This window comes from Alexandromys fortis, unplaced genomic scaffold (genome assembly GCF_014885135.2).
Source record: "Alexandromys fortis isolate MF-2015 unplaced genomic scaffold, M_Fortis_MF-2015_v1.1 scaffold_14, whole genome shotgun sequence".
Taxonomy (NCBI): Eukaryota; Metazoa; Chordata; class Mammalia; order Rodentia; family Cricetidae; genus Alexandromys; species Alexandromys fortis.
In genome coordinates, this window is record NW_026067910.1 from 18,995,632 (window position 1) to 19,139,810 (window position 144,179).

Sequence of the window (144,179 nt, forward strand, 5' to 3'; positions counted from 1 at the left end):
ATGTGGTTACCCCATGCTTTGGGCAATGGTTTGCATGACCATTAGGTTTTGTTTTCCTGTAATTGGCCTCTTCCACGCCAGCCATTACCCAGGCAAAGGTGACACAGGATGTGCAGATTGGCTGGCTGGCTGGACAGTGGGAAAAGCAAATGTGCCAACTAAGGGATTGGGAGCAGACTGGGCCAGAGCTGAAAAGAAGATGCAGAACCTGCAGGGATTGGTAAAGCCATATCCCTGGCAAGCCCTGGAGGGAAGCACAGGAGAGCACAGATCTCCCGGGCTCCTCGTCCTCACTGGCCACTGCCCTGACCATATTAATCAAGGGCTGAGCTGTGGAAATATCAGTCTACTACATTCTCGTCAGGATCCCTGGAACTAAATTATGTTGTCAGGATTGGACAGAGCAGGAATGGAAAAGACCAGGCCAGATGACATGGGGCTGTTAAAAGGAGATGAATGAGCCTATGGTTTCTTTTCAATTTTTCAAGGTTTCCCAAGGCAAGTCTGACAACACTACCTTACAATCCCCAGCACCCTGCACATCCCCCCCTCCACAATCTCATTTTTTTTATTTCTGCCCATCAGATTAGAAGGACACAGATTCTTCTTCCAGCATCACAGATGAGGAAATAGAAAAGCTGAAGTTAGGGTTGGGGAGCACATTGACCAAAGGTCGAGGCAAGGTCAGGCTGTAAATCTGTGATACAATCAACAGGACAAACTGAGGGCTCACAGTACAATCATGTTTCCATTCCCTACCTGCTCAGTTTCTTCTGCAAAATAGAGCTGGGAAGTCCCATTTCTTGGGCTGCTAAAGGTATCAGAGGAGTGACTGAAAGTTCACTCACTCATTCATCCATTCATTCATTCACTCATTTCTGGTTACACGGGACATTCCACATGTTGACATGTTAATTCTTCTTATGTACGGATCCTATTTAAGAGAATTTCTACTAGATAACTGTCTGATAGCAGGTCAGGTCCTAAGGCTTTGTCAATAATAATCTAGCCCTTAGCATGTGTGGTATGTATGTGCCTAGGTGCACAGATGTGTGCACCTGTGTGTGCAGGCCAGAGGTCAATGTGGAGGTCTTCTTCAGTTCTCCAATCAATGTCCATCTTTTTTAGATCATCTTCCCCTGAACGTAAAGCTTGCTGATTTGGTTAGATTGACTTGCCAGCAAGGCTCTGGGATCCTTGCATCTCCCCCTCCCCCACATTGGGATTACAGAATTGCATAGGCTTTTTTTATTTTCTATGTGGATACTAGGTATCGAATTCAGGTCCTCATGCTTGCATGTCAAGTATTTTACTAACTGGAGCCATCTCTCCAGGTCCTAGCATAGTTTTCATGAAAGGAATAAATTATACGTACAGGCTTTCTGCATTGAATGTGTCCTCTCACAGAAGAAGGGGTACTCTTCTCTGTCGGTAGGAGGAACATCTCTACACAGTGTATGTGGAGCAACCAGCCTCCAGCTCCACAGTGTGCCACAGTTAGGCGCGTCTCACAATCTAGTGGTGAGTGAGCTCCAGTTGTAAACAAAAGACTAATTAAATTAACATAAATGATTTTATGTAAATTAAAGATCCACATGATGGCTGTTTATTGGTAGCAGCATCAGCTCTTGCCACTGCACATGCTTGTTTAAAATTAATGTGCATAAATGCTCCAAACACTGTATTATTAATAATGATAATAATGTTGATGAGGACGATAATAATAAACATATTCTCATAACAATGGTTCCCAGCTGACTCTGAGATCTCAGCAGGGAACATGTTGAGTGTCTCAGCTCCTCTGGGGAAGAGCAAAATGACACGGGCTTTTTTAGTCTGCTCAGCCTTTGTGTGTCGGTCCACAGTGATGTCTGTACTGGGTCCAGCTAAGTAATGGCCTCCTGAACTCCTTCCATCTTTTGAGGTCTTACTCCAGGCCACCTCTGCTATAAATCAGCGTGAACTGCACAAACTCCAGAGTGCTTTGCTTCCTCCCCATCTCAGAAACCACTTTTCCAATCACTCTTCCCCATCTCCTGTCTTCTTGGACTCCTCTCAAATGTATGAATTTGGTGGCAGGTATATTTATGATTCTTCCCTCATAGGTGGGTTAATGGAGGTCAGACAGTCAAAGCAACCCAAGGCCTACAGCAAGATCACAGAGCTAGCACTAAAGTTCTCCTGACTCTGGTATTGCTGAGGTGCCCAGACAAGAGATATTGGCTTAAAGTGTATAATCACTCAGTTAGACATGTCTGCTGGGAGTAAGATGTAAATAAAGGGGCCAGTGAGAGGTTGACAGAAAGAGACTGTGGAACACTTTCCCCCTTCAATCCTCTCTATCCCAGAGTCACTCAGCCAATGACCCTCTAAGGGTTTTCTTTTCTTTTTATTTTTTTAATCTCAAAAGCAATGTTCACACATTAGGGGCATCTACTGAATCTGAGCCCAAACACAGGTCCATCCACATGCTCCAGGTAGTTTCCAGACTAGTGATCATCTCATCTCTGTTTTGACCTCAGTGCTACCAAAGTCCCTGATTTAAGCAGGCTTTGTGACTCAACAACACATGTAGTGGCCCTAAGTTTATTGAATATAATGATTGGTCACCGTCACCTCCCCCAGAGCTCCAACTAGCTCTTTCTTTTTGTGTTGGCAGTAGATAATGGTTCTCTTGGAGCATGTGTGTGTGTGTGAGTATATGGTGTGTGTGTGAGGGTATGTGTGCATACATTTGTATGTGCAAGTATGTCTTTATCTGAATGCATGTATGCTTGAATATGTACATATGTGAGTGTGCATTTCTGTACATGTATGTCTGTATGTGTACATATTTGTGTATGTGAGTGTGTATGGGTGTGACTGTGTGTGTGATTATATACATATGTGCTCCACTAGACTGTGAGGATCTCAGAACCAGAGACCAAGGGGTTGTAGAACAAATGCTGGATCCCAAATCACTTGGCTTCCATAGCCACTAACACCATGGGTCTAATTCTAGGGGTTCATGACCCTAAAAGGATGATGTTATTCTTCAGTCACAGTGGGGCAGTAAATCATAGTGCTCTGTCAATACTTGAGACTAATGTCACCTGTAAGAGAGCATAGTAGGCTGTCTACCCCAGTTAAGTTGCTGCAGATAACTCATATATTCAATTCAACAGCGACCAGGACACCTTCCTTACAAAGACCCAAAGAGCACTGTAGGTCCTATGGTAATTGCTGTCCTAATTCAAAAGTAGCCTTGAACAAATGAATGTTCTCAAGACCCTGTTCCAGTAAAACTTTATTTACAAAACTGGGAAATAATCAAGACCATAGTTTCCTGGTCCTTTGTATGAAGGAGGCATCCCTTTCAAACTACAACAGTGGAATCTTGTTTAATGCTGAGCAGAGAAGCACATACGTTATGTCAGACTTCCTTTTGAACTTTGAAGATTGAATTTTAGCGTCCTTTGCTGCCTCTGTGTCCCCATAGATCTTGGTTTATGCATTTAAAACTCTGATTCTGATCTAGGGTCCCTAACATACTAGGGGATTCTTTGACCCCCTTCAGTGAAAGTGAAGTGCCCTCGGGGTTTAATGTGTTTCAGCTTCCATCCTGCGCCATGGAGGGGCACAGCTCACAGGACTATACCAGCAGCTTCCTGTGTGGATTTGGCAACATTATGAATGCAGAGTGTTCTGTTAGTAACACTTCTGTTTCCCCTATGGCACCTATTACAGTCCTCTGTACCTGGTAGGCACTGGATAAATTGTTAGACTCATGTGAGTTGAGTTAAGAGCCTGGCAGCCTTCCAGGAAGAAGGGATGGAGGAAAAGAATGAGAGAGGGGAGGAGGGCTAGAAGGGGAGAGGGAAGGGAGGAGGGCTGAGGAGCTGGCGGCTCTGTGTATCACTCTACTGTTGTCCGTGCAGCTAAGCGGCTCATCAGTTTAGAAATTGCACAGGGGGTTGCAAAGAGGAAGGGTGGGGGGAGAGGGCTGTGTGCAGAGCAGAGACTTCCTGCTGATGCGGCAGGTTTTAAGAGCACAACTTGCAGTTTGCCAAAGCCCATGAACCTTGAAATAGAAATATGGACCTCTTAATTCATCTGGCTGTTATTTGATAAAGTATAAGGTAAATGAATGCAGAACCTTTTCCCTTTAATTACACAAGGAGAGGGAGGAGCAGAGGCCTGGGGGAGAGAGGCCACAATGAAGCCAATGACATAGAACAGAACAAAGGGACTCGGAGTGCAACTCTGATAGCTTTACCCTGGAGACAGGGGCTGACAGCGCGAGCACTGGGCACTTCCCATTGGAGTGCATTCTGAGAGAGACAACGGGACCAGGGGGAACTTCAAGGACCAGTAGCCCACTTGGGTGGGGAAACAACCCTGACTCACCTGCACTGGGCATCAGCACTGCCCTACAGGAAAAGCCTGTAACAATGGCAACCGTTACACAGGTAAAGAAGGCATCCAGTCCCTGCTTCCTTGCTTGAACAGGGCCTAAGCCTCACTTTGTGGTCACTACTGTTACCCACACTCTACTTACGGCCCTGCCCTTCCTTAGAGTCCCTAGCAAGGAAAAGGACAATGCTAATAAGCCCCCACCCCAAGCATGCCAGTGTGAGGCTCTGGACTAAAAACCTCTCTCTCCCCAAATCCTTTTACTGTCCACTCTGATGGAAGACCATCAGAGACGATTGGTCTTCCCAGCAACAGCCCTTTGAGGCACGGCCAGCTGCATGGGGATGGTAAAGTATTGTTGCCCGTTATTTAACTTACTTAGCACCCTAATCATTCCCTCTAGTCGCCTAAGGAACCCATATTGTATTGAAGAGACTCTGGTTTGTAAAAGTTGTCTTAGATAAATAAGAGGATACAAGGCTGGAGCTATGTCAGGCTGAAATGTGTCTCCCTCAGCCTCAGATGCTCGAGTTCCTGCTCCATCTCCTGAAAAGGCGAACTTGTTCCGGAATAGGGACCTTGCCTATTTCCTGGTTACAAGGGGCCGTGCAGAAGTAGCATAGTTTCTAGTCGAATGTTCCTTTCGTGCTCATGTAAAGGGGAGACTTAGATACAGCCACGGCAAAGAGCAGCACACAAGAGCACAGGGAGTCAGATATCAGAGGCACACGTCTGCCAGTCAGAGAAGGTGATCACTTGCCAATACACTATGGGAGAGGCAGTGGACAGATTCCTCCTGAAAGCCACAGATGACACCCACTGTGCCAACATCTTTTCAAACCTCTGGCCTCAGAGCGCCAAGGTAACACGTATCACCCGCTGTGGTCCTTTGGGCTGCCAGTCCTAGCATAGTTGCGTGGAATTCTACTTTGATCTCTTTTGGAAGGGTCACTTTTACAGACCCCTGGTCTGACCTACACAAGAGAGACTGCCCATCCCAGGAGGGACAGCTGGGGCTAGATACTGTCGGGCAGTTCACAGCTCACCTACTGTGAGATTCTGGGCAAGGACAGAGTTCTCTCGACCTCAGTTTCCCCCTGGCTGTGAGGCAGAATTGCTGAGTGCTCCTCAGCTCAGGCACTCCACAGACAAACACAGGCTCCGCTCAAATAGCATTAGATGTTTAACAGGGGTGTCACTTGTGGGACACTGTGCTGGCTAATGGGATCTGGAGAGCATAAAATGAAGGGATGTGACCGACTGAGCCCAGCTCTGGGCTGCTGTGGACTGTTTTTTTGCTGTGGAAGGGCAATTAGGAAGCTCTGGAACCCTTGGGCCTTCAGGGATCCCAGTCTGGTAAATAGAGCTCCAACATGGGCTATCACATGGTCCGACTCTGCCACTGTGCCAGGAAGCCCGTGCCAGTTTCTATTGGACATGAGATGATGAGCTAGGCCACGCCCTCTGTAAGGACACTACAAGACCATCAAGCTATCTTCTTGACCAGATCCCAGCCATGGCCAAAGCTGAGATGAGAGGCTCTTTAAAACAAAGCTCAAAGCCTGCTTGATGAGATAAAGACCAGCTTGGGCAACTTAGCTGGACTCTGTCAAAAATTAAAAATAATAGTAGTGATGATAATGATGATGACAATGATAATAATAATGATGATGATGATAACAATAATAATAAACCTTCTCATTTGTCCAGTTAATTTTCTTATGTAATCACTCAAAAATAAATATTTTGGCTGGGTGGGTGGTGGTGCATGCCTTTAATACCTGTACTCAGGAGGAAGAGGCAGGTGGAACTTTGTGAGTCTGAGGCAAGCTGGTCTAGAAAGTGAGTGAGTTTCAGGACAGCCAGAGTGGTTACACAGAGAAACTTTATCTTGAAAAAACTAGATAGATAGATAGATAGATAGATAGATAGATAGATAGATAGATAGACAAATAAATGGAGAGAAAGAGAGAGAGAGAGAGAGAGAGAGAGAGAGAGAGAGAGATTCTGTTATTCTAAGTACTCTGTGTCTGCCCGAATCAAGAAGTGACTCAGATTCCAAACCCTTCGGAAGCCTACAGGTATCCAGTTCTCTACCACTTGAGGAAGTCTCCCGAGGAGCCAGCATCCTCCTGTCCCTCCCTGCAGGCTAGACAGTAATGCATAATTAAAATGGGTGCTGGATTCTTGCAATATTTCTTGTTGGCAATGGAGGAGTTTGCTGGGCCAGGGCCCTAGTGTTGTTTGGAGCATGGAGAATCCCTGCATCTCCAGGAAAGGAGGAGAAAAGCAAAGCAAATCTCAATACCAACCTGGCCTGTCCAGCAAAACCACAGAACAAGTGGGAGCCCTCGATGAGGACCTCCAGGACTCCCGCCTTGGGCAGACAGCTGAATGTGAGTGGGTGAGCACTTGGAGCCTGAAGCAAGACCTGCAAAACAGGGTGGGTCTTGTAGCTCATTCCCCCCCCTGAGCATCTCTGCAGAAAACTTGGGCAAAGCTCAGCTGTGACTGGACCTCTTTACAGGGGTGGAAGGATCAAGTCCCACAAGGCCACAGCTGTCAGCTACTTGGCTTATGCTGCATCCACCATCCCTCTTGCCTTCTTTTTATAAAACAGGGGCTGTGCAGCCAAGGGTGTCTTTGAATTTTGGATTCTCCTGCTACTTCCCACTTGCTAGAATTATGGGTGTGCATGACAGCTCCCATTTTATTAGGTTCTGGGGACTGAACTCAGGGCTTCATGTGTGCTAAATGAGTACTCTACCTACTGAACTATGCCCCAGTCCCAAAGCTCATTGTATTTCTTTTCAGTTTTAACCTTTTATTAAATATATTTTCATTGATTCTTTGAGAACTTCATACAGTATATTTTGATCATATTCACACCTACTCCTCTTAATCCCTCCAGATCCACCCCTACCTCTCTAATCCCTCCTAATTCATGCTTTTTTTTTTTTTTTTTTTTGATCACTGGTTGAGTTCAGTGGGTATGGGGCTAGCCTCTAGAGCCTGGTTAACCAACCGGGACGTACACCCTTAAAGAAAACTGGCTCTGCCTTCCCTAGAAGTCATCAACTTCTGATGGTTCTTCAGATATGGGCTGTAACTACTGAGCCCCTTTGTCTAACCATGATAGAATATTGACTGGCTTGATCTTGGGCAAGCCTTGTGCAGGCAAGCCCCGGCTCAGTGAGCAGCTCATTATCTTATATTGTGATGAACAAGCAAAACACTGGGAACCCGCCACCGCTCCCCCTGCTGCTGGAGCTGGAGACAAAGCCCAGCTCAGTAAACGAGGCTGTCAGCAGTTCAGAGCCCACACAGTGACACTGATAGTCATCCATGAGCACCTGATAGAAGTGTCTATCTTGATAGGCCAGCATCTGAAGAAGTGTCAACATTGTTGCTAAGACTCTGCCACCCTCCTGTGAAGTGACTGTACTCTGCCCATGCCTGTCCTGTAGGCAAAGAGGTCAACAAATCACCTTCAATGAGCTTTGTGACTTAGGCCACGTGACCTAGCTTCTTTGGACCACAAGATACCCAGTAAGACTTCATGGCAAGAGGTCGAATTAGACCTTTAATAACTGCCCAGTGTTATTATTGTCTAAAGATAATTGGACCATATGCCCTTAACTCCCACTCTCTCATGACCTCATCCTCTGTAATTTTTCTTCTCTCCAAAGTGCTCGAGACCACAGGTCCTTCTTTACCTCTGTGAGGTTAGTCTGGCCCCAGCTGCCTGTCCTCCACTCCTCTGGCACCCTACAGCAGGAAAAGGCCAGCACCAGGAATTACTTTCTGGAAGATTCATCCCATCACCATGCTTGCCAGCTTGCTCTGGGAACAGCCAATCCAAGTGTGAACCAGGTTCTGCTATTTAAGAACCATGTGATGGTGGACCAGTTATTGAACTCCAAAGGGTTGAAGTGAGCCGATGCCTACTGCAAAGGATGCTGGGAGAACTCTGCAAAGGAATGTGGTGGGGTACTTAGGATGGCAGTCAGGAGAAAGGAGATGAATTACGATAAACTTCTAAAGGGAAGAGAAGCGAAGGAAAGGTATGTATTTCATAAGCCATTTTCACCACCTGGTCCAGTATAGGAAGACAGTCAACCCCTGGAAGGCCTGACTGGCTCACTGGAACATAGAGGGGAGCTGATCAGATTTGCAGCTGACATGGGTTAGAAAGGCAAGATAATTAAACCAAAGTCTGGTCCAGAAATCTTTTAAGAAGAAGGAACAGAAGCCTGGCATGGCAGTACACTGCTTTAATTCCAGCACTCGAGAAACAGAGGCCAGCCTGTTCTATAAAGTGAGTTCCAGAAATGCCAGAGCTGTATAGTGAGACTCTATCTCAAGAAAACAAGAAAAAGGAGAAGCAGGATGAGGATGAGGAGGAATTGTATGAGACAGTCAACAGTGAAATGGAGTTAGTTTCTAAGTTCCGTGCCTAATGCCATTGCCTCAAAAGCTGATCGTCCATTCTGGGTAAGAAAGATGTGGTTTAATACCATCAAGGTTTAGGAGAGGAGTGAGTGAGTGAGTGTGTGTGTGTGTGTGTGTGTGTGTGTGTGTGTGTGTCACAGCACATGTGTGTGTGTGTTTGTGTGTGACAGCACATGTGTGGTGGTCAGAGGATAACTTTGAGGACTCAGTTATCCCAGCCACATTCACCTGGGTTTTCAGGATTGAAGTCAATGTGCCAGGCTTCTGTAGTAAGCACCTTCACCAGAAGCCTTCTCACCATCTCACAGTCTCTCACCACTTCGCTAGACTTGCCGGCCAGTGAGCTCCAGGCGCCTGCCTGTATCCCGCTCCTAGCATTGACGTTAGAGACAAGCACTATCTCGCCCAGCTTTTGCGTAGGAGCTAGGGATCTGAACACAAGTCCTCAGGCTTGCAAAGCAAGCGCTTTACTGACTGGATCATCTCCCCATCCCCTAGACATGAAATTTTCAACAAAAAAATTATTTTAGTGTCCCAATCCATCAGTAAACAAAAAAATAGTGAGTTTTAAAGTTGAAAGAATGGCATGGCCTCCTAAAAGTTATTGCTAATTTAGGCCACATTGTAGGGTCTACAATAAAGAAGGTGGGAAAAACAAATATTTATTTCATTTGTCAGCATGATCTGGAAGCAGATGCCAGGGAAGAGACTCTGAGGCTCTGCTCCCGCTCCTGGATAAGTTAGTGCTGCTCTAACAGCGGTGAGACACTTACAACAGGGCAAAGTCCCCTCCCTCCTACCGTTGCTCCTCTTCCTCTTGTGCTCTCCGTGGGCTTACCCAGCAAAAAGGCCTTCAGCAGACGCCAACCCCTCAGTTTTGGCCTTCCCTGCCTCCAGAACTGGGAAGGGGTGAATTCCTAGTCATCTCTAGTTACCTCGGAGTACCCCACTGATTGTGCAGTGTATGGCATACTCACAGGGTGTTTCCTGCATCTTCCTCCTTTTAATGAGAGGACGTCCCTTTGAGGTGAGTGACAAGGAAAGAGTGCTGGAACTCATTGTTTCAAAGGGATGAGAGGCTCTGCTGACTGAGTTTTGGACAACAGAGTCCAGGCTACTTAGTAGACCAGGGACTAAAGAACCTACTTTCCAAATGTCCAAGGTCACCGATGCAGACACCTTCATCCCAGGTTCTGCTATCCTTCTTTTTCTCAACAAGGCTGTGACCTTGGCCTAGCCAGCTCATCTGGGGTTAAGAGTGCAAAAGCCTGTATTTGGAGCTCAGCCTGGATCCTTAGTCTCAGTATCTGTCCCCACACCCTTATTGCAGAACTGAAACTCCCAGTGGAGCTTGGAAAGCCCCGTGACTTTCACACTCAGCCTTAAATTGCTAATTACTCATGTAGGACTCTTTACGGTTTGTTTCCAGTCCAAGGATTGCATTCCGCAAAGGCCATACAGTTTCATTGTCCTTATAATTATGAATTTGCTGTCATGTTCAACTTCCTGCCTTATTTCCTTCCAGCCCGGTTCCTCCACAGAGAAAGATCCTCACAGTGGCCCCACGCAGTGTCACCTCCAGCCGGTTTGCAGCCTCCACACACCACCAGTGAGTACATCTTCAGTGCTGCTGGCCAACAGATGAGCTAGCTGCCCACCATCCCGTACGGATTCTTCTCCTTCAGACTACTCCAAATTCTGGCCATGTTGAGCCAGATTCTCTCTGATTGCTATGGGGTCTAGCCTGCAAGACATTCCCTGGAGAGCGGCCTAGGATGGGTACCCGTGGAGGGTGAAGTATGGGGCTGAGGGAGGGAGAGCCTGCAGTCAGTGGGGTTGAAGTAGATATTCCAGTCATACCCGTGGGGTTATAGGCAGGCACGGGCTTCTCAGAGACACATTTAGCTGCTGCCGAGTTGGAAAGAGGCAAAACTCCTGCGGGACTTCCTGAGACAACGTAGCCCCAGGCAATACACGCACTGAGGTCTGGTCTCCTGGTACTGAAGTGTGTGCGTGGAGGCCCCTAGCAAGCACCACACGGGCCATGAGAAGAGCAGAGGGATGGAGACTCCAGAGGCCCCAGGAATCCACGGCTGTGTTGAAAGCAATGAATGACAGTCCCATGCTCTAGAAGGTGACTCTGAGGAAACAAGCGTCACTTTCAACGCAATGGATCTTGGTGTGTGTGTGGGGTCAAAAAAGAAACAAGTGCCTTTTGTGTACTTGTGACCAGTCTGTAAAGTGTAGAGCCACATTGGAAAGAGATAGAATCCAGCAATCCTTCAGAATGGTCCCTTCCCTGTGGAACCTTGTAGTCTCTAGGGATAGTTCCTAGCACACATGGCAGAGAATCACCTTGAAGGAGCTTGGCTCTTAAACTGCTACCGCGTATTTGCTGTGGACCATCGCATTTCAAGGTTCGAGGGGCCATGTTAGCAGCTCTGAAGATGGAAACCCTAGGGTGGGTGGATTTACTGCCTGTGCACGGAGCCGGGGAGTCCACGGTGACGTGCACCTACACCGAGCCTTCCTGCTGTCACCGTGTGCCCCTCCAGCTGGAACGCACACCCACTGACTCTATGCCCAAATGGGTGCTCATCCCTCTGTGTGTATACAGACATGCACACGCGCTCTTCCCAACACAAATATATATTTAAGATTTACTGTTCTGGAAAACCTAGTGAATAATGTAAATGATGGAAGCCTGCGTCTGGCAGGAAACAGTGTTCGGGCAGCTTCATTGAGATTCAGCCCCTGGTGCAGGCTTGGTAATACACACGCCGTATGAATTATGGATTCCGAGCTTTATCTCTCCTACTACACATGAATGTTTGATAACGATTGCTGCCAATATTATATTTTGTCAAAATGCTCATCTAAAATTCAGTTAAAAATGCTTTCCGGTAATTATGCACTGACTTTACAAGGCGGAGGAGAGGGGGCACAGAAAATGTCCTGTGTGGGGTCGCTACTGGGCACGTGTTCTCTCACTGAGGGTGTTTTTGCCAGAGGAGACAGGAAGCCCTCGTGGGCCCCATTCCCCCTGTTGTTTCTCCTTCCTCCTTCGTGTCCTCATTAAAGGAAGTGTTCGGGTGAGGTATCTATCCCTCCGTAGTCCTGGCTCTCTGGAGTTCAGGTACTCTTTGAGTGTTTTCAAAACCGGCTTTGGCTCACTGGCCCCATGCCCTAGCATTACCAACTAGACTCGTACGACAGGCACCCGCCAAGCCCCACACTTCATAGATCTTTCTTATAGTTGAGCTGGCAGAAAGTGCACAGCCCTCCATGTGCTACCCTTGAAGCTACACCAGACATCACCAGCGGACCGTGTCACTCTGCAGCTTCCACCTCAGGATCTTCACAAACACGTATGTGTTCTGGGTAACGACTGTCAACAGAACGAAGATGACTTACAGCTTCTCAGACTTCTCTGATGTTCGGGAAGGAGATACACCTCTGGAGAGGGGTACTTATGTCGTCCTGACAGCTTCATTCCTAACTGTCCCAGACTCTCCAGCTCCTCTACTCTCCTCTAGTTCCACCTATATTTTTTTCTTCTGCTTTTCCATCTGCCTGGAATGTTCTGGAATTCTGAGCAAAATAATGTTGCCTACCAAGGACACAGGTGTTCTGTGTGTGCGTGCTGGGCCCTAGCACATAGAGCCTTAAGCAGCTGTGCCTATGGATATCACTGGCCTGAGGAGACCCTAGAGTAGAACAGGGGAATTCGCAGATGTTGAAGTAGGTCCCTGTGACTCACGCTGTGGAGTCACTGGTCACGGTGCACTCACAATTAGAAGGAAGTGAGGAGGGCAAGTGTCCAGCTGGCCCCATGGTCTCCTCTACCATATTTCTTTTCTCTATATGGGTCAGCAGCAACCCAGAGCCCCTTCCCCTTCACCCTGCACCCTCCCTTTTCTCTTCATTGCCACCTCCCAGAGGCCGTTACAGGGAAGTCCCTACCACCACTGTCTCTGACATCCTTCCGCTTCTCTTCACGCCAGCATCTCACCGCCCCACACGGCAGACCATCATCTTCATCCTCAAGAGGACTTGAAGAGCCTCCCAGGGTCGTCTTCCTTTTCCCACCACCTCCAACTCAGTCTCCATAGACTGTTTTTTTTTCCAGCTCATTCTGCTCACTTTGCTCATGCCAAGGACCCTTTGCTGCATTGCCAGTTCAGGAGAAGAGCACATGCCCTCTGTGGCTTGATGCTCTGTGGCTGTGCTCAGAAGCCTGGGATGTGGGGATCCTGGGAGAGACACTGAGGAGATACAGACGAGGTCAAATGAGAGCATGTCACCCAGAATCAGGAGACCCCGACCAACTATGGGCTCCTGCCGTCTGCAGCCTCGCCCAGCACTAAAGCCTGAGCTCTGTCCTCAGGCTCTGGGCATAGCTGGGCACTGTTTCTCCACAGCTTATCAGCACTCGTGGGTGTCCCAGCAGAGAGACAGGCTTGGAACAGTTGTTTTCTGACTGGAGTGAAGTGGAATCTCAGTGTGTCTTTGATTCGCACTTTTCTGAGAGTGAGCATGAACCTTTTTTCATATGAAGTTCACTGATCTCCAGCTCACCTTTCGCTCAGTGACCTCAGGCAGAATATCAGTCATTGAGAAAACAAGCAACAAATGCTGGAGGAGATACGAATACAAGGGCACCCACATATAATACTAATAGTGATGTAAATTAGCCCAGCCGCTATGGAGGCCAGTATAGAGATTTTCAAAACGCTAAAGTAGACCACTGATGTGACCTCAGTTTGGTACATTTACCCAAAAGACTCCAGGTCAACATATCACAGAGATCCTTGCATGTCAATGTCTATCACAGCTCTCTGAGTAAGAGCTAAGTTATAGAACCAACACAGGTATCCAACAACGGAGGCTGGAGAAAGCAAACAGCTTTATATGCACAATGGACCCTGTTTCATCTGTAAAGAGTGAAACTGTGTCATCTGTGAGCCAATGGGTGCCACTGGAAGTATTAAACGAATTAAACCAATCTCAAAAAAACAAATAGCATGTGCTTTCTCTCACCTCTAAGTCCTAGATTCTATAGATTCTCTATAGACAAAGAAACATCTATGGCAAAGGTGTCACTGTGGAAGTACAACTGTTTGGAGGGAAGGGGACTTAGTGTAAATGGGGAGGAACCGGAAAGGGAGCTTACGAGAGTATCCCCAAGTTTATCATGCTTACAAGAAAATGGCCTTATGAAACACAGTATAGCACAATTCTTTTTGTTGTAAAAATTAAAAAAAAAAAAACAGGTGTTTTCCAATTATATGTTGGATTTCATGACTACCAGGAAAGGCAGAAGGCTCAGGGACTCTGTCAGGATGTTGAGCTGCAGTCCTAGCTGGGTTTCCTGTGGCACCGGAGTAGAGGACACAGCCTCTGACCTTGAGTATTTGAGAACAGGAGCAGCACAGCTCCCTGCCCCAAGGCTGAATGCTCACTCTCGCCTGGCCTTCAAGAGCTTAGGGAGAAGTGCATTGTGAGAACCGCAGCCCCAACTCCAGCTCCTGTGAGGCAGACGGCTTCAGAGCAGAGTGCTGACGGGGTACATCCCTTGAGGCTCTCCCATCAGTGCGCCCTGCGTTCTGCGTGACTCTGCAGCTGCTTTCATTTTCTTCCGCTGACCCTGCCCACCACCACTCCGGACTGGCGCCATGCTGGCGTGCGGCAGGAAAATGAAAGCTACGCGGCTCGGGGCTCAAAGTTCCTGCATTCTCAAATAAGGTCCAAGGGTCAGGAGAGCAGGGCCAAGCTGGCATGAGAACTCAGTGGGGTGCAGCCAGCTAAGTCAGGCACGATAGAGGAATTGCTAGAAGGGGCAGTTTGGGGTGGGTTATAACGGATACGAAGCAGGAGGACGAGACGAGACTGAATGGAGAGGAAGGCACTTCAGGTGCTCAGAGACGCATGTCCCAAACCTTGGAGTGGTGAAACACACAGAGAGCTCAACAGGCCAGCGCTGAAGGCCAGATGAGAGAGGCCTGTGTGCTGACATCAGAGGCCTGGACATTCCCCACGGGTTTCACATGGACAGTGGGCACTCAGATCACAGAAGGAGTCAAGGCCAGAACTGGGATGTTATGCCTACCTGCCTGCCTTACAACTGTTTTTGTCTTGTCTCCAAGATGGCTCTTACCTCCTTTCCTCCCCAACTCACTGCCATTGCCCTAAGAAGAGGTTGTGTGCCTATATTCATTGAATCCCTGCAGCCTGGGTCTCATCTGGCCAACAAGGATAAGTGGAATTGAAGCTGGAAGCTGGAAGCAGACGCTTTGCCCACCTTCTAGGTGTACCAGCTCTCCAGAGAACTAACTACCATGGGTCATTGATGCCACGCTTCCTCGCCACCAGAAGACCAGGTGAGCAGAAGCTCAAACTTTCACAGGGAACCTTCCTGGAGACCAAAGAAGGTCGGGCAGAGCACTGATAATCCAGCCCATGCTCTAATCCCTGTGTGTGAAGAACCACCTTGAACACCCAGCCCGGCAGACTTCACAAGACCTCCACAGCTGATTTCTACCCCCACCCCTAACAAGCCTGGAATAGCATGAGGTGAAGAAGGGGACATCCCACTGTACTTTCACAGAATTCCTGACCCAAGGGCTCAGAGCTTTTGAAAAACGGTTGAGGTTTTTGCTCCACATTTCAGTACAGTCTGTGATGCAGCAGCAGGGATAGATTCAGCCATCACCTACAGAAAACTCACCCACAGACATTTGAACAAATAGCAGCCATTTTCTTGCACAACAAAGAAAGACGGCTGCTCATGACATCAAGGCCACCATGTTTATCATTTTCTTTACGTTGACAAGAGGCTGCTGCGGCTCTAGATACCACATTCTAAATCCTAGCGGGAAGTAGGAAGAGAAGAAAAGGCTTTCCCAGACATACTGAGCCTCCTTTATATTGTGAGGGCCTCAGTTTCCCAAGAACCATCAGCAGCAGACTCAGTCTGCTTAGTTCTTTAAGGTTTGGGTCATATGGACACTCCCAGATAACAGGGCACAGAGAATATCATGAGTGCCTACAATCCACCTGAGTTAGCCAGATTTCCAGTAGTGCGGTAAAATGCTTAAGGAAAACAACTTAAAAAAAAGAAAGGTTTGTTTTGGCTCATGATTTCAGGGGTGTCAATGTGGGCACTTGGCCTCAGGGTGCTTTTAAGATCGCATAGAGGAGGTTACCAGAGGCAGAATTGAAGGCAGAGACTGCCTTAGCTGTAGTGGGCAAGAGGATGTTCGGGGGGTACAAATGTAGGCATCATGATTGAGTTTGGGTGGATGACAGTTTTCTAGGGTGGAGCCACACATTCAGTGAATGACACAGATAAACACTGGCTAAGCTAATCATGAGAGAAAGGACTCACATAGACATAATTAGGAGAGAGAATGGAAAATAACCATGTATGGGGGAAAGGAAGAGAATTACAATAGAAAACTCAGCTCAGATCTTCGCAAATCAATGAAAACAAATGGACAAAATGAGATAGTTTCAAAGAAAACATCAATAATGGAAATGAACCCCATTTCTCAGTGGCCAAAACACCACTGTCCGCTATAAAAAAAACAGCCTTGCTGTCCACGAAGAGCCTCCGCTAAACTCTCAGGGAGAGGGGAACTTGGTACTCCCAAATACCATGGAGGGGGTGAGAACCAAAGCTTAGAATTCCAGCAAAATAGTAAAGACAAAACCCCAAGACTGTAGGACAAGCAGAGATGGTAGCACATCTCTGTAGGACTTATGATATGGTCACGTCCTCAGATATCCACTGTGATAGTTTGCAATCACCTGGGGGGAGGGGGTCTCAGTGACAGACTGTCTAGATTCAGTTGGCCTGTGGGCAGATCTTGCAGGAGTTATCTTGACTGTATCATGTGGGAAGTTCCAGCCTGAAAGAGAGTAGTGCCATTATCTGGCTTTGGGCTCTGAACTGTACAAAGAGAGCTGAACAGTGAGCTTGCCTGCAACCATTTCTCGTTACTCCTGACCGCGGATCGGATGTGCTCAGCTATTTCGAGTAACTGCTACCTTGTCTTCCCCTCTACGATGAACTGTAACCTGAATTGTGAGTACAACAAACCCTTTCTCCCTGAGTTGTCTGGAGTCAGGGTGTTTTACCACAGCAGCAGAAATGAAACTAGAACAGCCATCGCAAGGGGAACACATCACAGTCGGAAGCTGGTTTTGTGACACTCACCCACTTCATACCTCAGCTTAACACAGGAACGCCCTGTAAGAGTCAGTTGGCTCTCTGCTGACTCTACAGCTGGCTGGACCAGGGGCTCCGCTCTGGAAAGGCAGGAAAGAGAGAACATATGTACTGTGTATCCACCAGGTAGAGAAAAACACATGCTCACACTTCAAGTTTAGTTTTAATGCATACATATCACTTTCACAGCCCTGGAGCATCTGAAGTCCAGGCATAAATAGCTGGAGACCGTGCTGTCGTTAAGGCAATGGCATGCAAAAGTCCTAAGGAAAACATGATATTTGTGGCTATTGTGAAAGGTGATGCTTCTCTGATTTCCCTCTTTGTTTCCTTATCCTTAGTGTATAGGAAGGCAACTGATTTTTTGGAGTTGATCTTGTATCCTGCCACGCTACTAAAGGTGTTTATCAGCTGTAGGAGTTCTTTGTTAGAGTTTTTGGGGTCGCTTATGTATACTATCATATCATCTGCAAATAACGAAAGTTTAACTTCTTCCTTTCCAATACGAATCCCCTTGATCCAATTATGTTGTCTTATTGCTATTGCTAGAACTTCAAGCACTATATTGAAGAGGTATGGCGAGAGTGGACAGCCTTGTCGTGTTCCTGATTTAGTGGGATGGCTTTGAGTTTCTCTCCGTTTAATTTGATGTTAGCTGTCGGCTTGCTGCATATAGCTTTTATTATATTTCGGTATGACCCTTGTATCCCTAGTCTCTCCAAGACCTTTATCATAAAGCGGTGTTGAATTTTGTCAAATGCTTTTTCAGCATCTAATGAAATGATCATATGGTTTTTTTCTTTCAGCTTATTTATATGATGGATTACATTGATAGATTTGCGTGTGTTGAACCAGCCCTGCATCTCTGTACTCACTCATATTTGGTTTCTAGCCATAAATAAAGGGCATTGAGCCTATAATTTGTGATCTTAGAGAAGCTAAATAAGAAGGAGAACCCAAAGAAAAACATATAGTCATCCTCCTGAATATTAACCTTCATCAGGCGATGAAAGGAGACAGAGACAGAGACCCACATTGGAGCACTGGACTGAAATCTCAAGGTCCAAATCAGGAGCAGAAGGAGAGAGAGCACGAACAAGGAACTCAGGACCGCGAGGGGTGCACCCACACACTGAGATAATGGGGATGTTCTATCGGGAACTCACTGAGGCCAGCTGGCCTGGGTCTGAAAAAAGCCTGGGATAAAACCGGTCTCGCTGAACATAGCGGACAAGGAGGACTACTGAGAACTCAAGAACAATGGCAATGGGTTTTTGATCCTACTGCACGTATTGGCTTTGTGGGAGCCTAGGCAGTTTGGATGCTCACCTTACTAGACCTGGATGGAGGTGGGTGGTCCTTGGACTTCCCACAGGGCAGGGAACCCTGATTGCTCTTTGGGCTGAGGAGGGAGGGGTACTTGATTGGGGGAGGGGGAGGGAAATGGGAGGCAGCGGTGGGGAAGAGACAGAAATCTTTAATAAATAAATAAAACAAAAAAAGAAAAAAAGATGCTTCTTCATGAGTCAACTCATATAATTCATCAGACTACCAAAAACCATACCATTTTCTACAAATGGCAACAGATCAGTTGATTAAAAATCTTGATTTAAGCCAGGCGATGATGGCGCACGCCTTTAATCCCAGCACTCAGGAGGCAGAGGCAGGCAGATCTCTGTGAGTTCGAGACCAGCCTGGTCTACAGAGCTAGTTCCAGGACAGGCTCCAAAGCCCCAGAGAAACCCTGTCTCGAAAAACCAAAAAAAAAAAATCTTGATTTAAGTTTTTAATAAAATAGACCATCCTGGTAAAATATGTATTTTTATAACTCAAGCCAAAACTTAGAATCATTTGTTTGCTTATTTGCTCATTCATTTTGTAGCAGTCTTACTATGTAGCCCAGGGTAGTCTTGAACTCCCAATCCTGCTGCCTCAAGCTCCTGAGGACTGATATTATAGGCCAGCACCGTCACACCTGACTCTAAGAATCATTTCTAATGGAAAACCTATGGAATTGTTCCCAGGGGCATCAGGAACAAGAAGAAAGATTTTGGAGCTGGCAAGCCTTGGCAGGGTATCATTCCACTGATGAAGAACATGGACACGGGACTTGCTGGAGCAGGTAGAGTGGGGAAAGTGACGGGGAGATAGCTCTGAGCTTAGGCTGTAAGAAGAACCATGGCTTTCCCCCACCTCTCTCATCTCCATCATCATTATGAGAACAGGCCAGTAGGCATTTATTTGCTCACAGGTCCAAAGAGGCTGAGAAACAAGGGAGGTGGGGAGGAGAACACTCTGAACCTTCCTGAGGCGAGCCTAGTCAAATCAGGCCTGGATGAGCCACGCCCTCAGGATTACCCTGAACGCAGAAGCTCGCCAATGTCATTACAAAAGAGAACGAATTGAAAAGTCCAACATTAACAACAGAAAGGGCAATTAATATATATTAATTTTATGATTGTGTGATTTAGAACACAAGAGAAAAACCTAACTTAAAACACTGCTAAGCCAGGCAAGGCAGTACAAATCTACTCCAAGCACTCAGGCAGCTGAGGCAGGAAGATCTCCATAAATTCAAGGACAGCCTAGGCTATAGAGTGAGCACTGGACCAGCCAGAATTACACAGCAATGTTGTCTAAAGGGAGAAAAACAAGCCTATACCAGTGAGATGGCTCCATGGCTAAAGGCGCTTGCTGCTAACCCTGAGGGCTTCAGTTCAATCCCTGGAGCCTGCATGGCAGCAAACAAACAACTCTCATGACCTGTCCTCTGACCTCCACGTGTGCACCGTGGCACCCCTGTGTTTGTGCACACACATAAACAAAGTAAAGAAAAATAAATTTAAAGAATACTTCAAATTCAAAAATAAGCAAAAACACTATAAGAATTGAGGTAGGTTTTTTTTTTTTATTTTTTGATTTTGGTTTTTCTTTTGAGACAGGGTCTTTCAAAGTATCTCTGACTGTCCTGGAACTCACTGTGTAGATCAGATGGGTCTCAGACTTACTGAAATCCACCTGACTCTGCCTCCTGAGTGCTAAGATTAAATGTGTGTTACCACGCTGGCTTAACTAAAAGAGTTTTAGTATTAATTAACTTATACAAAAAAAAATCAATGGCTTTCTCACATACAACACTAGCTGATCGGAAAAAAAAAGAACTCACTTAAAATAGAAATTAAAAAGAGTAAATACTAGAAACCTATTCTATACTAGATGCAAATAATCTATGAAGGGAAATATTTCTAACTCTTCTGGGGCAAAATAAATCAAGACTAAGATAACCAAAAAGATATTCACCATTCTAGGGTGGGAGAAGCCGTGTTTGGCAGATTCCACTTTGTTCTACATTAATCTATATTAGTGCTATCCAAAAATACAGAAAGAAGTTTTTAGCTGAGCCAAATAAGCTTGTATCTAAGAAGAGTGGAAAGCTCTCTGAAAAGGGAAAGTCATCTGTAATATTAAAAAAGTCTTCTCAAGGAGTGAGAGCACAAGCAAGGAACTCAGGACCGCGAGGGCTGCACCCATACACTGAGACAATGGGGATGTTCTATCAGGAACTCACCAAGGCCAGCTGGCCTGGGTCTGAAAAAGCCTGGGTCAAAACTGGTCTCGCTGAACATAGCGGACAAGGAGGACTAATGAGACCTCAAGAACAATGGCAACAGGTTTTTGATTCTACTGGACCTATTGGTTTCGTGGGAGCCTAGGCAGTTTCGTGGATGCTCACCTTACTAGACCTGGATGGAGGTGGGTGGACCTTGGACTTCCCACAGGGCAGAGAACCCTGATTGCTATTAGGGAAGAAGAGGGAGGGGGACTTGATAGGGGGGGGGGGAGGGAAAGGGGAGGCGGCGGTGGGGAAGAGACAGAAATCTTTAATAAATAAATAAATAAATTAAAAAATATATATAAGCTGTAGAAAAGTAACCTAGTCAAAAAAAAAAAATCTTCCTTCAAAAATGAAACATTAGTGCCCAGAAGCGACTTAGTCTTTACTGATCATTGTTTCATCCTGGCAAGAACCATCCCTCTAAGACGGTGGCTCTGAGATCTCTTCCATGACTGTAGGTTTGCTTGCAGGGTATATTTGCAATGGGGGTCTCTCTGCACCATCCTTCATTATCACAGACTCATAGGAAGAGTCAGGGTAGCATTTGATACCCCATTGCTCTAACAGACCACACTACCCCAAAGAGTGCGGAACCACAGATTTTTCTACAAAGAGACTTCTAACCCAACTTCAGGACTTTTATAACTTGGAATTAGTTTTTAAGATGTAAAAATCATGCATATGTATGAATCTCATGTGATATCCCAATACACGTATACAATGTGAAACATTAAAAAAAAAGTCTTCTCACCAGCTTGTGACATTCCTGTGCACAGAATTTATAATAGATATCTGTCATGTCACCTAGTGTTCATTGGGTACTTGCTGTGTTAGGAGTATTTTGGTCACCATGGATCTGCCTCCACCACGCAAAAGAGTCAACCTTGTAGCTAGAATAGCCTCGGGACAGAAGTTCTACCAACCAGGTGCCTCATGTGAGACTCAAAAGAGGGCAGCTGGGCTAGCAGATGATGTATGAACTCTGACTCCATACAGCTTCTGGTGATGGCGGTTCTGATGGCTGCTCACCAGTGCCAGAATCCACTGAGGAGAACACAGCAGACTCCCTGGATCCACTGCTACCTTGGCTTCACCTCTACTCATTCTGTAGCCTTCCTGATAACCCTAAAGACAACACTGAGAAGTTGGGTTGTGCATCATTGTCCTGACAATAAATCCCTTCATGATAAATATTATTAAACATTGTGTTTGCCCTACTAGCCAATGCAATCAAATAAGAAAAAAAATGATAAGATGTAACATTAAAGCAATAATAGAAAATTCTGTCTGATTGTATGCAATTTCCTATAGATTCCTTTTTTTTTCTCCAGTCTGCCAAGTAGGGTCTCTTGTTTGCAGTTTAAAACCAGACTGACACATCTACAAAAGCATAGGATGCACTGTCCACAAATAGATCAAACAGGTCAAATATATCTGGAAGAATTAGTAGGAATGGTGACTAGCATTTATTGAACACCCAACCGTATCATACACAGTTTATTTCATGAGCCTTTAGGACAATTCCAAGTCATTATTCTCATTTTGCAAACCTAGAAACCAGGGGGCAAAAAAGGTTCCTGAAAATTCATATAATTAAAATGATATTTAAATTATGAGGCAAAAGAAACATCGCTCAGTGGTGTGAAGCAAGATGGCCATCTGGAAAGACTAGAGGGGTCCCTTGCCTTTCTGTAGTCATTTCCACATAGATCCAATTGGAAAGAAGGGACATAAATCATAACAGAACGATCAGAAAAAGCAAGAGAATACTTCAAAATATCAGCACTGAGAAGATTCTTTGGTGTAAGAAAGAGAATTCAGAAGCCACACAAATGAGCAGCACATAGATTATATTAATGTGGAACATCTCATCCTGCAAAGAAAGATAGTGGAGATAAACAAGGAAAGAGTAATTGCAGTCCAAGTGCCAGAAGGATAATGCAAGTACAGGTCTCATAAATCACTAAAAAAAATAAATAAATAAAACAATACTTGATACCATATAAGATACAGTGGTGTGGAAAGTCCTTCTGTATATGTGTTGCTTTTATAGGTTAATTAATAAAGAAACTTCTTTGGCCTGTGACAGGGCAGAATAGAGCTAGGAGGGAAAACTAAACCGAATGCTGGGAGAAAGTAGGTGGAGTCAGTGAGAAGCCACGGAGGCCTGGCCAGAGACAGACGTGCTAGAACCTTGCTAGTAAGCTACAACCATATAGCAATTCACGGATTAATAGAAATGGGTTAATTTAAGACATGAGAGTAAGCCAGAGATACACTTAAGCTATTGGCCAAACAGTATTGCAAATAAAATAGTTTCTGTGTGTTTATTACAGGACTCAGTGAAACAGAAACGTCCACCAACAAATTGGTCTGCCAACCTCTGCCAGCTAAATCAACATAAAATCTGAGGGGGGCTTGAAAAGGAATCCTAGAAACTAAAAAACCAAGTTTAGCCACATTTTTTTTTCAAATGGACTCTGTTTGCTGGCTGTGGCTCCTTTAAAAGAGGTCTTCCTGATTCAATGGTTCAGTGGTAGTAGCAAAAAAAAAAAAAAAAAACAAAAAACAAAAAAACTCAGTTTCAAAATGGTGGCTCCCTGGGCCTTGCTGCCAGCACAAACTCCGGCTCTTTCAGGGACTGCTTTGAGTCTTAGTAGACACTGGACCTTTGGACAGTAATGAGACTGTTAAGATAATAGGGACTTTGTACTGAGTGGATTTTATGGTGAGATGAGCACGTAGAGGCCAGGGTCAGACTGCTATGGTTTTAATGTGAAATGCCTCCTATACATACACACACACACACACACACACACACACACACACACACACAAGGACACACACATATGCACATGCACACACACTCACACACGCACACAGGGGTGTTTGTGTTTTGAGCACTTGACCCTCAGCTGGTGGCTCTATTTTTGGAAGTTATGGAATCTTTGTGACATGAGATCTAGTCTGCAGGCATATCCACCCCTGACTAAGATGGAGCTTGGCTTCTTGTTCTGTCAAGATGCAAGGGGCCTGGACTGTATCCTATGCCACTGTGAACTGATCCTAGACTAACGGCCACTATTTCTCTGCCACGATGAACAAATACCTCTGAAACCGTGATGGAAATAAAATCCTTCATCCTTAAAGTGATTCTGTCAATTATGCTGTCTCAGCAAAGAAGAAAGCAAGAAATCTGCACAGTAAGTTGGTGGTTTTAGTAGAAGCAGCCATTTAAATGTGGTAAGATCGGTAACAGAGTGGACTTATGTCACTAACCAGTACCTCTAGAAAGCTACCAGACACCTTGCACGGAAAGCCGTCTTCCTTCTCTACTAATCCAAATCTTGTGTGCTTGGTTTTCAAATGGCAGTGTCTGTTACCTCTTGGATTGAAGTGACTTATTTATCCATGAAGAAATTTTATTTATTTAGGACTGACACTTGCTTTCTCTTCTTGTCTTATAGCTAGAAGTGATCACATGGTCTATTCTGGCCAAGGAGATACTCTGGGCTTCTGAGAAACTCACTTTTCTGGTCAGAGATACTTCCTAGAGCTAAGCCTCTCCTTCATGCTTTGAACACAGAACTGAAGCTTGTTCGGGGCTACGGCAGCTATCTTGGGATCATGAGGCGATAATTTTGAAGACATGCATGACAGCTGTTTAGGGTGTTAGAGCAGAAAGGAAAGGCCTGGGCCTTAACTCTGTGAACTCTCGTCCACCTCTAGAGTTCTCATGTGAGGGACGGAAATGACTGTACAGCTGAAAACAATAGTCTTATTCAAACTCTTTTGGTTTTGAGGCTTCACATAGCCCAAGAGGGCCTCAAGCTTGTTATGTAGCCCAAGACAGCCTCGCAATTCTGATCTCTCCACCTCCAACGTCCAAGTGCTGGAATCACAGGCAACATTACGTGCTTGGCTCAAAAGTCACTTTTTATGAAGAGAGAAAAGAGACAGAAGTGTAGAGAAAGCTATTAGAAATCAAGAAATGATGGCAAACCAAGAGGCAGAGGGAGCAAAGGGCTAGGTTAGGGCAGACAGTGGTGGGGAGATGGGTGGCTAACGCATAAAGAGGCCCGAGCACTGGGCTGGGATTTGGAGTCTCCTGCAGGTGATAGAAAAGGGTCACTACAGTTTCTTCTAAGTCATGTGGATCATAAGCAATACGATCTGCTAAGCTTTGTGTTATTCTCACGTGCCCTTGGAAGCATTTCCTCTTCTGTACTTTCTTTAAAAAGAAAAGACATCAGTGAGCTTGTATAGTTGTATTTGTTTTATTTTTCCTAATAAAGGGATACTTTTTAATATGATATTTTATTAACTTCTTAGAATTCCATGAATTGTATTTTGATCACACACACACACACACACACACACACACACACACACTCCTTAAACACTGTTTGCTCTGCTCTTCCCCAACCATTTTAGAATCTTTCCCAACCCCTCTTCTTATTTGGTCCCTGAGCCTTGGGAAGGGAGTAACACAAATGTCCCATTTGTAGTTAAGAGTGCTTCAGACATTCATTCTATGCACTTTGATCAGTTGTTGAGATTCTGGTTTTAACCATCATCCATTGTACAAATAAACGTCTCTGATGAAGACTGAGTGCAACCCTAATCTCCGGGCATAGAGACGAGAATTTTTAGAGGGTAGTTTGAGACGATGTTGTCCATTTAGCAAAATAATACTGGTAGATTAACCCATGGAGCATGTGAGCTCCCCAGACATGCATGCATTTCTTCCCATGAAGTGGGCCTAAATGCAGTCAGAAAATGGTTGGTGATCCCCGTAATATTCGCATCCCTATTGCACCCATGGGCTTACCTTGTCACACCAATGTATGGGTAGTTTTGAGAATGCAGAGAAACGACAGGGTGATAATTTGCTCCATGTGGAAAGAAAGCTCTCTCTCTCTCTCTCTCTCTCTCTCTCTCTCTCTCTCTCTCTCTCTCTCTCTCTCTGTGTGTGTGTGTGTGTGTGTGTGTGTGTAGGGGGTAATGTAGTAGACTGGACAGAGACTGAGAAGGTCCATGGTATGCTGCCTTCTCTCGACCACTGGGTCCCCATCCATTTTTACTGGACACAGTACAGCTAGAAAGTACCTGTTCAGCCGGCTGCTCAGGGGTTCCCATTCGTAGGCTACTTCCTGAGCTGCTAACCTGAAGTCCTCCCCACAGTTGCCTTGGGTCAGTGACAGCAGGTTCCCACGGGGCACCTCTGCTTCCTCGCTTCATAGACAGGAATCCTGGATTCAGAACGCTTAAAGGAAGGGCCCAGTTATGGAGCTGTGCATGTCAGAACCACAGTCTGTCTGGTGCTCACTTCTGCTCTTCCACATAGGCCTCCGTCTCACTCATGTGCCCGTAGGAACTGGAGGGCCCTGGTACTGCTGGGGAGAAACACACCAGCTATGCAGAAAGTGGAAATTCCCTCTACAAAGCAGGCTAAGTGCTGGCCTTGTAGAGGTGAGTCTACTACTGTTTAATCTGTCTGAGGATGACTGAAATGGCTGTCTTTCTTCACCGGGCCACAGCTGGGACCAAAGAACACTGAGAATAGCTTGGAATTTATGTTTCAGCTTTTAAAAATCAATGATCTCCCCCTTCGGGAGACACCCTCAGCAGGAACCAGAATGAATTGCCCACGGACTTCTGTGTGCACTTGGCACATGATGAAGCAGCTGAGACACTAGTCGGACATTGTAACAGAGTCCTTTTGTCTGCCACCCGTGGACCAGCAAGTGACACCCACCCCCTGATGGTCCAGCACTCGCAGTCCCGTGGTGCTAGCCGATGCTCATTATCAATACAGTAGGAGGTCACCCAGTGCTGCCCCCTCCTCAGGTCACCGTGAGATGAAAACCCACAGCCAGTCGGCACCCACTGGTTTATCTATCTCCTGCCATTCTCCCCCATACATCCAAAGTTCAAGATCACCACTCAGGTTTTCATTTATACTGCAGCTATGCAGAAAAGTGACCTTCTGCAGGTGGATTCACTTCTCTGAACCTCAGACCTCGGCTTCTCCGTTCATAAGAAAAGATGATAGGTGGACTCTCAAATGGTCCCTCTGCAGAACAGGCACAGACATCTCCCTTGAGAGGCCACACGAGGCACAAGCCAGTTTCACGTGTTGAGCATCATCAGAATCTGGGCTGGTTAGATGGGTTTTTCTTATCATTTCTGACATGTCTGGTGAATTTATGTGAGAGAATCCCAAAGCCGGGAGCATACAGGTATGCAGTTCTCTTGTTGCTTGAAGGAGGGCATGAATTTTTGTCCTGGTTTTCAGATATAAGAGTGGGATTGGCCAATGGGAGCTTCCAGGAAGCCTGAAGAGAAAGCAGGCTAGGCACAACCAGGTACAGATTGCACAGGGCCTATGGCAGAGCTGTCTAGTACCTAGAGGCAGTGATGGCAAGAAACGGGCTGTCACCCAAGCTTGCTTTCCCTAGGGTACGATATCTGTGCCTTCGAACACTGGCTCTCAGTTCTCGTCCATCCCTTTCCGTCAAAGCTGGTGACAGAGCCGCTGAGGTGAAAGCTACAGCTGTGGAGTGAGCAGAAGTGAATTTAACCTCTATCCGTGAAGCTGAATGACGGTGGCAAAAAGCTGTTCCCTCCTACAAGAGCACAGCCGTAGCTGCCTGGTCAAAGCAGCTGTGGGGCTCTACATGCTGTTTGGGGACCTGCATAGTGGAGAAAATATTGAGGATGGAGGATGCGGAGACTAAAGGAACTTCCCCAGATGGGTTGCTGATCCCAGGGACAGAGGCTGCATGTTTCAAAGAGCCAGCACAGCCTTCCTGATGCACACAGCCTGCACAGGCCCACAAGGTTCTTCCCAATGGGAGTCCACAGTGGGGCTGCCCCGCCCAGGGTGACCTGGCCTTTCTCTCTCTGGTGGTTCTTAAATAGGTGCCATCATGTGCTTGGCCCTGTAGCTGAGACATGAAAGACTGCTATCTCACCATAGCAGAAGCCAAAGGAGCTAGGCCTGGCCCGTGGCTCTCAGAGACGTGGGGATAGAACAGACAAGAAATCAGCCCAACTGACATGTGCCCCCCAGATGGAGCTTGGGGCAGGCTTCTGGTCCAGGATGTGCCAAACAGAGCAAATAGGCCTGCCAAGAGACTGTTCCTTCAAGGAGCATGCCAGCACCAGGCCAGATGCTTTGGCCAAACCCTCCTCCACCCACAGTGCTTTCTACAGCCTCCCAGCTGTCACTCGGGAGGTTGGGGAAGGCTCTTTCTCCAACTGAGGACTGTCTTCTTGCTCTTCCCACTCCGGATTTCCTTGGGGTGGGGGGGTCACAGGTTACCATCTTCCTTGGATCCCCCTTGGCCCCTGGCTACAGTGTCCACTTTCTGACAGTCACTTGGTTTGACTGTGATTTAATTGGGAGCAGGCAAAACCCTGATTGTTCCATAATTATAAGGCAGAGAAATTACTGGAGCATCAAAGGTTGCTCCCAATTGCTAGATTAATTGTCCTTCGTTATCTCTTCATAGAAAAGGCCACTCGGCAGAGACAAAAGCCAGCCAGTTTTTATTCTGGAGTAGCCTGACAGGAGGATGAGGGGCTGCTCTTGGCTCCCAGCCACTTCTTCAGGCACACGAAACCTCTGCTGTGCCCTACCAGCCCCAACAGGCCACACGCTTAATGCTGTCACCAAAAAACTAAGGCATCACACAATCCAACTCCAACTCTGATGTGGGAGTGTCATATATCAATCTGTTGATTTCATTGGTTAAGTTATAATAAACCAGCTGCTTGGCCTCATGGCTTGGAACATAGATGGGAGGAGTAAACAGAATAGAATTCTGGGCGGAAGAGGAAGTGAGATCAGACTCTGCTCTGCTCCCGGAGAGACCCGACAGCTCTGCTGGGGCAGGGACGCCATGCTCAGCTCTCCCGGGTAGACGCGATAGCTCTGCGCTCTGAGGCAGACGCATGAAGCTGAGACCCACGATGGACGTAGGTTAGACTCTTCCCGGTAAGCGCACCTTGGGGTGCTTACACACATCATTAGAAATGGGCTAGTCCAGGTGCGAGAATTAGCCTGTAAGGGCTAGAGTTCATGGGCCAAGCAGTTCTTAAATGAATACAGTTTGTGTGTTGTTATTTCGGGCATAAGCTAGCCAAGCGGCCGGGGTGTTGGGAACGCAGCCCTGCCACTTCCTATTTCAACATAACTCCCATCATGTTAGCTTGACAGTGACCCTACCTGACTCCTGACTTGCCATTTCTCAGTGCCATGACCTATTGTCTCGCTTTGCACAGTGGTGTGTCGGTGCACAAGAAGGATGGGTGTGCAAAGGCATTCCCTTGCCAGGTGCCACATGGTGTCTTCCCTTTCACGACTGCAATTATACATGTTATATTTTTTTATCCTGCTTGCAGATGGGACTCAGGAAGGTTAAGTAAACCTCCTAAGATCACAGCCTAGGAGGGCAGAGCTACGATCTGAGACCAGGAACCTCTCTGGATTATTTTATCTCTGCCCCACTGTTCTCTGGGCCTGTGTTCAAGGTGTGTAGACATGTGGCTGCCCCTGAACACCAGGAAAGCCAGAGCATGAGTGACCAGTGCACATGGATACATTTGATTCATTCATTTTTTTTCAAGTTCTCGCCAGACTTTGATTAAATCACTGCAGCTCAAAAGTAAATAAAGGCGAGATTAAATGTTCAGCTCTCTTGAACATCTACTGTGAGCCAGGCCCTGGGCTCTGCTGGAGTGGACACTGGAGATAAGCTGATTGAGGTTCTGCCCCAGGGGACTCCAACCCCAGCCAGGTACCTGGAGAGGTTATAGTCTGCCACTGAGGGAAAGTCAGCCATTTCCAGAGGAAGGCCAGCCGTGCAGAGGTTGGGGTTGATGATTTGACCAGTAGATCTAGCTTTCAGAAGGGAATCTGGTGTGGCTGGGCTCTCATGGTACAGATGGTATGAGGCTTGCTCACCCCTCTGTGTCCAGCATCCAGTGGGGACTCAACCGAGTTCCATGGAGTGAATGAAACAATAAATGGGTACCTCACTGAGCACAGACAGTTGTGCTGTGAATTCTCAAGCCAGGCAAGCTGGAGTCAAGCAAAGGTCATGAACAAGGCATACAAAAGGACACTGTATGACAGGGGGGGGGGGGGGGGGGGGGGGGGGGGGGGGGGGGGGGGGGGGGGGGGGGGGGGGAGCAGGGGGACAGTGTGAAAGCTCCGGTCCAAGTGTGGATGAGGCTGGAGTCCAAGAACAGCTGACAGCATGGCTCTTGGACCTGTCCACTTGGAGGAGGCTGCACCTAGGTAACAGGACTCTGCTAGCACAGGACCCTGGGCTCCACTATCAGCAGGGACCCCAGTGGCGACTACCCCAGCTGTCTCACAAATGCACACCCACTTAGCAGCCAGGGACAGGCAGCCACCGACGCACTGAAACCACAGCTGCAACAGAGTGGCCAGCTGTAGGGACTCTGGCTGGCAGAGAGATGGCACGTCAAAGAGACGGCCATGTAGGCACAGATGTGACCCAGGGGCCCCTGGGGATACTTCCTGAATATCTAAGGGGAAAGGCTGTCACAAGTTGTCAAGACTAAGCTGGGTGCTATGAAGCCCTCATTGGGCTGGCCAATCCTAGCCACAGGGCTGTGGAAGTTGAGAGGTATCCGTGGATATGCCAGAGTACAATGCCAGCTCTGTATGAGGGGGAAAAGCAGGCCAAGGTGAGAGACTGCTCAGGGATCAGGAACGGGGCCAAAGGTACAAAGGAAGGCAGGCAGTGGGGTATGTCATCCAGTGGAGGAGATCAGAGTTTCTGTGCGAAGGCCAGCTCCAAGGCCAGCAGCCAGACCAGCAGACCTAGGAGATGGCCTCTTGGAGGCCATTTGGGACATCTTGCAGGCGTGGACTGGAGACTGTTTGAACCTTCTCGGCCTTGTATCAAAGGCGGGAATTAAACCATTCTGTTCCACTAAGGCGTTTCATTGACTTCTGGCAAAACACGATGTCCTGCTTCAAAGGGACGGCAGCATCAGGCTTAGGAGGCTCATTGACATCAAAGAAATATTAGCAAACAGCGTAAGCAGAAACTGGCTGCACGTGCAGCCCACTCAGGCTGGCCCAAGAACATGTGGGCCCCCGCATCTCGGGAAATGGTGCTGGGGACAAGATGTGTCCCCGCTGTGGGTGGACCCCACATGTTTGCAAAGTAATTCAACATGTTGCCTCAGCAGAGACTGCTCTGGGCTCTTTTGCCACCCGCTCCCCCCTCCCCGTGCATTCCTGTCAGGCTTCAGGTGGGGGGTGGCAGAGCTCGGTGCCTCTAATAGCAAGCCTCCTCCACTCTTTCAAGACCATTGAGAAGAACGGAGCCCACACAGACCAGAACATTCCTCAGAGACGCGGGGACATGGGGGTGGAGAGGGATTTTCTTGATTCCCAGGGGACCCTGCAGACTGTTCTGGGTGGAGAGTGGGGGAGGCAACTGTAATGGGGACCAGAGCAAGCCATTCCCATCCCAGGGTTTCCTAGGCCTCTCTGTCCAGTAGGGCCTTATTAGCTACTGTCCTCATCATTACGATGAAATGTGTCTGTCCATGAGTCTCTGTTGGACTGAGGGTGTAGTCTGTGAGAACAGGGAAGGAGTGGGGGCTAAGTGATTATTTTCGGGCTTATTTTCTTCTGGCTTTAGAGAATGAGACTTCAGCCCTCAGAACAGTGTCACCCCTGTTCAGGGTAGGTCTCTTACCTCAGTTAACCTGATCTAAATGATCCCTCGATGACAGGCCCAGAGATTTGTCCCCAAGATGATTCTAGACACTGCCCAATCTGTTCCCTCTTTATTCTCCTCTTCCAAACACATCTGCTGGGTACAGGTCATGGTCTTCATCCCACACGGATGGGCGGACAGATGGACAGATGAATGGACATGCAGATGGTTCACGAGAGGAAAGAAAAGAAAATCCACAAGTTGCAAAGGTTTCCTGCCACACTTCCCCCACACCTTTGTCTGGAAGAGGCAGCATGTTATGGACTCTGAGGCCATATATTTGCCCATAATTTATTGTCCAATAACATTTGAAGTGCCTGAAATTTGCAGAATATGGGCTTGTGGTGCCCTGGAAAAGGCTTCTGGTAGAGTACTATGCCATTCCCTGCCCTTGGCTTCCTCCATCTTGGATTAGGGTCCCACAAGGGCTCAAACTTGTTCTGCAAAGGGAAACAAGTGTGGGGAAGAGCAGGTCTGAGATTTCAAATAAGGTTTCTGATGTGTTCCTTAGGTGCCCACTGCGCACAGTATTCTTCTGTCCATGGAGACCCTGGAGACTACCCCAAGGGAAATGAGGGTCATACCTTAGAGCCACAGAGGTAAGGCCAACACTGGTAGGATGCTGCAGCCAGGTTCCAGAGGGTCAAGAGCCAGGGAAGCCTGGGGATCCACCACTAACAGGGGACCCAGTACATTGAGACGGATGATGTACCTTTCTGTGAGCACTTAGCCCTGCAGTGTGTTGGTATCACAGCTCTCAGCGTTAGCTGCCAATAGAAAATCCAGGAGCCTGGGAGTCACAAGAATGTAGAATTGCCATCACCTTCTGTAGCCACCCATCATCGTAGAAACAGATTAATCCTGAGGCCCCTACAGATGAAGCACATTCAAATGTGGTTCAAAGGATGGTGGACTTGGCTGCAGTGAGGGTCATGGAGCTACATCACTCAATACATCACTTCTCTGCTACCTGTGGAAGTCAAGGCCACAGGACAGCTTTTCAGAGCAGACCCAGGAGCCACCTCTACCAAAGCCTTAGCTCATGCATGGACCCATGTGCACCCCAAGACCTGCTTTCCTGGGCTCAAGTAGCCCTGAGTAACTTGGCATTTTTTTTTTCTGTGTTCAGGGTCCAAGCTGAGAGTGGCCTTGGCCCTGCTCCATTCTTTCAGCATTTGCCTCAGGCCTTCCTCTCCACAGCGCAGTGTGAGGCCATGTGCGTGCCCTGGCCACACCATGGACAGTTGTTATCCCACGCCACTATATATGCCAGTTCCCAAGTCATCACTAGGCATGCCTTAGTGAACAAGAACCCAGACTGACCCAAGAACTTCCTATCAGGTAAGGGTCGGAGAGCTGAGAGCTGAAAATGACCAGCGACAGCCCTACCCGCAGGAGGCCCCTCCAGCCTTGCTCTCTCTCTTTAGAGCATCTGAGAAGTGATCTTCAGGACTAACAGGAACTGCAGGCATTGGTTGCCTGCAATGCCCATGTTTTCCGTGTCTGCTTTGCACCCACCACTGGGGTCTGCAATAAAAAAGACACAGTATTTGCTTCCGTGGAGCTTAAAGCTTGGCCTGGGGATTGGTGGGTGTGCATCAATAGGAACATTGACTTACAGGACATGAAGAACACAAAGCTGGTCTATGACTGGACACAGAAGTCCCAGCACACTGACGGTAAACTATTTTAGGAAAGAGACAAAGGAGGAGGCAGGAGGATGGAAAAGAATGTCAGATACAACCTGTGCAAACGCCCTGGGTCAGTGAGGAATTTGGTACCTTGAAAAATATAAAAATGATGGCAGGCTGGGCGATGGTGGCGCACGCCTTTAATCCCAGCACTCGGGAGGCAGAGGCAGGCTGATCTCTGTGAGTTTGAGACCAGCCTGGTCTACAGAGCTAGTTCCAGGACAGGCTCCAAAGCCACAGAGAAACCCTGTCTCGAAAAACCAAAAAAAAAAAAAAATGATGGCAGAACATTTTCCCCATTTTATGGGGCGGCAAGCCAAAGAACAGAGAAATGGAGCCAGGTACTCAACATCACATAGCCAAGAAGCAGGTCCATGGATTAGAATCCAGACTCATGTTGTCTTAAGGGAACTACATGCTTTCCCTAGAGCCCCAAAGCCCACCTTCCTTACTAGACACTGGTGTGGGGTTCTACTACTCAGACTCAAAGCCTAGCCTTTGGTCCAGTCACCTGCCATAGGGAGATGTTCTGACTGCCCCCCCACACACACACCCAGCTGTTCCACCTGTACCCTACACATGCTCACTTCGCTGCCTAAGATTTAAACAGCTAATAAGTTTTTCATCTCAACAGCTCCCAGCTGTGACCTGGAGGGAATGGGAGCTGGGAGCGTGGAGGCAAAGCTGCGAGAATGTGGAATTGGGAAGTGGCCACCTCCTTCAAAAACAAAAGCGTGTTTTCGCTCCAGGCATCTCAAGGGCCTCTCGTCTTCCCAGTCACCCTCCAGAGTGCTTGCCGCTTGTCAAGTGACTCATTTCATCGACAATTCAATTGGCCCAAATTACATTATGAATGTAAATTTACATCTGCCAATCAGTGTGGCTCGGACATCGCTATCTGTGCTGATTGGGGTCTCCAGCTCCAGGCCACATTTTGCCCACTAAGCGTAGGTCCCTCTGAGGACCAGAAGGTAGGACCAAGGCCTGCATGTTATATACCAGAGTTCCAGGGTACCCAAGTCAATGGAGGGGATTAATCCAAACTCTTCTTGATCAAACTGGAGTGGGACCAGGGAACACGCTGCCAGAGCAGACTTAATACAAACAGAAGCTGGAATGTTCTTGTAAGGAGACTGTCCCCTAGGGAGGTAAGGGTGACGGAAAAGAAAGTACGTGGACCTGGAGGTCACGCCGCTCAGGTTCACAGTCCAGCTCTGTCATGTGTCTGCTCCTCAGCCTTGGATAGGTTGCCTGGCTTCTCTGGACCTCACTTGTCTCTCCTATAAAATGGAGATGAATTTTGTCCTCTGCATAAGACAGTGACGAGATGATAATTTTTATTGAGAACAGGGCCCAGTATCCCACTGGCACTCACAGTTGTCGACAGCATCATTTATACCTGCATCTTTCCTGAACTGCATCATCAAGGCCCCGCAGTTGGTACTGTGATAACTCATGGTCACATACTTCTCATTCCTGCTCTGGCAGGTGGACATCACAGGACAGCAACGGACAAGACAATTGAGGCACAGAGCAGGAGATACCTGTGCTTGTTCAAACCAAACTGCTGGCAGAGCTGAGGAACCTGAGGCAGGACTTGTCCCTGGTGTCACATGGCCCATTGTCTAGGACTCAGTAGGGGTCAGAGTGAAATTAAACCTGACAGCCCAGGAAGTGTTTCATTGGCTAAGAGTATGTTGAGCCCTGTTTTTCAGTTCTTCGCTGGTCTCTCTAGCCCCATGCTGCATTCTTGCCTCTTGTCCTGAGTTCTATTGTCTACCTCACTCCTGGAAGGAGCAGGGCTGTGACCTCCTCTGTGACCCCAGGGAGCTGCTTTGTGTGTCTCTGCCCCATAAGCCTCTTAGACTCTGCATATTTCCTCCTAGCTGTCTCTTCTCTGTCACTCTGCACCACAGAAGCACTGTGGGCCCCAGAGTCCACCCATCCACATTGCCCCTCCCACCTGCCCTACGCTTCTGGAGCCTGCTTTGCCTGAAAAATACATGGATATCAAAAACAGAATCTTTCACCCAAAGTGTTGTTCAGTGTGATGAGTAAGTGAGAACCAGGACATGGTCCCTCCTTCTCCATGAGGGATGGGGAGTAGAACACCAGAGAGCTGGGGATCAGTACAGAGAAAGCCAGGCTTTGCCCCAGGGTCACCCCACCATGCTCCTGCAGCCCTTGCACCTGCTCTTATAGCACTGTGTGATGGGTTCTTTCAAAAACAAAATTATCCCCATTTGAATGCCTTCGATAGTAGCACAGTTTCTGATACCAGGAACGAAGGGAGGAAAGATAGAATTGAGGGAGGGAGAGAGAGAGAGAAAGAGGGAGGGAGGGAGGGAGGGAGGGAAGAAGGGAGGGAAGAAGGGAAGGAAGGAAGGAAGGAAGGAAGGAAGGAAGGAAGGAAGGAAGGAAGGAAGGAAGGAAGGAAGGAAGACAGGACACCATCAAGTTCTTCCTCATGGGTATCTACACATGGCTAGAATGTTTCTGAAAATTAATCACACAGGCACACACACACACACACACACAGCCTACCAGCCCATACAATCCTCTCTGTTTAGGGTCTGGCTCTGAGTTCTGGGGTCAGTGGATAACTAGGATGTGCCTTTAGACTGGGCAGCAGGGCAGACAAGCCAGTAAACCCTGGGAAGCACAGCTGCTCCTGGCCACATGCGCTACCTGCCCAGCATGGCAGCTGTGGCACGGTAGGAATTAATCTGGTAAGGCACGGGGCCTGTCTTCTCATTGTCCTTTTGATGTGATGACAATTGGACCTTGAGCAAAGAGGAAACAAGAGATAATGGGGAGTTCTGGGGAGCTAAAGCTTGAGGGTTGCCTGGGTTGCTGGGACAGCAGCGGGGAAAGGAGTGGGACCTTGGTGTCTGCCCTGGAAGCCTACACAGGGCAGTGCTGGGAGGAAGAAGGGGCCAGAGGGAAGCCGTGAGTCTGGGCTGGATAGGATGGCAGAAGGAACTACGGGCCCAGCTCCCACAGTCTCCTCTGCCAAAGGAATCAACACCCCACCCCCAGAACTGTAGCAACTAAAGGTCTTGCTCTCCTGGCAGGAGACACAGGGACAGGAAGTGGCATTTCGTGGCACTCTGATCAGGGGCGCGAAAACCACCACTTCCCCAAATTGGTTTTCCGACAGTAAATTATAATTGCTCTCCATGTTCTAGAACTCAGGGACTGAGATTAATTACGGCTCCGTATCCTATGGTGCTCTGAACTTTAAGCACAGCATGGTGTGCAGATTGTTAATAAGCGGGAGGATCTGGGGGACTTTTCAGATGAGCAAATAGAAAAAGGGAAACTATTCGAATTGGAGGACACACAGGCCAAAGTTGGGAAGGGCTCTCCCTACCGTTGCCTTCGTTCAGGGACCTAGACACACCATGGCTCCCTAGAATGGAGACTCTGGCAGGCCTCCCCCTGCTAGACAAGGCGGAACCCTCCTAGCCTGCCGGTGACCCCATGTGCTACAGCAGACCAGCAGCCGGACTTAGTGACTCTCGGGTAGAGGACACAATCAGGCTGTCGGAGTGTAGAGCTGGGAAACCCAGGGCCCCAGTGCCACTGTCACTCACTCAGCAAAATGTGGTCCTGCCTACTGTCTTCAGGATCAGAGTCACAGGGGTTTGAGCAAAATCTCTCATTTTTGTAATTGGAACTGATAGCTTTTTACATACCTTATGTGGCCAAACAAAATACATTCAATATAGGATAATTTTGAAACCTCTACATCAGAAATCAAACTGTTTCCTCCCTCGGGTGAAAGACAGGCTTGAGCCTCTGAGGATACCTTCTTTGGAAAGATTTTCTCTGAGGAGATAAGAGATGTACTCTGAAGAGATGTTCTCTGAGGAGATGTCTTCTGAGGAGAGTTCTGCCACGCTTCTGACTCCCAGCCTCTTCACTAGCAAGATGATTCTCTCTGGAACATACCACATTCCCCTCATCTTCTCAGCTGCCCCCCTCATAATGCTGAATCCCTTGGCAGGCACAGATTGTATGTCCTATATACAAAACAACTAAGAAAAGACCTACAACAAACAAGAGTTTTCAATGACATTTGTTCAAGAAATATTGCATGTATTTCAACCGTTACTCATCCTCTTCCTTATACACCAATTAGCTCCGCCAAAATATTGATCTGGGTTGAGGGAGCAAGATGTTTGGGTTGGATGTTGCCTGGATGTGCTGGGGCATACCTATAATCATGGCTAAGGAGGCTGAGGTAGAGGCATGGTAAGTCAGGGCCCATCTGGACTACATAGTGAGCCCTGGACCAACCTGAAATAAAGAAACCCTATCTCAAACAACAGAAAGCATCCACTATCCCTTCTATCCCCTTCACCAGGCTTCTGGGTGCTGACAGAGGTTCTGAGAAGGTTAGAAGTAGAAGTGACCTAGAGTGACAGCCACTGAGGAGAGGAAAAGAGAGCTGGGAAGGACAATCACAAGGTCAAGTCCTGAGGCACAGCTGAGCTGAACACAAAGGCAGAGTTTTGCGAGGTAGAGAGGCTCCTCACTTTCCTACCAGGGCCCAAACTGCTCATCTGTCCACCCCTCCTTCACTCTCAGGTCCTCCTACCCCCGACACACATAAGCTAGGACTCTATCCCTCAGCACCCTCCATCCTGGAAGAGGACTGTGGCAATTTCACTTTCCCAAGAGGCCCAGGAGCCCCACAGCCTGCTATGTCCTCTCTCCAGGATGCTCTGAGGCTATTCATTTAATAGAAAACAGAAAACATCATTCCAAATGGGAAATAAATTTAATATACTGAAACGCTCTTGCCACAGGTCACACGATGGCTGTGTCTGTTCCTTGCCATAGTGATGGAACACACTGATCCTCGACCCAGAGTGGTCATAGCCTCCCCTCCTAGAACAGGGAGTGATATTTGGGCCATTGTCCAGATACAAAAATCAACACATTCAGGTGATGTATGGGCTGGCCTCCTTTTCTCCTTCCTTCTCACAGCTGGAAACAAAGAAGGAAGCCAAAGGAAACTGAGGCAGGAAACAGACGAAGTAGGCAGCACAGGCTTTGGGGGAATGACAGGTGTGGATTCAGGTTCCAACCCATAGTCTGTAGAGATGTGGGAGGAGCACAAACCACGCATTTCTGGAGACAGAGCACTGAGTGCCTTGTACGTCTTAAACCAAAGTGAGATGAGAATTCTACATCAGGAGTTTTCAGAGTCTGTTAATTGAGGTGGGAAGACTCAAGTCAGTTAATTGAGGTGGATGTCACCATTCCTTGGGCTGGGATCTTAGACAGAATAAAAGGAAGAATGTAAGCAGAATACAAGGATTCCTCTTGCTCTGCCTGCTGACAGCAGATACAACGACACCAGAGGTCTCATGCTCCTGCTGGCTCACTGGCCGTGATAGGCTATACTCAGACTATGAGGCAAAACAATCCCTGAGAAAAGTGGCTAATATACCACTTCATATCCCATTCGCCCCAGAGCAGCCTGTCTGGTCCTGATATTGCATACCATTGCCAGCATTCCATGCACAACTCACAAAACCCAGAGCTCCTTATCAGAAGAGAAAGTTAGATGTCTTCTTTTGACGTTGCAGCGTATATTCTTGGATGGATTTCTGTACAAGTTACTTTACTGTATCTATAAAGTAGATACAGAAACTCCATAATGGAGGAAAGGTTTTTGGTTTTTGTTTTGGTTTTGGCTCACTGTTTTTAGGACTTCAGCCTATTGTGGTGGGGAAGATATGTCCATGGGAGCACGCGGTGGGGCATCCTGGTTGACCAGCAAGCAGAAAGAGCAGTGGAAACCAGAGGCAGGCATAACCTGAAAGACCCACCCACCCACTTCTACCAGTCAGAGCCCACCTCCCAAATGTTAGCCAGCTCTCCAGAACAGCGCCAACAGGTGGGAATCCAGGATTCAAAGCATGAGCCTGCATAGGATGTTTCAGATTCAGACCACAGCAGATGCATTCCAATATTGATTTAACTGATCTCCCTTGGGTCAGCATTTGTGTATTTCCAATTGCGGTTGTTTCCTCTGTTTGCAGCCCAACTCTAAACACACATATTGAACCGCCTTTGCAAATGCATGTGCATCTTGCTTCCCTTTAGTGGAGTCTACCAGCGATGCCTTTGACTGCGAGGAAAGGAAACCCTGGTTGAAGCAGCTTCTGGATCATTGCACAGTCAGACAGTACATTCATAGGTAGAGTGGTATCATGAGGTCCAGGAAAGCAGCCCAGGAGGAAGCAGGACCCTCCCCCTCCCTGGTCTATACACTCCCTGTCCGTGTCCGTGTCCGTGTGTCCGTGTCCGTGTGTCCGTGTGTGTGTGTGTGTTTATCCTTCTCCCTCAGTGAAGGCAGCTTTCTCCAGAGAGCAAACATGACCATGGGCTATGTTTGAGTATTAACATTGCAGCTGTGCGCTCTGTAAAGGACAGCCTCTGGGGCCAGTTCTACGACTGGGGTGTCAGAGAAAAGCTCCATCCTAGTATGAGTGGTGAGTGGTGTTCGGATCATCTATAGGGCAGTTTCTTGTTTGTGTGCGTGTGTTTACATATGTGCAGGTGTGTGTGTGCACGCGAGCGTGTGTGTGTGTGTGTGTGTGTGCGCGCGCACAAGTAGAAGAGAGGAGAACTCACTTACCTTTCACTGTGGCATCGTCCCTCAGGACCTTGTCCAACTTGGTCTTTGAGACAGGGTCTTTCACTGACCAGGGAATCGTTGACTTGGCTAGGCTCATTGGCCAGCAAGACCCAGGGTCCCTACTGTCTCCACCTTCCCCGAATCAGGATTTTAAGCATTCACATGCCACCACAACAGCTTTTTATGTGGGTTCTGGAATGATCACTCTACTTACTGAGCAATCTCTTCAGCCCCTAGAAGGCAGTTTCTGATACCAATGTGCTCAACAAAAAGATCAGAAAATGGACACACACAAAATTCTCCTATCTCAGACTCTGTTGGACTCATCGCTGACTTCTCCCATCACCAACAACCACAACCAGCACCCAAGAGATGCTGCAGACATGCAGCTGGTCCTAAACAAGATAGATGTCAATCAATCAAGCATTCTAGTAAATTGTCTCTTATTGCTTTGCATGCTGCGGGAATGGTCATTCCAAATAGCCCCGTTAAATTCCTCTGTGGGGCAGGTTTTCTTTACCTAAATGATCCCAGCAGGTTTTGCTTAAAGTGGGGCATGCCGGTAGTCTCATTTCCTGGGGGAAACCTTTGATTTTCCTGACAACCCACTGAGATGGGCGCGGATGCTCTGAGGGCAAGCGGTTAATGGCTGTGAAAGCATCTCTGACCTCTAAGTGGTACAGAAGCACAGGCCTCCCTGTGACTATTATGATTATCCTCATTTCATCTCTTCTTTGACGAGCTTTACACTGCAATTTTGGAAGTGGAATTGGAGGCACGTCCCCAACAGTTCAACCTCCTGGAACTCCTCGAAGGCTCAGTCTGGGACCTCAGAGCCTCATTTCCCAGGGGCATATTGCTTCTACTAAATGCAACATAAAGCGGGTTCTGCAGCCAGAGGCATTGGCACTGGGAATAAAAGCAGGTACTAAGGCAGTGGTTTCCTAAAGAGCATTTAACCATCTTTAAATAACCGTATCCCAGAGCGGTCCTTTCTAGCCTATTTGAGGCTTATAAAGTAGCAGTCTTTCTGGTATACTCAACTTATGCAGAGTACATGCTGTCCTGGGAGTGAACTGAGTTAGCTGTGCATTCTGCTGAGGTCCAAGCAGTGGAAGAAAAGGCCACTTGAGCGATTGTATGTGTGATTCTCCAGTGTGTGCTATCGGGAAGACACTGTGGCAGTGTCCAGGTCTGACCTTATGGGCACATGATACTGAGAGATACAGCAAGCCTGACCTTGGGACCTTCATTTTTTTATGGCCTTTGGAGCCTCACAAGGCTCTGGAAGATTCCCTCACCACCCAGACCCACAAACTCCTCTTCTCCAAGGCTTCTCCCTCCCTTCTTCACAGTCCCCAGCTTTTCTCTTGCCCTGTAGAATCCATCTCTCTTGGACCACTCTCCCTACTGGGTCTTCTTCAGAGCATTCTCCCGTCTCACGATACCCAACGGCAGTCAAATGGACTCAGTCCTTCGGGCCTTTGTCACACATCGGGCCCCTGGAGGCGCAATCATTTCTCTTGTATGCCACAGACAGCTCATGGTTCTTCTCAAGGTCTTGGATGTTGACTGAAACCCCAGCACCTTTGCTGGGCTCTGTCTCATTAGACAGTTGCCCAGCTGCTTTCTGCCTTTACACACAGGCCTCCTCTGCCAATTAATTTGACCCCATTGTGACTTTTGGCAGACACCCCGAGAAAGCAGCTAGGGTCAGAGTCATATTATTATTAAGTGGGAGTCTCCTAGGAGCTTGCCACTCCAGCCTTCCTTCTCCCTCAGTTCCATTGCCAGACAGGCTCCAGGAGCCCAAGGAGCATGACTGGAGCCTGGCACCAGTGGCTACTCCAGCCCATCAGCTCAGAAGGAGGCTGAGTGATACTAGGACATCAAAGCAAATACTACATGGAGTCTGGATACTAAATAAAAGTATATGAAAATGTTAGAGGTTGGGCAACAGGCATCTACATGAAGCACACTGGAGGAAGGATAAACATACGAGAGTAGTTAACACAGACTCTCTGAAGCCCATGGCTTCCAAAACCAACAGGCCACTGGGGCCTGAGGGAAAGCAGCTAGGCAGGTATTGTGCCTGCCCTCCTGGTCACATCTTGGGGACTTAGTTTCTCTTCCTGTCACTACACTAAAGTAACTAGACAGAAACAGTTTCACGGAAGACAGATCGATTTTAATTCACAGTTCAAGGGGCAGTCCCTTGCAGTGGGGAAATCAAGGCAGGAGCTTGAAGACGCTGCTTGCATCCTATTCCTTAGCACGGACAGAGAGCAATGCATGCATCCTGTTGCTCTGTTTGTCTCCTTCGGTTATCCAATCCAGGATCCCAGCCAGGGACCGGTGCCAATCACAGTGGGACAGTCCTCTTACCTCAATTAAGGTAATTAAGACAATGCCTCCCAGGCATGCCCAGAGCCCTTTCTCCCAGGTAATTCTAGATTCTGTCAAATTGACAAATAATATGAACCATGGACTCGAGGAGCGGGGAGTTCCAGCAGAGGCGTGGTCCTCTCCCATTTCCATCAGACAAGCACTGCTACCTATAAAGGCAGCCACTAGAACCCAGCTGGGGGAGGGGCACATGAGCTCGGTAATTTTTCCTTAGACACGATTCCAGAGAAGAGCTGGAAGAAAGATACAGAATGGATAAAGGACTCCAGTGGGAAGCATCCCTTAGCTGTGCTAAGCCCAAAGAGAACCTTCCCATGCAAGAGGCCGTAGATTCTCCCGTTGTCTGGTGTGTTCTTGCCTGAATCCGAAGTTCTGCCCACATCATTCTGCTGCTGTGTGACACTGTTCCTGGGGAGACATAAACAAGCGTCTTCTCACACCAGCTAGGGAGCAGACACAGACCAAGTAAGGATAACCACCAACACCCAACTTGACGAACCAATGAGCTTACTGAGATTCCTTATGGGAGTATGAGAGTGAGGGGTCACTTATGGCAGAACCGATGTCAAAGGTGTCGGCATGGGTACTGACTGGTGAGAGCTGGAGCCTGAGGTGCACTGCACAGCCTGCAGACAACTGGGCAGATTGCAGAGTGTCTCGTCTAGGCAGTTCGACTAGTCTTAGTCTCCTTAGCAGCCTTTTTGTTTATATGACTGTGGTGGTTTGAATAAAAGATGTCCCTCATAGACCCAGAGGGAGAAGCACTATTAGGAGGTGGGGCCTTATTGGCGGAAGTGTGTCACTGGGGACAGACTTTGAGGTATCAGATACTCAAGCCATGTCCAGTGTGGCAGTCTCTTTCTGCTGCCTGAAGATCCAGACGCAGAACTCTTAGCTCCTTCTCCAGGACCATGTCTGCCTCAAACCACCATGCCTCCCACCACAACAATAATGGACCAAACCTCTGAAACTATAAACCATCCCCAATTAAATGTTTTCCTTCATAAGAGTTGCCATGGTCATGGTGTCTCTTCAAGGCAGTAAAACTCTAAGACAATGATCTTGAAAACAAAGGGACCTAGTAGCATCTAGTCTGTTTCAGGGACTTCCTGAAGCTTTTGAATTGTTTACTTCCTGAACCCTAAAGAGCCTCCCCTCCAAAGTTCTTAAGTCTTTAGAACTTGAGTCTTCCCAAGCTGCTTCAGAAGAAATCACTTCACAACACCTGTCAGAACCATTCTGCTGGAGAACTTACACAGAGGGAAAATCAACCCTTCCCAGCCCCCCTGCACAGCTCTTTACTGGACTGATGTTTTGCTCATCCATTCCATGTCCCAGAACAATGAGCCTTCGAACATGTGTGTGAACTTCACTTATTCTCCAGTTCAGCCTTGCCGAAGAGTGAACGTATGCCCATTACTGGTTTAGAGGCAAATGATACAGCAGTGAACAAAACTGACTTCAAAGTTCCCTGCTTTCTAGCTCCCAGAATATTTCTTTTTAAAAACCAGATATCCCTGAAGGAAGGATTTTTCTCCCTTAAAGCTGCTACTCACTGCAGCCTGCATTCCTAACTCCTGAATTGATACCATAAAACACCTGACCCTTCTAAAGTAGTTCAGAGAGACAGCTAAATAGGTTTTGGATTGAGTGGGACCTTCGTTAAGGCAAATCACTCACTATTCCACAGGCAAGCTATGTTACGTTGAAAAGAGATTAAAGAAATGGACATAGCAACTATGCAGGTATCACCCAGAGAAAGGTGAGTCATGAAGCCGATAAAGAGTCCAGCATGCAAGGACGAGATTCACATAGGCAAGTTTCCTCTACTACATTGAGAAAAACAGCCAAGTTTATAAAAAATAAGATTCTGAAGAACAGATGAGAACGCAATAAATACAATTTCAATGGTTAGCCAAAATGAAGTAAGAAGGATCAGATTTGCCCCTCCATGAACCCCCTCCCCCAAATTCCTGAAGCAATACCTTGTAAGACATGGAGCAGGCGACCAAGGGCCATGATTCTTGAAGGAAGAAAAGTGAAGCAGTTGGACTTTTGGTGGCCTCTGCCCTGCAGGGGACCTCCCAGGCTACAACACAGGCCAGGAGGCTGCAAAGAGGTCTTTACCTGCCTGGAAGAAAACAATAAAGTAAAATAGTGCACAGCTCCTCACACTGGGTCACATCCCATGTGGCATTGGGTAACCGAATGAGGGGGTTGTGAAAAACTGAGCAACAGTAAAAGCTTCCTGAATACACAATGAACACAAACAAATAGGAAACTCAACGTGTTGTAAACCGGGCATATTTCTGGAAGCATGTGCCCGTGTTGTGCAGTGACCCAGCTTCCTTGGGAAACAGTGACCTTGTTTCCCAAAACACTCACGCACACTGCGCACTGCACATGTTGGCATACGATGCCAGTGAATGCTGCCTACAACCCTCTCTGCTCAGATTCCAGATGATTCTATGCTGGAAGCCGTGGAGTTTTTATTGTGCAAAGTTCTCCGCTTTTGTAGAAACATCCTGATTTAATTACATAAAACAAAGGCTTTTCTTATTTTCCCATCACCGCTCCTCGGTAAGTTCAAGTGAGCCCATCTTTGAATTGCATTGTCTTAGACTGTTTGATTTTTCAAATTGCTATTTGATTTAGTTTTCACTGAAAATCAATACAGGAATTTTGGCTAAGGGTTAGAAAGTATTTCCAACAATTTCTTAAATGGCCTGAAATATAAGTTTACTATTCTGTACTATGTATTTATGTGAAGTGGTGTTCTCAGTACCAACAACTGATTTTTTTTTATTTTAGTTTTCATTTGATATTTTTTGGAGACAGGATTTCATGTAGCCTAGGCTAGTCTAGAACTTGCAATAGAGCTGCAGGTGACCTTAAATTCTGGTCCTCTGACCTCAGTTTCAGGTAGTAGAGTTACAGACATGTACCACCACCCCTGGCAACTATAAAATCAAAAATATTCATCAGGCCTAAAGCCAGCTGAAGATTCTCTACACACTGCAGTATCAAATACTCAGCCATGATTTAGTGGTTTATGTAAGAATAAGCAGTCCTACCATCTCATTGGGATGCTAATTTGCTTTCTTTTTAATAGGTAGTAAAAAATGTGCATCTAAAAGAATAAATTTTATTTTAAATCTATTGCTTTACTAGAATTGTCTTTCATTTATTTGCCTATTTTATATACCCGAATACCAATAGTTGTGTAAAAATCTCTAACAAAAAGGGGTTATGGGTGCAAAGAAACCTTGAAATGAGCTATAGTTGCCCCCAACCCCTTGGAAAGAAGTTGGAGACTTCTTTCTTTCCAAGACCCCAAGGAGATGCTTAGCCCTACGGACAGTACCAAGTATTAAATATACTATGTTCTTTCCTCTATATATACAACTATGATTATGGACAATTTATCAGTTAGGCACAATAAGAACTTAATGACAACAGCTATTAGGAACAACTACAATAAAAGTTACCTGAATGGGATCTTTCTCAAAATAGCTTCCTGCACTGTGCACACACATCCTTTCTACTGCAATGATGTGACACACCCAAGCTATGGGGTGAGACGGACAAACAAAGGATGTAAGCTTGTGACATAATGTCAGGTTGCCACATTAGGCCACCACGAAGTGAAAGTTCACCCAAGAGAACTAGACGGCAGGAAATAATCAAATTGAGAGCTGAAATCAACAAAATAGAAACAAAGAAAACAATACAAAGAATCAATGAGTCGAAGACTTGGTTCTTCAAGAAAATCAACAAAACAGACAAACCTTTATCGAAACTAACCAAAAGGCAGAGAGAGGATATCCAAATTAACAAAATCAGAAATGAAAAGGGGGACATAACAACAGACACGGAGGAAATACAGAGGATCATCAGGTCATATTTTGAAAAACTGTAATACACAAAATTGGAAAATGTAAAGGAAATGGACAACTTTCTGGATAAATATCACTTACCAAAATTAAATCAAGACCAGATAAGCAAATTAAATAGACCTATAACTGCTGAAAAAATAGAAACAGTCATCAAAAGTCTCCCAACCAAAAAAAAGCCCAGGAGCAGATGGCTTCAGCTCAGAATTCTGCAAGATTTTCAAAGAAAAACTACTACCAATACTCCTCAAATTGTTCCACATAACAGAAACAGAAGGAACATTGCCAAACTCTTTTTATGAGCCTGCAATTACATTGATACCCAAACCACATAAAGACATTACTAAGAAAGAGAATTATAGACAAATCTCACTCATGAACATTGATGCCAAAATACTCAATAAAATACTGGCAAATCAAATCCAAGAACACATCAGAACCATCATCCACCATGATCAAGTTGGCTTCATCCCAGAGATGCAGGAATGGTTCAACATAAGAAAATCTGTCAATGTAATCCACCATATAAACAAACTGAAAAAATATGAACCATATGATCATCTCATTAGATGCTGAAAAACCTTTCAACAAAATAGAATATCCCTTCATGATAAAGGTCTTGGAGAGAGCAGGGATACAAGGAACATACCTAAACATAATAAAGGCAATACACAGCAAGTCAACAGCCAACATCAAACTAAATGGAGAAAAACTCCCAGAAATGCCACTGAAATCAGGAACAAGACAAGGTTGTCCACTCTCTCCATATCTATTCAATATAGTTCTTGAAGTTCTCTATAGAACAATAAGACAACAAAAGGAGATCAAAGGGATACAAATCGGAAAAGAAAAAGTCAAACTCTCACTGTTTGCTGATGACATAATAGTTTACTTTAAGCAACCCCAAAAATTCTACCAAAGAACTTTTACAACTCATAAACACTTTCAGTAATGTAGCAGGATACAAGATTAACTAAAAAAAATCAGTAGCCCTCCTTTACACAGATGATAAATGAGATGAGAAAGAAATCAGAGAAACATCACCCTTCACAATAGTCACAAATAGCATAAAACATCTCAGAGTAACTCTAACCAAACAAGTGGAAGACTTGTATGACAAGAACTTTAAATCTTTGAAGAAAGAATTGAAAAAGACACCAGAAAGTGGAAAGATATCCCATGCTCTTGGGTAGGTAGAATTAACATAGTAAAAATGGCAATCTTATCAAAAGCAATCTACCGATTCAATGCAATGACCATCAACCCAGTAAAATTTTTCATAGACCTTGAAAGAACAATACTCAACTTCATATGAAAAAACAAAAAACAAAACAAAACAAAAAACGGGATTTCCAAAACAATCCTGCACAATAAAAGAACTTCAGAAGGCATCACAATCCTTGACTTTGAACTCTACTACAGAGCTATACTACTGAAAACAGCCTGCTTTGGCATAAAAACAGACAGGAGGATCAATGGAACCGAAGTGAAGATGCGGATATTAATCTAAACAACTATGAACATCTGATTTTTGACAAAGAGGCAAAAAATACAAAATGGATAAAAGAAAGCATATTTAACAAATGGTACTGGCATAACTGAATATCAACATGTAGAAGAATGAAAATAGATCCATATCTATCACCATGCACAAAACTTAAGTCCAAATGGATCAAAGAACTCAACATAAAACCAGCCACACTGAACCTTATAGAAGAGAAAGTGGGGAGTACACTTGATGCATTGGCTAGGAGACCACTTCCTAAATATAACCCCAGTAGCACAGACACTGAGAGAAACAATTAATAAATGGGACCTCCTGAAACTGAAACGCTTCTGTAAAGCAAAAGACATGGTCAACAAGACAAAATGACAGCCTACAGAATGGAAAAAGATCTTTACCAATCCTACATCAGATAGAGGTTTGATCTCCAAAATATACAAGGAACTCAATAAATTGGTCATCAAAATAATAAATTACCCAATAAAAAATGGGGTATAGACCTAAACAGAGAACTCTCAACAGAGGAATCCAAAATGGCTGAAAGACACTTAAGGAAATGCTCAGCATCCTTAGCCATCAGAGAAATGCAAATCAAAACAATCCTGAGAGTCCATCTTATACCTGTAAGGGATCAAAAACACTGATGATAACTAATGCTGGAGAGGTTGTGGGGTAAAGGGAACACTCCTGCATTGCTGGTGGAAATGTAAGCTAGTACAGCCCCTTTGGATATCTGTTTGGTGATTTCTCAGAAAATTAGGAAACAACCTTCCTCAAGACCCAGCAATACCACTTTGGGGAATATATCCAAAGGATGCTCAATCATACCACAAGGACATTTGCTTAACTATGTTTATAGCAGCATTGTTTGTCATAAAAAGAACCTGGAAAAAACTAAATGCCCCTTGACTGAAGAATGTATATTGGAAAATATGGTACATTTACACAACGGAGTACTACACAGCAGAGAAAATGACATCTTGAAATTTGCAGGCAAATAGATAGAGCTGGGAAGCATCATCTTGAGTGATGTAACCCAGACCCAGAAAGACGACTATCATATGTACTCACTCATAAGTGGTTTTTAAACATAAAGAAAACCAGCCTACAAAGCATAATCTCAGAGAACCTAGACAGCAATGGGGACACTAAGAGAGACATACATAGATCTAATCTACATGGGAAGTAGTAAAAGACAACATCTCCTGAGTAAATTGGGAACATGAGGACCATGGGAGAGGGCTTAAGGGGAGGGAAGAGGCAGTGATGGGAGCAGAGAAAAATGTGTAGCTCAATAAAATCAATAAAAAAAGAAATTGGAGTTAATCAAAATTGATCTAGAGATGATACAGATAGAATTAATACACAAAACCTTAGTGTTATAACACATTCTAATATTATGCTGATACTGTATCCCATACGTTCAAGAAAAAACAAGAGATATGAAGACTGTTGATATAAACACAATAAAAATAAAAATTCTAGAGATAAAAAGTACCATGTCCAATATAGAAAGCATATTATATGCTTTTCCAAACTTAAGCATTAAGAAGTAAAACTTTGGGGAAGGAGAGATGGATCAGTAGTAGACCCTAATTTAGTTCTCAATACCACATAACTCCAGCTTCAGGCAATACCATACCCTCTTCTGACTACCACATGCTAATACCTACCACAAACACACAAAGATACACATAATTTAAAAAAGGCAAATACTTTAAAAAATACCTTAAAGGTTTAAAAAGAAGAAAGTATAACTGGGCTGTGGAAGAAATGAAGACAACAGACGTGGTGCCAAGTCAGATAATAAAATGGGGAAAAAAAACCTAAGGAATGAGTTAATACCGTAACATTTACAAATCTTTTAAAACTGCAAATACAAAGATATAAGAAACTCAACAATCCAAAGCACAGGAAACACAAGACAAATACCACCAGCCATGTGATAATAAAGTAACTAAAAATCAGAGAGAGAGAAAAATAGACATTCCAAAGGCAGCCAGCCAGAAGACAAGAACATATATAAAGATAATAAAAGCAACAGATTTCTTATCAGAAACCATGTAATGAAAAGAGACACAGAAACAACTCACAGCTCTGAAAGAAAAGCACTGTCAATCTGTCATTTTATACCCAGCAATAATATCATTTAAAAGTGAAGGCAAGGTAAAGATATTTTCAGAAAACACTGAGGAATTTTATTACAATGGAACTTATCCTGCAGGAAACAGAAAAAGAAAATCATCCAGGAGAAACTAAAACAATATGTGGAGAAAATTGAGATCTATACAAGAAAGGAAGTGGTCCTGGGCATTACAACCTCTGCAAACATTAAAGTTAATTTCCTTATTTAAATCTAGTTGAGCCAAAACAAGACGGCTTAGCAAGTGAAGGCACTTGCTGCCAAGCCAGATGACCTGAGTTCAAACCCTGAGTCCCACATGGTATAAGCAGAAAACTGACTCCTGCAATTTGCCTTCTTCTGACCTCTGCACATGTGTGTGTACACACACACACACACACACACACACACACACACACACACACAAATAAATGTGATAAAATTTTAGAACTGTTTAAAAATAAACTTATTGTGAACAGGCAATCATCTAAAACAAAACTATTCGTTATGTGCCACTGGGCTTACAACATAAATAGAAGCAAAAGAATTATAGTTTCAAGATCCAGAGCAGAAAGGAAGTAAATTGCTGTGGTCCGCATGCCAGTCATGAAGTGACAGCAGATGGGGTGAAGATATTGTGTGATCAGCTGCAGGTGACATTATAAACTTTAAAAGCACCAATACAGGTAGGCTGAAATGACACAATAAAAAGACAGTCAAGAAGGAGATAAAGTGATGTGGGATTTCCCTCTGCATGCTATAATTACCATTAATGAATAAAGAAACTGTTTTGGACCTATAGCAGGGCAGAACTTAGCTTGGTGGGGAAAACTAAACCGAATGCTGTGAAAAAAAAGGGCAGAGTCAGGGAGAAGCCATGGAGTCTCCAGGGACAGACACTGGGAACTTTAGCTGGTAAGCCACAGCCACATGGCAATACACAGATTACTAGAAATGGGTTAAACTAAGATGTAAGAATTAGCCAATAAGAAGCTTGAGCTACTGGGCCAAGCAGTGATTTAATTAATACAGTTTGTGTGTTATTATTTCGGGTCTAAGCTAGCCGGGGGTGGCCAGGAACCAACAAGTGGCCTCCCTTTTCCAACAATAAAGCAGAGTTCTAAAACACTAGATCCAAAAGAGGGCAGATGAAAGGAGCTTTGAGAAAGAAAAGCAAAGCAAGCAGCAATGGCTTATCAGGTCTGATGCCTCATTCTACAATTACATTAAAACGGTGTGGTGCAGGTAGAGAAACGGACACACAGACAGAGGTTTTTCATAGACAACCCATAAACAGACCCACACAAACATACACAATGAAATTCGGGATGGGTGCAAAGTTAGTGCAAAGGAAAAGGAAAAACTTTGTCAATAGATGTTGCAAGAACCGAGTGCAGAGAGACATGCCTGTACTCCCAGCATTTGGGAAGCAGAGGCAGGATCATGATGATGAGTACTAGGTCATCCTCTTATATGATAAATTCAAGGGCAATTTGAGTCACGTGAGACCCTGTCTCTACAAAAGAAACATAGCAACTATTATTATTAATGGTGCTATTTTTAGATTATTATTATTGCATGTGTCCACACACACACATGCAGACATGTGCCACGACATACACATGGAAGTCCAAGGACAAGACCGCGGAGTAAGTTCTTGTCTTAGTCAGGGTTACCATTGCTTTGATAAAACACCATGACCAAAGAAGCTTGGGGAAGAAAGAGTTTATTCAAATTTCACTTCCACATCACTGTTCATCTTCGAAGGAAGTCAGGACAGGAGCTCAAGCCGGGCAGGATCCTGGAGGCAGGAGCTGATACAGAGGGCATGAAGGGTGCTCCTTTGGCTTTCTCCTCATGGTTTGCTCAACCTGCTTTCTTATAGAACCCAGGAACATCAGCCTAGGGGTGGGTGTCAGCCTAGGGGTTGCCCCACCCACCAATTACTAACTAGGAAAATGCACCGTAGACTTGCCTACAGCCAGATCTTACTGAGGCATTTTCTTAACGGAGGCTCCCTGCTTTCTGATGACCCTAGCTTGTGTCAAGTTGACCTAAAACTAGCCAGCACAGTTCCCTTCCTTCTACCTTTATGTGAGTTCTGGGGATCAAATTCAAGTTGCCAGGCCTGTGTGGCAAGCACATTTATCAACTGAGCCATCTAGCCAAGCCATTATCTCTGCTTTAATAAAACGTAAATAGATGCTGCAAAAATAATTGGACATTTTGTGGCAAAAAAAAAAAAAAAGAAAAAGAAAAAGAAACAAAATTAACCAGCACTGAAACTAACATCACACAAAAATCAGCACAACATGGATGGTGGGTTTAAACATAAAAAATAAACTACAAAGCACTATGCTGAGGGAAATCCCCAGACTGTAGAAGTAAGCAATGATCCACACAAGGCAAACACTGACAAATCAGACTTCACCAAATTTCCAAACATTTTGTGTGTGTGTATGTACATTTATGTATATGTGTGCCACAGCATACATATGGTAGTCAAAAGACAACAAAGGATATATGTGTATATATGTTTATATATACATATGTCTACATACATATATGTACATATATATACATCATAAAGAAGATAAAGTACAGATTAAAGAGTGAGAAAAATATGTGCAAATCATGAATTACATAACAAAGGATTTGTGTCTATCATATATAAAAAACTTTCAAAATCCAATATTTTTTAAAAAGCAAAGTGAAAAGGGCAAAGCCAAAAAGCCAACAGCGGTACGTTTCATTGAATATACACAGAAGGTTACCAGAAAAACTAGCCAATAGTGTTAACTCTTACAAGAAGGCCTGGATCCACAGAATGTCCTCATTTGAGGCAAAAATAAATCATGAGTGATAAGACCAAATACTGATGCCAGTCTTGGGAAACCCAGACACTCACAAGGGGCTGATTGGGTTATTAATTGAGACAGTAATTCTGGAAAATAGTTTAGTAATTGACTTGAAAACTAAGTAGACACTTGCTATACAATCTAACAATTATATCGTTGGGCAATTTCATCCCAGAGAAATGAAAATGTAATACCAACTATTAGTAGCAGCTTTCATCATAACATCTAAAAAGGAAAATATCAAATGTTCATCAATGAATAAATTGCTAATAGATTGTAATATGTCCATATTAGAATATAATTCAGAAAAAAAATAAATAGATAAATAACAAAGTGCTAGTGGCCAGTCATGGTGACACACACCTTTAATCCCAGCACTCCAGTTGCAGATGGCTTTCGAGTTCAAGGCCTGGCTGGTCTACAGAGCCAGTTCCAATTCAGTCAGGGCTACACAGAGAAACGCTGTGTCAAAAGCCAAACTAAATAATAGTAATAACAATAATTCATTAAAAGTTTAAAGACCAAACTCAATTTATACTAGAAGCATGAGTGTAACGAAAATCACGTTGGTGTTAAAAGCCTGTCTCGGGATGTATGTGGCACAACTACGTGTTTATAATCTTTGTAAACTAACATTTAGCATTTATGAAGAAAGGTTCCAGAAACAGGAGGCAGACTAGTGGTTGTTTGACATGAGAGAAAGAGGTCAGGGGTTATGGGAGCAGTGGGCCTCATGGCTCACAGTGCAGAGAACTGTGAGCATCAGTCGAAGCAGCTACATGCACCACATGTGTGAGAAAATTACCCAGAGCTTGGCACATCGCAAGTGTGCACACACAGCAGTGAAATGGAAGTTATCCCTGGAGGCGATGATTTCAGCTTCTGGATTTTTATTCCATACCATGATGATTCTAGATCATCAGGAGAAGGCTGGGGGGGGCAGGGTGCAAGGAATCTCCTCATATATTTCTTTGAAACTCCCTGCAGTCATAAGATTATCTAAATTATTTTAATTAAAGAAAATAATAATAAGGGGATTGAGACCAAGAACAGATGGAATGGGTGAAGTACAAATAGCAAGATGGTTGATTCAAATCTAACATAATTATGCTACATACGGTCCTGCATTTGTGTCTATGCTGAAGCCCACGGGTCTCATACACTCCAGGATAGCTGTAAATGTGGCTCAGCAAAAAAACAGAAACATACTTATGAGGTTTGTTTTAGGTTTTTCTTATAATTCAATTGTGCAATACTGGATAGTGAACTTTGTAAATGACCCTGAAATGCTGCAAAGACAAAAAGGTCCTGAGGATCTATAAACACAGATATCATTATACTGACTGAGTAGATTGTATTAGTGTATTTAGGGTTATATATGTGCATATATGTGATAACAATAAAAGGAAAACAAGCCATGAATTTGAGAAAGAGCAAAGGGGTGTGTGGGAAGGACCGGAGAGAGGAATATGGAGGAAGAAATGATGTGATTATATTGTAATTTTTAAAAACCTAAAAAAATTATTATTTAACAACCAGAAAAAAAGCCCTTTGGACATGCCTCTTGGCTCCAAGAGAGAAATGCATCGCCTGGTCACTCACTACTAACAAGAAACTGCAAATCTAAAGACACAACTATGTTAAAAGCAAAAGATTAAAAAAAAATACAGTACACAAACCCTAATACCTAAGGAGAATAAAATAAAATCACTTTATTGGTGTCAGACATGACAGATATTGGGCGAGGGGGATGCTACCAGAGTAAAAGAAGGTCCTGAAACAAAGACAATGACAGCGGTTTCTCAGAAGGACACGAGAATGGCACCAAGTTTGTATGCATGATACCAGAACTTCAGGACAATCAAAACATGACTGATGGATTGCAAAGAAAATAAAGAAATATGTAGCAATAGTTAAAAACTTCAAACCTAGTTTAAAGTGGACACCTTCTGAACTAATGCAAGAGAGCCTAAATTTGTATTTTAAAAGATCTAAAGTATGTTCCCAGTATCAACACAACTAAGTAACAAGCAGTAAATAAGAAAAATCTTTGGGCCAGAGAGATGGCTCAGTGGTCAAGAACACTAAGTGTGTGACTCCTACTCCCAGCACTGATACAGTAGCCTATAATGATCAGTTATTGTAGTTCCAGGAGATCCAGTGACCTCTTCTGCCCTTCACATGCACCAAGAATTCACATGGTGCACAGACAAACATACAGACCACACTCATACGCATAAAATAAACAATGTTTAAAGAAAAATCTTACAATTCCTTGACATATGGACATTAAATAAGGCACTATCAAACACACGATTGATTAAAACAAGCAAAAGAAAAATTAGGACATATCTTCAGTGAAAAAAGAATAAAAGGGAAGCATTATCACAATGTATAGAAGCTCCTAATACTGTACTTAGGGAAATCATGTTTTGCACAGAGGGCTCACACTAGAAAAGAGGAGCCCCGAGTCCTCAGTGAGTGCAGCTTTCAAACCAAGAAATTGGAAAAACAAGAACAAGTTTAAAAAAAAAAAAGCAGGGGCTGGAGAGATGGCTCAGAGGTTAAGAGCACCGACTGCTCTTCCAGAGGTCCTGAGTTCAATTCCCAGCAACCACATGGTGGCTCACAACCATCTGTAATAAGATCTGGTGCCCTCTTCTGGCGTGCGGGCATACATGGAGGCTGAACACTGTGTACATAATAAATAAATAAATCTTTAAAAAAAAGCATAAGAAATAAATATGTAGAACAAATTAACAAAAGCAGGGGAGAAAGACAAAAAGCAACAAATTCAAAAGCCAGATCCTAAAGAAGATCAACACAGCAAACTTCTATCCAGACCGAGGAAGAGGAAGCAAGAACAGCTGCCCACAATGGACCCAGGGATATGACGTCACTACCCATTCAACAGATGTGGAAAGGGCTGTGTGTGGAACCTACTTATGCCAATAATTTTAACTACTCAGGTGATTTGGGCACAACCATTAACAAACAAGTACCTCCAAACCCACTCAAGAGGAAATCAATATCCTGAATAGTCCTTTATTGATTTTCAAAGTTGTATCTGTGGTTTAAAACCTTCCCACAAGAAAAACTCTGACAGTGGCGGACACCAGAAGTAGACACTACTTCTTTCTGAGATCTGTATCCTCTTTGGTATAGTTGGTTTTCTACTGCTTACAACTTACCATCAGCCTATCAAAAAGGGAAGGCAGGGCAGGAACTCAAGACAGGAGCCTGGAGCAGAGACCATGGACGAATACTGCTTACTGGCTTGTTCCCCATGGCTTGCTCAGCCTGATGTCTTACACCACTGAGAACCACCTGCCCAAAGTGGCAGTATCCCTAATTAGCTGGGTCCCCCATGCCAATCATTTGTCAAGAAAATGTCCAACAGACTTGCCTAAGGGAAATCTGGTGCAGGTATTTTCTCAACTAAGGTTCCTCTTCCCAGATAAGTTGCAAGAGAGAGAGAGAGAGAGAGAGAGAGAGAGAGAGAGAGAGAGAGAGAGAGAGAGAGAGAGAGAAAAGAGAGAATAAAGGAAGGGAAGAAAGAAAAAAGAAAGGAAGGGAGGAAAGAAATAAAGGAAAAAAGAAAAAATAAATTAACCCATTGACTGGGCTGAGGAAATGGCTCAGTCAGCAAAAAGTGTGTGCCACATTAGCCTGAAGACCTGAGTTCAGATCCCCAGAACCCAATTAAAAGTCACTTAGATCAATCATCTGTAACCCCGGCACTCCTACAGAGATATAAGGTTGAGCCGGGGAACCCTTGGAAACTCACAGGCCATCTAGTGTGGCATACACAGCAGAAAAGCGACAACAACAACAAAACCTGTCTCAAACAAGGTGAAAGGTGAGGGCCAACACTAGCGATTGTCCTCTGACAGTTACACATGCACCGTGGTATGCATGTGCATACAAGCACACAGATGAATGTGCATCATAAACACATTGTACACACACATGCACACACAAACTTTGTAAAAAGAAGCCAGCAACTTCTTTGGATGCATTGCACGCCCACAGCAGTACTGTTGCCAGTTCCCTTTGCAGCTAGGTACTAGGGTTAACTGGGGCACTTCTGCTCATGGTGCTGGGAATCACTCCCTTTCCTAGCTTGCTGACACCAGGCTTACTTTATGCCAGAAAGAAAGAAATGTTAGGGGCTAGAGAGTTGACTCAGCTGTTAAGAGTGGTTGGTTGCTGCTCTTGTAAAGAACCCAAGTTCAGTTCCCAGTACCCATGTCAGGTGTGTCCCAGTTGCCATGACTACAGCTCCATGGGATCTGACACCTTCTTCTGGCCTCCACAATCAGACACACACATACACACACACAGAGAGAGAGAGAGAGAGAGAGAGAGAGAGAGAGAGAGAGAGAGAGAGAGAGAGAGAGAGAGAGGTAGATAAAAAAATATGGTGCTTGCCTTTAATCCCAGCACTCAGGAGGCAGAAGCAGATAAATCTCTGTGAATCTGAAGCCAGCCTGGTCTACAGAGCAAGTTACAGGGCAGCCAGGGCTGTTGCACAGAGGACCCCTATTTCAAAAACCCAAAACCAGTCTCCAGTTAAGCCAGATTCTGAGCAGCACGTAAGTCAGTCAGTCAATGTGTCGAAAGAGCACGCCTGGAATCTGCCTAGTATAACGCAAGACCTGGGGTTTACACCTTTGTCCCCAAATAAATAAAAGTAGATGACTTGGGTCTGCTGGCAAATCTGTGGGTGAAAGTGCTATTTTTATGTGGGGTCCATTAAATTTCTCCCTCTGACTTAAAACTGATGTCATGCCCTTCAGAATATAAGTCATATGATTTAAACTACAAAAATAGTATGTAACTGAGATCAGGCAGTGAAAGGAAGACTGTGGGGCACTGTGAGAGCTCCGCCAGTACTGGGTAAACACAAAGCCTGCCCTTGATGGGCTGGAGAGCGGGCTCAGCGGCTGAGAGCACTGACTGCTCTTCCAGAGGACTCAGGTTCGATTTCCAGCATGTCTAGGGCAGCTCACAACCATCTGCAATCCAGTTCCCTCTTCTGGTCTCTGTGGACACCAGGGGCACACATGTGATGCACAAACATACATGCAGGCAAAACATCCATACACATAAAATAGTGAAAATGTGGGGTTTTTAATTTAAATATATCCTTTAAAACTGGCTCCCACTTCCAATCTAATTCCTTAGAGGGAATCTCTTGTGCTGAAGAAGTTTCTAGACCTCTAAAGTCCCTTCTTCCCCTTTTTCTTTGCTTTTACTTTCCTCATTCAAACTTAACTGCATTTTAGTCTAGTCCTTCTTTGTTAACATATGGCCTATGTCACATGGCTCTGTATTTCTCTGTACCCGTCTCCCAAAAAACCTGTGTCTGCCGAAAATTCTTGAAATTATATTTTGTGGAGATTATCTTTTATTGGTTTTCTTAGTTTCCAGAATTCATTGGGTGGGCAGCAGTTATTGCTTGGTATTGTTTGCTTCTGCTTTTATGAGCCAAAGGTCTCATGCATCCCAGGCTGGCCTCAGACTCACTAGGCAGCTGAGGTTCACCTTGACCCTCCGGATCCTCTTACTTCAGCCTCCCCAGTGCTAGGATTACAGGCAGGCGTCACCATGCACTGCCAATTTCAAGAGTTCTGTGGATGAGCATAGCCGTCGTTGCTCCCCAGCGTGTCCCTCTAGGTCACTGGATAGTATATGACAGCAGGGGAGAACATTTTAATCTACCTAAGTGTTTCCTCATATGTGAACATGGAGGAATCTAAGATGGCCTACATCACATCCCTGCATCATGGTTGTTGTGTGCGTAACCTTGGTTTTCCCAATAGGGTTAAAATCACGTGCACATATTAACCATTAGTAATTAAATGACCGTGTCCTAATTATACTTCAGTCTCCAGTAGCTGTTCTTCCCCACTCCAGTGATGAAGGCTGCCTACATTTTCAGATTTGGCCCAATTTGTTTTAAAAGCTGGTGTGTTTTGTCATTTTAATTGATCTGGACCAGTCTTTCCCCCTAACTTACAGCCCAGTGTGGTTTCCCGTCCATTTATCTCTTCTAGTGTGTGTCGTTTTCTTATCAATCTGTTAAAAGCTTTATTTAGATAAGAGCTATCCATTTTTCTGAATCTTTTTTTTTTCTGTCTACCCTGTGTCTTTCGGCCTTGTTTATGGTATCTATCTCCACACACAAGCGCTTAATTTTTATTGGGCAAATATCACCTTGACCCTAACACTGAGATAATTCAAGAGGAAGAAAGGGACAGGGAAAGGGTAGGAGACAGACCCAACGACAGACACAGAAGAGATGCACCTGCTCCGCTACATAGATCCAAACCAAGTCCAGGCTCTACGGTGCATCTGTGGAAGTGCTCTAAGGTGGCCTGCACACTGTTTCGGGAGGCTGCCCCCTCCTCCTCGGGCACTGCATCCTCTCCAGTGGAAAGTTCTTACCATGGCTATGCTGTCTTCCTGTACCCACTTACCTGTGATCGCTGAGCCTCGCCACAACTGTGCCCTGCTCTTGAATAAGCTCCAACTCTTTCTCTCAGTCACTTGGAGGACTCTTTGAGGGATCCTAGGATGCTCTGAGCTGGGCTGATGCCCTCCTGCCATGTCTGTTCAGGGTCTGTCATCTTATATGTTTGGTTTGTTGTTGCTGCTGCCGCTGTTGCTGTTGTTTGAGACAGGGCTTCACATAGCCCAAGCTATTCTCAAACTACCATATAGCTGAGGATGACCTTGAACTTCTAATCCTTCCGTTTCCACCTTCAGAGTGCTGGGAGTACAGATGGGAGCTACCACCCATTACCCTCCCTTACCCTTCTCCAGCTCCCTCTGAACTGCCTTTTCCTCCCAAGAAAGTCCCCCTCCAATATTCCTGTGGGGTTTTATTTAAATGACTGAGTTTAATTAGGGTCACCTACATAACATGGGCATGGGGGTTATTAACAGAAACCAAAGCAACGCACCGCTCCCCCATCACCCTACCCCCCATCCTGCACAGGTAATTAACATTTTTCAAAGCTACCCCTGGAGATCAGCATGAACAACAGGGGTCACAGAACCATTTTACAGAAGAAAAGACTGACCCTGGGAGAAGCGAATGGTGAGCTTGTAATCAGAGTTCAGTCAGAGGCGAGCTCTCAGGAGGCAGGTCTCACGAAGGTGTCTATCTAAGCTAGGAGATTGTTATGGCGTTGTCTCTCCAAGGACCACCCAGAATAGCCCCTCCTTTTCTGATTGGATATCTCAAGTGCCTTTGGGATCAAGGATGCCAGCAGTCAGAACGGCTTCACTCACCAACAGCAAATCCTTCCCTTAGTGAACTTTTAGCAGTTTGGTAAATACCTCTTATTCTGACCACCTTACCATAAATTGCTCTAAAATGTTATTTTATGAATATACGGTATCCAATAACAAATAGTGTCTTTTTTGTGAAATTAATTTCAATTTAGCTTTAACTAATACTCAATTGCACTGGAATTACATATTACATACACATTACCACAGAAAGAAGTTCATCGTGATTAATGTTATCACAGCGAACACCAAAGGAATTAATAATGATCTGCAGTTATTATAAAGCGGGGCTGGTGTAGGAAAAAAGGTTAAGTCTAATTAAATTCTGGCAACCACTTTAGGGCTCTGCAGCAACCAGGATGCTGGGTTTCATGTTAATTAATTCTATATGGAAGGCTGCTGAAGTATTTTAGCATTGTTCAAAGAGCCACGCTTTTACTACCAGTATATGTTTTGATTTTCTTTTCAGTGACCTACCAGCATGCATGAGGTGTTGAATTCATGGGGACCACCTGATGTTAAAAACTGTTTTCTTACTCTATTATCAGAGTGAGGTCAGAGTCTCCCTGTTCCCTCCAGTTGAGGGACATCATGACTTCCCTTTGGAAATGAATCTCGGGTTTCTAGAATTTGCTTTCTGGATTGGACATGGCTCCACATTTATCTTTTCATATGAGTGGTGTATGCAGCCTGGATATTCCAGCAGGACCTCATCTTGCCCCAGACAGAACCCAGGTAATAATGTGCCCAAACATCCAATATTGCAAATAGAAGTCACTATGGCTGAGCACAGCATTTGGGGGACCTAGGATTTGGGTTCCCTCGTGTCCCTAATGTTTATTTCCTTTGTACCTTGGAAGAAATCATTTACCTTTTGAATCCGAATTTCCTCAGCCTTCACAGTATTGTTTTCAAAATTAAATCAGAAACTTGGGGCTGGAGAGTTGGCTCAGCAGTTGAGAGCACTGGCTGTTCTTCCAGAAGACTGGCTGTTCAGTTCCCAGCACCCACAAGTCAGCCTACACCTGTCTGTGACCCCACCTCTAGGAGATTTGACACCTTCACACAGACATACATGCAGGCACAACACCAATGCATATAAAAAATGAATCCATCATTAAGGAATTTTATAAGAAAGAGAGGTGGGGGCATGGTAGGGGCTGAACATACAGGATCCTCCTCCTCCTGCTTGGCTCAAGTTCTACTCTGAACACATCTAGCTCACACTTCCCTGAGAAATTCAAGTTATATATTGGTCCTACTCCATGCCATCCAAAAATATTCTACCTAAGATTAGACAGTGATGGTAAGCTGCCCCATAGAAAGCTCTATTTAGATTTTTCAATGACTCATGTATCTGAGTATACAAGTTGGTATCTCTACCTACTTCAGTCTCTGCAAAGGAAGGTCATAGCTAAATGTCTGAAACGGATGAAGGTTTATTTGATTGAAAAAAATTAAGACGGGGTAGTATTTCACACCTGTAAGTCTGGTGTTTGAGGCACAGAAGAAATAGTTTCAGGAGTTCAAGGTCAGGCTCAGCTACAGCAGATTCTGTCTCAGAAAAAGAAAAGAAAGGAATGGATAGGATGCATGCATGGATGGGTGGTTGGATAGATGAATGATTTGATGCATGGATGTGTGGACAGGCAGGTAAATGGGTGGGCAAATGGATGGGGGATTGATGAATTACATATTTATGAATGGATGGATGGGCATTTGACCCAAATTAGATCTCTATAAGTAAATATTTGTGTAACATCTATAACCAATAGTAACGCAGTCAAGGTCAATTCTGCATTCCAACCCTGACCTTGGTGGTCATTCTAGGTTCTGATGTTGGCGGGTACCAGATAAAGATTTGAAAGATCTGTCTTCATCATGGCCCATCCTGCTCATTGCTTCTCACATCCACATTTGGCTGTCACCCCTACCAGTCCCCCAAAAGTCCATTCTCATTCAATCAACTTGGAAAAGCTTTTTCCAGCCACATGTCTCAGTTCACAATGGTCTCCCCCAACCCTGGGCTCATAAAAGGAGATCCAATTCAGAGTATCTCAAAGGTAGGGGGCGTGAGAGTCACCTGGAGGGCCTGTTAAGACACATATTGTTGCTTCCAGAGTATGGAAAGGAACTTAAGAATTGGAATATTAACAACTTCTTAAGTCAGCGCTTCTTAACCTTACTAATCCTGCAACCCTTTAATACAATGACCCTCAACCACAAGATTATTTTCTTTGGTACTTCATAATTGTAATTTTGCTACTGTTATGAATTGTAATATAAATATCTGTGTTTTCCGATGGTTTCAGATGACCCCTATGAAAGGGTCATTCATCCCCCAAAAGAGATTGTGACCCACAGGTTGAGAATCTCTGTCCTAGATGCTGCTAGTGGTGTGGGTACCATAGATTAAGAACCTGGGGTCTGGGACTGGAGAGAGAGTTCTGGACTTAAAAACACTCTCTTCTCTTCTGGGGGACCTGGGTTTGGTTCCAAGACCCACGTGGTGTCTTACAGTCACCTGTAACTACTGTTCCATGGGATCCAATACTGTCTTTAGCGTCTGTGGGTACTAGACACACGCGTGAAACACATAGACACATGCAAGCAAACATCCATACACATAATGAAGAAAAATGTTTTGTTTTGTTTTTAAGAATAAAGAGTCTAAGGTCTAGCCAATCAGACTGCAGACCAAGAAGACTCAGATACAGAAGTAACTTAGAGGAGGGCTTTTTTCCAGGAAGGAGTTTGGTTAAACACCTCCCCCATTCTCTCTCAGTCTTCTCTCTTTCTCTGTCTCACATTTTCTCTCTCTCTCTCTCTCTCTCTCTCTCTCTCTCTCTCTCTCTCTCTCTCTTTCTCTCTCTCTCTTTCTGAAAAGCTTCTAAAATGGGACCATTTGCCACTCAAGGTTTTCAGAAGAAGCAATGCTGAGAGGTGGGTAGCTCACTGGAAGCCACAGGAGGCCAGAGCTCCCTCCCTGACCTGAACCTTGCCCTTCATCCCCGATAACCTGTGTTTGCAGCCTGGCTGAAAGACAGCTCTCATACAGGAGGAAAATGACCAGCTGGGCAGAGCAGCTGGGGTGGTGAAACCCAGCATCTGTGAATGGGTGTCACAGGGTCTCAGAGAAGGCTGAGCAGTGGTAGGTGAACTGGTGTGCAGAAGATCGAGTGCAGCGAGGATTCAGAGAAGGATTCAACCAGCCTCTTGACCTTTGGGGGGTTTATTTAACCTCTCTGGACTTCTGAGGTCATCTGACCCAAACTCTCATGCTCACTGAGCAGGTGCTTCTGGAGGACTGGGGCCTCCCACAGGCGGAGCATTTGAAAGCCCAGGGAAGCCAGCTTTATTGCCCTCCACACTATCCAATGCAACAGGAAGGCAGCAAGCACACAGCCACCTCTGGCTCTTTTCCATCCCTCAGCACCAGGGACATCTAATTGATCCTCTTGTGGCCTTTATAGGGTCAGAGAGGAAGTTACCAGAAGCCAGAAAAGCAGACAGCCAGTTCCTGATTAAAAGGAAACCTATTGTGTGGAAGTCATAAAAAAAAAAAAAAAAAAAAAAAAAAAAAAAAAAAGAGCCGCTGTAGGTTTTCCAGTGAACTCTCCATTGCTGGGCCCAAATCCATTCTGAGGCCATTAGCGGCCTGAGTGCTGGCGCAGAGGCACCCAGACTCATTGGAACCTCGAGAGTGAATCCCCAGAGAGCTGACTCAGCCCTTTGTCCTCAGTGAGAAAGAGAAATTAGACTCCAAGGCTCAGGGGATGGTGAGAGAGTGTTCAAGGCCTAAGAGACAAAGGGGCAGGCGGACCAGAGAAGCCTAGCAGAGGGGAGCAAGGGAGAGAAGGCAGGGAGGGAGGGAGGCTGGATTTATTGCCCATGACTCCAAGGCGGGCACTGTGCAAATATCATTAATCCCAACAACAAGCACTCAAGATAGACATTATTAGTTCCCCACTGGACAGTTGTCATTACCGTGGCTCAGACGGTGGAGTGACTTACTACATAGCTAGGACTTGTGTCTAGATTCACATTCAGATGTAGCTAACCTACAGGTTAACTCACTCCCTGCTGTTATATGCCATGCCTCGGTTGCTACCTTGGATGATTTATTAGGAGAGAAAGCAGGCTGAACCACTGTTACTTGGGCAACCCTGTGACTGGAGATGGATCTTCCATACCCAGATAAAACTGGCCAGACTCAGAACCCAGGAGCATCTCGTTCCTGCAGAGAAGTAGAAGCCAGAGACTGAGGTGGGCTGCAGGTGTCTGTATGCAAAGTTCAAAGTCATATATTTGTTGTGGTCCTGCTGAAAAGAGGTCTAAGTGACACCAAATGGTACATGGCCTGCTTGCACGCCTGTGAAGTTTGGAGACGGTGTTTTGTGAATAAAATGGCTCAGCCACCTTCCCCAACGATTGGCTAGAAGCCCAAGACACCATGTTTGGACTTGATGCCACGCCTCCTCCTCTCCTGGCATAGAAGGTCTTGGAGGACGGGAGCAGTGGTCCCAGAAACTGTTTCTCACCTGCAAGCCCTCTGCACAGAATGGAGAGATCTGCATCCCCTGAGGTCATCGTGGTTGAGCTCCACAAGGCCAGGTTTGCCAGGCGTCTGCCACTGCTATGCAGTTTACATAGCCCCACGCATTTAATCCAGAGTGTCGCTGTAAATGGGTCTAATGCACACAAGCCAAAGCCAACACAAGATCTTGCTGCTTAGAAAGTCCTCCCTCGGGGTCCGAGTCTATGTCCTTGTACTCTGCAGTCTCAGACCTCTGCTGGGCCATTACTACCTCCTTTTCTACTGTTCCTCTGCAGGTGGATAGTAAGCCCCTGCTGCCATTCGCTCCATCTCTTTGGGCTCTACAACCATCTACCCTGGGAATTCAATCCAAAGCAGATTCTAACCCTGCCCTTTTGTCTGTGGACTCCTCTCCCCTGTGGAGTTACCCCTTTAGTACAGAGCATTGCCCCGACATCCTTCCTCATAGACTCTGTGCCTGGAGTTCCAAAGACCATCCTGTTGACACCTCCTCTACACGGGGGCTGCGACTGAGTGGACCATTGCAAGCTGCAGCCTATGCTTGGGATCAGCTGGGATGGGAAGCCTGGTCTGATGCTGGAGTCAAAGAAGACCTCTCTAGTGGGTGGGGACATGGTGGGGAAAGGCTATTCCAGGCAGGGAAGCAGAATGTGTAGAGGCCAGAAGCAGAAGACAACACAAATCTCCAAAGCTAAAGGCAGTCAGGATAGTTGAGCATGGTGGTTCCTGACTATCACCCCAATGCCCTGAAGCTGAGACAGGAGGATTGGCTCAACTATGAAGCTAGCCTGGGCTACAGAATGAGACCTTGTTTTAAAATTTTAAATGATGATGGTGATGATGATAATAATAATAATTAATAATAATACATTGAAGATAGCCAAGGTGCACAGAACTGTTTAGGATGAGAAAAAGACGTAGCAGCAGGTGAGAACAAGTGTCTAGACAGCAGATTAGCGGTATACTGAAGCCTTCTAGCAGCGAGCAGTGGCCAGGACTGTTACTCCAAAGAATGTCTCCGGCTTTAAGAATAGCAATCCAAGGTGGTGTCTTTATCTGAACTCAGCAGTGGGGGGTTGTGCATTGGGGATCAGTCTAATCCTCAAACATGCACCACCCCGGTGCAGACAGACCTCCTGCTGCAGAGTGCCTGCTCACCAGGATGCTGTGCTGGCTCTCTCCAGGCGCCAGGCTGGCTCAGAGTTTCACTTGCTAGGTAGCTGCAGGAGTGCCTGTCATCTGGCGCTTGCCCCCAGCTAGTCTCCCTCCCAGCTGAGTGCGAGCACTGTGAAGTGAGGCTTCCCTTCTCCGTTCTGACAACCCCTCACTTCTATATTGACCAGCAACCCGGTCAAACCATAAGGCATTAGCTGTCCAGGGGAATGTTGTACACTCTCCGTTTAGCATCCCCAGCCAAGGACAGCTGTTAAGGCCCCTTGAATATGACTAGTCAGCTGGGAAATGGACTTTTCAGTTGGTTCATTTTGTCATCATGTTTGTTCAGAGTTCTAGGAATTGAACCTGGGTCCTTATCCATGCTGAGCACAGGTTCTACCACTGAACTAAAACCCCAGCTATGAAGTCACTTTGTATTTTTGAAACAAGGCCTCATAAGGTATCCAAGAATGGCCTGGAACTCCGTCTGCAGCCTAAGAAGACCTCGAACTTGTTATCCTCCTGAGTAGCTGGGACTACAGGCCTGAGCCACCATATCTGGCTTGGTTTCATTTCAATTAATTTAAATTTAAATAATTACCAGACTAAATACTCCATAAATGGGAAAAGGGGGGGAGGGAGGGAGGGAGGGAAGGATGGAGGGACCAGGAGAGAAAGGAAAATTAGTTGATTAAATGACTTTTTCTTTATTTGTGATGGACCCACAAGAATCATACATTGTTTACGGGGTATCGTTTATTTTGATGCATTCTCAAATCAGGATAACCTTCATCATCTTAACTACTCATCCGTATTGTTGCTTCTCTTCGCTCTGTTGTACGTAAAACCTCAGAACTTCCTTCTCCTGTCTAAACATTCCATTGCCCGCTTTGAGCAAACTTCTGCTTATTCTTTGTCACGCTCCAGTTCCTGGTGGCGACCATTCTACAGTCACCTTCTAACCCATCAACCCTATTAGACTCCACTCAGGAGTTAGCCCACGCGGCGCTTGTCCTTCTACCAGACAACTGCACGACAAGATGGGGTCCTCAATCTTTCAAGCATGGCCTCCAAAGGATCAGAGCTGAAGACAGTGAGCACAGCAAGCCGTCTTGGTCCTCCAAGGCCTCAACACTCAGAACCAGTCCACGTACATCAGAAAGAGGCCAGCAATTAGCCACCCTCGCTGATCCACCAGGAGACACTAAGGCCAGACAAGGGAAGGGATGGCTCAGGAAAGCCACACAAGACATAGCCTCTGAGTGTTGAGGCTCTGAGCTCTGCCTTCACCATCTGCCTCTCCTCAGGTAAGCTGAGGAGGCATCTACGAAGCAGAGTGAGAGATGAGGAGTCCATGGTTTCAGATGCGGGTGTGGCGCCTTCCGTCCATCCTGCGCACCTCCTGCGCTCCTGTCCCCCACCTCCATCTCTGTATTAGCGATGCATCTCCAGGACACTCTGATGAAGTATGTCTTGAGTCCCCTTTTCACGGCTAATGAGGAGACAACAAGAACTTGACTAATACCACTACAATTACTGGAGCAGCGAAGCGAGGGCCTCTGATTAGATGTGATAATTTGCAAGGCTGGGCTCTTCGCATTAAGTTTGCAAACAGTTTAAAAATCACTTCCTCTATTTATCCAGCTAATCCCTGCTTAATGACTCCAGACCCAAAGAAAGAAAGGGGAAATGTCTCTTTAAAAATTAATAAATAAAAAATTAAAACACTAACAACCTCGACCCTTATTTGCTGGAAATGGGAAAATGGCAGAAGTGTGAGAGACTGTCATCTCTTCAGAGAAATCCCACCAACAATGCACAGACCTGAAGGAGCCTTACTGTCCCCAACAATGGGCATCACGTCCACTGCAGCCTCTCACCTGTCTGGCTATTCTCTCCCTGCCAGGACTTCTTGTCCGGCATGAAAAGACTCGATCACTTCCTGCTGGTGTATTTGATGGCCTAATTCAGAAACAACTGTAGGTGGTCACCTGCCTCCAAATGCTGCAGCTGAGAGCACAGGAGCAGAAAGTCGTTGTCACCGAGGGTTCTTTATCACCTCACTATGCAAAGTGTGATCCCTGGACCAGAAACGACAAACACAGGACCTTATTCCACCCAGACCTGCCGATTCAGAATCTGCCTTTTCCCAAGCACCCGAGACGCTGCAGCACCAGCGCTGCCACTGTGCCTGAACAGCGCTGCTTTATTGTAGATCATTTTCCTGTCCCCAAGGGTAACCCACAGACACACAGCTTTGTTGATTTCCATACCGTTGATGCACCCGGCCTGCCCTTGTCCTCGGGATTCTGCAGAGCCTTGTAGAAGGGGTTACACCAAAGATGAGAGTGTGCGGGGAAACTCTGTGCCACACCAAGTCAGAGGCATCTACTTCCGGCAGGCTCTGTAGTCATAGTAACACGCATTTTGGTGTCCACACAGAAAGGACTGTCAGAGATGGTCCCCAGACTGACTTGACTGCCTGCAACTCAGGAAGCACCAGCTAGGAAAATGCGGGCACGCAACAAGGAGTGCCCCAAGATGAATGCAGTTCTGCAGTCCTAGCCTGAGGAGTTTCTTGTGGATCAACATCAGTCCATCCAGACCACCGAAATCTCTTCCACTACTTTACTACATCACGGCTGCCCACCCAAGCACCAAGTTCTCAGCCAATGTCATTAAACCAAGCAAGGGGGAAAAGGAAAGAATGGGGAAGACAGACGGGAAGACAGAAGGCTGGGGATAGCTGTGGCTTTCTCAGGGGAATTCCTGTGGCAGGTGATAGGACCAGACCATTCCTCTTCTGGGCTCACACAAGAATCAGGAGCTGCTTCAGTGAGACTTGTGTGGGAGAATTTAGGTAGAAGTCTCCACAATTGCCTGGAGGCAGGAACAATGGTGAGTTTATTACACAGATGAGGAGCCACCAGTCCAGCTGGATTCGAACCCAGGAAGGACCGTCAAGCCCTGCTCTGCCCCTCAAGAGGTATAGGAGGTAATTAAATCCTAATTAACATATATAAGTACTGCATACTCAACTATATCACTCTAGTTTCCAAAATAAATTCAGATTTACACATGTATCTAAGTAGGCATGTCCACAGCCATAAACAGCCAGGTTAGATTTGTCTGAAAAATCTAGAGTGCTCAGACCTGGAAACGGCACCCTCTGACTCTCAGGATGAGTTCATTTCAGCTCTCAGTGATCCAGGGTGTAAGCAACAGAGTCTTATCCCCACTTCACAGGAGGGAAAATTGAACTCACAGAGAGAAAGATTCCCAAGGTCTCCTGCTCACCAAAGGTGGCCCAGAGCAGGTGGAATGTGGGTCTCACAGTCCCCTGGAGCCTAGGGATGACTGGGCCACCTCAGGCCATTCCTCAACATTTTTCCTCAAGAGAATTGGCAGTCCAACAGGGCATGTGGAATGCTTGACATATAACCCTGAAATAACATGGGTGATATGCCACCAAGATCATGGTGCAAAGGCTTTACATGTCTGAGCTACATCTAACACACTCATACACACACACACACACACACACACACACACACACACACACACACACACTGGGGGCTGACAGTAGCCATTAAACACTAAGAAAAGGAACCAGCCAGTAAGCAAAGCTGAGAGAAGTAAAAGCAGGCAGAGAAACCTGCAGGCGCAAAGCACCAAGTGATCTTGTGAGGAAATACCAGATAACGAGAGTGGGTGGGTGCTGAGTGGGGACATGTGAGCCCTGACGCCTGGAACCCACCTTGATATCACCCATGCCTTGAGTCATTGCTTGCTTTCTCTCCGCTGCCTCAACATACCCATCTGTAAAATACATCTGTTCAATTTTCAGTGGTGCTCTTTCGTGAGTATGTCTGGCTCTGGAGGCTTGAAGCCCTCTTCCAGGGGTGCAGGGAAGAAGGGAATCCCTCACTCACAGGACAAGTGGAAAGCTGATGCTGGCCTTCAGGGAGCTGCTGCAGGGCAACTGTGAGATCTTCACCCACTCGTTGGCCCTCCCCAGGTTTAGAGGCCCTATATTTGTCTCTGGAAAATAGAGGACTCCATAGCTCTAAAGTCTCCAGTAGCACAACAGTGTGTGTGTGTGTGTGTGTGTGTGTGTGTGTGTGTGTGTGTGTGTGTGTGTGTGTGAGAGAGAGAGAGAGAGAGAGAGCGCTAAAACTCAGTGCACCTGGGCCGAAGGCCTGAAGTCCTGGACTTGGTCACTTATACTTTTCCCTTGGGCATGTTTTCTGGCCTCTTAATTCCTGGGGGTCTTCTCCTGTCAGTGTGGCTCCATGAGAAGGTAGGAGGAACAAGTTAGCGTGTGGAAGGACTGGCTCCTAAGAGACTCACTACACAAAAGGAGGAGCCTTGCACTTACAGATGTCTTTCTCCAAAGCAAATAGAGACAGCCCTGGCTGACGGATTCACATAGTGTTTGAAGATGGTGGGTGGCAAGCCCCCACCCCTGCTGGAGTCCTGTGCAGACAGCCACGTAGCCCTGTGGAGAACAAAGCTCAAAGCATCCGCACATAGCATGATTCCTCTGGGGTAGGAAGAGACGTGGAAAGGCAGAAGCATGGCCACTTCTGTTTGCAAACAGAACACTAGACAACAAGCAACAAAAATGGCTGGAGGGAGTTTACTCCAGGGGCCCAGAAGCCTGGGCAGGGGCAGTGGGGCTGGAAGTGAGCTACCTTTTCCTTTAGTAATTGCTTTTGAGTCATATTCAAAAATATTCAAAGATAAAACAAACCAAAAGCAAAGCTAAAGCTGCCCTGCAGTTGGGAACCCTTTGGGGAACCAATGTGAGCAGGCCAGTCCCTCTAATCCAGATGGACAGGCAGACAGACAGATAAACAGCTTAGAGGCCAAGGTCCCCTGAGGCCCTGAGAAATGGGCTGTCCCAGAGCTGCCTTGCTCCTAGCCCAGCCCAGCAGGCAGTGACTGCCCTCTCACCCAGACCCCTGCTGGCAAGCACAGTCCACTCCCTCATCTTCCCGGAATGGATGCTCTCCCCGGGCTCATTGCAAAACATCCTGGCTGGAGCTGCAGCTGGGAATCCAGAAGCAAAGCTCCCTCTGTGGAGAGGTACTGTTTCCTGAGGACATTCCGGCCTGGTGAGGGCCCGCGGCAGGAGAGGGCAGGAAAGGCCAAACAGTCATTTGCAGCCAAACTGGGGCCACGGCAGGGGCACGTGCTCACTGGAGCTATCTCTGGCTGGAGCCATAGCCCAGGTTTAGACACTTTTGCTGTCTGGAGCCTCTCCAGGCAATTCTCCACACTCTCTGCTGGAGACCCCCCCCCCCATCAGACCCTCTGCAGACTGACTGGGCTGGTTAAAGGAGAAGGAAGTGTCATTGTGAACAATCCCCATCTGCAGTCTGACTCCCCAAGAGTAAGGGCCACAGCACGATACCTTCTCAGAGCACCAAGCTGATTTCAGGCTGAGTCTGCTACCAACCACAATGGCTCACCTAGGCGGGTCTCTTATCCCCAGAGGACCTCAGTTCCTTCAGCTGTGTTAAGAGAGATTTTTGAGCACAGAGCCCTTTGTCCAAATGTCACCCTACAGAGAACCTGGCGAGGAATGAAAACAGAAGCCTGGCTGTGGCCTGCCCCAGTCCCTGGGAGCAGCCTGGGAATCTTGGAGTTCCTCAGAATCCTCCTTTCTGCCTCCGTCTGAGTGCCAGGACCCTAAATCTGGTTCATCTCCTCTGTCCCCTCTTCCTAAGAATCTCATACTCGAGGTATACGGATTCTCTACCTCAATGCCCCAGTATTCACTGTTCATGGGACAGCACCCAAATATCCTACCAGTTATAGGAACAACCAAAGCAGAGACTCTGGTCACGCCTGTACCTCACACCTCCCCTAATACAAATCAGTCCTGTCATCAAATACCATTACATCAGTCCTCCTGCATCTTGTATATGCTATCCCGGTTAGGACTCACTACTACCACCATCACCACAACTATCACCATCACTACCACTACCATCAGCATCCACCACCAAAATCACCACCACCATCACCATCATCACCATAATCATCACCAATAAAAAAAATCACTATCATCACTGTCACCACCAACACCATAAACATCACCACTAACATCCAAACATTACTACCTTGACCCATTATCATTATCACCACCAAAACCACTACCATCACCATAATCATCATCAACAGCATCGCCATCATCACCACCATCATCACCACGATCACACAGTCAACAAACAGCATTATTACTGCCATCATTGTTATCATCCATTTTGTCATCATCCAGAGACTCTCACCATCTCTGTGTGCCCTTGCGGGTCAGTCCCTACCTGGCAGCTATAACCATGATCATCATTGCTTTTAACTTCACACTACTCTCACAACAAAGTTCAAATGCCTTCTTTAGATTTGACAGTTTGCAAATCTAGTCTATGTTTCAGGCCCACATCCCAAGCCCCAGCCTTCAGTGGAAAGGAACCTACTTCTACTACCCCATAGAGTCCCTGAGCCTTTCCGTAATTTCTCCATCTAAGGGTCTAGATATGTCCACAGATCCTGATGGTCCACTGGCCACAGTGACCCCTGCAGTCGATAATGAGCTCTGGTGACCCAAGACTTCATTTTTCTCCTGGATACCAGTCTTGCCACCTTCCTACTTGGTGCTGACCTGGCCCAGAGCAGGAGCCTACGGAGATTGTGAGAGGATTTGGGGAAGGGAGTTCACAACAATGAAGGCAGGCAGAGGAACTAAAAAAGTATCTCCTCCTTCACTCTGTAGAGAAGAGCCCGCTTGTCCTCATCAACCACCCCCCAGCAGCAGCCTCCAGGAGGTAGATGCCCAGGCCTGAAGAGAGGCAAAACATCCATCTCCCTGGATCCTCCATAAGCTCTGTTCTGAACTGACCTTCAAATAGGAGAAGATGCTGCAAGAAATCTCCATCCTGGAATGCAAGCCATGATGCTGGCCTCACAGCCTGAGAGCCCTCCTTTGCTGTCATGTCCAGACTTGATACAGAAGGTGAACCCATCCATGCCTCCACAGCATCCTCTGTAGTGCTAACCTCTGCAGCGCTGAGTGCCTGTGCCTGCTCAGCTGCTCAGTCTCAGTGCTTTACCCAGAGGGAAATCTGGACATGCTTCAGTAAAGCTCAGGCGACTTCTGTTCGGGAAAGGCATCCCTTCTTATTCTGACTCACAAAGGAGGCCTTTGTCCCCAACACTCACAACTCACAGACCAACATTTCTGTCTTAGCTATAGAAGACACTGTCTTACTCCATGACCTGGGGGGTGGGGTGGAGGCCAATGACTACACTCTGCTAAGAAATGTAAGGCTGGACCTTCTTTTCCCCAGAACTCTCAGGGAAGCAGGACTTCACCTCCCAGCCAGAGGTGCTGCTCGTGCCACATCTGGAGGGGAATGCTTTGCCACTTTCACCCATGGCCACTCTCCAGCCTTAGCTGCCAGTCGCTGCATTGTGATGGAGCTCTTTGTTAGGCTAACCTTTACTTTAAAACAAAGGCAACCTCTGCCTAGAACTGCAGGGCCACAAAACAGTGATTTAATCAATCGTCCTAGGGACTAGAGTTCAGTTTCTTACATGGCACTGGTCCTCAGGGGTCACCAAAGGTGACAACACCCAGACAGAATGCTCTCAGCTTTAGCCCTGAACACCTCTTACCAGTTCCCCAAAAGCCCGACTCTACAGAGCAAGGATGGACTCACAATTGGGTGTGACCACAGGAACCACAACAGGCTGAGAGACTTGGACTCCACTGGACTCTATTGGAGGTAGCCTGTATTCGCTGGCTCCTTAGACAGAGCACAGCCAACCAGAGAGATCTCAGACCAGAGGTTGCTGCTGACTCCATTCCTCCATGGGCCAATCTCAGTGAAAATGCTGTCCTTTCCTGTCCCTGCCCCCCACTGTCTCACTCGCCCCATCTTGCCCACCTCACCTCTGCTCCTTTTCTCCCCACTTTTCCTCCCTTTTCACTGCCCCTACTTCTCCAGTTTGCCCTGCACCTCTTTCTGGCAGCAGACTCTGCTGTGGGTCACAGTGGCACTCTGTCCATGTAAGTCCTCTGTGTAAGGCTCCCTTCTCAACCCTTCCCACTCCTCTCCCTGTGTACGGCTGTCTTCTTCCACCCACTCCCACCCTCAGTTCTTTCTCTCTCTTTCTCTCTCCCTCTCTCTCCATCCCTCCTCTTTTTCTCTCTCCCCCACCTCATCTTTCTCTCTTTCACAGGCTCTCTTTCCCCTTCTTCCTTTCTCCATGCAGCCGAGGGCTCTGTGAACAAGGCAGAGGAGAAAAGGGCAGGAAATGTACAGTTATAAGTTAGTCCCTGTCTGTGCACAGGGCGGAAAAGCAGAGGCTGGGATGCTTAAGAGACTCTGTCTAGGTCACTCAGCTCCTTGGTCATCTTCCCCAGGAGTCTGACCAGGGCTTCTCCCTGCCATGTGCTCCTTCCTCAGCTGGTACCTGAGCAGCTTCACAATCTCTTGACTCACCCGCAGTGAGCAGCCCCAGCCATGAACTTCCCTGGATTCCTTGAACCCATATTTTCCAAATCTGTCAGTCTCACCCCAGAGGGACAGCCCTACCGTACCCAGATGTATCTGTAAGGCAAGACTCACATCTTTAGGAAATCACGTCTGACCCTGTTAGCTAGCAAGAGGCTGCAGGTCCCTATGAGGACAAAAGCCTCTTGACTGTTCTGAGCTATCCACTCCTCTACCCAAAGCCTCCTACTTCTGAGTGCCTTGGATCCTTTGTCCGGGACCTGGAAGACAGCCAGCTTCAGAATGCTTTGGAAGGCTCTACACTCCCAAGGACACTGGGGAAGCAAAGTTGCTGAGCCTGAGCCACTCCACGCTGGGGGCTCTTGGGAGGGGTGTTCCAAAGAAACCTCTACACCCCTAACCTGACACCTGAGTAGAGCAGCTCTTCCTTCCAGTCACCTCTGACCCACTCTCCCTCCTGGGCACTGTTTAGAGAATAAAGAACATGGCCCTTGAATAAATAATCCTGTCAGCCCCCTGTGGTATCAAGCCCTCTACCCAGGCTCTTAGTCAAATTTCAGGAGAGCTACCCCCTTGGGCTCCTCCCTGGGAGCTCATCTCCCACCTGGGTCCGTCAGCTTGCCTCCCACATGGTAATGCCTTCCATTCACCCTGCCCATCTATCCAGTGGGAGAAGTAAGACAAACATGACGCTTGGATCCACCAATCAGGAAGACCTGGCCTGTGACTCTGGCTGATGGATGTGTGACTTGGGACAACTTCCTTCCTGAGCATATTGGCATGGGTGAGTCCTTTCTTGACTGCTCTCATGCCAGCTGAGATACCCTCTATAATCTAACTTCTTCCTGGAACAGGGTCTCTGGAGTTGAGTGATTCAGCTGACTAAGGAAGGTAGTTGCCCTTGCGAATATGTTGTTTGTTGTTCCTATTAACCAAAATAAAGAAGGAAAAAGCTCTCAAATTAGAAATCTGAGAAGACCCACATGAGGCCAGGAGGAACGACAAACATGGACGGAGAGAGAGGCTGTACCTGCCCAAACTGTCCTAGACTTCCAGAACACCTTTCTTTATCTGCTTGTTCTGATGCCTGAAGCCTGCAGGCCTAGGCGGAAATGCTCTAAAATGAAGCCAGTGTGAAGAGAGTCTCCGAAATCCTTGGGTCCGTCCAGGGGCACGGTACTGTTGGTAAACACTTGTAGTCTCAGATTCTGGGGAAACTGAGTGAGACAGGAGAAGTATTTGAGTCCAGGAGTTCTGGGCTAAATGACTCTTGGGTATTCATACTAAGTTCAGCAACAATATGGTGACCTCCTGGGATGGGGACCACGGTTGCCTAAGGAGGGGTGAATGGGCCCAGGTTAAAGTCCTTGGGACCAGAAGTGCATCTGATTTTGGATTGTTTGTGTATACATAATGAAATAAATGCCTTGAAAATGTCATCCAAGCCGAAACACAAATTTCATTTATTTTCCCTGTAATATCTCATAGCTTGAAGGTAAATGTGTATAACACTTCCTTGCAATTACATTCTGACTGTGACCTGCTAAGTCGGATTGAGTGAGTTTTCTCCTTGAAGTACCATGCAGCCTTCAAGAAGCTTTGGATTTAAGAACATCTCAAAATCGGAATTTCCAAAGTGGGGATATTCAACCCATACTGTCTTAATAAACAGCTAATGTGCTCCCCATCTCTGGGAGTGGGCAAGAATATCTCCTCAACGCACGGCAGAAATGTCAACCAAAGGTTTTCCTTGAGACTTCTGTCTTCCTTTCCATTGCTGATACGTTTATTCACTAACAAGGAGCTGAATGTTCCATTCATTTCTTTTTCGTAGTGAAGGGTGAAGAGCGGGGTTTCACTGTGTAGCTCAGACTAAATTCAAACTTACGGTCTTCCTTCCTTGGTTTCTGGGGTTACAAGTCTGTGCTACCAAACCTGACTAATTGACTTTAGTTTATCTGCCCCCTCCAGCCACACAGCCACTGTCCCGTCTTCTAGATGATGAGAGTAGCTCCTCGCCTTCTTTTCTTCCCATACAGCATTTAGGAAAACTTCCAGAAGCAAGACTGAGCCCAGGGTACACCAGACCCTGGAATATAGCTACCGGGGGCCCTTCTTCACTGTCTGTCTCTCCAGTGTCTTCACCACCCACACCTGCCCTGGATGACCAGTCAGATAGAAGAAGCAACCACTGCCTGCCATTCCTCCTCTCTTTTCACCCACCTCTCTCCCTTCTTCTTCTTTGTTCCTCTCCTCTGGCTTGCAGATCTCTCTCCTTGCAATCAGTCTCCATTTCCCCGCATGTGTGCTGACTCCCATCTATTCCTCAAGCTCAAGCTTCTACTTCGCTACCAGTGATACCCTCTCCCCATCCTGGGGGAGCCTGTACCTTCCTACTTACAGCCTGAAACCCTTTGTGTGAGACATAGCTCATGTTCTCCTCCCAAGATCTAGAGGTCAGCGAGGGTACTAACATCATCACAGGGGCCCTACCCATGTCAGTAATTCACAGTGTCTGGGGAAGCCCTGTTAAAGGCAGGGCAGTAGAGCAAGGGAGGCTCTGAGGGCCAGACACAGGATGGGTGGAGGCTACTTAACCTCCCTTGAAGTTCAGAGGACAGTGAGAAGGTGAGAGAGAGCTTACTACACAAGGTCAGGACCTCCCAAATAAAATTGATACTGTCCCTTGGCCCCAGGTACAGCATTTACGTATTCCGGGGCCAGGAGTAACAGGAACAAGAACCAGAAGTCTGTTCCTGCTTTCTGGGCATTTTCTCCTGTCTGGAGTAACAGGCATATGTGTCTCCACTGTCTCCAAACCCCAAAGCCTCTGTGCCCCATTTGGAATTAATCCCAGCCAGAACTTCCTTAAGTACCAGCCTGGCTAATATTAGCTCACAGTTTCTGGGGCCTGGCATAAGTTCTTCACTGGTTCTCAGGAATCAGGGACACACAAAAAAGGGTCCCCTTCACTCTGCTTAAGTCCGTCAGGGACAACCATGTAGGGGTATCAGGCAGGGCTAGGGGAACAGTCAGAGCTGCAGGCCACAGCTGGCTGTCTGAGCCCCTGTTCTGGACATGGAAGCAGGAGCAATCATGAAGATCAGAAGAATCTCTCAGCCCTGCCTCAGAAATAGTGTTCCCCCACTGTGCCTGCTGCTAATTACTGCCTCCAGGCACCAGAAGTGGGCTAGTGCCTCTAACACCCACAGATCATGGAACCCGGTCAGGCCTGGCTGCTATTACTGCTGTTTGGTTGATATCAAAGAAAAAAAAAGTCAAACTCAGAGAGCCACACAGGCCCCATAGCTACATGTACAGGGACTGACTTCACGTTGCACTTGGACTATACAGATTCGAGAATATTCCTTGAAGACAAGAGCCACACTTAAAGATCCACCCAGCACTGGATCGTTCAGACTGGACAGTCCGCTTTTGTAATACTACAGGAAGTGATTTTCTCCACACTCCTGCTGGGAGATTGTCCTCCTCGCAGTTCAGGGAACTGAGAAAGGATATTTTAGAGCTGAGTGGTGGAAGAGGTTGAAAGCCCAGCATATGACCTGGCAGCTTTCCCAGCCCCTCATGTTGTAAGCCTGAAGGATTGTGGGAATGTAAAGGGGGGGACAGATAAAGAGACAGTGGTCTACTCCAGGCCCCAGAATCATCTAACACCAGTTCATAGCCCTGACACTGTCCTGTCACTCACAGAGCTTCCAAATGTCTGTCTATGAAACGGAATGGCAAACCCAACCTCATGGTGGAAGAAAAGCTATAAAAGGAGCAAGATTTCTTTTAAGGGCAGGAGGAAGCATAAAAGGTCTTGGTTCAAGGCCTGGCACACAGTAGGCCTTCAAACACAGAGCTTTGAACGGAGTGGGAGGCTCCAACTCTGATGGTCGACTGAGACGGGGGTCAGTAGAGTAACTGAGAGGAAAGGGGGCAGCCCTTGAAAGACAAAAGCCAGCTTGACTGAGGGCCCTCAGGTTGCCTCTTGACAGAAAGCCACCTCTGAAGAGAAGCATCTGAGGAGAGTCATTCACGTGGTTACACCCTGTGACAGCAGTGGGAAGCGTCCACTCCATTATCCTCCCTCAACTCTTGGTTCACAGAGAAAATACAATTTCTCTGCATTGTAAACCTGGGGGGAGGGGGGATTTGGGATGGAAGCCTGGGTCACAGTTCCCAAGGAGCAGTTCACAGAACCACCGAGAGAGAGTGGTTTTTTTGTAGCTATAGATGGAGGATTTTGGACAGGGTGTCCAGAGCTGACAGTGACTGTCGCCAGTATAAAATGGCATATAATCATGTTCTCCTCCCCATGAGAATGAGGAATTACAGATTCCTTGGTGACACAATGACAGAAGCGAGTCTTGGGTGGGCATCCAGGCTCAAGAAGAAGAACTCTGCCAAGAAGTGGGTGAAGTAAGTCCACGAGAGAACAGACTCCCGAGAAACCCTTCCCAGGAGTCTTCCTGAAGTCAGGTGTTGCAGAACCAGGAAGGACAGACACCCTGAACCCCCAAGAGGCTGTAGGCAGAGTGACCCTCAGATTTGCTGTGTTCTTGGACAGTGTTGAACAGCTAAGGAAGAAAGTGAGGGCCAGCCCACTGAGTCATACCCTGCTGGTACTCCAGCACGGGCAGAGATGAGCATGGAGCCCAACCCTTCCAGCTACTGTTTCCGCATCCAACAAAGAAAAGACAGAATTGAACCTAGGACCTCATACATGATAGGCAAGTACTCTGCCACTGAGCTACATCCCAGACCCTCGTTTTACTTTTGGATTATTGTATTAGAGCCTCGCTAGTTGTCCAAGCCAGTCTTCAACCACTCTGTAGCTCAGACAGGCTTGAATTTGCAACCCTCTTGTCTCAGCTTCCTAAGTAGCAATGATTACGGGCCTAGGCCACAAGGTACAGCTAAAAGAGGGGGGTGGTGCCCTTTTACTCTTTAAAGTACTGGATAGCTTATACAAGAACACACCCCATGCCAGCCTCCAGGACCTATTCTTGGGGAGAACAACAGATCTTGCAGAAATACCTTGGAGAGGCTAAAATATTCTACCAAGGGCTGGGACAAGTTGGAACATCTGGGCCTGGCATTCTTTCTCCTCATAATCAGAAATCCATAGACGCCAGGATGTCACCTCTAAGAAGCACCAGCACAGATCTCCTCTGTGTGAGCCTGCATGCAGTTCCTCTCTGGAGCATATACATACATACATACATACATACATACATACATATATATGTATATATATATACATATATATATATGAGTTTTGTGTCATCTCTGCTCCAACGACGGGTAAATTAGGATGCTGCTCCCTCCTGAACCTCTTGGACCTGGGACAACAGTTTGTCCCTCTCGAGGCAGCTGTGCCTCCAGAATGCTCTAGAGTCACCTGGTCAGGGTTGGTGATGGTGCTGGCACCTTGTATCTTTCCTCTCAGATGCTCTTAGACAAGTCCTCAAAGATCCTAGAAAGGGAGTAAGCCACGGAAGGTGAGGCTACTAAGAAAACAAGGCACCAGACCCAGCGACTCAGAAGCCATAAATGTGCCCCCCATGCCCCTAATACCGCTGCTCCAGATACCAGTGTGGCTGGCCGACCACTACTGTGAGGATGGGAAACAGGGACAGCAGAAGCAGAGTTCACACCCTGTGAAGGGTACAGGAGGCTTCACCCAAAGCCCACTGCCGTCTCGTACACTGAAACAAAAGGGTCAATGCCAGCACAGACCCTTCAAGGCTACCATAGTCCATTCCAACCTCCCAGAGGGTGTCGCTTTCCACCAGTGCCATGGGCAGCCCACTCTTAGCTCAGGGAACAGCCTGTTCCTCCACCATCTGTCCCCATGGGCTTCTATGTTCCCACTTGAGGACAACACATCTGCAAACTTGACGGTCAATACTAGTCTCTCCCTCGCATGTACCTCCTCCACTAGTTGCCAGGGGGATCGACTCTGAGCCCTAGGGTCTCTTTATCTCTGCCTCTCCTTTCCCACTCAGACCTCATGCCATCACATCACACATGGCCCCAGCCCATCTTCAGGAGGGGGAGTGCTTGAGAGATGTGCAGGTCCTCTCCTGGACCCTTTCAGTGTCCAGTAGATAGACACTTACTAGATCCCTCTTGACCAGAATGAATTAGAGTCCTCACAATTGCGGGAGTTTGTAAACTTGAAAAGTTAGTCCTATAGATCCAAAGGGAAGGGATGCTGACCTGGTACCCTGCCTGTTATGATGCTTGTGGAGCCCGGGAGGTGTGACAGGATAGCAAAGCAGTGAGGCCAAGGTAGGGCACACTGGAAAGGCCATGGAGACCAGATCCAGCAGAGCCTTGAATGTCGTGCAAAAGAATTTAGTTGGAGGGGAATTGCTGTACTTACGCTTCTTCCTCATTTGTCTTTTCAGCAGAGAGTGTTCCGAAAGCACTTGAGGAAGACAAATTGTGAGTCAGAGCAGCCCTTGGCTCTCTAAAAACCTTGCACCAGCCTCTCATGAGATCACATTTCCATGCTTTGGGCCAAACTCATTAAAGCAGTTGGCATCAAGTGAAAGATTATCAGGGCCAGAGGGCTGGGGAGGGGAGGGACACCTTGGATGGTATATGGGGTCACGCTGGGGCTTTGTGCCACTCCTGACATGAGGTCTCCTCCTGGTAGAGCAAGGACATGAGGCAGAGATGGATGGGGGTTTGTGTAAGAAGTAGGATGAGGACCGGGGTAGCACCCTACCTAAGCCCTCTTCTGCTGTAGCTACAGGCTGGTTAGCTTCCAGCAACAGGATGCCCCTATGCTGCAACTTCTGTCTGAAACATGTCCCTGACGGCTCCCACTTCATAGGCTGTGAACCCTATCTCCAGGATGTCTCAGCAGTCCCTCAGCCTGAGTCCTGAAATAGGAGCTTCTTTCTATGTACAAAGTAGGCAGACGACGCTCTACCGAAGCATGAGTGTGTAGAGAGTGTCATGAGACATCTGGGCCACTCTGGTGACCTCGGCATGGCTTCTTCTTCCCCACCCTAGCTGGACTTGCCTACAGCACACAGACATGCAGCAGAGCCCTCCCTGAGGTCTTGAGGCAGGAGACGGAAGCTTTGTCTTCTGAGATTATTAGAGTGATCCCTTGCCCTTCCCTTAAGACAGTGTAAGAATTATCCTTCCCAGGATTGCTTCCTGTCCCCTGCCACCTGCCCCCAAACTGTGCTAGATACCCCTTCTCTATGTATTATCTTCAACACCACCGTGCCTTCTCTCCATCAAAGCAGTTGAGATGGTCAAATTGAAGAACCAAGTGTTCCCTTCCCTGCCCCCCACCCCCACCCCGGGACACACCTCATTCACCTGGGTGCCCCAAGCCTGGGATCAGCAGGAAGTCAGTAGAGCTCAGGTAAGGAGGTACTGGTGGCCCAGGGAGGGAAGTCGGGCTATGAAGAAGGAAAAGGTGTCAGCCCAAGCTTAGTGGAGAAGGAGAGCCAGAGTGTTGCTTAGGAGCTGGTGGTCTTCACATCTGTCTGTGCATCAGACTACATGGAAACTCAAGACAGACCTGGAGACCAGCCACCTCAGCCTTTGGTTCAGCAGGTCTGCACTGGGGACCATGGTCGGGCATGTCAGCAGGAGCCAGGATATGCTGTTCTGGCTTTGAAAGCGGGTCCAAGGTGGAGGATGCTATTTGCAGGACACAGAAATTGCATTCATGCCTCACTTGGACCTAGAGAAAGAGACTAAAATGGGGTGAAAGCCTCACATTTCTGCCCCCCCCCTTTGTGCTTCCTCTGCTTTGGGGGCAGTTGCATGCCTTTGCATATGAAGAAATCAATCCCCTTGGAGAGACCATGTAGAACCAGGGCTACTTAGCTTGCCCCATCCCAGTCCCAGATCGAAGGCACAGAGATACAAGAAACCGAGGCATCTTACTGTCAGCTTTTAGCAATGTCCTGTTCAGATCCCAAAAGGCGCCTGAAACAAGTCAGTGACTGAATTCCAGGGACAGCAGAACCTAGCAGGACAGACAACCCCCAAAATGGGTGATTATCCAGGAGAGTGAGGCAGCATCTTAAAGCAGGACAGCATCTGACAAGAACAAACTTGCTTCTTCGCCTAATAAGGACTTGTTTGGACCATTCGCCAAGACCAGAGCTGAGACAATAGTGGACAGAACCATGCTTTGATCAAAACAGCACAATTATGCATATCCCTTTGTCTTCTTATTTGTCTTCCTTGGTTTAAACCTTAAACTCAGGCCTGTATGCCAGAGACGGGGCATGGAGGCCACTGGACCCCCTCTATCTATTCTATCCAGCTGTACCACGTTGATCTCTGCCTTTCCTTACCCATGTCTATTTAATTGGTATATTGGGACGGGTAGCAGAGCCTCGCTTGTTGTGGCTGCCGGCACAACCTAAAACTTTACTTGCAGTAGTAAAGTCAAGAGTCCAGAAGAGGAGAAAGGAAGACCGCTGAGGCAGCGTCGTGCAGGGTGTTATACCCTGGGGCAGAGGAGTCAACCATGATGCTAAAGGACAGGCGGATGAGATGAAGGAGAGACGCAAAACTTTACACCCAAGTCTGGAAGGCAGAGGCGTCCACAGTCCTGGGTTTTGGCCCCCTCCCCACTATGTGACCTCAGCCAGCTCCCTCCAGGGGACCAAAATCCCCACTCCCCACCCCAAAGGCACAATCCAGGCCTCTTGGAGAGGCAGGTGTGCCTGCAGAGAGACCAGCCCTGAGAGGGCTTTGCGGCGGGTAGGCCCTCAGCAGATGTGAGAGCGATTATTATAATCTCTCCGCCCCCAGATGGCATGGTCCGGGTTGCCCCCTCCTCCGCCTGCCAGGCCCCTCTCCTTGGTCCCCTGGGACAGGATGCTAAGGGCCCCAGCCTGTGAGCTGCCTGCCTCCTCTCCTCGGGGGCCTCTGGCCCAGCCTCAGCGTGGGGCTGGCCTCCAGCTTGAGCAGCCTTTCTTCAGGTGCAAGGACCCAAGTGGCTGTCAGCGGGCGGCTCCTCGGCAGGGCACCTCAGGCGGGAGGAGGCAGTAGCGGGGGTGGCTCAGCACAGCTAGTGAACAAAGGCCGGCTGGGAGCTGGCAGGGCGCCATCAGGGTTCAATGCACAATGGCCCGAGGGGCTGGCGGCTTCGCTCCTGGCCGACATTTGCATAGCGTCTGGGGCAGGAACAGGTGCCCGGTCAATAGGCGATTGTGAAGCTGCTGTGTCAAAAAAAGAAGAGGCCTGTATTGAAGGCCAGGCTGGCCTATTGCGATGCAAATAGCATTCAAAGCAGACCAGCCCGGGCTGGGCTCCCCGGAGCCCCTGCCTCACGAAAGCCACCGAGCCAGCCCGGCGGCTGCTGTTGCTGGTGCCCGCTTTGTCTGAGGCCAAAGGGTGGCACTGGCAATGGGGGCGGGGAGCCCGCAGCAGGGGGTTGAGCCCCGCACCTAACCATCTAGGAAGGCTTCCTGGAAGAGGAGCAGCTGAGCAAGGATGTCGCTGAACTTCAGTCAGATACTAGAAGGAAGCTACATGACTTCTCTAAAGAGGGCGCAGAGTGAAGCGGTCCCTGCGAGTGCCACAATATCTTCTAGGACAGTGTCACATGTCTGGACCTCCGGCCTAAGACTTAGAACCCTTCCTGTTGCCTCTGATTTTGCTGCACCCTCATCTGACCAGAAGCTACTCTCTGTGTATCCATGGGATTAATTCTTCACCGTCTGAAGCAAGTGTACGCAATTCTCATTGAACTGATGAGGAAACTGAGGTACAAAGGGGTGGTATTAGGTGGCAACGCTGAGAAAGACCCCGGACAGGCTGGCTCTAGAAGCATCCCCCACTCCATGCCATGTCGATGCTCTGCCACCAAGTCACATGCTTATCTCGTGATGGAACTGAAGTCCAATGAGTCACAGACACTTACAGCAAGACCAGAATCCCGGGAACTGGCTGCCTGCTTAACCCACAGCTCTTTAGCTGATAAGCCTGCTGGAGAGAGTTCCCATCTGACCCAGGGATGGATGCTAGGGTGGTGACAGGCTTGACAGAACTGAGTATTTTTCTCCGGACATGTAGTCTTTATAGAAATATTTCAAATTTCAGGGACTGCTGACAGGTTGTGTGGGCTGCTCAAGAAAGCAGAAACCCCGGAGTACGGATCCAGGGCCTGGCTTTATCATCAACAGATTCTGATGGCCTGGTACCACTGACCCTTGACCTTGTGCTCTCAAATTTGCCCATCTGTAAAATGGAAGCCTGAGTTAATTCCAGGGGTGCAAGAGAGCCATGATGATAAACGCCCAGCGCAAGCAGCCTCCATTGTCTCCCTGCTGCTCAGAAATGTCCAGCTCCGCCCAGTTTCATGTTGAGATGAAAGAGTCTACACATGCCTGTGGAGGTGATCCATGAAGAAGTCATTCTCACATTCCAGGGAGCTTCTTTTCGGTTTCTAGTCCGCTGAAGTTGTCTGGAACTCCCCTTTGGAAGACAGGCTCCGCCAGCCCATGCTTACGAGATAAAAGGGAACTGCCTATGGTACCAGATCGAGGTCAGGGACTCTCCACGCTCCTCCGCAGTTTCTGGCCTTGGCATCATCTCCGCAGCAAGATCTGGGAAACCAGATCTCACAGGTCCTCCACACAGGGATCAGCAGGGGCTGACTAGAAGCTGTGTGGAGGACTCTGAAGCAGCCTGCAGGCATGGCAGGACGGATTACTGCCACCCTTAGGGATGTCACTAGATGGAATAGAAGCGGTGAAGCTGGCAGGGGTTTATCAACTGAATTTACTGGCTACGAGGGGATGGAGGGAACCAAAGGCACAAAGAAAGTGGAGTCCTTAAAAATTTTTGGTGACAATAAGAAAATTATAACTATCAATCATATTGGGTTTTTTTTTCATCTATTTTGGTGGGTAGGGGAGGGGTGCACATATAAGTGCATATGGAAACCAGAGGACAACCTCAGGTGGTTCATTCTTTGAGCATTGTCCACCTTTCCATTGAGACGGGTCACTAGTCTTGAGCTCAATAATGGTAGGCTGGCTGGCCAAGAAGCCAGCTTCAGGGACCGACCTCTCTTTTCTTCCGCAGTGCCACCACCCTCCATGCCATCGTACCTGAAATTTCCACATGGGTTCTGGGAACCAGACTCTGACCCTCATGCATGCAAGGCAATCACTTTCTGGCGGAGACATTGCCCAGTCTCTTTTCCCTATTCATCAAAATATTTTTTGAGTGTGTTACACTAAACCTGGGTTGCTTTTAGAATCAGAAAAAATAGTTAAGATTATAGAGCTTAATGGTAGAACAATGGTTCAGTATGGACAAGGGCCTGGGTCCAATCCCCCACACTGCAAGATTAATTCATTGAAATTAGAAAAAGCAATAAGATGTTTTAAACGTTAAGAAATTTAAGAGTTGACCTTACTGTTCCCCAGAGAAAGGAAGCACAGGTTTCAGGGGGAAGAGTTTAGCATTGAAGGCTGTGTTAGCTGAGGGTGGCTACTCTCGTGGGTGTCATGGCCCACATGTGCTTGGTACCCTACAACTTCATGTCCACGCAGCCAGTTAGTCCTCCCCAAATGCTGTGGGCATAGAAACCATACACATTATGTGCTCTTATTTACATGTGAAAGAAAAGTAAGACTCAGAAAGTTCACATGTGATTTCCCCAAAGTTATGAAGTCAGAAGGGAGCCTAGAGGAACCCTGAAGACCCCCTCCCCTGGAGAGGAAAAGCCTGGAGGATATTTGAAGGCATAACCCACCTGGGAGTGAGTACTGCTGTATCTTGACCCGGCCAGCATTCTCCACAGAATCGTATGCAATAGAATACTGGGCCTTCTCCAGAAGGAGACAGGGTGGCCTCGGGTTCCCAGGCCCAACTCCCTTGGCTGACTTCAACAGCTCCCTGTAACACAATGCACCCTTCTTCTCCTGGCACACCCTCCCCAGCTCTTAATTAAGCTAGCCAATGGTTGTCCTTCACGGCAAAGGCCCGGGCTTATGAGCTGCCCATTGTTCCACCCTGGCTACCAGAATCCAGCCTCCAGTAGGCACCCATGATGCCCCAGATCCCAGCATCTAAAGACTCAACACTTGATCACAAAGGGCACAAATCCCTATGTCATCAGAGAGACAGCTATTATTGTTTCTTTTTATTAATGCCTATAAAAGAAATCACAAAGCATTTGAGTGTTTATGTCATAGAAACCAAATGTGTCCACACTCACAGTAATAGAGAATAAGCCACGAGAGAAAAGATCTGGAGCCCAAGGCATGGGTGGGTCCCAGTCGAGACCCGATTCCACTTCTGACAAACTAGGTAGCGCTAGGTGAACTGTTGCCTGCTGGATTCTCCACTGTCACAATTGCAGAATGGCTGTCATCGGAGAGATACGTATGTGGAGAAATTCTGGGGAAAATGCAAACCAAATGACCAGGAAATTTAGAAAGCTGGGTGTAATTGGAGCCAAATGTGTCTCCCTGACCCCATCCTAAGGAAGCTTCCTAACCCTTCCTGTTGCTGCCCATGAAAAATCAGCCTCTGGCTTATGATGTCATAAGAGAAAAGCCAGTCTCCAAGACCTTTGCAGCCTTTCTCCCTGTGAAAGAGATGGTGTTTGGATAGCCATGATACTAGCCCCCTGAATGATGGGAGGGAGTAGGCAGAAGTTCTCAAGAGACCTCCCCATTGCGTCCTCGGACCAGAACTGGCTGTGTATCTGCAGTATAAAGACACAGCACTTAGCCATCAGAACCAGATTTCCCTGCCTATGAGCACCATGGGGGCACACAGAGCCTGGAACAGAGAAGCCAGCAGTCGTAGCATTAACTTCAGAATTCAGGCTTGGGCCAGAGCCAAGACTCACTGGGCAAAGGTGCTTGACGCTGAGCCTGACAATGCGAGCTCGACCTACAGGATCCACAGTGTGAAAGGAAAGAACTGACTCTCTTTCTGTCCTTCACACTCACATACATACACACTCACACACACACACACACACACACACACACACACAAACAAAAAAGAACTCAGCCTTGCAGACACATAGACCTGAACTCAAATTTTGATCTTCAGCTCTAAGGGGTCAAGTCAGACGCTTCTTTCTGAAGCCTCGGTTTCCCCATCGATCACAAAGTTCCAACTAGCTCTTAGAATTACTGACAATGAAATAACAAACCATGGCAAAGGCTGGGCGGGTAACCAGGCACCTCTTCTCCCCCACACCACTCTCCATGTCTACAGAAGGCTCCTCCTAAAATATAGCCCATCTATGCGGTGTCTGTGCTTAAAACCCCAGATGGCCCCTCACTGCCACAAAACCCAAAGTCTTTCACATGGATGAATCCACGTCCTGTGTTTCTCACCAGCCGTCTTCTTCCCCCAAACAACCCAAACTATGCTCCAACTGGTTTCCTGTCTTGGGTCCCCAGATCCTCCAAGCGTATGATCCCGGCCTCTATCCCTTCTGTGCAGACCTTGCCTCCATCCCTCGGTTCCCAGTTCTTAACCTCCCTGCTTGAATAGCCTTTTTAAAATGGGAATGATATTATCATTTTTGAATACAGGATATGTTCAAACAATTCGAAATCCAAAAGAGAGGAAGTGGTTTAGAGCAGAAGTCTCTCCTCCTGCTCATCTGTCCAGCTTCCTGGATCTTAGTTCCACTCCCCAGAGCAGCCTTTGTTCAATAACTTGGTTCTTCCAGAGGAAAATACATAAAGACAAACAAACAGTGTGTGTGTGTCTGTGTGTCTGTGTGTGTGTGTCTGTGTGTGTTTACCTCCTTCAGTAAGGCTGGCATTCATCCCATTGTGTGCTCTACCCATTTTCATCAGAGTGTATCCTGAATCTCTAGCTATATCCTCACATAAAGGCTCTGTGTGTGTGTGTGATATAGTTATACCTATGGAATGACTATATCACATGCGATTGTATAAATCCACCATTTAGTTGATCCCCTGGAGAGAGATTTACATTTAGGCTAGCTCCAACCTTTGTTGATAAAGAAGACACTTTCTTGAATAATCATCTTCATAAACAGTCATCTTGCACACACAGATGTGAGGTCCATTTCTAAAGACAATTTGCTGGACAAACACCAGGAGCTGAGATCCTGCCGGGTCACCCCAGAGGAGCCCAAACAACTTAATCTTCGAGTGTCTGTGGCAGGGCACACTGGCAGAAACAACACATGTGTTTGTGCCATCTCTTACTACTCCCGTCTTGGGCAACCAGGCAGGGGAGGGGGTTCATGCATCTTGGCACCGTTTTGACTGCAGCCGCCATGGTCGTGAGTGCTCGAGAGACTGCATTTGTGTGTAATCGGTGTTGGAGCTGTTTATAGCTCTTCTCTCCTGTGAGGTATTTGTTCTTAGCCTGGGCCCCAATTCCTATTAGGCTGTTTATTTTTCTTAATGATTTGTAGGAGCTCTTTATTTACCAGGGAAATCAATCTTCCCCTATGACTGGAATTGCAAGTACTCTTGGTCCTTGCATGAAGGCTCCTTATAAAGAAGGCGATCTTTGAAGGAATTAAGCACCTCTCCTCTGTGCAAGATAATTATCAAATGGACGGACGGACGGACGGACGGGTGGAGTGTATTCTGCCCAGCTTCTCAGTTAACCAGATAATCAAACCAGAAGACCTGTCCTTGGTGAAAAATCCTAGGCTTGGCAGCTGAGTGAGCTCAGCTGTCCGCCCCAGCCTCTTCTTTCCCCCCCCTATATGGTCCCTCTTCCCTGGACAGATCTTGACACCAGCCAGAGCTCCACAGGGCACAAGAGTAGAGAGGCAGCCCCATTACAGAATTTTCTCTCTTACTGGCCTGTCAGAAAACTAGAATTTATGACCTCATTCACTTTACACAAAACCTGTTTCTGGAGACGTTTACGATGACCAAGTGAGAGAAGGGGTAATGTAAGTAAGAACTCTGGCAGGAGGATGGAGCTGGAATACAGGATCTCACAGAAGCCTTGGGCAGGAGGCTCAGGACCTCGCTGTGTTCTCTGGAGACAGTGCTCGTGGAGGGTCACAACTAAGTGTGCAGAGTAAAGACTGGGCTTCACCTCACAGGGAAGAGAGCTTCCTGCGCTGGAGCCACAAGCACCCCCACCGTCTCCGTCTCCTTTCCAAGGATCCACAAGAACCCCCACTGTCTCCTCTTCGTGGGGCCCAGCTGCAGTCTGCTACTGCTCAGCTCTACCTTGTCCTAGGACCACTCTGTGCAACTGCCATCCAGCTTCCTCAATGTGCCCCCAGGGACAAGCGAGCCATTCCTGCTTGTCCAGCTCTGAGCTGGCACACCACATGTGATGGCTCCTTCAGGGCCCTCAGTACCAGACGGGGTCAGGATTATTGGCACCCTAATTTAGAGAGCTGTTGACGAGAACGGCGAAAACAAGAAAGACAGCCCCTGCCCCTGTCACAGCCAGCACTCGGACTCAGGCGACTTCTATCCATCATCTCACTCATGGCTTCTGCTGTGTAAGACATGGAAGACCTGGACATGCTGGGAGGGCTGAGGGAGTATTCGTTCTAGGATAGGTTCCTCTCTCTAGCACACAGGAGAGTCATCCCCAAAGGAGGCACCAGGATAATGGGCAGGAAGCCCGGAGAGAGATGGGGCAGGAGCCTTTCAAACAGGAGGAACCAAACCCAGTATGGCTGGAAAACAGGAAGTGATCCTGAATGACATAGGAGCGGGGTGGAGCTTTGAAAGGCGTGTTCATGAACAGGTGAGGGCAGGTGTGGTGTGAGCAGGCATAGGCAGGTGGGAGCAGATATGGGCATGGACAGGTGAGGGCAGGTATGAGCAGGCATGGGCAGGTATGGGCTTGAGCAGGTAAGGGCAGGTGTTGTGTGAGCAGGCATGGGCAGGTGTAGGCGTGGACAGGTGAGGGCAGAGATGAGCGGGCGGGCACGGGCAGGCGTGCACATGCATAGGAGAGGGCAGGTATGAGCAGGCATTAACAGGTGAGGACAGGTGTGGGCATTTGAAGACACAAACAGGCCAGACACAGGAAGGCATGGACCGGTGAACAGCCGGCAGGCATGCTGAGTTAAGACAAGCAAGCATAGGCAAGCCTGGCTAGGCAGGAACAGGTGTAGGCACCCTGGGCCTCTCTCCCTTGGGTGAAGGTCTCTTACCCCCACTTACCCTCTTCCTGAAGCTGTCACCTTTCTGCGCCACCATTTAACACCCCTTCTCCTGCACTCACTCACCAGGGCTTCCCTGAGCCGAGCTGCATGCCAGGCACTGCACAGCCACTGGGAAGAGACCCATTAATAAGGCACATGAATAAACCTCGGCAGCTGAAGAGCAGAGCAGCGCTGAGGGCTGTGATAAAGTGGCATGTGGGTGCAGAGGAGGGAACAATGAAAACTGCCAGCCAGAGAGCTGGGTACCGCTACTCCAGCTGGGTCGGAAGGGCCACAGACAATGACACAGGGCTGAATCGCTGAGTCCACAGCCTGGCACCGGCAGCAGGCTATTCTGGAAGCCCTAGATCCGCCTGAAGGACAGAGCTGAGTGGGCCGGTACCTGAAGGGCCTTAGGTACCCAGAGAGGGGAGTCGGGGCTGCATCTGAGGTAAGGGCTAGGGTGTGGTCAGAAGAGCTTGTTAGAGAGACCCCTGTAGTCCTGAGCTGCTAACACCTCTGCCCCTGGTGGCTGTGGTTTTCTTTATCGTGAAGTCACATCTGGATGCTTCACTTACAGAACTGACTGTATGGCATGGCTGTTTCTATGTATCAGTGGTGGGATATTCTTCGCATGTTCATATAGAGCGTGCATAACTCATCTACCTCGCCCCCTTCTCTCCTAGGGAACGAACAGGGAGAAGAAGATCCTGCGCAGCTTCCCTCCCCAAACCCCCAGAACACGGCATCTTCAGTCCAGCTACAGAAACTGCAGAAAAGTACAAGGTTGTCCTTGTTTTCTAGGCAGCTCTGGGAACGTAGCTCACATTTTGCGAGCCCTTGTTCTTCAGCAGCTAATAAATGCCATTGTTTGTAAATAGGATGACATCACAATGAAGCAACACCACCATCTGTGTCATTTCCTCTCCTTCTCCACATGCTGGCCCTTCTTGGTCCACAGAGGTTTTTAATATGAACATTGTCGCAGCTTGACGAGAGAGGATGGTCCCACAGTAGAAACACTGTGGTGGTCCCTCGGCGACTGGATTCCTGTCTAACACTGAGAGGGAAACAGGCGGCCCCTCCAGGATGTTTTAGGCTTGGGAAATGTCCTTTGGCTGGTCCCTGTGTGCTCTAGATGTGAGCTTCCATCCCGTCCTGCTAGTTGTGTGAAATGTGAGCACTGGAGAGGGGTGGGATAACTCGAGAAGCAGGATTTGGCATATGCCTGGCCTGCTCATGGCCCTTCTGTTATGGCCTGCTATAGCAACAGGGAGTAGTCTCCTAGACGCCCACTGGGCTCCTTTGGAATTCTTTTCTTTCAGTTCAGGTAGCACAGTCTCTGTTGAAGTGGCATTTATGTCCCCATGTGCTTTGTAAGTCTGTCATTATGACTTGATTATTGCTGTTGTTGGTACGATCTATTTGCTTTTGCCTGGCAAAAATGCCTGCCTTCAGGATGCAGAGACAGAAGGATCTCTGAGTTTGAGGACAGCCTGGTCTACAAAACAAGTTCTAGGACAGCCAGGGCTACAGAGAGAAACCCTGTCTCAAACAAACAAACAAAAATATGTTTTTATTTTTAATTTATGTGCATGAGAATTTTGCCTGCATGTATGTCTGTGTATCATATGTGTCCCTAGGGTGTATTAGATCACCTGGAACTGGAGTTACAGATGGTTGTGACAGTCAATGTGGGTGCTGTAAACAGGGTCTGGGTCCTCTGGAAGAGCAGCAAGTGCCCATAACCACTGAGCCATCTCTCCAGTCCTACTGTGACTGGTTGTGATCCCACGTTGCGGCAGAGCCACATGGATGCTGAGATCCCTGTCTAAAAAGCAACCATTGCCCCTCTAATTGTGTGCACAATCACTAATTCCTCCTTCCTGTCCTGTTTCGCATGTAGAGACCTTTGTAAAGGGGTGAGAGTTGAATTGGATGTTAAGGAAGGTTGCTTAGAAGTGAGTAAGATTTGGGGGTGAATTGTGGGGACATCTATTGGGGACATTACCTAAAAATAAAGGTAAACAATCTTTGCTTCATCCAAATGTGGGTACAGCCGAGTCAAAATGTCACCTTATGAAGACTCCCTTTTCTGTGTCATCTGGAAGACTGATCCCAGATACAGCTGTTCCCCAGCACCCAGTAATGGGCAGCAAAGCAAGGGGTCTCCCACTTACCCAGAAGATGCTTGCCAGTGTTGTCCAGTTTACAGAGTAAAGGCGATGAGGCTACAGTAGGAACTGGCTCAGCAAGCAGAGCCTTTGGTGACCATAGACAGCCCCCATCTGACCAGGTTAACATGCCCTGGTGATCACAGAGGCCACTGAGGGACCAGAACTCCACCTAAGTCCCAAGAGCCAGACTTCATCAAGGTCCCCTGCTCCCCTGGCCATCAGGCAGATTTATTAAGAGCACCAAGAGCCTAGCAGAGTCTGGCTCACCTAGCAAAGCACAGTCCAGCGACCCCATCAATACCACAGGGAGGAGGGCAGGAGGCAGAATGTATGTAAGGTCATTTGGAGATAGAAAAAAAATTTATTCACAGCACTCCCAAAATAGCCAATCTTCACTTTGCAGCGATTGTCACCTTCTTGGCCCTAAATCAAATTCTGCTGTGAGAAGCAAACTCAATCTTCCCCGTACCAAGTTTTGCTTTTTATGAGATCGGCAGTAAGTTGGAGTGTATTCAGAGAAAAGTGGGAATTCCCAGGCAGTCCAGAGGGGACAGAGAGGCAAGGCCATGAGAGGTAGGAGGACAATGTCAGGGTTGAAGCTGGCTGATGGCGTTCTTATGGCATAATCAGAATGCAGTGAGCGAAGCCATGGTCATGCATGCAAGGCACGGTCCATGATCCTTCACTTAGCCTACAGGGCACTTTCAGCTGCCTTGTCCTGTGTGAACAATGGCAGGCATCATGCCACATACTTGCATTCATGACAGCTAGGGGACAATGGCCCACTCCAGGATGTCAGAAAAGTTCCTTGGATAGAAGACAAACGGTCTCTTTTTTAGAGATTTTTCTCTGGATTGTCCCTTTGAAAATTCCCTCTGACTTCTGCAACATCTGGGGCTGAGGGATCCTCCGAAGACCTGTTTATGTGTGCTCAGATGTGTAGGAACAGAACTGGCCTCTCCACTCTAGATACCAGAGGCACCCACTAGTCATGACACTCAAAATCATCTGGAGAGCTGGGAACGTAGCTCAGTGGTGGGGTGCTTGCTTAGCACATGTGAGGTGCTGCCTTCTATCCCCAGCAACGGGACAAGAAAAGGCATTTTCCAAAATGTCCTCGAGAGACAAAATGACCCCTACTAAGAAACACGTCCTGTAAATCCTACTGAGGTCTCAAGCATATGAAGAGTCTCTCCTTCTCCAGCCTCAAGCATTGCTGCCAAGTTCTTTAGTGTCCCATAGCATCGTCTGCCTGGCTAGCATTGCTCCTCAAATGCACTGACTCTATAACTAAAAGGCCTCATCTCCCCCATACACACACAGAGGCACTACCTCTCTCTAACCATGCAGCGCAGTGTCTTTAGCGATAGGTTCACTTCCATCATTGCTGGCTTGTTTGACCCGGAGCAAAATTCATGTAAGAATGTCATTAAGGAAATGGTTATAGTAATAACAGTCTTCCTAGGGCTGTAGTAGCAAGAGACTGTTCTGACACCGGGAAGGCATCTGTAGTCTCATTTGTCTGCGAGGCAAGGAGAATTCAATAGACACTCTAGATAAAAATCTTCAGGAACAACTCAAATCCAGGTGTTAGAGCATGGCCTTATGAAGGAAGCAGGCAAATGTTGTTTTGCTAAATGTTCACACTGTCAAATTAACTTCTAAATATTTATGTTTCTAACCACAGACCTGGGCTGCTCTCAGCCTCGATCAGGGAAGCTTCTTTGTGCAGTGGGGGGCAGCCATTGTTGAGAGGGTTCAGAGGAGGAGACAGAGTGGTCAGCCCTAAATAGGACATCTTTCCCACCCCACCTCCAACAAGCTCAGTGAGCACTGCAGAAGAGGATGAAGAAGGAATGTAAGATGGGGAGGACAGTTGTGAAAGGAAAACTGAAGGACTCGACGTGGCTATTGTACCCATGACCTCACTTCAACTGTGGTTATGCGCAACAAGACCTGCACGAGATCAAGCCAGCAAAAATCCAAGCAAAATGAGGCCAAGGACCATTAAGCCTCATCCCCTACTGAGGAGCTATCAGAGACAACTGGTAGCTGCTTGGGAATGGAGAACCTTTCTCTTTCTTTCTTTCTTTCTTTCTTTCTTTCTTTCTTTCTTCCTTCCTTCCTTCCTTCCTTCCTTCCTTCCTTCCTTTCTTTCTTTCTCCTTTTAACATGTGATCACTGATTGATTTCCAAGCTTCAGCGGATAGCGTGTCGCACCCTATACACATAGAAGCAGCATTAGTTGGACTCTGGGTTATTTTTAAAAGTATGTGTTGGCAATAGAACCAACCCCATTGGCAGAGGCATAGGTGAGCCAGCCCCGAAGTTGTGAGCACGGGAACGCTGTCCCCACTGCTCATCTCTTGTGTGGCAGCATGGGCAGAGGAGAGCCGCCCTCCCCGTCTCCTATACCTCCACCTCTCCCTCCCATCAATGAGTCTCTGAGATGGCTCTGAGGTCACTAGAACAGGAAAGTTGGCCATGCCCCTCATCAGCTGAGGCACTTAGGAGAGCGGACCCTATGCCATGCCCTGAAGTTATTGGTGTGGGAGAACAGACCCCGAGGACATGAAAATAGAACTGGCCTTGGCCCTTGCTCACAGCTCCAAGGAGTGAGCTAGCCAGGGCAATGTAGGAGAGCTCACCCTGGTGGTGAGGACAAGGGAGAGCAGGCTGATCTCTAACCCTGCAACTATCCAGGCCCAGAACCTGAGTTAACAGTTGGCCCGCCCCAACATCCACCCCATCTGTGATCTGCTGGAGCAAGACAAGAGAAGGGACCTGTCTTGCAGACCTAAACCTGCAGGATTTTTACAACACAGGACAACTGCAAGATAACCAATAGGAGTTCCAGTGAGGTCTCGGCATTAATAGTGTAGCAGAAACCAGAGGTCTCGAACTCTGCAATGAAAACTTGGAGGTAAAGATATACGGTTAATGTGGGCTCACTGTGTCACACCACAGCTTCCATGAGAAGATTGATTTTTTTCTTTTTTTCTCTTAAATTTTATTTTATTTTGGGGGGGAGGTTGCAAGGGCAGAAGGCAGTTATGAAGGGGCGGAGACACATGATGTGAAAAGACATAAAGAATAAAGAAAAATTTAAAAAGTGTGCTGGTAAAAAAAATAAAAAGTAAAAAATAAAAAATAAAAAGTGTGTTGGTGGTAAAATTGGAAGGATGTCATGTTGGGGTGAAATCTGGAGGGACTTAAAATAAATAAATATGTCATGTTTCATTGTAGACATGGATGAAAGTCTCAAGAATAAAGAGAAATTATTTTAGAATATTGAAATGATCACTCAAAAAAAAGAAGCAAACATACATCAATGTTTCAGTTTAGTACAAGTCAGTATGCAGATACAGGGGGTGTGTCAGGTGAACATCCACACCTCCCCCACACAAACACACACACAAATACACACACACACACAAACACACATGCGTGTGCACACCATTCCCAGCAAGTCCTTGCACGTGCAGCAGTCACTCCACCCCGTGACATCCTTGCCAGGTTAAGCACCAGCAGAGAATCAAGACACTTCCTCTCCTACTATCTGAGAAAGACTGAAGGAAGAGAAGGGGCGTGCTTAAGATTACACTGAGAACGAATTTCCAGAGGTCCAAACTTCAGATTAGATCCTGCATCCCAGGGGCTTTTATAACCCGCATGTTTTGCTAAATCCAAGAAACAGGGTGTGGGGAATGGAACTGCTCTATTAAACAAACAAACAAACAACAATTGCTTATTTTGAAGTTGTGTCCTGCTCCTTTGACAAAACCTGAATTATGTCCCAGCTGAAGTTGCCAAGAGTGGCTATTCTCAGCTCAGAATGGGCATATTACTCATGTGGCAGCATGGGTGGAGGAGAGGTGCCCTCCCCAACTCTGCCCTACCCTATCCCTACCCATCAGTGCAGGTGGGAGGGCAGGAGAGCCCTCCCTGCCCCTAGGCAGCAGCGACACTCTCAAGAGTGGCCCTACGCCATGCCTGGGCACCACAGTAGAGCTGGCCCTGAAGATGGACGTGTGGGAAAACCAACCCTGAAATGACCATATCTATTAGTGAGGGTCCACTAGAGAAACAGAACCAGCAGAGGACTACATAGTAAAAGGGGACCTATTGGATTGACTTACGAGATAGGATCTGGTAAGTCAAGAATGGCTGTCTTTTCACTGGAGAGGCAGAGAAGCTAGTAGCTGCTCACCCAGACCCAAGGCCTCAGGAGTCCCAGTCTGGCACTGAAGGCCGAGAGAAACACTGAGCTTCAGTCCATGTTGGAAACCCCAAATAGCTGGATTCTGACATCAGCAAAGCAATGTGGTGGAGCAGCAGTAGCCGCAAGCTAAATGAGCTCACCAATGAGATATAAAAGCCATGAGGCAAAAAGGTCCAAATTCTCCTCAGACTTCTTTTTATTTGGGCTTCTGTTGGGTGGAGCTGCCCACATTTGGGGTTGGTCAGACCACGTCAGACCACGTCAAACCATGCAGTCAAGAAAATCTCTCACGGGTGTGCCCAGCAGCTTATCTCTTAGTTGATTTCTGCTCTGCCACACTAACCAGCCCTCCATCCATCCACTATATGGAATTCCAAGGGTTTAGTAACTGGTGGGTTCAAATCCCCCTGTATCCTCCCATTTGCTGAGTAACTGTAGGCCTGTCCTTTCCCCTGGGGGCTATAGTGAGTCACTTTATCACAAATATGAGGGGCTTGCCCTCGATGACGTTAGAATTTCTTCCAGCAATAATATCGTACAGGTCCAAGCAGTAGTCTGTGGTGTAGGGCCAGGCCATGGCTTGTGTGCCCTTGCACACGTACGCATATGAGCATGCGTGTACGGGCCTGCCTGTCTGTCTGTCTGCAGGATCCTCAGCTGGCTGGTAATCCTCACATCATATGCCAGCCAACCACAGACCATCAACACATCAGATCTAACATCCCCTTCTTTCCAAAGTCATCAGCAGTATAAGAGAAGCATGCTGTCCCCAGTACGTACAAAGATGCCTGGAGAACTTCAGCACCCTGAACTGTGTTCAGCGTGTGAGTATTGTGGTATGCCAAATATCGGATGTGGCTTTGCCTTGTAGAAAACACACACCTTATTAACCCAGGAAATCTGATGTGCCACAAATAAATGAGGTCAGGAGACCAACTCTTGGGGAGAATTATTATCTTCTGGGTGGTCATAGAGATTGTAGGAAAACCAGGATATTTTGTTAAAGCCAAAAGAATTGTCAAGTAAAATATTCAAGAGTGTTTGTTACTAGAATCACAGGAAGGGTATACTGGGAAAACAATCTCTTTGATTCTTGATAAGTAACATAATAATTGGAAAAAATTCATTGTTCTCCCCAGTGAATGGTATGATGGATTATTGGTTGGTTGGTAGGTCTTTAGGCTTGTTTCTTTACTTGCTTGCTGGCATCATCATTATTCCTTGCATCATGTTTTATTAAATACATTTTTATTAGATTTGTATGCATTCATATGGTGCACACATGTGTGTAGTGTGTGCATGTGAATATGGAAGCAGACATCAACCAAGGGTCTACTCCTTAGGAACCAGGGTTTCTCATTGGCCTGTAATTCAGCAATCATCAGGCTAGGCTGGATAGCCAATGAGACCTAGGGACATGTCAGTCTCTGCTTCCTCATTGGCCTATAGTTCAGCAATCAGGCTAGGCTGGGTAGCCAATGAGACCTAGGAACATGACAGTTTCTGCCTCCTCAGCTCTATATGTGTTCTGGGGATCTGAACTCATATGTTTGTGCTTGCACAAGAATTAAACTGATAAAGCTATCTTCTCAGGTGTGTGTGTGTGTGTGTGTGTGTGTGTGTGTGTGTGTGTGTGTGTGTGTGTAAAGAGGCTATAGGGTAGAGGAGTCATCACACACACACACACACACACACACACACACTACTATTGCATATGCCTTCTGGCTACTCAGAGATTATCTGGTCTCTCTCATTCTTCCCTTAAATTGAATGTCTTCTATTGGCCTCCATGGAAATTGACCTAAGAAATAAATAAAATACTATTACTCACTTTCTGAAAACTCCTCAATGTTCCCTGTCAAGTTCAAGTCCAAATCTCCTAGTGTGACCTTCACAGCTGTCTAGGTTCTCCATGGGGCCCATCCTTCACCATTGATCTCACCTGTACCTTGGCTCCCAACCTGTTCTCTGGGTCCTTGTCACCCTGTGGGACATTTTTCCATTCCCAACAACTGAGTCATATCCTTTTTCCCCTCCCAGGCCTTTGCGCATGCTCTTTTCACTGCCAACTCTTCAGGAAAGCAAATGTCCCCCAGGTAGCTAGCCTGGAGCACAGGGCCTGGCACACTGCACAGGTGCCCCATCGTTGGGATTGAGAGGAGTGGAGGTTATTGGGATGACGGTGATGGGCTAGGACACTGAGAAGTCACTAACCACCCCAAAGCTGGTAAAGCAGCTGCAGGCAGGATCCTCTGTGGTACCACCAGGAATGCCACTCAAACCTGGAATACTGGTCTAGCTGCTGCCACTGCCAAGGTGCGGGGGAGGACAGGATGGAGAATGGGCCTGTGGGTACCTGAGGAGGTTGCCGAACCTCACCCTGGAGACCAGAGGGGATTCCCACAGAGTACGAGTTAGCAGGTAGAATGGAGTACCATAAAATGCTGTCATTGTGATTCCCAGTAGCTATAGTTACCTGCACAAGGCCTACTCGAGATCCAGTCAGTCAAGATTCCAGCATATATGGGAAAGACACTCATGAACCCCCATCACTAGCTAAAGAGTTATTGGTTGCTGCTGGAGACGGTGAGATCATTTTTCTTCAGTGGTAGAGCTGCTGATGCGTTGCCCAGGCTCAGGGAAGCAGCACTATTTGGACTCAGTGAATTGAGGGGAGCAGGAAGAAAGAAGGGAGAGGAGATATGGGATATGGAAACATTGGGAGGCACAGCAAGTGGACAGGACTTGGGTTGGATGTGATCAAGCTGTATTATATAAATGTATGAAATTGTTCAGGTACAAACCAGAAATATTTTCCAAGAAAGGAGAATGTGGGTTGTGCTCCCAACCCCATCACAGCGGGCAAAGGAAGCCGAGCACTAAACAGTGGTAAGCAGGCAGCATTGTTGGTTCTTCTGACTGTGGGTGTTATGTGATGAGCTGCTCACATTTCCCCACCATGGTGTTCTGTGCATTGAACAATAGGAAAAGAAACTAAGACACTCGAATTGCTCTTGCACAAGGTTCCTATGGGTGGTCCTCAAGGGCAAAAGAGCAAAAAATAGGCGAAAAGAAGTTGGGTCACTCAAGGAAACAAACCAGGAGCTGCCTCCTTCTTTGATCTTTCCAACAAAAAGACATGGCATCTCAGGGCGCTTTACAAGCCTTGAAGAGTAAGGGCTGAGCCAGGCACCTATAGTATTCCATAACCTGGTGTGATATGTCCTCTACCAGGCCTTCACTTCTGCGGTTATGAGCATGGCCAATCCCCTGCCCACCGTGGCTCACACTATGGCTGTCCGACCCAACCCCATCAAGCTTCTTGTGTTCCTTGTATTCACCACACCACCGCTGTCTCAGTAACACGCAGGGACACAGTGCAGTCATGGCCAACACTATTCCTCTGGCTCTTGAAGGATGCTCAGAAATCTCACATCCTGATGGACATTATTAGGTCCTTCCCTTCCATCCACACAGCTAGGAAAAGTCACACAGAGGTGTGGTGCACTCTCATGCATAGAACGGGTTTCTCGACTCCAGTGAGAGTCCACACAGACCTCACAACACAGGATGGAGGCCCTCAAATGCCCAATACCAAGAGTATTTCATTCCCTGCTGCCCTACCAGGTAGAACCACAGTGACCCCAGGGTCTGGATGATATTTGTCCATACAGACAGAAAAAGATAAGGCTGTTAGTTTGGGATGGCTTGGGACAAAGACCAGGATGGCTCAGACTAGAAAGAACCACGCTCCCACTTGCTACAGCCATGACTTCATTGTAAAGCTCCCCACTTACACAAATGGTGCCGAAACTGAACTCCTGGTCAGGCCCTTCTGATCAGCTACCAGGCACTGGAACCAAGACCTTATATGGAAAAAGGCCAGCCCCTAATATGTCACCCTCCCCCTTGCTAGGGACTGTAAGGACTGTCTACCTTGCATGACACTCGTGACTTCTCTGGGATTCTGTAACCTGAACCTCCACCAAGAGCTGCACCGATCAACCTGAGCTTCTTTGCTCAATTCATCTGATTTGATCACGTCAAATTGCCCAAGACCCCCTCAGAGACATGATGTGTGACAGCTTCTTCTGAGGTTAAAACCTTCTACCTTGGAGGGGAACATAAGATATAGGACGTAAAGGGGAATGAAAGAACAAGATAATTAAGACATGTTTACAGGGCGAAACAACAGGGGGTTGGTGGAGAAAGGATGGAATATTCCATCCTTCAGAGATGTTCCTTAAGACAGGAAGTAAACAATTCAAAATAGCTTCAGGAAATCCCTGAAACTGCACAGTTTCACTTGGCTCCTCCCTCCCTGAGAGTATGTAAACACTAAGGACTACTGAAACAAACTAAGTTTTTTAGACGAGACTCAGACCCAACCTGGAAAAAGCAGAGACCAGCGAAACTGCCTAGAAGAAGCAAAAGGCAAAAAAGAAGCTGCTTAGAACATGCTCAGACCGATTGAGCTACCAGGAACCGACACTGTTCAGCCTGTTGAGCTACCTGCTGGTTGTGTGCTGTGCTCCAGGTTTCCAGATTCTGTGAGCTATCACCTGTGATGGGATGCGCTTTGGTGATGCAGCTGTCTTTGAAACATTTCTGCTTCTGTAAGCAGCCCCTCATCCCTAGTCCTCTAAGCATCTATAATAAAACTCATTGGTTCACCAAGTTGGATTTGGTCTGTTGTTGGTTCCTTATCTGGGGTAACTAGACTTTTGTTCACATCTCCCCAGGAATAGTGTCACACAACAAAGCAATAGGGCATGCTGAGGAGAATCATAACCCCAACTGAGAAACCTACCAAATTCACAGGACTGGGGGAGGTGGAGCTGGTGAGAGGGTTTCAGAGCCTCAGAGAGGCTTGTGTGCAGTATCCTGAGAGACAGTTTACAGACATGTTCCTCCATTGTGTCTTGAGAGAGAGATCTGAAAGCAGCCCGTCAAGGCTCTTGGCTTATCTCAAGAAAAGCTTGTCGTCACAGATCCAGCAACTATAGCCAACACAAGAAGCATTCACCTTGAAGGTCAACAGTCTGGAGTTGAAGTGTCTTTAGAGTCAGCCTAGACTGGGGGCTATAGGAGAAGATGAACTTGGTGCAAAGCCCCAGTGTCAAGTCTAACAAAGTGCTTGTCTGAGACGGGGATTATAAATGACATTACAGGGCAGGGTCTCCTCTATCTCTCTGAGCCTTGGTCCCTCTCTCCTTTAAATTCTTCCCCTTTAGGGATATTTGTAGGACATAGTGGGAGTGCCACAAATGTCTTCATGATTAATTATCCTTTGTGGATAAAAGAAATTAGTAGAAACCAAACACCGAAAGGAAATTAGCAAGTAATCAAAACATCTAGACCAAAATTTCCCAGTTTTGTGGTGCCTTGCTCTCAAACGCCTCCCATGTCAATAATTTCTTCATCCAGGACCAGAACACCTGGGGTCAATATTGCAATCATCCCTAGGAGAGGGCTGGTCCTTTGCCTTGAGTGACAGAGCAGGTCAGAGGTGGGCCAGGGAAGAGAAAGATCCTTGTCTCCCAGCCCAAGACCCACCAGCTTCTGTAGTGAAGAGCCCCAAAACATGGGACCAGAGGGGTGTCTTCTCTCGGACTACTCCTCTGGAAAGTCCAGAAGCTTGGAGGCTGGTGACCAGGTATGTTTTAGGAGACAGGTTAAGTGTTAAAGCTTGGAGGGAAAAGACTTCCCCAATAGAAGTGTTGCAGCCCTGAAAGGGGAGGTTCCCCTATGCGAGTGTTATAGCTCTGCAGTGAAAGGTATTCTGGCAATCAGGAGCCAAGGAATACCACAAAGTCACACCACACAACAAACCTCATACAAGAGATTTATGCAGAGGAACACAAGAGGATGGTTGCCTCTGCTTGGGCAAGAAGCATCAACAAACAGAGTAGGAAGCAGGCTTTATATACGGTTTGGGGGCAGCACTTTCCAGAGTGGGACCGATGGGATTTCATGCCAAACCCAGGGATTGGTGGGATTTCAAACTCAGAGATAGGTGGGATTTCATGATCAGGGATTTGTGGGATTTCAAGCCTAGGGATTGGTAGGATTTCATGCTCAGGGATTGGTGGGATTTCTAACCCAGGGATTGGTAGGATTTCAAGATCAGAGATTCGGGGGATTTCATGCTCAGGGATTCAGGGGATTTCAGTTTATGGATTGGTTGAGCATGACCCAATTGGGGGCTCAGGAAATGGTAGGTTTTAGTAGGTTTTTAACTCAGAATTTAACTAGTTTGGATCTTTAACCCTACAGACAATACAAAGCTAAAAAGCATATGCCAGGTTGGTTATAGTCAAGATTTCTTCCCATCTCTAAGATTATGAGGTAGCCACTGGTGACTCCAGGCCCCTGTGGGATAATGACACTGCACTGTGGGAGTTGGGGGGCAGGTCCTTCCTCCAAGGTATATCTCTAATAAGATGGAGAGGGTGGCACAACTCAGCAAGTCAGGTTAGGACTGAGAGCCAGTTTCTGGTTTCAGCAGGACCTGCAATGATAAGAAAGGAAATACAGACAGAATCTCTCCATCATGTGATCTGAATCAAGGCAGTTTACCCCAGCCAATAACTGTTTTAAGAACTTTGAAACTTGTGCTTGTAGGGCTGGCATTCCTGAGCCATCCCTGCCCTGCTCAATCTAGAAAGGACCATGCAGTCTGGATCCAGCCAGGATTTCAGAGAAATGATCCATCGAGAAGCCACAGCTTGCCCAAGCCCAACACAAACTCCCCAGGTAGGGGGACCCTGGTGGGTTCAAATGACTTTGGTCTCTTTTGATATTTCGCTCTGATTCCTCAGTGCCCCTTGCAGCCACCACCGTCCTGTAACTGCTGGGACATCCAGAGTGAGGCCTTAGCTCCACAAGTTCCCAATAACCTAAAACAGATTAGAATGAAAAGACACAGGAAATGCTCTCCAAACTGACCCAGCATCTCATGTCACCAACTCAGGGATCCTTTTATTTTCCTATGGAAAGACAATGGCCTAGGATATGACACATATTGGCTGTGTTTCCCCTAGAGGAGTACTGTGGGAACTTAGACCAAGTTGACATGTCCTTGGCCCCTTCTGGATGTCTGGCCCATTGGAAGTGTTGGATGGATGATTCTGGAATGTATTTGTTGCTGGGGGAAACTCATTCCTTACTGAAGAGAATCAACATTTGGGTCCCTGAAGAACTGTGCAATTGTTTTTGAAAAGCAGGAATGGAAATTACTGACCTTCAAAGCAAATTTGAGCTGAGGGTGTGCCCGAAACAAAACACAAAAAAAGGAGGTGGAGACTGTGAAGAGACAGGAAGGCCTTCCAGATTTGGGGGTTGCACCCAGGAGAATCTCTCCCAGAGCCAAGAGGAGGTGGAGTCTAGACAGGCTTGGTGGGAGTAACACCCGCTCTACCCCCTCATGGCCTCTTGGGGTGCTGCTGGGTAGTCAATCAATCATCTTCTCCCTGTGGCCGGCTTCCTCCAAGCTGATTTCTCTGCACAGACAGCCCTGGGGTCCCACAGGGACAGAATGTGAGCAGGGCTCCAGGGAGCCAGGCCAGCAAAATGGTGCATGGTGGGTGGCTGGACAGCCACATTGATCCGTGAGGGAAGAGGAGGAGGACGTGGTCCAGCCTGCTGTGCTCAGCAGGTACTTCTCTCCCCAGGCCCGCAGGCCAAGCTGCCTATGCAGCCTTCAGAGGGTCTGTTTGCAATTACAGCTTGTTTTGATTATTAGGTCAGAATTTCATCTCCATGGGCTTGTGATAAAAGGCCAGAGCACGAGTGTGAGGGTGTTTGTCATTCCAGGCTTAACTCTACCTCCCCTCTTTGTGTGTGTGTGTGTGTGTGTGTGTGTGTGTGTGTGTGTGTTTATGTGTTCTCTCTATGTGTGCATGCTCTGTGTGTATGTGTGTGTGGCTGTGTACGGTATGTGTGTGTGTGTGCTCTCTCCCTCTGAGTGTGTGTGTGTGTACGCGTGTGTCCGTGTATGCTCTGTGTGTTTGTGTGTTCTATGTGTGCATGCTCTGTGTGTATCTGTGTGTATCTGTGTACGGTGTGTGTGTGTATGTGTCTGTGTATGTTTTCTCTCTCCCTCTGAGTGTGTGTGTGGGTTGTCTTTTCTTTGTCAACTCTTGGCTCCTGAAGGGCGGTGGCTGCAAGAGGCAGCCCAGAGACTGTGAATGTGGTGACCTTATGCCACTGAGGGAGTGGGAGATCTTGGCAGGTTCTTAGAGTCCCATCTGGGGAGGAGGTCACAGCAGGTTATCTTCTGAGTGCAAGGGAATTACCTGCCAAAGTAGAGGGATGGGAGGGGGGGCGATCCTGCAAGCCCAGGCCGCAGAGGGAACTTGGAAGTCAATGGTCCCACCCATAGAATGTGCTTTATTGCCTCCACAGCAACCTCAGCAGCAGTCAGGCCATTTCTGCTCTCATTCCTCCCAGGATGGTGAGATCACCATCTTCCCATGCCACTTGGTTCACTGGATATTAATTAATTCTAGAAGAGAACACATCTCCCGAACAGCAGAGAGGGTCTCTAAGCCTCTGCTAGGCCAAAACACCCCTGCTTCCCAGACACAGTGAACACACTAGGGACTCATACTCTCTTGAGGCACCATGGTGATCCCTGTGCAGTCCCCAGAGTGGGCTGGACTCCCACTGTCTCCCCCCCCACACACACACACCTCTCTTCATGGAGGCTTCACAACTTCTGGGAAGCCCCAACTCCAGACCTTCTTCAAGATCTGAAAAAGACACACTCTCACAGGGCATAGGTTCCCCTGAGCCACCTTCCTTTCCTTACTATCCGCAAAGCTAGGATATTCCTAGGAACCCAAAGAATCTCAAGAGAAAGAAGAAAGGAGGGAGACAGAAGGGCAAAGACGTTGTGCTCCCTGTGCCAGAGCAGCCACCTCGGCCTTCCCTGCTGCAAGAACGAAAAAAGGGGCCTTACCCTCTGCAGAGTGGGAGAACAGAGAGATAGGAGGACAGACAGTGAGCACAGAACAAGAGACAGAGGGGGTCCAAGAGTGACAGTGATAGTCAGAGAGTGAGAGAAGAGCAAGGAAGACAGATGGAGATGGTGAGAATAATGGAGATGGAGAGAGCTTGAGAGGAGAAAAAGACAGACACTGGGCAAGATATCCTGTAGACCCCTTGAGGGGTCCATATCTTCCTTACCCACATCTGTACCACATCGGTTCTGGAAGACACACTCTGTTCTCACTGGTAAGATGGAAGATCCTTTTGTAACACCAAGGGACCACCAAGCCAATTAGGGCTAATGTCAGCTTTTTGGATGCCCGGCCTTGCAATGTCCTAACCCAGGGAATATGGCCATGCAGACAATATCATTGCTGTACCAACTGGGCCACTGAAAGAGGTAACTGAAAGAGGTGCTATTTTTATTCACAGCAGCCACGGGTTCAAGGACCATCGCTGACAAATGGGGTGTGCACTTCTCCTGCTCTGTGGATTTCCAAGCTCCCAGTCCCCAGGTAGTCTCAGGGAATCCCAAAGTCCCCACTGACACCTAGCAGCTCCGAGGATGACACGCAGGTTATCTTTCTATTTGTTACCTAACCCTTCTCTCTAGATGAAGATTGCTTTGTTTCTTCCCTCTTCACCTGATCAGGCCCACCATGTGCGTATGGAGCGGCCACTGGGAAGGATTCTCAGAGACACAAGCAGGGCCTCAGGTCTCTCCCTTATGCCGGCTGCATCCGCTCTGGTTGCTCTTGTCTTACCTGCCTGGGCCTTGAGTCTGTTCTCCAGTTGAAGACCTTGTTTTCTTCTCTCCTTCAGTTTGGTGCAGAACTAAGATCTCAGCTTTACATCCCCGAATTCCTGAGTAACCAGACTCCTCGCCAGCCACCAGCCACTGACCCGTACCTCAGTTTGCCTATGCTAGTTCTCACTTGTGGTGGCTTAAAAGAAAATGGACCCCAAAGGGAGTGGCACTATTAGGATGTGTGACTCTGTTGGAGTAGGCGTGTCCTTGTTGGAGAAAATGTGTCACTGGAGGTGGGCTTTCGGTCTCCTTTGCTCAAGTTACACCCAGTGTGGTAGACAGTTCACTTCCTGTTGTCTGCAAGTCAAGATGTAGGAGTCTCAGCTCCTTCTCCTGCACCATGTCTGCCTGCATGCTGCTGTGTCTGCCTTCATGAGAATCGACTAAAGCTCTGAAACTGTAAACGAGGCCTTACCAATTAAATGTTTCCCATTATAAGCGTTGCTGTGGTCACGTACTCTTTGCAGCAATAGAAACCCTAAGACATCGCCCTGTACTGGACTTCTACCCAAATACACTAGACTCACAAGACAGGGGCACCCAAGCTACCTCTTCTCTCTCCCAGAGCACAGGCCTTCTCTAGGATTCCTGATCTCACCAGAAGATCAGAAAGTACCTATCCACACAGTGAGCTTTGTAGATTCAGAATCACAGCTTCCTCTCCTCAAGGAATACACCCATTCCCTGTTCCTCATAGTAACACCACAGCTAGGCTCGCCCAGGTCATTCCTGCCACTGCCCTCACCCACCACAGGCCTAGCATGGAGCTGGCCGCAGTCTGTTCAGAGGCTGAGGGAAGAAACAACTCCCCAGAAGCCAGTCTGACAATTTGGCTTCATTCTCTCCCAGTTGTTCTGAAAGATTGGATTGATTTAGCAAGAATGTTTCCTAACGCGCGAACAATTATTATTGTTTTATAAATTAGGAAGAATAAAATTCCAGCATCTTTCTCCCTAAAACTACTTAAAGAGAGGTCATGCTGTAAATTCACAGTGCCCGTGAGGAGCTGGACAAACAGCCAAAGCCACCGTAAAGGCAAAAGAAACCTAAAAAAAAAAACCTCCTTTCCATATTTTTTTCCTGAAGGGGGAAGAAGAGAACTAAGAGCGGGGAGGGAATTTTTTTTTTCTTTTAAGACAGAATCTTATAATCCTTTCCGGCCCCTCTTTCTAGCTGCACAAGAGATGCTTGCCGTGGGACATGTTAAGCTGAGAGAAGGAAACAGGAGGTAAATCTAATGCGCGTGCTCTGCAGTTTGGAGAGCAAGGCAAAGAGCAGTGTGAGTGTTTTCAACCTGGACCCCACTCCTTCTCTGGTCCCTCCGCCTTGGCAAGCTAACTCTGCTGTTTCTCGCTATTTCAAACGACTGCTGGGGAGCGGCCAATAAGTTCCAACCATATCCTATCTACTCTGTGAGCATGGCCGGCCCTGTTCCTGCTGTGGCCCTCACTCTTTTATAAGCTGTGCCATGAACCTGGCTGTGAGGTTCTCAGGGGATTGTAGTCCCGCTCTGAGATTTCATGTCCTTTAGCTGCCTCCTTCCAAATTCCCATAGCTCACTGAGACAGAACAAAGCCCAATAAAATGCCCTGTAGCCAAGCTAATGCATTGTCCCCAGAAGTCTTGCTTGCTTACATACTTCTGAACCACGGGGCCTAATAGAGCAAGTGGATGGTACTGATGGACAGCTGGACCTGGGACTCTGAGGGATGCTGAGAAGGAGCTCTACTGAGGCTTATTCCCTGGTTGTGGCGGCAGGTCCCTTCCTCACAGTGTATGTCATCCATTCCCAGGTGACCAGACTCCATCTGTCACACTTATGCATTAGATTCTACAGGATGCTTTCCAAGGCTGAGCCAGACTGTCCCAGGTAACAAAGCCTATCCCTGTATGTGATAAGCAAGTGACAGGCTTAGGCATGTGACCCAGCCCCTGGAAGACATGGTGATAGAAGCCAGTATGGAGGTAACTTCAAGGAATGAGCAAAGAGGGGTGGTTCCTACTCACCCTCATCTCATCCCAGGTGTACAGCCTTTGACTTGAGGCTGGGGGAGGGGGAGACGGAGTTCTCAGCTTCTAGAACTGAAGGATCGCTGGTCTTGATAAAGGGAACTGGAGTCAGGCTTAGTGAGGATTTTATTCCATGAAAAAGGCTGGAACCACAGGACGACTGTAGTGGACGTACTACATATGAGACAATGGGCAAGGATTTACCTGAGGCCTTTATTCCTTGCACATTAAGTAGGAATAGTCAGAGCTTGTGCCTTGAAGAGGGACTGATGCACAGGGATGCTGATCATTGACTGTCAGTGTTTACTGAATCTAAACTCTCCCTGACTTCCCTCCTCTAAGAGTGTGTGTATGTGTTTGTTATGTGTACACATGTGCACAGACACACACGGAATCAGTCCCATATCCTCAGTAGGGCCACTCCTACAATGTTTTCCCCTGCCAGCATTCCTAGCTTAGGAAAGGGTCTCAGTGCTGTGACACCCCCCTGCTCCAGCCTGGCCACACCCTTCTTCCCTGCCAGGACATTGGAAACTCTGGCTTGGATTGAGGTGGTCTGCCTGGACACGTGTTGGGTAACACAGACAATGTTTCCGTGATTTTTTTTTTCACTGGACATCCACATGAATAAGAGGTGGGCACTGAGCATCTGAAGCCTTTGGGCCAGACAGAATGGCAAAGGAAATGCTTTGGCATAAGACACATCTGGTTTATGACACAGTCTCTGTGGGGAATAAGGATGGAGGCCAGGAAAGATTCCCCAAATCAAGGAAGAGTTTAGGAAGGGCCCAGCCAGGGACTGAGGAGGCCTCCTGCAGGGGAAGAGAGGCAAAGTTCTGCTAGTCCTTGGTGCCTTAACTTCTACCTACTGTCCTCCAAGGCCAGGAGTAAGTCTACAAAACTCTCCAGGTCAGCATGCCCTCAAAGGTTGTGGTGGTGTGGGGGGGGTGCTTTCCTCAAGACCTGCCCTTGCTGAAAGGGCCCTACATTCATGCCTGGTTCCAGTTTCTATGAAATCAGCTCCTCCTACTACAACAACGTGCAGGGCTTCAGACTCACACCTTCTGTTGCCCAGAGGCAGAAGGCAGCCATGACGCCTTGTAAACAAGGTGGGAAGCAGTGGTAAGAGATGATAACAGAGCAGGATGGGAAACAGAGAAGACTGATGATGAGCGGCTTCTGCACTGAAAGCAAAGAGCTTAGAAGAAAGGAGGAGAGGGGCCTGGAGGGAGACCTAGAATCCCCCATAGGTCTCTGAGAAATACAGGAAGTAAATATCATCTCTGCTGTTTAGGGAGGGGCTCGAGGCTCAGAGACAGACAATAAAAGGCTCAAAACTCCAGATTTAGAAAGCAATGGGCTCAGCTCTTTTCCCTTCCGTCTACCCATTAATTTTTCAGACCCAGAGAGTCCTATCCAGAATACGGAAGAGCTCCTTGACCCACAACCGCTATCACATCACAGCTTTGGTATGGAGAAGCCTCTGAAGAAAACCAATGGAATCCCAGGCCCTGGATATGTGTCTTTACAGCTGGCCTCTGCTAGCCAAAACATGGGCATAGTGAACCCAGGAGTTTAGCGAATGTTTATCAAACCTTTCCGTACATAGTTAATGATCCTGATTAGGACCCAAGAAAGCAGTCGTGTGTGTCCCGTCCCAGCTCTAAGGAGCGTTTTATTATTACAGTCCACTCCACAAGTTAATGAGAGGAGCCGCAGTCCATTTATCAGCAGAGCCAAACCCACCTGGGGAGGCCAGCAGTGGGGCCTTTGCCCTGGGCCGTGGAGTCTAATTTCCTTGCTCCACCTGTCTGCCCTGCTGCCCCCACACTCCCATCACCAGCTGCCACCCTGAAAGACATCACCTTGAGGGTCTCATGACTCCAGATCACTGTGCCTAACTAAGGGAGGGGAGGGGCCAGGGAGGGAGACCTAGAATCCCCCAAAGTCAGACTTGGTTGGGCTGTCTGCTCTTAAAAGGCTGGTGAGGTCCTGTGACTGGGTTGCTTTGGGAGCTGGATGCCTGGGTTGATTCCTCACCCAACTGGTCTGAAGAAGCATCTTTGGAAGCCAGAAGGTCCTGAGACATTAGCCTGCATGCCAATCTTATTTCTGCTCCGGCCATGTGATCTTGGGCATATCACATCAGTTTTGTTCCCTGTCTGTGCCACCTCCAAGAGAGTTTGTGCGCACACGGCACCAGCTGCGAGCAAAGTGTGTCCTGTCGTGACACACAGGGCACCTTTCATGTGAGGAATGTGGCTTGGGGACTTTAGACCAGGAGACCTCAGATCCCTGTAGAAAATAGTCAACAGGCTAGACAGGGCAGAATCGCACAGGAGTGTGCTCATGCAGAACACTGCTGATCTGTATGCCTGGACGGCTTGCTTCACTTTATGTGAACTTAACCTCTATTTTAAGAAATCAGGGGAAAGGCTCCAAGGATAAACATTTTCTATGCAAGTTTGAGGACCTGAGTTTGGCTCCCTGGCACTCACATAAAAGCCTGTTGGTGACCAATCTCAAACACCAGAGCTCTGGATGCAGAAATAGGAGCTACTGGGAATAGACTGGCCAGCTAACAATCAGGATGAGAAAGTTACATGAGCATGTACATCCCATACCTACATACATGTGCATCCATATGTGCATGCAAACATGCATAGGCACACAAATGCTACATACATATATATGAAAAAATAAAATTTAAACTAAATCTTTTTTTTTAATCAAGTTATTTTCCACAGTAAATGTGACTGCTTACACCAGGTGGTGGTGGTGGCGCACGCCTTTAATCCCAGCACTTGGGAGGCAGAGGCACGCAGATCTTGGAGTTTGAGGTCAGCCTGGTCAATGGAGAGAGTTCCAGGACAGTCAGGGCTACACAGAGAATCCCTGTCTTGAAAACCCGAAGGAAAACAAGTGACTGTTTACCTACCTCTAGCCTTTGCCAGCGCTATTCCCCCGCCTGGCTAACAGCTGCTCACTTGTCCTGGGAAGCGTGACTCCTCCATGGCTCCTCTGACACACCTCCAGGGAAGGTCCAAATTTGCTGTTTCCTCTCTCCAGGAAGGGACAGTAACACAGACTGTCCAGTGTCTGCTTGCCAGCGCCTTCACTAAAGGCTAGGCTGGCTGAAGGCAGGTCCTGGCCGCAGCTGAGCACACAGTAGGTATTCAATATCCATTCACTGAATAAAGATTTGATTCTGAGCCAGCCTTAGTTTGGGAGTCATAGCTGCAGACCTGGGGAATACAGTTGGTCAGCGAGTAGAGGAGCTAGGACCTGGCCTGCCCAGCCTTCGAAGAGGCCCCCCACTGACCCTCCGCCTATAAGCAGCTCCCCCAGACTTCGCAGTCCAGCCAAGGAGCCTCCCCCCCCCAACCATCGCCTAATCTGATCTCAGCCCGTGTGCCAGGGCCTCTGTCTGCCCTTCTATTTTCCCCAGAACTCGGCTATTTGTGCTGTCAAGGACCTGTCCCAAATAGCTGACAAAGTGGCCCCAGGACTACCTAATAGAGTTTCAGCTCCTTGGGTCTTTGATTTCCAGTTCTTTTTGCTAGAAGCTGCTCACATACAAGGCCTCAGTTTCCCTCTCTCTGGATAAGCAAATGAACAACTGTCTAATGACAGAATACAGCTGTCATGGGAGGAACTAAGTAGACTTCTTGGTGTAAGACACTAAGTATTCTCCTTGCAGATCTGACTTCAGTTTTGGTCCTCGCCACACACATCCTGCACCTCACACTCTTTGCACTGGGAGGGGCCTCCACGCTATTATTTCCTTTCCTGACCTATGGTTGTTTACAGTACTTAGCCCCAGGCACCGTGAGTGCTGAGGAAGGTGAGCTCAATTGTTCTCATGCTCGGTGGCTTGGATCTTTCTGTGCCCTTCCTTGACACAATGGAAGATGGAAACATGTCATGTTCATTACGGGTGATGTCAGCCCCTGGCTGGCACTGGTCACCAGGGTGACATGATACCACAGAGCACATATAAGGAAGACCTTGAGCCCTGGCTGTGACATCTTTGGGCTGCATTGGTCTTGGCTACGTCATGAAAACAGAAAAGAAAGAAATAGATCCAGAGTAAGTTGGCCTTGGCCCTGCTCCCACCTGCCCAGCAGTGCAATGGTGACCTGTGGGTAAAGAAGGCAGGCTGGAGCAAAGTGGGCTCCAGGCTCTGCCTGAGTGGTCTCAGTCAGTCTCTGTCCTGCTGGGCCTCTGTCTTTCCAACAGAAAAAAAAATGGGCATGTTAAACCTTGCTCCGCCTAACCCTCAGGAGATATGCAGCAAACAGGCTACATGCTACACTATCACACAGGTTGTCATGACTCCTGGGACGGATGCCAGAGAGGTACTATCATGACGTCCCCTTGAGCCCCTACAGGATTCATCTGATAGGTGGCTCCACTTGGCTCTCTCAAAGACAATTCAAAAATGAGTGGGGCCAGGGTCAACTCACCCTTCCACCCGGTCCTAAATCTGACTCTTCCTAATGAGTACCACACCCCACCCGCCATTTCCAATCCTGTTCTTCTCCACCACTCTCTCCCCAATATCCTCCATCGCTTCTTCCAACACACCTGTCAGCTCTGTCTAAGAGACACATCCCAGGCCACTTCACTCCATCTCTGCTGCCCACAACCAGAGCCAAACTGTAGCCACCTGGAAGGGAGCTGCGCAGAACACCCTGGCTTCCCTCCAATCTCAACTCAGGATTCCCTACTTTCAATTAATTTGGAAAGTAATTGGATCTCATCGGTTGTCTGTTTAAAACCCTCTGAAGTCTCCTCATCTGGTTGGAATAAAACTTGAACCCCTTTCCTGCCTCACAAAGTCATATGCAGTCCGACTGCTGGCTCTGGGCCACCACTATCCGTCTGCCCTGAGCAAAAGCAGCCTTCAACAAGCCAAGTTCCTTCACTTCTGCCCATTTTCCCCCCACCTTAGATTCAGATCTCAAGGAGTAGTGTCCCCTCCTGCAATGGTTGGAGTGTGGTTTGTCCTCAAAGGTTTATATGTTAAAACATTGGTCCTCAGTATGCTGATATGAGGGGGGGGTAGGCCTTTTTGAGGTGGCGTCTAGCAGAAGGTGGTTATGTCCCTAGAACACTGCCTTAGGATGGTGTTAAGGTAACTCTCGTGGGACCTCACTTAATTCCTGTAGGAGTCGGTTATCTTTAAAGGATCCATCCAGCTAAAAAGCTGGCTTCCTGTTTTGACACATCACACTTCCACTCCGAACTATGATGTCATCTGTACTGATGTGATGTAATGAGGGTCCTTACCAGGGACATCAACGTGCTATTCAGACTTTCAGCCTCTGAAATTAAGCTAAATAAATCTCTTTGCTACTCAGCCTCTGGCTTTTTGTTACAGCAATAGAAAGCTAACTACTACATCTCCCTGGAGATACTACTTGAGTTCCTCACCTATGACTCAGTAACCCATCAGACTCGTTACCCAACTTTCGGAGAGACTGTCCAACATCTGACATTCTTTCTCATATCATTCCACAGTGAGTATAAGAAGTGTCTCCTCGCGACTCTGCTTTGTCCAGATACAAGTACAGGGTCCAGCACATATTAGGTGTCTGGCTTTATGAAGGAAGAAGGCATGGGTGAATGAGAGATTGTTTCAAAAACCAGCATTGGTATGAAGGTTTACATACCAAAGGAGACAGGATGCCTTGGGTGGAAACCATCTTGCTGGGGGTACCCTATGAGCAAGGCAGTAGGAACAAATGGATCTCCACCACCAGTCTCAACTGTGAAGCGCTATGACTTAGTCTCTGTCACTCCCAGATGCCCACCAGAGCCCTGAAGTTGGGACATTGAAGGAATGACAAAACTTTACCCATTATCTTCACAGCTGACTCTCAAAGACAGAAAGTTAGACACAGATGAACGTTCTGCCATTCAAGAACTGGTGACCCAAAGGAAGAGACAAAGGATCACATGACACACAAATTGTACTTTTATGAAAATAGATGTCCCCGGATTTCTATTACTGTGATAAAACACCATGACCAAAGCAACTTGGGGAAGAAAGGGTTTGTTTGACTTAAACCAACACTGTAGTTCATCATCAAAAAAAGTCAGGACAGGAACTCAATTATGGCAGAAACCTGGAAGCAGGAGCTGATGCAGAGGCCATAGAGGGATGCTGTTTACTGGCTTGTTCTCCATGCCTTGCTCAGCCTGCTTTCTTATAGAACCCAGGACCACCACCCCAGGGATGGCACCACCCACAATGATCTGGGCCCTCCCTCATCAATTTCTAATTAAGAAAATGTCCTATAGACTTGCCTAAGCCTAATCTTATAAAGGCATTTTCTTAATTGACTTTCTCTCCTGTTTGATGACTCTAGCTTTTGTTAAGTTGGCATAAAACTAGCCAGAACAATAGATATAAAAAAATACAATGGAATCATAAGAATGAACAAAAACAAGTCACAGTGACAGATGAAGCAGGACAGCAGTTACATAAAAGCTTAAAACCTAAAAAAAAAGTCTTTGTTGCTTTTGAATACAAACATACATGATTTAAAAACATGAAGACATGTATGAGAATGAGAGAGAAGGACAGGGTGTTGGAACTACAGAGCCTACACATGGGGTCATAAAATTGTTTCAAGAAGAAAAATTTTAAGTAAAGATGACATAATATTAATAAAATATATAAATCAGTCTGGTGTGGGAGGTCCTTCTGCCTGTGTTGCTTTTGTTGGTTAATGAATAAAGAAACTGTCTTAGCCTGTTGATTGGACAGAACTTAGGTAGGCAGGGAAGACAGAACAGAATGCTGGGAGAAAGAGAGGCGGCGGGAGACACCATGGATCCACCTCTTGAGATATATGTGCTGAAACTTTGCTGGTAGATCATGACCTCGTGGTGATATACAGATTAATAGAAATGGCTTAAATTAAGATGTCAGAGTTAGCCAATAAGAAGCTAGAGCTAATGGGCCAAGCAGTGATTTAATTAATACAGTTTTTGTGTGGTTATTTTGGTTCTGGGCAGCCGGGACAAACTAGCGGGCCCTCCTCCTACATCAGTAGGTGGTCTATAACTGTTTGTTGCAATATGTCAATAGGCTCTCTGTGTTTGAAATATCCCAAGATCCTTTGATTTGAAATACAACCGGATTACAGTAAAGGTACCAAATCTGTGTGTCTGATGAGCGAATGAACAAGTGAGGTACAAAGCAGGTAGAAGGACCGGTACAAACATGAATGGTGGGTGGTGGAAGGATGAGTGGTAGATGAAAGGATGGCTAGATGGATAGGTGGTGATGTAGTGATGAAGGGAAAGATGGATGGATGGATGGATGGATGGATGGATGGATGGATGGATGGACAGGATATATACATGGTGGGTAGATGGACGGAAAGACAGATGTATAGATTGGAGATGCTTGAGTGGGCAGATGGTTGGGTGGATAAATGAGTGGATGAAATAGCGCTTGAGATTTTCACACCATTTCCTGTTGGTCTACGTGGCATCTGTTGGGCACCAAGCCACATGCAAAGCCTTACTAAGCTCAGTCCCAGCAGGTCCATATAGAGTTACAACAGACATCTTTTCTCCTGCCCTGGGAGGTCAAGGCTGCTGACAGGATACAGGTCCTGGTGAGGGGAGAACATGCAGAACACTGAACACACATGTGTGTCTACTTTACTCTAGGGTCACAGAGAGTGGAGAGACAAATTCCCATTGGGACCCCAAGGACAAAATAGTGTAGTGTCCCAGGCAGAAGGATGTTGAGGCTAGACAGGGGAGAATTCTGGTAAGAGCCGCTCGCAGAAGAAAACTAAGGCAGGAAAATGATATCAGCCAGCAGAGCTGCAACCTGCCGTGAAGGGTCTGAATTGCGGCTTCACTGGGAGGCATCACTTTGCTCCCAAGACACAGATGCACAAATCTGGCCAGCTGTCAGGGTCATTTCACTGGCCTGAAAGGGGGTTAGGCCCAGGAATTGGATGGATCAGAACGTGTGCTCTTCGTCCACCAGTAACCCTCACTTCACCCCACTTAGGTTACTGGAACAACCAACCACAAATGATTTAGCTGCAGCCTGGTCCCTCGCGTGCACCCCCTCCATGTTGGGTTTTATGGCCCCAGTGCCGGGTGTGGACGCAGGGCCTGGCTGGGGTGGAATCTGTGTGCCTGTCTGCAGACTGGCCCCAATGGCAGCACGTTCTCGTCTCACCAAACAGTCCTCCCGCGAGTATCTTTACTGCTCAGTGCCGTCTCTCAGCTAACTAGGAAAGGGTTTTTCTAATTACATTTCCCTTGAAATCCACCCGGGTTTGAGTTAACACCTCTTTGCTCTGCCAAAACCTAAGTCATTTTAAAATTAGTTCTGGAGGTTTTGAAATACACACACACACAAACACACACACACACACACACACCACTGGGATGCTGCGTTTTCCCCCATCAAGTTGAATATTGAATACCCCCCCCCTGCAGAAGTCCAGGGTGGCTTTTCCCAGAGACCATGTGGAGAGGCCTGGAGGGGAGGAGGGGGGCCCACATCCTGGCTCAGTGGGCCTTGCTCCCCTGAAATCTGGAGTGCAGCCCTCCACAGTGCTGCTGGATCGATGGAATCATAAATGCGTTTTGCCCTGAGCAGTCTCTCTGATACTTTTTAAAACTGTGTGGATGGGAGGGAAATGTGATCCATATGGTTTTGAGTCATTAACACTTAAATCATCAAAATAGAGGGATTTTTTTTTCTTTTTTTTCCCATGAAGAAATTTCATATCCAAGGCGCCTTGAGCAGCTCTTTAATAAACTATTTAAAATTCTGTTGTTCCTCCTAAAACACGCAAGCACATGCCTACATATGCAGCACACGTATGCACACCCACTCTCGGCGAGGACACCATGTTCATGTGGTGCTATCCAGTTCCAAGACAAAAAGCACTGGAAAGACCTCATAAGGTATCTTGTGAGCACACTGGAGGTCAGGGACCTGTGCTCTGTCCAGTTGTCCAAGCTAAGACACCCAAAACCTTCAAGCTCATCTGGAGACGACGCTTGATGACACAATGAGAAAGCCGAGACCCAGGGGACTATTTCATGGTGAGCTAACAACTTAAACAAAAATGTCCAATGCTGGTGCACCGCAGGGCTGAATAGTAGGGCTTGAGATGAGGATCCAGGCAGGCTAACTTCTGACCCTGTAGCACAACAGTGGCTCCTCATAGCCTAGAGGCTTCAGGTCCCTGCTTCAGCCTACACAAGCCAAGGCTGCTTAAGAAGGAACTAATTTCCAAGGCTAAGCCTTGAAACAATAGAAGCTACAGGGTGATTTGCTGAAATACCACTGCAAGCATTCTAGGAGGGTAGGGGGCAGGGAAGGATAACAATGGCATGGGCTTGACCATAGAAGAAGTAACCTGAAGGGCATTTGATATGGTTGGAGGTCAAATGAATACAGTGAGCATCCACGGAGCAGTGTGGGCACCGTATTTATTTCCTATGTAAGGATGACACAGCATAGTGACTTAGAACACACGTACTCTCTTTTAGTTCTTCAAGGGGTCAGGTTGAGGCTGAGTTGTTGGTAGAAACAGGTTTCTTCTGCATGGTCCAGAGGGGAGCTTTGTTTTTCCAGCTTTTGGTGGCTGCACCAGCTTCTTGACTTGAGGCCAGATCACTCCAAACTCTGGCTTCTAATATCACACTTCCCACTTCTCACTCCGACCCTCCTGCCTCCCTTCCTCTTGAAAGGACCCTTGTGATTTCCAGGCTCACCCAAATAATCCCCTTCTCAGCATCCCAAATTTTATCCCATCAGCAATTCCCTTCTGTCACATAGGGTGCATTCATGGGTCCTGGGACTTAGAAGTCAATGTTTTGGGGGAAGTGGAAAATTGTCCAGCCTACCACAAGAAGGAAACTTAGATTCTTCTCTTTCTTCCTTCTGTTCTTTCTTTCTTTCTTTCTTCCTTCCTTCCTTCCTTCCTTCCTTCCTTCATTCATTCCTTTCTTTTTAATTTTTACTACATATAAGTGTTTTATGTGTATGAATTCATGTGTATGTACCATGGTGCATGTATGGATATCAGAGGACATCTTATGGGTGTGAGTTCTCGCCACCATGTTATGCCCAGGGACTGAACGGTTCAGGTCTTCAGGTTTGATGTTAAGTCGTCTCCTCGACAAAACTTAGATTTCTGACTTTGGTGGCCACATGGCACTTGAAAACAAGAGAGGAGACTGATGGATGGTTTAGTCTCGGTTTCCTTGCAGAAACAAAGACCTGCAAGAAATAATGTAAAAGGAGGACAATTTACCATGGACACCACTTCAGACATTTCTAGTCTGTGATTGGCTGGTTTCCCTGCTATGAGCCCGTAATGAGGCAGAACAGTTTAATGGGAAGTGACATTTGTCTGAGGAGGACATTCAAGCCTAGAGACATGGCCAGAAGGTAGACAAGAGGGCCCTAGGACAAGATATACTCATGGGATGTCTTGACCAAGGACCAAGGATAAGGACCAAGGATTGCTCACAGTGTCCTATTTCTTCCATCTAGCTTCTGCCTCCAAGAGCTCCCACTGCCACCCAGTGACAATTTCTGAGGCTACCCAAGAATCCACAGGTTAAGTGCTTCCCAAAGTCTACCAACTAGCCAGCAAGCCCCAACACATGAGCCTTGGGAGACAGAGCATTCTGCATCTAAACCTTAACAACAATGCCCTTCATGGGGGAAATGTGCTTCTAAGTAGAAATTCAGGAGAGAAGCAGGAGGGAAGTCCTGAGAGAAGGTGGCCCTGAGCAGCCACACAGGGGACAAGTGTGACCTAAGAGTGTGATGCTCAGATCTCCAGTGACACAGACCAAGGTAGCCATAGGAAGAAATGAAGCTTCTGATTCCACACTCATTTCAAGGAGGGAAAAGAAAAGGACAACAAGGCTGGGAAAAGGGGGAAAGCCCCGTTTTGAATGGGGGACAAAAGTCACAGGCATGGACAGAGCCCAAGGAGCCATTAACTCATGATCCAGGACAGGGAATGGAAGAAATAGCAGGGTCAGAGAGGGGCTCAAGGAAGGATCACAATGTCATGTGTAGAACAAGAATCAAATGGAGGACGTAGGTTTGCCCACTCCCTGATGATCCCAAAGCCATTCTGAATGGAGTGGAAGGAGATTAGCCAAATGGAGTGGCTAGGTGCAAAGTACTTGAGGAACCAAGCAGAGGTCAGGGGTGGGGGGACAGAGGGGTACTGTGAAGAAAACACTCAGCACTGGAGCCTCACAGGGTGGGATTGCATAGGGAGTTTGTTTTGTTGATCCTCCCAGCAACCCACCCAAGCCTAAAGATGAGAAAGGGCGACACCAGGTATTGATGACATGGGACTGAGAATGTAGAGTTTTCCCGGGCCCTGCTCAGAAGCCATGCCAACAGCTTTACCTTCTCTGTTCATCCTGGCCAATGACCTCAGCTTCAAAACCAGCAGACGATTAGGCATGGAGAAGGAAAGAGAGGCAAGAACTGAGAACAGTCACATGTAAGGATGAACCTGAGCTTCAACAGGAGTCTCTTCCTCTTCCCCTTACCCATGAACATCAAACTTCAGCCTCCTTCCCCCACTCCCATTTGTCCTAAGCATGGTCTCAGTGCTCTGTGTGACCACGTCCAATTCGCTCCCATCTGTGGGCCTCTGGATGAAATGACTGCCAGCAGACTTCCCAGCCCTCGTGGCCCCTGAAGCACAGCCTTGAATGCAGATGGGCTGTCTAAGTTGCCGAAGGAGCCCCAGCCTTTTTGGAAATGGGCCCAGGATTCTGTCACTTGGTAAACATGATGCAGGCCTGCTTGGGGACTCATAGCTGTGGTTTTCTGTTTTCCCCAGCAGTAGCTACAAGGCCAGGGCTGCAGCCTAGTCCAGCCCAGAAGGGAGGGAGGGAGTAGAAGAAAGAATAGCTACTCCACTCTGACTCCTGCTTAACTCAGAAAGTTTACAAAGGGAAGAAACTCATAGACCCTTTCCTCCAACTCACCCCACCCATCCCATGCTAGTTTCTAATCCCTCATGCAAAAGAAAAAACCCACGCCCAAGCTTCCCACCTCTGACATGCGTGCCGATTCTGACACGCGTGCCGATTTTGACGTGTGTGCCTTTCAGCACGCGTGCTGACTGTGACACGTGTGTGATTCTGACACGCGTGACGATTTTGCCACGTGTGTGCTTTTCGACACGCGTGCAGATTCTGACACGCGTGAGCAGACACTCCGCTCACAGTTCTGATGAACTTGGAAGGAGGAGGCAATGCTGAGATGTGAGTGAGTGTAGGGCCCTCACCCCCGGGACAGCAACCGACCCTATGGGGCCAGTCTGTCATTTGGATATAATTCAGTTTGCCTAGACCCTCCAGGACCTGGCACACAGAAGTCCTGTGCAATCCTGGTTTAATAAGCCAAGTAGAAATGAATCCAGGAAAATACAAGATTACTCTTGGAAAGAAACAATAACATTGACCGTGGAGGGTGTGACTGATGTGATTGGCACCCCTTAAATTTCCTCGCCTATCTAAAAAACATCCCCCAGCTGCTAGGGACAGGGTAGCCTTGCAGCCTCTGCCCCTGTTGAAGCAAGCTGTCTTATCTGGAGATGTCTGGAGATTTGCCACACCTCCGAGATCAACCCCACCCGCACCCATGCCAGGATTACTTCCAACTAGAACAAATCTCTAGTACAGTTCATACTCCCAAAGCAACCTATGTGGAGAGTCAACAGTCATGTTTTTTTCTCTTTTTGGCTTCTGGCTCCCTTAGCCTGCTCTCCAGCTGACTTGCTGGATACCCTGAAGAACCCTCCATACCCTCCATAGCCCACTTGCGGAGAATCTCTGTTTTAGCTTCTATTTCTAGTGGAGCTGGCCCAACATGACAAAGAGCATTTTCCAGACAAGCTCAGCTCTAGACAGCCTCCGCTTTCCAAGCTAAGGAGCTGCAAAGCTACCTGCCTAGCAGCAGGGGAGAACAGAGGGCATGGTCAGCTGGCATTTTGCAAGGTCAGAGCTCATCAGTGAAGCTCTGCACCTCCCAGGGGTCTCGTGTGCTTGGACTACAGCAGCAGCAGAGAGGGCAGGTGCAGTTCAGCTCCTGGAAGACTCACCCCAGCTGAGCACTGCTGACCAGTTGGGCATGGTCAGCTGGAAGCAGAGAAAAGAGGCACAGCAGAGCCTGAGGACAGTGCAGAACAGGACACCACAAGGCAAAGGATCCAGGGCCCAGGGCAGATTAAGAGAGTCCTGAACTTCTGCAGGCTGAGAATTTTACCGATATTATAAAGTCCTTACCTAGGTAGCACCAGAGGCAACAAAAACATGAACCAATTTAAAAACTGAACAACAAAGGCAAGAGCGATCGTAGTAAAAGCTTAGGACCCAGAATACACCGAAGGCTAACAGGGTCCAGGTACCCTGCTAGTCCATTGCATGTGACTTTCATTTACCCCACCGGATCTGGCAGGCTTAATGTCCATGTGCTCATGCACATATGTATTTATATGTAACCAGAATATCTTGTGGTAAGGAGAGACAGACATACAACTCTCCTTACCACAAGAATATGTCCTAAGACCCTTTAGGTCTAAAGCCAGTTGTAGTGTCCAGACTTATTCATACTGTTTCTTTTTCTTTTTTTTAGTTCATCTCTCTCTCTCCCCTTCCATAACCCACTAAATAAACTATATACAAACTCTCTCTGCATGGCATATCTGTCTCCCACCCATGGGACCACAGCCTCTTCCCTGCCACAGCTCCTCAAGGGACTGGCTGCATATCTACCCTGAACTGAGGTCTCTCACCTGCCACCTCCCACCTGCCTGGGACCCACAGAGGCCTGTGGTGGTGGGACCAGCTTCCCCTGATGGCCCACCACCGCCCCTTTGGTGAGGGGACATTTTTTTCTTTCTTCCTTTTTTTTTTTTTTTGGATTCAGTCTATTTGGGATTCTGTAGGTATTTTGTGTCTTTATATGCATATTTTTCTTTAGGTTGGGAAGGTTTTCTTCTATGATTTTGTTAAATATTTTTTCTGTGCTTTTGAGTTGGACTTCTCTTTCTTCTATCCTTATTTTTCTTAGGTTTGGTCTTTTCGTGGTTTCCCATATTTCTTGAATATTTTGTGTCAAGCTTTTGTTAGATTTAATGTTTTCTTTGACTGACGAGTCTACTGCCTCTATTGTGTCTGCAGCACCTGAGATTCTCTCTTCCATCTCTTGTATTCTGCTATTCATGCTTGCGTTTGTGCTTCCTGATCATTTTCCCATATTTTTTGTTTCCAGAATTCCCTTGGTTTGTGTTTTCTTTATTGTCTCTATTTTAGTTTTCAAGTCTTGAATTGTTTCTTTCATCTGTTTGTTTTGCCTTTTCTTGGTTTTCTTCAAGGGAGTTGTTTAATTCTTCCTTAAAGGCCCTTAAACATTCTTCTAAAGTTATTTTTAGGTCATTTTATTCTGCTTCAACTATATTGCGGTGTTCAAGTCTTGCTGTTGTAGAATCACTAGTTTTTGTTGATGTCACATTGTTCTTTGTGGTGTTGAGTGTGTTTTTACGTTGTCTACCCATCTTTTCCTCTGATTGGTGTAATTGAGGCGGTCTGTGACTCTGGTGATAATCTTCCAGGTGCCAGTGGATCCAAGGCTCAGATGGTTGCTCCTTGTGATGCATTCAGGGCCACAGTTCCAGTCACCCCAGAGGTCACTTGGTGTCCCCAAAGGTTGTTCAGCACTCCAAGGGGTCCCTCTGTAATTCTGGAGGTTGTTCAGTCCTGCTCCCACAGAGGTCACTTGCTTGGGCCTGGTCCCACAGAGGTGGCTGGCTGGGACCTGTTCCCACAAAGGTCCCTGGCTTAGTCCTGGTCTCGCAGAGGTCCCTGGCTTGGGCCTGCTCCTGCACTGTCACTTTCTTATACCCATTCTGGTGGAGGTTGCTAGCTTGGGCCTTCTCCAGCGGAGATCCTATATTCTGTTTCTTTTGACACATAATCTACAATAAAATTTTTATTTATAAATTAGACATAGTACGATATTCATAGATAGATAGATAGATAGATAGATAGATAGATAGATAGATAGATAGATAGATAGATGCTGAGAAAAACACTGTTAAAAAGGAGAGCTTATTTGGGGCTCATGGTTTTGGAGGTGTCAGTCCATAGTCACTTGGCCTTCCCTCGGACACTATCAGTTGCCCCCAATACCCAAAGAATAGACAGCCTTCTGCCCAGGGCTGTCACTCTGTACACCAGCAGCATCCTCTCTTCCCATGAGGAGTTGAGTTGGGCTCTGAAGCTATGTCAGGGACCTGCCAGAAATCAGGCCTGTTTGTCTGCTCCTAATTCGTATCCTGTTGGGAGAAAATACAGCCTATGGCAGTAACTTCTGGCCTTCTATGAAGTCAATGTTGGGAGGAATACACTTTGGGGTCTCAGATGTCTCTAAGAATAACAGACACATTCAGGACCCTCAAGTTTCCTCTAGGCTGTGACTCCAAGCTTGATCCCAGTCCTCTAACATTGTCCTCTTGTGTCAAAGGTCCTCAAAGGTCTTCACAGGACTCCATGAACCTCTAGAGCACTGACCTTAACACAAAGCTCTCAGACTCAGGGCACAGAGTTTTGAGGCTAGGGAGCATAATTCATGCAGTTCTAGTCTCTGTGGGAATCAAGCTGCAAGTCCCTGGCCCCCAATTTATAATCCTAGGAACAACTACACTGCCCCTCAAGAACAAGCCTCAGCATCTTGTAACAGTTAGTTTTTGTAGACTATGCTGAATAACAAATACCCCCCCCCAATCTCAGTGGCTTTCCTGGTACTATGATTTTATTATATTTCCCCAAAGTTCATGAATTGAAAATCATAATTCCTAAGTTTAGATGTTCATGATATTTGGAGGTAAGTTCTTTGAGAGGTAATTAAAATCAGATGAAGGTGAAAGACAGGGGCTCCATAATGACATTAGTAGCTTTGGAACAGGAAAAGGAAAGATCCCAGCTACTGGGTTTGCTCTGTCTAACCACACTGCCCTCTATCATGTTATGAGGCAGTCAGGAAGCCCTCCCTCACCAGACACCTAGTACCAGAAAAAGAAGAGAAGGAAAAAGGAATAAAGATGGGGGAGGAGGGAAGTTGTTTCCTCCTCTCCAGCTAGCCTGCCTCATCTTACCTAAACCCCAATCATAGAGAGGAGGACATATAGAACCTACCAAACTACTGTGAAGAGTTACCGATTGTCCTAGAAGATTCTAGAATACTAACTCAATTTTGTCTCTGAAAGTTAGCTTATCTGTGGATGCTGCAATGCTCAGCTCCCCCAAGGTCTCCAGCAGACACTAAGAGGGCAAGCAGAAGGTGGTACCTCAGCTGTCAATGGGATGCATCCCCCACCTCCATGCCATTCCAACAGATCTATTTAGGAATCTTCACAGCCTCCTTCCCTCCCACGCTAGACATGCCACACCACATCACAATAAACACATCAAAATGCATCCACATCCTGTTTCAAATATCATTTACATATAACTTCATAGGAGCTGGGGTTAGCTCCATTTAACAAGTTGACACGATATTACATTATGCATATATTCAATTAAACATCAATTAACTTTGATTTGCAGTCATTTTGAGAAGTTGATCATTTTTTCCCTCTTTCATCAAATACCCTTGGAAAGACTAGAATCTGTAGTCCCTGAATTGCGGGTGCTCTGGCTAATGCAAGTCCTGGACACCAGCATTCTCAGGACCATACAGCCAAGGGTTTTTTTTTTTCTGATGATTCCACTACTGGGCACTATCTGTGCCAGCCCCAGCGAATGAGGGGAGTCCAGGAAGAATCTGGGTGGGCACAGATGTTGCTAGATCCTGCGGCCAGAGCCGAGAAGGGAGGAGGAAGCTACAGGGTCAAAAGCGGCATTCTAAAAAGCACAAGGAGAAGGCTCATAGTCAGATCACGGACCCACGTGTGAGTTACGCTCTGCAGAAGCCCTTCCTTCTTAATCTTCTCTGAACCCCCATCTAATATCTGGGAGGTCCACATTGTTTCCCCCACTTTCCAGATGACCCAACTGAGGTTCAGGGACACAGGAGAGCAATTCCTCGATGGAAGAGCTCTGGCTCTACCTTCCTGAACGCCCACTAAGGACAAGTGATGCGAGCCATTAGGAACATACGGTTTCTCTCACACATCCCTTGCTGAATTCTTCCATGGCCTGTTGGGATCCAAGGTCAACAAGGGGTGCCAGGCAGGGAGTGGACCACAGTCCAAGCCCTGAAGCTGGTAGGGAGGGCACAGAGCCAGAGCGTTGGGTAAGTTGTACTGTTGAGCGTCAAAACGTGTCGGGTCTCGCCCTAGCAGGCTGCTCCCTGGGATTAGCAGATACAGTCCCAGAGCCAGGGAGCCATCTCCTTGGAACAGCTGTGCAGAGCAAGACAGGGCGGGGAGGAGAAAACCACTCTCTCATGGGCGGAAAGAGTTTCGAGTGGCCTGGTGCCAGGGCACCTGGGGTCACAGTGCGGTCCCCAAGTCCTTTCCCAATACAGGGCATCGCTAGACGTCTGAGTCTGATATCACTACCCAATCTGCAACCCAGGCAGCCTGCTGAGCCTGCCTGTCATCCCACAGCCCACGGCAATCTGAGGAAGCTTTGTGCAGAAGAAACCAAAGCCTTTGGAGATGTGCTTTTCTCTCTCCCCCCTCCCTTTTTTATACTCCACCCCTCCTCCCAACACACAACACACACACACACACACACACACACACCACCACCACCACCACCACCACCACCACCACCACCACAAGCCAGAGTGAGCAATGTAAACCCCAGTTTCCCATTCTAGCTGGGCCCCAGCAGCTCCCAGAAGAGGATAAGTATCAATCATCTACCATGTGTCAAGATTCGCACCAGGTGGGATCTTGTAGCTCACAACAATCCAGCAATGCAGAAAGCACCGTCTTTTTTTGTGTAGGGAAGAGGAAATTGACAGAGAAGTTCATTCATTTGCCCAAGGCCACCAAAGTAGAGGACGGCAGAGTCGGAATTCAGGTCAAATGGGCTTGCCTCGCTGATCTTCTGAAAGCACACATCTGACAGTGCTTCCTCCATGCTTCCCACTCCTCCTCCAGCTTCTGAGAAGCATAGGACAAAATGGGGCAAGCCTCAGCCTGGCATTCCATCTTTTTAGCTAGCTCTTCAATCCTGTTTTATCTCAGCCTTGCAACTGCAACACCGATGTCCTCCAACCATGCTGTGTGTTTGCAAAGGCATGGTCCATCTACCAGAAATGGTTTTCATTCTCTCCTCCCCTGTCAAAATCCCATTCCACATAGTGAAATCAGAGACAGTGACTTGGAGAAGGAGCCACTTGGGTTAGAGTCAGTTAATCCTTTGGATTCCTGACACAACTTTCACCTTTACTACAACGTGATATGGCTGAGGAGACATGGGTATTTATTCAAATATCAGGTCGCCAGACCTGGAACACTTTCAGAGCAGGCTTGGTGTACTGTTTGTGTCTGTATCCTAGCAACTGGCACAGGTTCTGGTCCAGAGCAAGTACTCCCTGGGATGATGATGGATGGATACATAGATGGATGAACACTTAGATGGATGCTTGGATAAAATGGAGAATAGCTAAATAATGAGATGGATGGATGGATGGATGGATGGATGGATGGATGGATGGATGGACGGACAGACGGATGGATGGATGAACAGATGATTGGATGGCTTGATTAGAAAATGAATAAATTAATGGAGGGACGGGAGAAAAAGAAATGAGCAGATTACTCATGTCAATAAGCACAAAACTACTCTACCCTTGGAGACACACATATCTTCTCTGCTCTCAAATTTCAGTGCCCTCAGCCAAGAACTCCAGGAGCCTTCCCTGCTTATGGCCCTCACAACTCTTTGTTGCAAGTCAATAAAGATCCGATAGGCCTCTATGGGCAAAGGACCAAAACCGTCTCAGCTGGAGTGGGGAAAGGATCCCCACCTAGAGCTCTGAGCTTACAAACATAACTGCACTCGAGGAAGAGGAGGCCCTGCCCCATCCAGGAGGAGCCAAGCGGGGAGGAGTCCACAGCTCCATCTTTCCATTAGCTAAAAACCTCTTCCAAGCCTGTCCTCTCTCAGCTCCCAAATTCCACTGCTCAGGATAATAGGAGCCTGGGCCTGAGCCCAGTGTTGTTTCAACTCCAAAACCAAAACCACACTGGCTTGAGAATAAGAGGCCTGGGGAGTCCGCATCCAGGAGGGCAGGGGCAGGAAGAAACTTGACTAACCTCTGGAGACAGCTGCAGGCGACCTGACCTCTGTCCAGCAATGGATCAATGAAGCAGGGACTGTGGGTAGGCAGCCCTCTCCCAAAACACCCAACTCTTCTAACATGGGGTTTGTGCTGTGTCCCGCCACACCCTCGGCTCCCTTCAGTCCCCACCCAGCATCCTCACATCTGCAGCAAGGCTCTGCCAAGCTAACAGCTGTAACCCATGCTCCAAATCTCCCTAAACCCTGCCCTGCCCACATCGCCAAAGCCACATCCCTTCCGACCCCAGAGCAGGGACCTCAGGAAAGAAAGGCTCATTAATCCTGGGGAATCGGCTTCTGAGCAGCACTGAAGACAAGCTGGTGAGACTGGAGCTTGGCGTAAGCTCCCTCGAGGTCTCTCAGGAAATTGTAGCCTCCATGACCACACAGCAAAAAGTCCATCAGCCACTGGCTTGCCTTCCAGCATCTAGGACATTGCTAAGAACGAGTTGTCCTGGTTGGGGGCTAGGAGCAATATGAAGAAGGTTGCTGGCTTCTCTGCATTTCTTCTGTCTTCTCCTGCTTGACAAGGCACCAGAAAAAGCTATTGTAGTCAAGATGGTAGAGTATTGGTTTTTTTTGTTCTTTGGCCAGTTTCTGCAAATTGGAAAAGAGCTCTGGGTCTCTCGGCATCACATTGTCAAAGTCACTGCACTTGGGTGAGTGGGTAGATAGGCGGGTGGGTGGGGGCTTTTATGGTGGCCCATACCCACCGTTCCTAGATCCACCCAAGAAGGAATGAGCCAAGTCCTTAGCTGCATCTGAGTCACTGGTGAACAGGCCTTATTGGGCCAGTTCATCGTTTTTAATCCACACATATCCAGGATTCCCAAGTGGGATATACAGCCTTCAGTGAGACACACCCATCTCCACCACTCGTCACTTGAAACCCACCCAGCTCCATGGTCAGGCAAGCATTTCCAGGTTCTTTGCCTCTTACTCCATGAACTGAATGAAGTAAAGGCTTACACAAATTGTAAAAGTCGCAAGGGAATTTTATTCAACAGCAATGCGATAGTACAAATCAGAAGAAAAATTTGTCAAGAAAGGACAGTGGGCCACATGAGTGAATGCATTTAAGGGCTCCAATTATTATTTGGGGTTTCTTTGAAAGGGGTTCAAGAAAAGGGGGTATGTGGTTGCTAAGGGGCATAGCACTGTTGCTTCTCTGTTTTGATTGACAGACATGAATTAGGATTATATAGTTACATAAACCTATGATCATAGCACATGTCCCTTCCTGTAATGCATTTGGTTTTAATCATAGGCCTGTCCAACTATACATAGGCATAAGATGGTAAACAGGGGATTCTCCCTAAGAGTTCATTCAGAAGACACAGTTTGCCTTATTCTGCAGACATCCAAAACCAGTCTAGGCTTGATGAGCCTAGTGCACAAGGAGTTCCCAGATTTTTTTTTCCAGTATGTGTTTGAATAGAAACAGTGCATTATCAAGAAGTTGCTAAAAGGGAATAACTTACTTTCCCTTCTTAAAGTAGGTATACTGTGAAGCTCACTACACTGCTCAGAAAGAGGTTTGCATGCATAAAATGTGCCTGGAAGGGTCGCAGGCTGCCAAAGTACCAGGAAAGGTGGTGTGTATACTTGGTTTACCAATTCAATTAGTCTCAGATTGTGAAGCTAGTCTCTATGTTTTCCTGTTTTATCTCATGCTGGAGTTATTCACATGGCTCCTGGAATCAGTCAGCATGGGGAAGGTTTTGCTGCAGGATCAACCAGAACCCTCCCCATCTTAGTGGCTTGACAAAGCACAGATCCACGTCTAGTTCTGGGACCATATTCTGATCCTCACCCATTCCTCGGACCAATAATGCCCAAGTAACAAGAGCTTTGGCCCTATTTTGTCGCAGCTAAGACCTCCGTGTCCCACAGGGATATGCCTCTCCATGACAACAAAAACGCTTGGGCCACTAAGTCTTTATAAAGAAGGCCAACAGATGCCTGATACCTTGGGTATGTTCCTTGGCCTGTTTGAGTTCCATCATGACATGTGGGAAAGAGAGATAATGGGGGTTTCACAAGGTGCTTGGTATCCCTGGGTTAGGCAGCAGTGAAGTGAGGTAGACTATGCTGGTTGTCTGAAGGAGCAGCACACGTGAGTAAAAAGCGACTGAACAGGAGGCAGTAGGAGAGCAAGGGGACCCCTGGAGGTTTGCAAGAGTCAACTCTCCAAAGGTGACTGAGAAGCACATCTCTCCCAAGTTCCTCCAGGTACCAGGCATCCCTGTGAACCCAATGGTAGCATCCGCACACCCCCACAGAAGGCACACACATCAGTGTTCCTTCCACCAGCATGGTGCTCTGCTTCCCAGAGAATGGGATCATATTCAGGTGGACGTGGATTTATTCCCAGGGTTTCCAACTTGTCCAGGGACAGGGCTCCAAGGCCAGGCAAGGAGCCAGGTTGGGACTTGGGCCTGAGAGATGAGCTAATAACTCCAAGGCAGGTACCTTGACTCTTGGAGCAGGCCATACTCAATCTCCAAGTCTGACCCAGGCCTGGGGCTCCTAAAATGCTCTCTGGCACTAGGGGCATGAGGGTTGGCAAGTTGGAGCCTATTCTCCAGCAAAGTTTCTCCTCTCCCAGAAATCCCCACTGTTTGGTCAGCTGCGCCCTCAGCAGGCCCCTAGTAGGCTTGCATCCCAACAGTGACAAGGTGCCCACTACCTCTGCGTATATTCTGCCCCTGTTCTTTGAAAGCAGCATAACCAGGCATGTGGAGGGATCACGCTGAATGGTTGAAAAGGCTGGGGTGGTCTCCAGAGTCCCACACTGCTCAGCCCAATCCCTCAGGTTCTAGATTGCCAAGCCCATCTCTCAGATTGGACCATCGAGGACCTAGCATGCTCCCTCTGGTCTAGCTGGACAATCAGCTAATCTGATCATTAAGACCTGGTTTTCCAGGCACGGAAGCTCAAAATCCCATACGAATGTCCCCTAAGAAGTGTCATTCAGTCTGTGACTTTGCACCAGTCTCTCTAGGCCTCCAGACCTCAGCGTCCACATCCCTAAAATGGATGAAAGATCTTTATGTATGTTACCTTCCAGCTAGCTAAGATCCCTATCCTGCCATCTTCCAGACCTAAGAAAAGCTTGGAGAGGCCAGCAGGGCCCCTAGTGAAGGTGGAGATACAAGAGCAGACCCCAGGCTGGCCCCATGCCCATTTTGTCAATGTCTGCTTTGTCTGGAGCTCACAGCAAGCAGGTGAGTTCATTTTCCATTAAGGACAATTAGTTCTTCATTTGCATATGCTAAATGCGACATTTAAGGGAACAGTTCCTCCCCACCCAAACAGGATGAAAGTCCAATGACAGGCAGGCAACCTGCAGTTTGGGGCAGAGGTGTAATTGGCTCTTATTAACGGAGATGTGGGAGATACCGGTTTTGAAATGCAAATGATTGCATCAGTCCTTCTGCCAGGCCAGAATGGGGAATGAAAAGAGGAAGCTGGGCCTCTGTTTTTGCTCTATGCCCACACAGGACAGGCCTCCTGACCCACAACAAGAGAGTCAGAGAAGCTGGTCAGAAAGGATTCAGAACATTCCTGGAAGAACAGAAACAGAATTAGAAGCCTAGGAATCTGGCTCATCTCTCTCTGAGTGTAAGCACTAATACAGACAGGGCCAGCTCACCAAAGGGGTTCAAAAGAGTTGGTTGCTTCATAGGAGAGTACAGGAGTAAGTGGATAAAGGAAAAGATAGAAGGAAAGAAGGAAGGAAGGATGGGTGGATGGATGATGGATAGGTGATGGATGGACGGACGGATGGACAGAAGAACGGGCAGACAGATGGATGGATGGACGGATGGATGGGAGGATGGATGGATGCATAGATGGATGTATTCATGCATGGATGGATGCATGGATAGGATATGAATAGGTACATAGCTGGATACTTTTTGTACTCTATGAGCCTTTTGTACTCTCTGCCCTTGCTTTAACATATAGCACCTCCCATTTTATAGATGATGGGAAAGTGAGGCTGGATGACATAGATACCCCAATCACCAACCTAGTGAGGGAATTCAGAGATGCAGGGTCTATGTCATGCCTCAGGATGCTCCACTCAAATTAAATGGTTACAACTTAGCCACGAAGTCCTCCACTGTGATGAAAGTCTTCCACCTGGCCACCTCTCCCATGTGACTGACACAGGTCCTAACACAACCCTAACCACCTGGGCCTGTTCAGATCCAGCCACTGAGGCTGAGGCCAACTATGCAGGTACTTGTCCTCTCTGTCTCTGTCTCTGTCTCTGTATGTCTGTCTTTCTGTCTCTCATAGATCACCAACTCCCAGCTGACCGCTCCAGAAGGTAAGAAAGTAGGCTTGGAGCCTTTCCCCAGCCTGGCTTTTCAGATTGTCAACTACAGACCCATCGATTTCACCATGTCCCTCCCAAGGACACAATTCCCTGTCCCAGACACCTAGAATTGACCTCTATTTTGAGGATCCTGAGGTAGGCGGAGCAGAGGGGCAGGGCAGGGACAGAGACAGACAGAGTCAGAGACAGAGAGAGCAGAAGGATCCCTGAACCCGTACATTGGGATGGAGATAGGGAGCTGCCTATGAAGCCAAGAGAACCATGGGGGTCTGATGCTGACCTGTGTGTGACCTAATAGCCAGGAAATGACAGAATGCTGTTGGGGTGAAAACTTACCCAAAGGTTCCCAAACTTAACCCCACATGGGACTTGCCTAGGATCACTCACTCCTCCCAACACCCGGTCACCCTGACCTATTAAGTAGGACCACTTGGAGAAGGAAGCAGACGTCTATATGCTTTAGGGTCCCTGGAAGGTTCCAGCATGATCTGAAGTTTGGTGGCCACTGGACTTCGGGTCAGAGTTGGAACTATGAGCTACCATACAGATTAGAAAAGCGATGATTGGGATTTCTCTATATTTTGAGACATCAGTGTCCAAATAGGGCTGTAGGCTAGGCTCTGCCCTCAAGCCCAGGTTCCTCCCACACTGAGCCCTAGAGATAATCACAAAGAAACCAAGACCCCTGATTCCAAGTGGCTCCAGATCTGAGCACATTCTTAACCTTTCCTAAGAGATAGTCTACTGGGGGTGGGGCAGCAGGCAGGCAGATTCCAAAAGAATGGTGGGGAGCATTGGAAGCTGGGCACAGGCCCATGTGCTGAACCAGTTCATGCATAACTCATAAAATCCGAATAGGTCCTGGCTCCAGCCCAGGAACCTCTCCCGTCTGACTTCATTCTGTGGCATGCGGGGGTCTGTTCCCGGATTGTGGGGCCCAGACATAGCCTCTTTATCTGCTTCTTTCCTGACATCCCTCTAAAGGTGGTGGCTTAAAGGGAGATTCCTAGGGATTTGGGCTTCTTCCTCCAGGTCTACACTGGAAATACAGGTGTGCACATGAAGATCACGGTACAGGAAATCAGAGAGGGCTCATGACAGTCTCCTGTCCCCAGTCCCCAGTCCAACTATTCCAAAGAACTGAGACCAGCCAAGTTTTAAGCATGGGACAGCATACTCCCTCACAGCCACCCAGAGTAAGGCTGGAACTCCAGTTTGACTGTATCCACATGCTGGGAGACCTTGAGGAAGTTGCTTAACCCCTTGGAGGCTGAACCTAATGATGATAATGATCACCACTGCTAAGACATTATGAACTTAGGGTTCAATAAAGCCCAAGAGGACCTTGGACATGTTATTTTATTTTTATTGCCTCAGCTAACCTGTCTTTAAAATAGGAACAATTACATTAAAGCAAGATACAGCAAGAATTAAATTCATCAAAATTAGTCAATCCACACAAAGTTCTTTTTAAAAAACATTATTTATGTTATGTGTATTGATGTCTTGCCTGTGTGTGTCTGTGTGACGGTGTCAGATCCTCTGAAACTGGAGTTAAGGACAGTTGTGAGCTGCCATTTGGGTGCCGGGAACTGAACCCTGAATTTTTGGAAGAGTAGCCAGTGCTCTTAACAGCTGAGCTATCTCTCCAGCCCCTACACAAAGCTCTTAGAACGACATCCAGCCTATTTCTAGGGCCAGATGAGACCCTCGGATCGGGGCTGGCACAAAAAGGCTCATGCAGAAATGGCTGCCTCCTTCCAAGCATTTAGAGGATACAGCCAGGTGAAGTCCAGCACTTGGCTGTCTTCTTTTGATGGCTAGGGGCTGATTTTAAGCCCTGTTAAAAAAAAAAATGGAAATGGTGCCTGCTTTCTCTTTTCCATGAAGACATCCAAAAACTAAAGCTCTGACCTTGGGCAACCTTGAATTGCTATGTGCTCCAAAAGACAAACGATGGAAATTCCTTTGAGAGAGCTGGGCACACCTCCACACCTACCCACCAACAGCCACTACACTGGCCCTCCTGCTGCCCAGCTAAGCCTAAGCAGGCCCAGGGCTTCTTCTCCTAGCCCTGGAGGCCCTAGACTAGTGGAAGGTTGTAGAGGGTTGTTTATGTTGTTGTTGATTTGGGCTTTGGAGTTTTTCTGTTTCGTTTGTTTGGGGGGGCTTTGGCATAATACAAAAAGAAGCATAGACACCAGAGTGGACATGCCAGCCAGCATTTCCACCAATGTCCAGGCAACATGGGGCCCAGCTCCCGTGAAGACTCTGAGGGTCAAAAACTTTGATGCCTTGTTATTGACCCAAGAGAAGTGGAATAGAGTGAGTTTGAACTTTTGACCCTGCATCGCCCAGGCTTCCATCAAGTCACACTCTTCAAAAGTCATCTGGAAGTTTCCACAGAAGTGCGTATCTCTAAACAGGACGAGGAATAGGGAAAGTCATTGCCAAGCTATTTTGGATCAGAATAAATGCTAAATTCTGTTCTTTTTGAAGGGGTCAAGGGGAGTTCAAGACAGGGTTTCTCTGTGTAACATCTCTAGCTATCCTGGAACTCATTTTGCTGACCTCAAACTCACAAAGATCCACCTGCCTCTGCCTCCCGAGTGCTGGGATTAAAGGAGTATGTCACCAACACCCAGCAACTCTAAACTCTGAGTCTAACACCATACTGCCCAAAACAAGAGAATGAGAAGGACTGCTTTGGGGCATGAACAGACACACACACACACACACACACACACACACACACACACCTCCCCGCTGCCCTGTGCTCCCAGGAAGCTTCTGTGAGTACAGATAAGTTTCCAACACAATCCTAACACTCTTACAGAAAGATGGAAGATGGAGACAGAAGGACCCACTGAAACTTGAAGGCCTACTAGTAACAAACAAGGACCCAGCCTCAAAGTGAAAGGCAAGGACCAACATCTCAATCTGTCCTCTGGCCTCCATATACACACTGTGTCACTTGTGCACCCGTACTCCTGTGCACACACAGTTCAAAGAATTCAGTCCAAGTTCAGCTGAAATGGAGCTGGCCACACAGCCTGTGAAGGAAAATCAGGCAGAAGGCCTGCCATACAGAGGCAGAGATGTAGGCGCCATTGAGTGAAGCCAAGATGAGAAAGGAAAGCAAGGGCACTAAGGCGCGGTGGACAGGGAAGGAAAGGGGAGATGAGAATCCAAAGGTAGCTAGGCCAGCTCTCAAGACATATATGCCAGCCCAGGATGCAGGGCCTGGGAGAGGGTCCTATCCAACTTTGTTTTGCATCTTCCGGTAGCTACATAGAGGAAATCACAGGAAATGGCAGCAGAGACTCCCGACACCCACGCAGAGACAGGGGATCATTTGCAGGACAGAAGAGGAGAACATGAGAAGAAGGTAGACTTTCTTCAGGACCTCTCCCAACTTCACCTTAGGGAAACCTGGGACCTGGAGGGTAGATAGTCCCTTAGAGTCTGGAAACAGGCAGACATGACCTTGGATGTCATCTCTAGAATTTCCTCTATAAGGCCATAGGAAAGCCACTAGCATGTTTGGAGATTCTAGCATGTCCTGGTATCAAACAGCCTACTGCGTGTCTTCTGGCTAGGACTCTGGAGACACACCCAGCAGGGATAGAGACTTGAGTCTCATGAGAAGAGCAATCCAGTTCTCTTCCACTTTCTCTTCAGGTCCCAGTAGGTACCTTTCAGGGGTTACTTCCTGGCTCCAAGGCAAGGCTGTGTTCCTTGTTAAGACACCCTACCTGGAGTTTTCCACGTGTCAGCCCAGGCTTAGCTCTTACTGCAGCTGTCAAGGTTGCTATCCCCGAGCCTGGCTTCAGAGAGATGATGGAACGAGTGAAAGAATAAATGAATGCAAGGCTGCCTCCCAGTCCTAGCCAGTCTCCAACTCCAGAGAACTACCCTTCAGTTTCTTGTAACCCTGTATTACCATGCAAAGAACCCTTCTCCGGACCTGGGTACATGTGACTTATTGAGGATATAAAAAATTTATACCCGGCCCCAGGCTCAGAAGTAGAGGCCAGGTGGCCATGGGGAGCTTCCTGCTCCCTCAAGTCCATAATATTCCTCCCAGTCAGAGTCTAGGCCTTCAGGCTGGACAAAAAACAGTCTAGGTGCAGAAGCCTGGATTGTACTCGGTGAATTAAAAGCGTGAAGCCGGGAGGGAGACATGATTTTCCTGTCTTCACATTGGTAGATAGGACAGCTGGGCTTCCTGACTTCTGGGCCCTATGTATGTGCATGGAAAATTTGAGCAGGAAACTAAAATGATGCTCCTCACGGCAGCCATTGAAAGGCGGTAAGTAATGGGGTCTACAAGGAGCGGCGGGGTGCTGCTTTGCCCAAGCCGTCCTGCTGCTTCTCGGAAGCAGCCAATGCCAAGCAGGCAGATGGCCGGCAGGCCCCCTCAGAGCCCTGGGACCCAGATGGTCATCTCCAGCATTAGGTGAGGTATCACCCCAGCAGCAAAAACCAACTAAAGCCACCAAAGCCCAGCTATAGCCAGGGGCCACCCTGTCTTTCCTCTTGACGTCTAGCTATAGCGGGGAGGCCCATGGGGCCACAGAAAAGCTGGAATATGGGAGTTACAGCTCAGAGTGGACACATCCGGTGAGGGGAGAGGCATGGGGGGAATGGACACATAGCCCAGAACAGGCATGTCCTTCTAGGGAAAGCCTCTTCCACTCCTGTTGCCTGTCTGTCAGGGGACCAAAGAAACTGTGTCCTCCCTCTTGGAGTCAGGCTGTGAGCCCAAGTCACCTCCAAACCTCTGCATCTCCCATAGGCTTTCTTGGGCTCAGGAAAAGCACTAATGACTAACTAATAATAGACTCTAATACCCCTCAAGGGCCTGTCGGAGATGGCCAGGAGGTCTGAGAGCTTCATAGGTAAAAACCAACCCCTGTTACAACACCGAGAAGCAAGTCTGTTCTGTTGGGATTCCCACTTTACAGATGAAGAAATGGAGACCCAGAGAGACTGCAAAGAGCCTAAGTCGTAAAGAAAATGGGTGAGCCAGAAGTCCAACCCATGCAGCGTGGCTCTGAAGCCCATGTTCTCCGAGCCAGCCATCCAGCCAGACCCACTATGAGTCCCACACTGCACTAGGCCAGGGAGCATAGACATTTCGCCTTGGTTTCAGGGGTGACGTGTCAAGGAGTGAGCTGCCCGTCACAGACACACACTTGCCTTGTGGATCTGTCTAGAGATTGGGTAAGGACGAGCCTAGGTCTCCTCTGATGAAAGGGACAACTGTCCCTAGAGCCAGGCCTTGAGGTTTTGGCAGGAAGTGTGGAGACCTCTGGGAAGCATACATTCTGACACGCATTCAGTCACATACTATGAACATGTGTTCACTTGCTCACATGCACATGTGTGAGCTTGCACATATGTGTCCCTGAACATAATAGCTATTTGGGAAACAAGGGACAAGTCTAAGTCTACTAAGTCTCCCAAAGACTGGGAGCCCCCAGACCACAGGAAATCTGCTTCCCCTTGACAAGTGCCAGGAGGAAAGCTTAAGAGACTCCCTTCCCCCTTCTCAGCCTCATCCCTTCCCCCCACCCCCACCCATGTTTGAGGAAGGGGTTGTTTGAGGTCATCCCCAAGGTCTTGTGCTCCCTGCTGCCTGGCCAGTCACCTGCAACTCTCTGTCCCCAGAACTGGCAGGAGCTGTGACTCAGAACAAGAAGCAGCAGAGGAGCTGCCCACTGCCCCCTTCCCCCAACACACACAAAGGGCATCTTGTTACCACAGTCTGCCAGCAGGCGGGGAGGGCTGGTAGGTGAGGGGCCAGGATGCCTGTGTCAGCAAGACTGGGGGCAGGGCTCAGGGGGAGGTTCTGCCAGGGCTGTTGGCTGGCTAGCCACAGGATCCAAGCAGTGGGCAAGGCCTTGGGCAAGCAGGCAGCTCTGAGGAGCAGTCTCAGTGAATGGCTGGCCCTTGGGCTTTTGTATGGAACTTTGTTAAGTTTCTTTTTCATGATCATTATTTTTCAGTTATATTCTGAATGAATCTCGTGCTCTCAGCAGCAATTTCAGGCCTGGAATTTCCCAGCTGTGTGAGCTGAAACCACAGCCTGGGCTCAGAGCTTACTAGGCTTCACTCTGTGACCTTTGATGTAAGCGGGAGGCCCAATCAGTTTTCCTATCCATAAAATGAGAGGGCTGAGTGGAGGCAATGCTTTAATCACACTCCCTAGGGGAGAGATGTCACCTCTAGGGGGGGACCCCAACAGGTCGGGACATCCTGGTATCTTCTTTGTTGCTACTGGCTCTGCTACTTTCTTGCTTATAGATCCTGGGCAAAGCACTTATCCCTTCTGGCCTCAGTTTTCCAGCCTGTAAAATGGAGATGGCTGAAAGAAAGCAGAAACTAACTAGAAGACTCTTTCTAGACATTACTTGAACATTATATTCTGACACTGGACAAAATTAAGACAGGAGACATTCAGGAAGTTCACGCAAGTAGATAAATCAACCTGCATACTGTTCCTATTAGCATGTGCATGGATGTGCATACATATGTGTACACATGTATGAGTGGACAGGCAAGTGTGTCCGCATACTAGTGTGTTTCTTGAGCAGAACAGGGTCCAGAGCAAAGGCTCTTCAAGTCCATTGTGCTCCTTATAACCCCTGGACTTTTGAAGTTGACTTGTGACGTCCAGATAACCACAGCCTTGCACAACAAACTGGTGGCTGCAGACTTGCATCTGCCATGCACTGAATGGCACTCGTGGCCAGCTGCTCCCTGAACTATCTATTACAGTCTCAAGGAACACTGCATCCAGATAGTTGCCCCCCAAAGTTGCATCCCTACCATTTTTCATAAACTTTCATGTATGGGTATCACGTTTGCTAAGCATCCACGGATCACCTGTACCCAAGAGAAAGGATTCTGCATTCCATCAGGAACATATAACTGATAAGCTTTTAAAAACTCAAGTGTAGAAGGTGATGGTTAAATCTACTGGATGCTCCGAATACTATCCAGCTCCCAAGGTTCTTTGTCCCACTTGACACATGAAAGTGAGACCCAAACAGATGAAACAGCAGACACCTGAGGGCCTGAGAAAGGAGCCAGGTGAGTGAAAAAGCCAGGCACAGTTTGGGGAAGTAGACCACGACCCAGAAACCTAGGCAGAGCATGACTATCATCCGCTTTCCGTAAACATAGACCCTTCCCTTGATTGTGGGCTTGGGGACAGCCATGGCATGTTGGCAGGTGAGGAAACTCACTTCCACCATCCTTCTCTCCTGGGGAAGATCCTAAGAGTTCTTGGCACACTGGGTTTCCTTTTGGGCAGTGCCCAGGTGGGGCACAGGCCTCAAGCACAAATTACCTGGCCTCTTCCTCCCCTGGTTGCATCAGTGATGGAGTGTGGGAGGCCCTTCCCCGGAAGGCAGACCCGCCCAGGCAGAGCATAGCTTCCTAAGGACATACCATCCACTGGCAGGAGGTTCAGTGGTCCCAAGGGCCACATTCTATAGCAAAGGATGCATTTTATTAGACCCCACTGTACAGGAGACAGTTGAAATCCATCATCTACTTAGCAAATAGTCACTGAATGCCTTTGAAGTACCAGGCCCTGTGCCTGGAAACCAGGAGAAGTTAGTAGGTAGGACCCCTGCCCTCCTGGAGCTCACAGTCCAATGAGGAAGATACACAACTGAGCTACAGGAGAAGAGAGGAGGGTTCTACAGTAGGGGACACCTGCCTGGAGCTGCTGATGAGAGAAGGCTTCCCGAAGGAGGTAACTCTGAGCAGAATCTCCTGAAGGGTGAACAGAAGCAAGCAAAGAGAAAGGGGGAAATATTACGGGCAAACCAGTATCTGTGGGGGCTGGTCCAGTGGCACCCACAACTTTCTCAAGGACCTTAGAGGGTGGGAAGAGGTGTTTCACTTTACAATGGAGGCAACTGGGACTCCCGAGAAACTGAGTCAACCAGAAGGCTAGGGCACATCTAGCTGGGCATTTGCTCTCACCCTATATCACACACTGTCACTTCCAATGAGTCCCAAAGCTACACAAAGCCAGGACCAGTGCAACAGCGAGGCTGAGTCTGTTTGCCTTACAGCATACATGTATGGAGGAAAGGGAGTCTGCATGGCACCCAAGCCTCTCTTTCACCAACAGCTTGAGAGGTCCCCATGTAGGCTCTTTGAAGGCCTTCCCCAGAGCCACAGCGAGAAGGAGGACAATGAGGAGATGTGGCCTTCCCCGGGTTAGTGTGACTCCACTATAGGCCAGGCAGGGCCGGATTTATGCAAACAGCAAACCTTGTAAAAAAAGAAGAAGAAGAAGAAGAAGAAGAAGAAGAAGAAGAAGAAGAAGAAGAAGAAGAAGAAGAAGAAGAAGAAGAAGAAGAAGAAGAAGAAGAAGAAGAAGAAGAAGAAGAAGAAGAAGAAGAAGAAGAAGAAGAAGAAGAAGAAGAAGAAGAAGAAGCCTCGTTGATTCAGTCCATCAGCATCCCTTCCTTCAAGGGCCGATGGAAGCAGTCATGAAGAGTCAGGATGGAGCAATGAACCAACAGACACTGTGATGACTGGTGGTGGATGGGAGTGTCCTCACCCTACTTGTGATCCTCAGAGTTGCTCCTACCCCATCCCCACCCCAAAGCTGGGAACCTGGCCAGCAGACGCCAGACAGGCAATAGGGGTGTTGGGGTAACTAAAGGAGGCAGGGATGCTCCTCCATCCTGCTGATTTTCTCTCTAGGAGTCCAGAACCCCAGAGCTAGTCTATGCCCACAGCCCAGTGCAGGTTGCAGATTCCTTTAGGACTCTGACCCTACCAAAGATGTCCACAGCTACCACTATCCCTATGCTTCCTCCAAGGGATCACAACTCCGTCAGATGCACTGCTATAGAATAAGATACCCATTGTTAATTTCTGAAAAACCTTCCTTGACTGATAGGGGAATCTTCCAAAATGCCCCCTGCATTTGCTTGTCACTGTGGGTAGGAATGTGGGGAAGAGAATGACTTTTCATCTGAAGGAGGGATGATAAGAGGAGGTGGCTAAGCCCATCATGGAACCCAGCCCTTGTGTCTCATTCTGTCTTGGCTCCTCACTGCTGCTTCCCAGCCTTCACATCCCTCTTCAAAAGAATGCCCTACCCACAGCCTGGCAACTCCCCCAAGCTCTCCTCTCGCTGGCTTCTAGCCCAGTCCTGCTCCTACCACCCTGTTTTAAATCCCACCTAGGTTCATACCCTGTTTCTTACTTAAAAGTCCAGATGGTACTCACATAATATTCGAATTCTTCCTAAAACAAGGATAGCTAATCCCTTTCAGTCTATAAGCCAACCCCAACTCATCAGCACCACCCTCTTTAAGGACTGTTTTGAGAGGCTTCTGGGGCTACATGCAAGCTCTGCGGGAAAATGTCTTGATTGCTGAGTGGGTTTTGTTCATTTGGTTTGTGTATGTGTATGCATGAGTAGTTCTGGGATGAATGGAACCCAGATCCCCACGCATAACAGACAAGCTACCACTAAGCTACAGTCCCAGTCCATGATTGATTAGTAATGTCTGCTGTGGGCAAACTAGGGGAAGACACTACCACTGGTTCACCATAACCAAGGCAAATGCCTTCAGGCATTTGGGAAGATGCAAACAGAAGCTCCTGTCCTTTTCCCTGCTTTGTGCTGGACCTTGGTTTGCCTCTGTGACAAGGGCAAAATTCTTACTTTTTGACTCCCGCTGTAATGTGGACAGATTAACTGGGGCTTTTGGGGCATGGAAAGCACTGGATTGAGGTTCCTCATCTGTACGTGAATAGGACCAACAGGTCCTAGAGGCTCCAAGTTCTAGAAAAACAAAGTAATTCTCCAGCCCACAGCCCCTGAACACATAATAGGATTTCATGAAGAACGGAGTACCAACATAGGGTCTGAGCTGGAGACTAGAGGAAGTAAAAACCAAAGGAGAACGGCAAATCTCAGGCCAAGGCTGCTCTCTGGTGAGTGGTGGGCTGGTATCGAAAGGTTTGAACTGTTTAGAGGTAGCAAAGTGAGGGAAGGGATCATGGTACCAAGAATGGAGGCCAGCCCCCCCCCCCCCCCCGCACTCTTCAGCTACTTTCATTGTGAAATTGGCCCAGGATCCCCTTTGCTTCCCAATACTATCCCTCCATGGGACAAGGACCTCAGAGATGCTTCCCCGGCCATTCAGATTTCAGGACGTCCCTACACACCCCATAATTCTCCTTCTCAGCCCCTCACTATTACTGCAGTTCTGATTCCTTCCTGTACATTTCATTCTTTGTTTAGTCTGCTCGGCCTATGAGCCTCATGAGGGTGGGAATGAGATCTGTTTCTCACCCTGTGGCCTCACCTCTTAACTCAGATCGCTGTTGTCTAAACAGTGCATCGGCTGTAGCAGGCAGGGGTCAGGTCCTCAAATGCCTGACAGTCCATGCAGATAAGTAAATAAGTGAGATGCCCCGCTAAACCTCAAAGCAGTCGCAGCCACATGGCACGTTCCTATTGTGTTCTGGGCCCACATCAAGAAATGTGCCCTTTTCTATTTTACAGAGTAAATGATACTTTCATTATTTATTTATTTAGTGGGGGTGTGTGTGTGTGTGTGTGTATGTGTGTATGCGTGCATGAGTGCAAACATTCCTAAAGCCTAGGCTTGACCCTATTCAGGTACTCTACACTGACCCACAGCCCCACTTCACTACCGTTTTTCATTGCCTTTCTTTTGCTAGATTATAAGTACCAAGAACCAAGAACTATTTCTCTACTCCACATATAAACAAAGGGCCAAGAGTGATGATCAGCTCACTGACGCCTCACTTGGGTCCCTGGACCACCAGAAGCAGAGGTATCTCCTGAAACTTGTTAGAAACCTGGTGTGGTGCGGCAGTTCTTGTTGAAAGTCGAGGTAGGTGCGGGGTGCCGCAAGGGGAGTTTTAACATGACTCCAGACAATCCTCCTGCCTCATCCAGGCTGAGAACCAGTCAGTCAGAGAATAGCAGAGACTGTGGTAAACTGAAGAGCATCTTCCCCGAAGGGACCCTGTGACACCACTCCAGACTAAGTTAGCTGAGTGGAAATGTGGGCCACTAGCAGAGCTGGCATCCCAGCCCAGACAAAGAAGGGAGAAAACAGAGGGAAAAGAAAGGCAAGTAGGTGCCTAAATATTGAAAGACCACATTTCAGTGTGATGTTTTCGTACCTAAGTATTGGCCGGGTTTGGGGCTTGTTTTTAATCCCACAAAGACCAAAGAATATATACATATATATGTTGAAAGCAACCCAAGAACAGATATGACTGGAGAAGGTAGAGGCTGTTTTCCACAAGGAAAGTCCTGTTGAGATGATTTAAATCCAGGTTACTGGGGCCAGCTTAGCACCTGACCAGGCTCCCACAAAGTCCACTTACCTACTACAATGTGAACTGCTTCTGAATCCTCAATTTCCAGGAAAAGTCTATAGGCCCCAACCTCTCTCTGGGCCAGAGGATAAACAAGATGGAAAATTCTAGGCCCTGATGGTCAGGCCAGGGTGGGAAGTAAAGTCACTCCCTGAGCCAAACTCCAGGCATTGCCTCTTTAACTATGGAATCACGCATATTTTAAAGACAGGTTCATCAGTTAAATAACTTGCCCTAGATCACAGAGCTAGCAGATGAAGAAGTCAGGGGCTATGGTCCTACTTTTACCTGTACCCCAGCCTGTGTTGATCCTAGCCTTCCAAACTGTCTACCAGATGCAGGATAGGAGAATCCCTAGACAACGGCCAGGATTCTCCTGCTCCCTACGAAGGCTACCAACAAATGTCAGAGTGCTGGGTCTGTGAGAGGCAGGGGACGGGCGACAGAAACCAGCACATGCTTGGTTTCCATTGCAGAGACTCTGCCTCTACATGGAAGCTACAACCTCAAGCTAGGGAGTTTCAAGAACTGGGACCAACTCTGGAGAGAGAGCTGGGAACGGCCCTGGCGAGAGAGCAGGGTTGAAGGTCCTAGGCCTTCCGAGCTCTTTAAGTCTTCCTTTCTCGCCTTG

The 144,179-nt window shown here is 47.4% G+C and overlaps 1 long non-coding RNA gene across 3 annotated transcripts; it reads right to left on the reverse strand.

Annotated features, from left to right (window-relative positions):
* Nucleotides 1-41,980: 41,980 nt before the first annotated feature.
* On the reverse strand, nt 41,981-90,431 carry LOC126499042 (uncharacterized). Of its 3 annotated transcripts, none has more exons than XR_007590960.1 (3): nt 90,280-90,431; nt 44,197-44,342; nt 41,981-42,619 (listed from the first exon to the last, which is right to left on the reverse strand). It is a non-coding gene; the product is annotated as an uncharacterized lncRNA (long non-coding RNA). The 3 variants fall into 3 exon arrangements; XR_007590959.1 differs by lacking the exon at nt 90,280-90,431 and adding an exon at nt 85,884-86,020; XR_007590958.1 differs by lacking the exon at nt 90,280-90,431 and adding an exon at nt 55,780-55,830.
* Nucleotides 90,432-144,179: the final 53,748 nt, after the last annotated feature.